Source organism: Scatophagus argus, chromosome 7 (genome assembly GCF_020382885.2).
Source record: "Scatophagus argus isolate fScaArg1 chromosome 7, fScaArg1.pri, whole genome shotgun sequence".
Taxonomy (NCBI): Eukaryota; Metazoa; Chordata; class Actinopteri; family Scatophagidae; genus Scatophagus; species Scatophagus argus.
This window is the reverse complement of record NC_058499.1, coordinates 1,964,287-2,086,039: the sequence shown is the minus strand read 5'-3', so window position 1 is coordinate 2,086,039 and position 121,753 is coordinate 1,964,287. Positions and strand designations below refer to the sequence as shown.

The following is a 121,753-nucleotide window of genomic DNA, read 5'->3' as shown; positions in this document are numbered from 1 at the left end:
CCCGTTTGGAAAAGGAAAGTGTGGCAGAAGAAATGGGACACAGACCCCAAAGGCAGGCACTACCGTAGCATTCAAAACTCCATCAACGCTACAGATTTTAAAGGGAAGTGCAGAAGAGAGGAGGTCATTATTTCAAGGCTACGATTAGGACATACAGGATTGAAAGCAACTCTCAGCTTGATGGATAAATGTATGACAAATGTGAAGAATGCAAGGTCAGTGAAGATGTTGAGCATGCCATCATGAAATGTAGAAAGCAGGAAGAAAGGATATGTGAATTACAGCACCCATGGAGTTTGAAAAGGATTTTAGGCAAAAGTGATGAAATGAGAGAATGCTGTAAGGCTCTCTTAAACCTTTTAAAAGTAACAGGACTGTGGAAAACAATATGATTGTTTTTATGTTTTTATTTTTTTAAAAAACCTCGGTATTAATTTAGATTGTGATCTGAAGAACGAGTCATCCTGAGTTACACACTCCAGTACAGTAGGTGGCGATATGCCTCCCTCCCTCCCCAGAGAAGAAGAACAAGAAGAAGAAGAAGATGGGAGTATGCGCGGGAAAACAAGACAGCAGCTCGAGACGGGTCGGACATCTTTATATCTGATTAAATCTTCTAATTAATCGAATTAATTTATTATTCACTCTTTTCTTTCAAATCATTGTACAGTTCTCCCTATGACCCCCAATGAGACACAGTGATGCTTTAAATCAAATCCGGAGTTTAGGTGACTCGTTGTCGCCATCTTGTGTCCCATCACCGTGAGATGTTGCCGTGGGAGGAGACCGAAGCGCCACCCGCTGAGGTTGGACTATGGACGGGTAGGTGAAAGTTCAGCTGCCGGTGACCGAGTTGGAGCAGTTTGTTTTGATCAGATTCACTCGTGATTTTGTCACCAGGCTGTGGAGGTACACACTAAAACTTGGACCTGGAGGACAGACGATAAACCTGAAGACAGCCGCTCTAGCGTTCTCACAGCCCAGGCAGTAAGTGTAGCTTACAGGCGAATTGTAACTTAGTTTGGCGTAGGAAATGAGACGTTTTGTGGACTTACAGCTTGAGTCGCTTATAGATTAATTTTATATTTTTCAGCCGTTTGTCCTCCGCCATCAGAATCCTCTTTTGTGTTTAAGTAACGTTAATGTCAGTTGTGGAATATAACGAAGTACGTTTACTGCAGTAGGCCTGTACTTTAGGCTGCTCTTATACTTCTACTCCACATTTCAAAGACAGATATTGTACCTTTTACTTCACTAAATTTGTCTGGAAATTACAGCTACTTTGCAGCGATGGTGGAGGACGAACTCGGATCCTTTACTTAAGTAAAAGTACTAAGACCACACAATAGTAATACTCTGGTACAAGTAAAAGCTCTGTACCGAAAATGTCACTTAAATAGAAGTATGTAAGTATAACCAAAATGTATAGTGTTCTCAGTAAAGGTACTCAGTGCAGTAGAATGTGACTGTTGTACTGTTATATTTGATCTCATCAGATTCTGACTTCTGATTAATGTGCTGATTATTTTCTTCATTAATTGATTTTTTGATTTTCAGTCCAACCAGTAATGTAAGCCACTTTGTAATATGAAATTAAAATGAATCATTCAAAGGAAAAACAGACGGTACATATATCTGAGAAATGAAACCATGAACTCGTTTAAATGAAAATTTTCATGTAAACTGTCATGATTATTAAGATAGTTTCCAATTGTTTGTTGATTAACTGACTAATTGTTAGCAGCACTTGTTCATTTTTTGTGTGTTTTTAATATGTGGAGTAACTGAAGCTGAAAGTGAAATGTAATGAATTAAGTAGTATAATATGTAGTGATGTAGAAGTAGAAAGTGGCACAAACAAGAAACGACTCTAATACAGCACAAGTACCTTAAATTTGTCCTGAAGTAAAGTACTTGTGTAAATGTACTTTGTTACATTCCACCACTGCTGTCCAGTCAAAAAGATTTGACTTATTATTTTTCATGTCGTGACACATTTGTTCATTATTTTCATTATTTGTTTTCACATTTCATTATTTGTTTTCACATTTTCCTGTCTGCTCAGTTCAGGATGGACAGGAAGCAGTATTGTGTTAAGCTGTCGGTGCAGCCATCCAGAGGACTCGCGGACGAGAAGTTTATCGTCCTGGTCCAGAATGTCCCTCCGGGTTTCCAGTTGACCGTCCACTCGCTCCACAAGTGTGAAGATGGACACAGCTGGGAGGCATTCGGTCACTTCACTGCCAACGCCTCTGGGGTTGTAAATGGTAAATGGTTCAATGTCCGGACCTTGAAAATTCAGGAGAATGATTTAAGAGAGTTTTTCTGATATTGAAAAGTTTGAATGAATTGCAGGATACACATGTTATTAATTAATGAAAAATGGGAACTCATTTTTCATGTCTTTTACTTTACAGTTTCAGAGGATCTCAGTCTGGGTGGGACATACTGTGGGGTTGAACAGATGGGTCTACTGTGGAGCATCAGACCGGTTCCAGGCAGCAAACCTTGGATCAGGTAGGCCAACAAATATGAAGCCGTTCAGATGACAATCAGCGAATGTCAGATCAGTCATTGTTGTCAGAATTGACTCCTCCTCATCATCCCTCAGGCTGAGAAAGACGAACGTCCAGACTCCCATGGAGTTCACAATCTCGGTGTATCAGGGTCACCAGACGGAGGGCTTTGCAGATCGGGTGCCGCTGGCTGCTGTGGTGGTGGAGCGCTGGTACATGGCACCCGGTGTCCGCAGGTTCCCGATCACGGAGAGCGGACTCACTGCAACCCTTTTCCTGCCGCCAGGTAGGACCAGTGGAGAGTCTCGAGGAAATTGTTCTGTGGGTGGAGCTCAGGTTTGACATTCTGAGCAACAAAGGTCAACCATCAACCATGAAAGTTCACTTGAGCCTAGCTGAGTATATGTCCACTGTGACTGAATGGTAACCAAGAGAAAAACGAAGGCAGGAAACTCTCAGCTGTAATCCCAGAGTTGCTGGAACATCAGAAACATACTGTATAGTTGTGTAAACTGAGTTGTTTTTGTCTTTTTGACTGGTCTGGAGGACCGGGACCTTTCCCTGGTCTCTTGGATCTGTGGGGAGGTGGAGGCAAACTGGTGGAGTACCGCGCAGCGTTGCTGGCCTCCCACGGCTTCGCCTGCCTGGCCCTCGACTACATGACACCTAAAATCACCATGGAAACTGGGAAGATGGTGGGCAACGATTACTTTGAGGTAAATTCGATGAGCTCATGAATCACAAAATATCCAATCAGTAGTCAATTTAAAATACCTGAGGCTTAAAATAATAAAAATGTCACTTTAAATCTCAGAATTCCTACCAAAAAGTCTAGAATGCGTGGCTGCCCTGAGGTTGGGGTGTACGTCGTGCATCTGCAGACGAGTAATAATTATTTATACTGGGTGTGAGACAGAATAATCGCATTGCGTCAGGATTGAGTTATGTAGGTCAGAAGTCTTTTCCTTACACACCAGAATTTGTGTCTGTGTGTTTATGTGTCAATAAACCCATAAATCCTGGTTCAGGTTCATTCACCTTCACTCAGACCAAAGTTTTGAAAGTTTAAGAGTTTGACACAGACACACTGAGGTTTTGTTGGTGTGGCCTGATGTAATTTAGATCCAACTATCATTGCTACACTTGTACTTTAATTATGCCGGATTACATAGATGGCACAGGGCCCAGTCTGCTAGGGCTTTGATTTTAATCAGTAAAATCTTAGAATCAAATGTCATAACCTTTAACTCGGTTAACAGCCTTTGCATGCACAACTTATTGTTGTAGCCCAAAAGATTATATTCACTTCCTTTGTTGGGGTTGGGTTGTGGTTTCTGACAGGCTGACATTCATTCTTGTTACGTTGCATCACATCATATTTGTTTTATCCAGACATGTGGAATTCAAACATAGCGATCAACATAAAGTTTATAAAGAGAAAGACTGAAACAAAAAGAGCTTGTGGTCTCAAGACTACAGCTGTCCCCTGTATAAACCATCATAGATGGTTCCGTCTTACAGCAGAGCAAATTAAAGGGCAGCCGGGGGGGGCGGGACTCAAGTTTGAAAACTCATTATGCTGAAGTAGAAAGGCAAAGATGATTTCCACACATCAAAAAAATCAACAGCAATAATCCCTGGAAAGCAAAAATGGCTCCATCAGATTGATAGCTGCGGTTTGTTTTAACTAACACCTGTGGCACAGAACAGACTTGAATCCAAAAACTATGACACAGAGGAAGTCAGAGTAGTATAAAAGAGACAGTTTAATTGAAAGCCAAGCAAGAGTCAAACAAGATATTGGTCAGACAATGAAAACGTATCCAGACAAGGTACAGTGGGGGCTGGAAAGCTGCTACACATGCAAAGGATCTAAAGGCCAATGTAATCCACAATCAAAATAATCAGTCTCTTTTAGGACACATTTGTGAATATTTTTTCTCAGGTAAGACAAAGACAACTGAGCTAGCAGTCTTTAAACCTCAGTGCACAACTTAAGCGAAAGAAAAGCTAAAAGTCAAAGTTCACACTGAGTTTATGGTTTTCTGCTGTACACTGATAGGCCACCTGCCAAGACATAATGAGAGCTGGTTATGTTGCTAATTTAGAAGATATCAGACTTGAGCTGTCAGACGTCCTGCCACATCTAACAAAGCAGCTGACACCCTCACATGATGTAGACAACCAGACATGCAGAAGGAGGAGCAGTGCTTTATCTTTAACCGTAGGGCCACCTTGGTTGGCATTAATTAATGTTACATTTGTGGGCTGGCCTCTTTAATACAACACAATGTTACAGCTGTGACTGTTTGTTTTCCTGCTGCAGACGGCCTACAGATTGCTGGAGCAGCATCCTCAGGTCCTGGGCAGCAGGATCGGCATGTTGGGTCTTTCCTTTGGCACCAGTATGACCCTCAAAATGGCTGTTCACTCCCAGGTTATGAAGGTAAGGCAAGTGGGTTTCATCAGCTTGACATGATTTAATGCAGTTCTGTTAGTTAAAGTTGTTTTTTCTGGATTTTCTGAGCTGACGGTGTGACCCCATATGAATCTTAATGAGCTATCACTCATAACAAGCAGTCCTGCCAGGATCAGACACTACACTGACTCAGAGTCATTAGCAGGTCCTCCATTCATTATCCCCATCATTTACTTTTTCATTTTGTACAGATTTTGTTGGGTTTCTCGGTATCAAAAATTAAAAAATTAAAGAGTTTGGTCTCGACCTGCTGTAATTGTTCTAATTGCTCTAAGTGTTATGAGACAACTTCTGTTGTGATTTGACGCCTCTTGAATCGAATTGAATTTTATGTTGTCCGTTGCTGCGTCTTGGCTGTACATTGATGTGGTGTTGATTCTGACCAGGTTTCTGTATCAGTCAAGCCTTTGTAAAACGTGTGTGTGTGTGTGTGTGGGTGTGTGTGCGTGCACGCATGCATGTGTGTGTGTGGTCTATCAGCTCAGCTGTGTGGTGTGTATTAGTGGGAGTCACGTGCAACCAGTTGATGGAGATGTGGAACAAATAATAGGTTACTTTATCCTGTAAGTTTGTTATGATTTCTATTCAACATCTCAGCTATAACTGATCCTCTTCCTGATTCCCACAAAATAAATTTCGGAAGATTAACATTTTTTTTGCCCATTCAGAAATGCTGGCAAGACTCGCTTCACTGAGGAGAACCATATGATCTGGCGAGATCTGCTGCTGCCCATCCCCACGGACCTCAAACTCAAAGTGGACGTTAGTAGAGTGTCTCTGATTTTTAAGGACTGTTGTGTCCAAATGAGTCCACACAGACAGATTCCTCTGACAGATGACCTCTGATGATGCATCAATATTTCCAACTGCAGCCAGTGATAAAAGCTGCAATGCTGCTGCTGTTTGTCTCTGAGCAGGTGGGACGTCTCAGGTGTCCTGTGCTGCTGGTTGTAGGTGAGGACGATCAGAACTGGCCTGCCCACGAGTCTGCACTCGATGTGAGTTCACTGACATGACAACATCCTTTGGAGTCAGGATTAAACTGACCTGAAACTCATGTGTCTGTCTGCATGGAATACGAAAGAAAATACTGGAGGCCATTGCATCATGTGTGATTTCTTTGTCAAGTTGTCCATCTTCCACTCATCTGTCCATGTCCTTGAACGCCTCCTACTGATTTCCTATTGGTGCGCTGAGTGTTGACGTCAGGAAGTCGCTGGGCGAGACTGTGCTGTCTGCAGACAGAGAAACTGAAAGAGACTCTTTCTCAAGGTCTTACAAAAATGTGACATTTATATTTTCAGCTGTTGTACTGCCTGGTTTTAAGTTTCCAACTATGTAGATCTTATTAGTTAGTATAACGGGCGTGTCCTGTGCACTGCTGAGATAAGGACAGCACTCAGGTGGGACTTGCTCCGTATCTGGCGTTATCCTGGTGCATAATGCAAGAAAACCACACCATAAAACGCTGCAGCTGCATGTATCTCCATCTCCAGCAAGGAACGTTTTTTCTCCCCAAATAAAACATACTTTCACTTTCACTTAAATACATGTGATTGTATAGTGGAGTTTGACGAACAAGCAGACATTCTAAATCAGCATTCTATCATCAATTAGCGCAGCACTCTATCATAACATTGAGAGATGAGCAGTATGAGATTAGTTTTTTTTAACTTCCTGTTTTCCAGATGAAGGAAATGATGGAGCGGGCGGGAAACAACCACCTGCTGACCCTCCTGTCGTATCCAAACGCCGGCCACCTGATTGAACCTCCGTACTCTCCACACGTCCGATCCAGCGCCTTCAGATCGGTCTCCACTCGTGAGAAGGGTGGGCTGTGGACAGTGACAGAAACTGAATCTGAATCTGAATCTGAATGATTCGAGGTTAAGGAGTTCAGGAATTTGTTTTGACGGCTGTTTGCATTTCCTGTCGTCTTTGCAGTGGTGGCTCTGTGGGGCGGAGAGACTGTGGCACATTGTCACGCTCAGGAAGACGCCTGGAGGAAGATGCTGGTCTTTCTGAGGGACCATCTGTACGCCGGCACAAACCCTGGTGCAGCTTCATTTTCCAACCTGTCACCAGAGCAGCTCTGGATTCTACAAGTTCAGGAAGTAAAAATCTGATTTATTTTCCCTCATTGACAGGCTGAAGCTCTTCTGCAGCTTGGATGGATGTGAATTATTCATGTTTAAAATATCAGTAGGAATTATGACTGAATGTATTAAAAATATCTGTTAATAATGATCATAAAGCTTATTTCAGTAGCAACACACACATGCAAAACCGACCCGCAAACACACACATTGGAAATACACACATACACACTAATTAATTAATTAAAAAGTGACTTAACATTAAAAGAAAGCCTTTCAATAATAAAACATTTTAAGAAGAAATTTGAAAGAACTGATTTTGCAAGTCTGATTTGTGTCTCGGTTTGCTCAGAGATTTAGAGTTGTCACCATGAAGGCGTTTGGATTAATATTATCTGTTCTTGTTAGCCGTCTACCTGCTGCATTTTGTAATGGTTTCAGGTTTTTGTGGATTCATTTCGGTCGAATAATCTACACATGAGGAATTCAGATGAGTTCTGTGTCCAGTGTTGCTCCTCCTCTCAGTGTTTTCTCACTGAGGCTCAATGCTCACCCATTTTTGACTCCTAAACTTCTGAAAATTAATTTTCAAACAAAAACTACAAAATTCCTGCATCCACTGGAGCACATGAACATGTCGGAAAAAACTGAGACGTTTTGGGGATGTGGAAGCTAATGGGGATCAGAATAAAGAATTGTTACATTTTCAATTAGTTTAAATGATTGATCTAATACAAATAATGTCTCTACAACATTTTAGTTATAGTTAAAATATATTAAATTATCCATGAAATACCTGAGTTTATTGTCACAAAATACAGTCATATAATCCAAGAGGAGTGTTGGTGCTGCCACAAGACATCAAAACATCCTGCAGCACATTCACATCATCATGTTATATGTTTATCAGTCACGTTATATGACTGCTCAAGGCCTGAAAGGATTTTTTTTTTTGTTGAAAAACAAATTATCATTTGAAGGAAGAAAAGTTTGCAATAACAACATATTTACCTTTTGTGAAATAACGAGAAAGTTTTGTGATCAAAAGTAAAATGTAACGAGTCCAAAGCTTCTTGTGAAACAGAATCATTTGATGTCTGGTAATAAAAAGCAAATACATCACGATCACACGAGGAATATTTTGTTGTAATATGAAAAATTTCTTTTAAAAAAAGTTTCTTCTGACAACAAAAACCTGATAAATATTTCTTATTGTGGTGTCTGTGGTGAAAAAACACTCAATCAGGCACAATAAAATCTTTATTTTGCATTTGCTTATTTGAAAAGAAAATCAGAAAAGCAAATGACACGTTTCTCTTTCAAAAACTGCTCTTCAGTAATTTGTGCCATGTGCAACACTTGTCATATGTACAACAGTCAGACAAGAAAACATTTAGAACTCAGACAATCAATTAACATGCAGATGAAAAGTTACATACAAATTATTTATGAGTAAACTGTTTTCCGTTGATAAATACACATTTTTCACATTAAATGATGTGAATCTTTCTGTAGAAAATCAAATGGTTGTTCTACTCAGTGTGACTGACAGGAGAGATGATCAGAGGGGCAGAGTTTTCACCTTTATTGTTTAGAAATGGACTAAATAGTGGGTAGAGTTTGTCATTGAAGAAGCAGTCAGTAAATGAGTAGATCAGAGCTGCAGCATCAACATCATAAAAGGAGACCAGACCCTCCTCATAATCCACAAACACCCCCACCTTCTCAGGCTGAGACTTCAGACAGAGACGGACTGAAGGGCCAGCAAGAACTTTGTACTCATTTTTGTTCCTCAACCACATTGTCCAGTAACCATCCCGAGGAGTCAGTGTGATATTTCCCTTCCTGTTGATCGACTCTCTGGCCACTCCTAAATCCCAGTCAGTCTTCCCTTTAACCTGAACCTCATAATAAAACCTTCCTGAAGAGAGACTCTGCTTTGCTAAGACGTTAACACAATAATCAAATCTCTCTGGGTTGTTTGGGAGATTCTTGTTTTCTTCGCCATGTTTAACTTGTTTTCCATCTTCAGACAAGATGAGTCGAGGATGTGCTGTATCAGGATCGAGTGTCACATCCACTGCATACTGCTGGACCCTCTTCAGCTCAGCCTCAAACAGATTCTTCTTCAGTTTACTGAGCGTCTCCTCCAGCTGACTCACAGCTCTCACTGCAGTCCCCTCATATGAAGGTGGACGGACTCTGACGTCTGTCCAGTCCTTGGTGGGTGGAGCAGCGTTCACTGACAGGAAGCTTTGGAGGAGGTGGAGGTGGTCTTCAGACTGTGAGAGCTGCTCCACCTCAGAGCTTCTCTTCTTCAGCTCAGAGATTTCCTGTTCCAGCTCTTCGATGAAGCCTTCAGCCTGTTTCTCTGTCTTTCTCTGCTTCTCTCTGATGGTGTCCATGAACTCGGCCTGGCTTCTCTCAACAGACTCCTTCAGAGCGGTGAAGACCCGAACACCACCTGCTGTCTCTCTGTCTGCACCTTCCTTACTGAGCTCCACTGAGCGTGTGATCTCCTGAATCTTCAGTCGTCTCTTCTGGATCATCTGCTGAAGTTCAGCCTCTGTCTTCCTCAGCTCTGCCTTATTTCCTTCATATCCTTCTTTCAGAGGAACAACATCATGTGTCTTGTGCTCTGAAACAGTGCAGATCATGCAGACACACATCTGGTCGGTCTTACAGAAGAGCTCCAGCAGTTTGTCGTGCTGCGTGCACATCCTGCCTTCCAGGTTCTCCACAGGGTTGATCAGCTGATGTCTTTTCAGGCCTGAAGCTGTCAGGTGAGGCAGCAGGTGAGTCTGACAGTAGGAGACCAGACACACCAGGCAGGATTTCAGGGCCTTCAGTTTGGTTCCAGTGCAGACGTCACAGGGAATTTCTCCTGGTTTGGAAACTTGTTGCTGTGAGTTGCTGCTGGCTTCCTGTTGAGCTGATTGTCTGAACTGAGCTGCCATCTCAGAGATGAAAGTATTGACCTGCAGCTCAGGTCTTGTGTTGAAAAGCTTTTTGCAGTTGGGACACTGACACTGGGCATTAGTATTCCAGTGCTGAGTGATGCAGGTTTTACAGAAGTTGTGTCCACATGGTGTGGTGACAGGATGAGTGAAGACATCCAGACAGATGGAGCACAGAAACTGATCTTCAGTCAGCAGACAGCTGGCAGCAGACATGTCTTCATACTGAGGACAACAAGTGTGACAGTCATTCTGATTCATGTTGTCATATTGCACACACAGCAGAGAATCAGACACATTAAATGTGCAAGAGAAGAAAACTGGTCTAACAGGTTAACTCTGTCATAGTGTCATCAGTCAACAGCTTCTAACTGATGTGGCAAAGTTGGGTATATTTGCATTTCTGCCAGTGACTTTATTCGTTTTTATTCATACGTGTTTGTGTTTTGTGTGCCTCCAGTTGGGTAACTTCTGTCCCTTTTTCCAAAACCAGTGAAAATACTATTTGAAAAAATGTGATTTGTGTTTTCTGTGTTCAGTTGTATAACTACTGTTGTGCTTTTCAAAACCAGTGAAAAGACCATAAGAATGAAATGTGCAGGAGAAAATATGGAAGCTGCTTCTCTGGACTGCAGGCAACTGAAACTATTTGTCTCCATGTCCCCCACGGGCACCGATGGACCTCAGTTACAAATGTGCCCTGGTTACGGCCCTGAGTGGAACTTCCTGTCTGAGCAGAGCTCAGATTCTGCGCAGGAAACAAGGCAGAAACAGTGAGTAATTTAGCTTAAGATGAAGCCAGCTGTGACTGCATTCTGTCTAATCTTAACTGACCTGAGTGCAGTCACTGTGATTAGGATTTTACAACTTCTGTGCATCAGAAGTTTGACATTTCTCTGAAGCAGTGTAATTTATGTGGTACAACAGATGTGAGATCAAAGTGTGGTTTGAACTTAAGTCTGACCAAGTATTTAGTGAGTGCATGTTGTGCTTGCAGGGCAGCGTACTCACCAGCGTTTGGCAGAGATTCTGCTTTTTTGTTGGATTCAGTTGAAGTTTTCTTTCAGAGAGAAACAAAGAAACTCGACTTGACTGCAGCCCTGCTGACGCTCAGACAAACTTTCACCTTCAGTTCAGGAAATGTGATGTTGACACTTCTCTTCTTTCAGTGTTGCTCCTCCTCTCAGTGTTTGCTCACTGAGGCTCAATGCTCACCCATTTTGACTCCTGAACTTCTGAAAATTAATTTTCAAACAAGCTAATGGGGATCAGAATAAAGAATTGTTACATTTTCAATTAGTTTAAATGATTGCTCTAATACAAATAATGTATTTACAACAGTTTTAGATATAGTTAAAATATATTAAATTATCCATTTCTGAGTTTATTGTTACAAAATATAATCATATAATCCAAGAGGAGTGTTGGTGCTGCCACAAGACATCAAAACATCCTGCAGCACATTCACATCATCATGTTATATGTTTATCAGTCACGTTATATGACTGCTCAAGGCCTGAAAGGATTTTTTTTTTGTTAAAAACTTCCCAATTTATAATTTGAAGGAAGAAAAGTTTGCATTAACAACATATTTATCTTTTGTGAAATAACGAGAAAGTTTTGTGATCAAAAGTTCAAAAGTAAAATGTTGTAACGAGTCCAAAGCTTCTTGTGAAACAGAATCATTTGATGTCTGGTAATAAAAAGCAAATACATCACAGTCACATGAGGAATATTTTAATTTGATTTGGTTTTCATATCAGCTGCTCGATCCTTAAATAACACAACTTTATCTCACACCAACTGTCTCTGATGGGATGGAGGACTGGAGCTCATCAGCTCATGTCTTTAATGACACGATTTGATCTTCTTTAGAAAAACCATCAGCTGTTGTTTCAACATCGATTTTTAAGAAAAAACGCTCAATCAGGCACAATAAAATCTTTATTTAGCATTTACTTATTTGAAAAGAAAATCAGAAAAGCAAATGACATGTTTCTCTTTCTGGACTCTCTTCTACTCTGGAGTTGCCCATGGTGTGAGGCAGCGAGCTGGTGTGGGCTTGCTTATAGCCCGCCAGCTCAGCCGGCATGTGTTGGAGTTCTCTCCGGTGAACGAGAGAGCCATTTCCCTGCGCCTTCGGGTCAGGGATAGATCTCTCACTGTTGTTTCGGCCTATGGGCCGATCGGCAGTGCAGAGTGCCCGACTTTCTTGGAGTCCCTGGGAAGGGTACTGGAAGGTGCTCCGACAGGGGACTCCATAGTTCTACTGGGGGACTTCAATGCCCACGTGGGCGATGACAGTGACACCTGGAGGGGCGTGATTTTGAGGAACGGCCTCCCCAATCTTAACCCAAGTGGTATTCTGTTGTTGGACCTCTGTGTTAGTCACAGCTGGTCCATAACGAACACCATGTTCATGCATAAGGGTGTCCATCAGTGCACGTGGCATCAGGATACTTTAGGCCGGAGGTCAATGATTGACTTGGTGGTCGTGTCATTTGACCTTTGGCCATATGTTTTGGACACTCGGGTGAGGAGAGGGGCCGAGTTGTCAACTGATCACCACCTGGTGGTGAGCTATATCCACTGGGGGAGGAAGAAGCTGGACAGAGATGGCAAACGTATTGTGAGGGTCTGCTGGGAATGTCTGGCAAAACCCTCCATCAGAGGGGTCTTCAACTCACAACTCTGGGAGAACTTCGACCAGATTCCGAGGGAGGCTGGGGACATTGAGTCCGAGTGGACCATGTTCTCCACCTCCATTGTGGAAGCTGCTGCTCAGAGCTGTGGTCGTAAGGTCTTTGGTGCCTGTCGTGGCGGCAATCCTCGAACCCGGTGGTGGACATCGGAAGTAAGGAATGCCGTCAAGATGAAGAAGGAGTCCTACCAAGCCTGGTTGGCTTGGTAGGACTCCTTCCTTCCAGAATTGTGGAAAAGAGTTGGAAAATTGGGTAGAGATGTATCTCTTATGCTCAAGAGTTCTTCTCTGGTGTATTGGAATGAGAAAACTACCGGAAAACTAACAAAAACTACAAAAAAGATCGTCCACAGGGTGGAGAGAAACTCCAAGGCGACCGTCCGCGGTGCCATTGTGTTGTTCAGTGAGGTAGTTGGGAAGCTCCTCAGTGGCAGAGCACTGGGAGTGGATGAGATCCGTCCTGGGTACCTTAAAGCTCTGGATGTTGTGGGGCTGTCTTGGTTGACACGACTCCGCAGCATCGTGTGGCATTCGGGGACAGTGCCCTTGGACTGGCAGACCGGGGTGGTGATCCCTCTTTTTAAGAAGGGGGACCGGAGAGTGTGCTCCAACTACAGAGGGATCACACTCAGCCTCATCGGGAAAGTCTGTTCCAGGGCACTGGAGAGGAGAATCCGGCTGATAGTCGAACCTCAGATCCAGGAGGAACAATGTTTTTTTTTTTGCCCTGGTCGTGGAACACTGGACCAGCTTTTTACCCTCCACTTGAGGGTTCATGGGAGTTTGTCCAACCAGTCCACATGTGCTTTGTGGATTTGGAGAAGGCATTCAACCGTGTTCCCCGCGACATCCTGTGGGAGGTGCTCTGAGAGTATGGGGTCCGGGGCCCTTTGCTATGGCCTTTGCGGTCTCTGTACTCCCCAGAGCAGTAGTCTGGTCTGCATTGCCAGCAGTAAGTCAGACTTTTTCCCAGTGCATGTTGGCCTCTGGCAGGGCTGCCCTTTGTCACCGGTCCTGTTCATTATTTTTATGGACAGGATTTCTAGGCGCAGCCAGGGGCCGGAGATCACCTATGGTCATGAACTTTGGGTCATGACCGAAAGAATGAGATCTTGGATACAAGCAGTTGAAATGAGCTTCCTCTGTAGGATGGCGGGGTGCTCCCTTAGGGATAGGGTGAGGAGCTCTGTCACCCGGGAGGAGTAGAGCCGCTGCTCCTCCACATCGAGAGAAGTCAGTTGAGGTGGCTGTAAATCAAGGAATCTCTGTGTCTGTCTGCCTGTCTGTCTGTCTGCTTCACCCTTTGCTCAGAATGTGAAGGATGTGCAGGGTTGAATTTGTTGTATATTATTTGGACGTATGACACATTCAGTATTAATAAACTTGAATGAACAGCACTCTGTACAGTTTTAGTGTAAGTCTGGGGGTTTACTAATGTCAATTTACGATGTATCGCTTTCTCCAAATATTCTAAATGTTTACTCATGGCCCCATCAGAAAAGTCATGTTAATATGTTGATAATTTTTTAATGTCGAAGTCATGACGTTTAATAGCTAGATTGGATGTATATTGCCATTAAAAGAACAAAGAGAACATTTCAGACATCCAGATTTGCAGGAGTGAACATTCTGGGTGTCTGTTATACAGTTCTTACTAGAACCAAAATCCCAAATGAGATAAATACAATTAAATTCTTATATTTCCCTCTGAAATTTTGTCTGCATGAAGTGCTTTCATTGTATTACATGCAGAGTACATCTGACCACATCCAACTGTGATCTTAGGATGGTCAGAGAGGGATTTTATGTTTCTGATCCATCCCAGAGAAGCCAGTGCACCAGTACTTTGCACCTTCCAAACAGTTTTCAGTGATAGGATGGTGCCACCTTGGGTCCAGATGGGGTGATGCTGTCTTGGGAGGAAACTGAAGCTCCTCACAGTGAGGCTGAACTTCAGGTGGTTAAATTAAAATTGTCTCTCAAGCTGTGTTCAATATGCATGAGAGCAGCTGACTGACAGCAGACCTGAAGGAGACAGCTGTGGCCTCTGCATCTGATCTGCTGGTACAGTAAGTATGTAAACACGTGATTCAAGGAGTGAATGAGTGAATTACAGGCCACAGTGAGAAGGACAGACTAAGGGGACTGGTTATAGTGGGACAGACAGGCCGAGGGGACTGGTTACGGTAGGACAGACAAGCTGAGGCAACAGGTTATAGAGGGATGGCCAGACTGAGGGGACTGGTTACAGCGAGACGGAGAGGCCGATGGGATAGGTTATAGTGAGATCAGCTTTACAGCTCGTAGTGCTGAGTCACAGTGTACTTATTTGACAAGTAGGGCTATGTGCTGTTGAATTGAGTTAAGTCAATAAAAACAGTAAATAAAACAAGGTGATGACAGTTTACACGTTTAAATCCAGAGTTATCTCTGTTTTTAAATTGAAATTGTGCCCAGTTAACAAGGAAAACAACTCATGCAGTATTGTTGAGTTTGTGTTGGGAGGAAGAAAAGAACATCCTGCAACTTTGCACAGCATTAACAGATGTGGATAATAAAGATTAGTTATCTCTCAGTCTGTTAAATGATGTCCTGTTAAAGTTTACTCAGGCTTCTCGTGGGGACACACTCACTTTAATCATTTACTCACAACTTCACAACATAAAACAGAGTGAGTCTGCAATCATTTCAGCAGTTCTGTGAGACTGTGCTACACCCACAAAACATAACGAAGTAATTATCAACCCGAACAGAACAAACCTTGTCAGGTTCTGGTTTTATGACCAAAAGTCTTTCTACAGCTACAAATGAGACAAACTGTCTTTCAGAGTCAAGTCCAATCAGTTTGAGTTTACCTTCAGTTTAGGATGGACATGAAGAAGCGCAGCGTGACACTGTCGGTCCAGCCGTCCAGGGGGCTCATGGATGAGAAGTTCACCATCTTGGTCCAGAATGTCCCATCTGGTTTCCACTTGACTATCCACGGCCTCCATCACTGTGAAGAGGGTAACACCTGGGAGGCTTTCGCTCACTACACCGCCAATGCCACCGGGACTGTCAATGGTATGTGGTTCAAAGCCTTGACCTGGAAAAACCAGGAGAACTGATTTAAAACAAAAAAGCAGTAAAAGGCCTTCTCTAGAGCCAATATTTGGTTTGTCTGTTCTGGTCTACTGTCGAAACACAGGTGCTGGGCTGCACAGCCCTCATGGAAAGAGGACCTGGAAAGATGATTATAAGATCACCATACACCACTGGAATCATGTTTCTGAATCTTATTTTCCATTTAATTTAGATTTCTCTAAATCTAACACACTGAATCTTCAAGATAATCAACAGGTTTTTATTCTTAGAAAAAATAAATGTATATATTTAATGTAGCAATGTAGTGAAGTCCTATGTTGTTTAGATATGTGCTCAGTCTTCACCAGCACTTTTTGTCATAATGTATTTAATTTCTTACTGTGTCCCTCACTGTCAGTCATGTTGCTGGATTCCAGAGCATAGTCAATTTCTGATTAGCAACCACAGTGATTTGTTAGCATGAATTTAAATGTCCCTTGGCCAGCCTCTGCCTTTACCATACACCTCCCACAGCAGTACTATGTAGAAGAAGTAGTACTAGTAGTAGTACTAAGCTGTTATTTAAATAATGTTCAGCTACATCAATGGTCTCCAAACTGAGGGGGGTGTGGAGTTATTGCAGGGAGACACTGCAAGGCAAATGAATGAGGCATGCTAGAGCATTGCCAGCATAACATGGACAGGTTTGTGCGACAGCTCTCAGCTAAACATATAGCAGAGGATGAGTCTTCGCCAAGTCAAGTCAATGTTCAGCTACCTTGATACATGTACGGTAGATTAAAACAAATAATTTAAGTATAAATTTAGAAAAATATTTAATAGTTGTCCACACTCTTACTTTACAGTTTCAGAGGATCCCAGTCTGGGCGGGACTTATTCTGGGGTAGAACAAATGGGTCTACTGTGGAGTCTCAGACCAGTTCAAGGCAGCAAACCTTGGCTCAGGTAGGCCAACAAAAATTAAGCTATTCACATGCCAACCAACCAATATCGAATCAGTTATCAATTTTTGAGTCAACTCCTCATCATCCCTCAGGCTGAGAAAGACGAACGTCCAGACTCCCATGGAGTTCACAGTCTCGGTGTATCACGGTCACCAGACGGAGGGCTTTGCAGATCAGGTGCCACTGGCTGCTGTGGTGGTGGAGCGCTGGTACATGGCGCCCGGTGTCCACAGGATCCCAATCACAGAGGACGGGCTCGATGCAACCCTCTTCCTGCCGCCAGGTAGGGCCAGGAACGTTTCCTGTGGGTGGAGCTCAGGTGTGACATGATGAAAGTTATAGGTTTCCCTCATCTGTAATCCCAGAGTTGTAGGAACATCAGAAACATACGCTATAGTTGTGTAAACTGTGAGTTGTTTTTGTCGTTTTGACTTGTCTGAAGGACCGGGACCTTTCCCTGGTCTCTTGGATCTGTGGGGAGGTGGAGGGAGGTTGGAGGAGTACCGTGCGGCACTGCTGGCCTCCCATGGCTTCGCCTCCCTGGCTCTCGACTACCTGACACCTAAAATCACAGCAGAAACTGAGAAGATGGTGGACAACAACTATTTTGAGGCTAGCATCCCCAAAACATCGTATTCTAAGATTACTATCAACATAGTCTGGAATCAGTGCTGAGTAAAAATAATCCAACATAAGTGAATCATTTTGTCAAAAAAAAACCAAAAAAAAAAAACAAAACAGGTTATTTATTTATCTGAGGCCAGTAAAGCAAGATGTAGCAGTTTGTTGTCTGCAGGTGGCCTACAGAGTCCTGGAGCAGCATCCTCAGGTCTTCAGCAGCAGGATTGCCATGTTGGGTCTTTCCTTAGGTGCTACTATCACCTTCAAAATGGCTGCTTACTCCCAAGTTGTAAAGGTAACACAGTTAGCTTTGTGAAGGTTGGTTCAGTTTTTGTCAAGATTAAGGCTTATTCTGCTATTCTGCTTTATTTCAAAGTGAGTGTGTGTGTGTGTGTGCGTGTGCGTGCGCTCTCAGCTCAGGTGCGCGGTGTGTATTAGCGGAAGTCATGTGCAGCCAGTTGAAGGATCTTTGGCAGACATGATAACTTACTGTGCCCAGTGAGTTGTTCTGTTGTCTGTTATGTTACAGCAACACACACAGACCCTAGTTTAGTGTTTTTTATTCAGAATGTAACTGGTGCAGCTAACACACCATAAGATACACACTGGCTTCAGACGATGGACTCGTTAGACCACGTCCGAGATGATCCTGGACCAAACACTTTGATTTGCTGTCGATTCAGAAACGCTGCAAAAGCTCGCTTCACTGCGGACAACCAGAGGATCTACCACGATCTGCTGCTGCCCATCCCCACTGACCCCAAACTCAAAGTGGACGTGAGCACAACCAATGATTTAATTTTTTCAAAATGGAAAGAGAAGTCATAGAAGTTTTGTCCACTCTTGTGTATGAGGAATGTCTCATAGATAAATGAAGCTGGATCAGGTGAGGAAATCTAAAAAAATCTGCTGCCGTTTACGTCTGAGCAGGTGGGACGAATCCAGTGTCCTCTGTTGCTGGTCGTAGGTGAGGACGATCAGAACTGGCCTGCCTATGAGTCTGCAGTGGATGTGAGTTGATAAACTGCATACACGCTACAGATTCTGTGTGAATCAACCATTAAGAGGCTTGACCATGAGAGCTCCCTAAAAGTGAAGCCAAAACATCTGGACGCCCCCTGGTGGCTGGCTGCAGTACAGCTCAAGCCCCTCCCCTTCCATGTTAGCAGAAAAAACTCAAATAAATAAATAAAATAAATAAATCTTTCCCAAAGGTTGTTCTTATCGCGCAAATGTTTGTTCAAGTGTTCATTTTCTGATCAGTTTGGGTTTAATTAGTTGATAGATGCCATAAAAAAGGGGTTGACCCTGTTTTCCATTGATTCAATCAAAACTTAATTTTGTGTTGTGAAACATTTTGAATTTTGGTTATTTTTGTTTATCTCGTGTGGCTTTGCTGCAGAAGAATGGGGGAGCAGAGGGATGGGAGTGTGAAGAGTAAAAACGGGCTTTAAGCAGGAGTAATCAGGTGGAGGTGCTGTGCAGAGATGGGATGAGGACAAATGACAAATATGATTCCCTTCCTACTTTTGAAAAATATGAGTGTTGTTCTGACCTTCTTACAGATCAAGGAGATGATGGAGCAGGCTGGAAACAGCTACCTGTTGACCTTGCTGTCGTACCCAAATGCTGGTCACCTGATTGAACCGCCGTACACACCACACATCCGGACCAGCATTTTTAAATCGATGAACAAAGAGAAGGATTGTAAGTTCATGGAGAAGTGATTCATGGTTAATGTGTCCACAGCCAGACCCAGTCCACTGTCTCGACTCACTGGTAAAATATCAGCTAAACCTTTACGGCGAGTTTAAATTTTAAAATGGAACTGCTGTTAATCACTGTGGAAGTTTGTGCGAAATATCATGTCAATCATTTATTCAGGTACGTCCATGTTTCACTGTGCTGTTGACCACTTCAGCCAGGTGGGCATGTGGTTCTGCCACAGGTATTTTATTCTCAGTGTATCATTTTCATCAGTGAAAGTATTATGGCATGATGTGTGACATATGTGTGTGAGCGCTAATGTGTGCACACAGGTGTGTACCATTCAGGCAGTGCCATCAGACTGTTCCTGCCAGCTGTGGATCATTTTTACCCACCAGCTCACAGTAGGACTGAAGGGTCAAGTTGTTTCTCCTGTTGGTGGCTCAACAGGGTGACAAGCAGTATTATCACCTTTATCTCCCGAGTGAGGCGACCCTGTCAGGGCTACAGCAGGATAACGTTTCACCTCAGTGAGCCGAGGCTCCTTCCTGTGTGATGTTACACTGTTGTGCTTGTGATTCTGTGAGTTGGTGGATGCTGCACAGCAGAGACAGAATCCTCCTGCGTTTATCCTCAGCCCGGCCAATCTGAGACGCAGACTTTGTTTGTCACCTTGTCTAAGTTGGCTGGCTCTTGCTTCCAGAGTAGCTGCTGTTGGTTTCATCTTAAAAACGACTGAACATGACACGTATTACGCCACCTTCAGTTGATGTGGTTGACTGGTCAATAGCACAGCACCACTGAGCGTAAACTCACTCTGTCTGTTATTGTCACTGCAGTCGTGGCCCTGTGGGGTGGAGAGGTTGTGGCACATTCTCGTGCTCAGGAAGACGCCTGGACGAAGACGTTGGCCTTCCTGAGGGAGAATCTGCTTGCCGACAGAAATCCTGCTGCAGCCTCATCATCTTACCTGTAACGAAGCTCTGCTGTAGTCACCATCACTGTCAGGCGTAACTGATTCTGAAAAGGCCCAGACTTAAAGTTGTGCATTTGCCTTCTTCAGGCAGTCATTGGTTTGACTCCATTTCTGTCATCATCAACTGAAATTTGTTGCAAAGATAATCCATCACAGTCAAGTTTGTGAAGTCAAAGTCATGTCAAAGGGAGGATTCATAACATGCTCTGGAGCTGTTTAATGATGACAAATCCTGATCCTACAGTGACCAAAAATGTTTAATATTTTTCTTCAGGGTTTATTTCTGGGATGTCAAAGTTGATGACTCTGCAGCAGTTCTCAAACCTGAGAGGTCCTGTTGTCCTTTATAAGTTTTAGCTTTAATGATTTGCAAGCGACACAAACGATGTAGTTTCCTTATTTTGCACAGTGACATGCATTTTGAGAAGCGCTTTAGGCATCCACCACTGAGCCATCACCATATGAGTAGGGATGACCATTTGAAAATTTCACCTCAGGAGAGGCCTGATGTTCTCTGTCATTAGAGGGGAAATTAAATTCTGTTCACATATCAATATCAGTGGTCAAAATGAGTTATTTCAGTAAAGAGATATTTCAGTAAAAACGTAAATCATGCATCACTTCCATGACAGTAGACCTGTTTCCTGTAGTATATCAGTGAGTTAAATACTGTGTTAGAGAGAAAATACACCAACTTTTTACTTCCTGCAGGTGAAATACTCCAGGTGTCTCCACTAGAGGGCGTCTACACATGTCACTTAGTCTATCAGCAGTGCTTTAATTTTCATATCAGCTGCTCAAACCTTAAATAACACAACTTTATCTCACACCAACTGTCTCTGATGTGATGGAGGACCGGAGCTCATCAGCTCATGTCTTTAATGACACGATTTGATCTTCATTAGAAAAACCATCAGCTGTTGTTTCAACCTCGATTTTTAAGAAAAAATGCTCAATCAGGCACAATAAAATCTTTATTTTGCATTTGCTTATTTGAAAAGAAAATCAGAAAAGCAAATGACATGTTTCTCTTTCAAGAACTGCTCTTCAGTAATTTGTGCTGTGTGCAACATTTGTCATATGTACAACAATAAGACAAGAAAACATTTAGAACTCAGACAATAGACAATCAATTAACATGCAAATGGTTTTTATTTATAAGTAAACTGTTAAAATGAAGTGATTAGAATGCATTAAACTGCAGGAGATAAAATCAGTCAGGACTGTAAAAGTGTTGTGTTGTAGCAGCAAGCAGAGATGTGATATGTCATAGAAAGTGAAAAGATATTTTGATCAAAATCTGACTGACCAACAATGTTCACACCATCCATCACCAATAAATACACATTTATCGCATTAAATGATGTGAATGTTTCTGTAGAAAATCAAATGGTTGTTCTACTCAGTGTGACTGACAGGAGAGATGATCAGAGGGGCAGAGTTTTCACCTTTATTGTTTAGAAATGGACTAAAGTATGGGTAGAGTTTGTCAGTGAAGAAGCAGCCAGTAAATGAGTAGATCAGAGCTGCAGCATCAACATCATAAAAGGAGACCAGACCCTCCTCATAATCCACAAACACCCCCACCTTCTCAGGACCAGACTTCAGATAAAGACGGACTGAAGAGCCAGCAAGAGCTTTGTACTCATTTTTGTTCCTCAAACACATTGTCCAGTAACCATCCTGAGGAGTCAGTGTGATATTTCCCTTCCTGTTGATCGACTCTCTGGCCACTCCTAAAGCCCAGTCAGTCTTCCCTTTAACCTGAACCTCATAATAAAACCTTCCTGAAGAGAAACTCTGCTTTGCTAAGACACAGACAAAATAATCAAATCTTTCTGGGTTGTTTGGGAGATTCTTCTTAACATCACCATGTTTAACGTGTTTTCCATATTCAGACAAGATGAGTCGAGGATGTGCTGTATCAGGATCGAGTGTCACATCCACTGCATACTGCTGGACCCTCTTCAGCTCAGCCTCAAACAGACTCTTCATCAGTTTACTGAGCGTCTCCTCCAGCTGACTCACAGCTCTCACTGCAGTCCCCTCATATGAAGGTGGACGGACTCTGACGTCTGTCCAGTCCTTGGTGGGTGGAGCAGCGTTCACTGACAGGAAGCTTTGGAGGAGGTGGAGGTGGTCTTCAGACTGTGAGAGCTGCTCCACCTCAGAGCTTCTCTTCTTCAGCTCAGAGATTTCCTGTTCCAGCTCTTTGATGAGGCCTTCAGCCTGTTTCTCTGTCTTTCTCTGCTTCTCTCTGATGGTGTCCATGAACTCAGCCTGGCTTCTCTCAACAGACTCCTTCAGAGCGGTGAAGACCTGAACACCACCTGCTGTCTCTCTGTCTGCACCTTCCTTACTGAGCTCCACTGAGCGTCTGATCTCCTGAATCTTCAGTCGTCTCTTCTGGATCATCTGCTGAAGTTCAGCCTCTGTCTTCCTCAGCTCTGCCTTCTTTCCTTCATATCCTTCTTTTAGAGGAACAACATCATGTGTCTTGTGCTCTAAAACAGAGCAGAACTTACAGACACACATCTGGTCGGTCTTACAGAAGAGCTCCAGCAGTTTGTCGTGCTGCGTACACATCCTGCCTTCCAGGTTCTCCACAGGGTCGATCAGCTGATGTCTTTTCAGGCCTGAAGCTGTCAGGTGAGGCTGCAGGTGAGTCTGACAGTAGGAGACCAGACACACCAGGCAGGACTTCAGGGCCTTCAGTTTGGTTCCAGTGCAGACGTCACAGGGAACTTCTCCTGGTTTGGAAACTTGTTGCTGTGAGTTGCTGCTGGCTTCCTGTTGAGCTGATTGTCTGAACTGAGCTGCCATCTCAGAGATGAAAGTATTGACCTGCAGCTCAGGTCTTGTGTTGAAAAGTTTTTTGCAGTTGGGACACTGACACTGGGCATTAGTATTCCAGTGCTGAGTGATGCAGGTTTTACAGAAGTTGTGTCCACATGGTGTGGTGACAGGATCAGTGAAGACATCCAGACAGATGGAGCACAGAAACTGATCTTCAGTCAGCAGACAGCTGGCAGCAGACATGTCTTCATACTGAGGACAACAAGTGTGACAGTCATTCTGATTCTGAATCAGACACATTAAATGTGCAAGAGAAGAAAACTGGTCTAACAGGTTAACTCTGTCATAGTGTCATCAGTTAGCAGCTTCTAACTGATATGACAAAGTTTGTGTAACTTCTCCTATTTTGTGTCACAGCTTTTGTCTTTCTTTATCCCCTTGCATTTGTCTTCTGTTGTGTCCACTTGTTTGGATTCTGTGGTGCTTTTCAAACTCAGTAATTGGATGTCGGAGACAGTGAGTGATTTATCCTGAGCTGAAGTCAGCTGTGACTGCATTCTGTTTAACCTCAACTTTTCCTGAGTGCCGTCACTGTGGTTTGGTTTTGACCTGTTTAGTACTTCCACCAAAACACAGTGCGTGTTGTGTTAGCAGGGCAGCGTACTCACCAGCGTTTGGCAGAGATTCTGCTGTTTTGTTGGCTTCAGTTGAACTTTCCTGCAGAGACAATCGGAGAGACTCGACTGGACTGCAGTCCTGCTGTCGCTCAGACAAACCTTCACTTTCATTTTAGCTGAAGATCCTTTTAGCTCCTCCTCATTGAGGTTTAGGCTCTGCCCATGACACATCAGTCCCCCCTCCTTAGTGACTCCTAAACTCCCCAAAATTAGGTTTTTAATTCAAGCGAAATAACCAGTTGCTTATGTGTGTGGTTTTTATCTGTCCTGTACCTCCCCGGCTGTCTCTGTTGTCTCTCAGACGAATGTTTACCTCCATTTAATCAGAGTGATATTAAAACTGTTGTACGTTTCCTGTGTTGCTCCACCTCTTTCTGCTCGACGGGTGAGGTTTTGCCAACTTTCAGGTTTGTCAGGGCACATCGTCATTACTGACGCTGTTTTTCTTATTTTTATGTGTCATGTGTTGGAGTTTGTATGACGCTCTAACAGTTAGACAACAAACAACCAAAAGAGGTTCATACAACACATGCAACAACACACCTGTATGTACCTGCAGATCAGCAAGCTCAGCAACTCTAAAGACCCTGACTCTTTACAGTCTGTCTTTAAGCCCACAACGGGCCCAACATCAATTCAGTGTTAAACTTTTTAACCTTTTCCCATCACATGTAAGCAACAGAATGAGTTACCACAAAAGACGTGTCTTCACCCTGAGGACAAAGTTCACAGTGTGGAAAATCAAAATTATTTTCAATTTTTAATTATTTTATTCTCCAAAACATTTCTGAGCCAGACTGTTGATGTGGACAGCAGAGCTGAAAAAGGACAAACCTTTTTAAAATGATCACACAGGACGTTTGTTCCTCAGGTTGTAAAGGTGGTGAAATGGGAAGATGTGTGGTGCGGTGATGTGTCTTCTGATGGTGTTTACCTGTAGGATTGATGTGCCATGAATTGAAATGTAAAATGTAATTTCTGCTATTTTTATTGGTGTGGCCACAGTTGGATTTTCTGTTTGATTGATTGTGTCTCTGAGGCTTCGGTATCGACACACTGAAGCCAAAACAGGAAGAGAATTTGATTTAGACTCAGTGACCACAACACTCGTCACTCTGCGATTCCTCCTTTGTCCACTTTCTAATCTCACCACGTCTTTGTTTTCGTGACAACATCCCTCATGTCTCCTGCAGCAGAGCAGCAGCTGTCACTCAAAAAAGACAGCCAGAGGTGTAGAAGAGGAGGTGGAAGTCAACGTCAAGTGTTTAACCAGTGTGAGCTTGAATGTTGGATGTCCTGAAGCTCCTCGAGTCAAACACAAGAGAGCTGAAAAGCTTTGGTTTTAGTCACGAGTTCTTGATAGTCTGACTTGACTGACAGCCCTAAAAATAATGTCAGTAGTGGAGGAAACATGTTCAGTCTTCAGTTCCTCCCCCTGAGCTGGATGCAGCGTAGATAAGGCCGTCAGATGGATGTTTCTCGCAGTGCGTTGACGTAAAAAGTCGATCCCAGCTGTTGCCTCGTCTCTGCGTTGAGTGCAGACAAACTGTATCTGGAGGCGGCGTGTTGCTGTGCATGGCAGCAAACAAATTCGTCTGCATTAAATTAGTGATGAGCCGTGTTGTCCGTTGGAAAGTCACATTGTGTACTCTTAGCGTAGCAAGGAAACGGTAAAGTTTTCGGTGTAATGAAAGCCAGTTTGTATTATAGGTCAGCTAGGTAGGCTACCTTGTCTTAGAACTGTGCATTGGAGTATGTGGGGTAGGTGCGACACAAGGCTTCAGCATTTGTGTAGCGCCAACAGAGTATTTGCATAAGCTTGATTTGATTGGTTGACGCCTGGACCAGCACTTGTCAAAGTTGACATTTTCTCAACTACTGGCGGGAGTAGTGCGACAGCCACTCAGTAACATGTTCAAAGTGAATGAGAAGAGCAAAGGGTTAACGCTGAAATGGAGATACTTGATTGTGTAGTGTATAATACTGTATAATGAATAATTAGATCTCATTGGAAAGAAAGATGCCGCATGATCATGTAGATTTTTAACCCTGCCTTTTAGATAGAGGCAGGGGTGGTGGAGGAGGGGGATTTTCAGGCTGACGAGGAGGATGCCAATCGAAATTCAAGCAAGAAAAGGGCCCGAACAGAAGCTGCAAAATACAGTTCAAAATTCAGTGGTGCCTGAAGTACAGAGTTGCCTTTTATAAAACTTGGCACTACCCAGCACCATTTCTGGGGCAATATCTGCAGGTGCGAGCTGGACAGAAAACTCTGGAAAGCCCACAGAAAAGAGACAGTTTTGTTTGTTCAAGAACTGAAGAAATTAATCTTGAGACTCGGGTGATTAGTAAATTAAGATAAATGCATGTGCTAAACATAGACTCACATTCAACTTGAGATGTTAAGTTATAGCTTTTGATGTACTACATATTTTATGTACTAATGCTAACTTGCTATTATTTTTCACATTTTGCAGAATAAAAGGGCAGAGATCAAGGTTGCAGTGGCCATAACATCCCATTAGCATTCACCAATCATCTTAGTCTTCTGTTCAGAGAGTGTTTTCAAGACTCCAGAATTGTGAAATAATCTTCAGCAAGAACTAAAACGTCGGCTATCATCAATGAGGCAGTGAGTCCCTTTCTGTTGTCTGAACTTGTTAAAAACTTGAGGGAGAAGCCAATGTCCAGTGACACAGGTGGCATTTTAATTCTTTCTCTTGGTACCTTTTGCAACTAACTTTGGCCTAACTTGACTATAACATATTCTACCATGCTAATACAGTGCAACTGAATGCAAAGCTGTGCTCAATTCAACACCGAAGGTTTTCCATGCAAGCTGCAGAATTAACACGTGGTGCTGTAAATCGTCTTTGTAGCTAAACAGCTTGGCTATGATTAGCTTGTAGCTAAACATAGCCACTTAAAAATGAAAATCAACAAATGTAGAACAAATGCACTCAATATCAAGTATGGTTCAGTTTTGGTTGATAAAGAGGGATCCATTTGGCCACAACATACCATTTCAATACCCAGCCTAAATATAAGGTGGTAATAGGGCTATAAAATTGCATATGAGCTTATTGTTGATAAATCAAAGGAGAATACATTTTATTTTAAACATCACATATCTACATGGCAGCAAGAACTTTCCTCAAAACATCAGTGAAGTATGCCTTGGCCAAACTGCCTCTGAATGACCAAGTGCTGCAGTATTCCAAGTTTGTGGACTTCAAGCAGATGTTGCTTGGATTATGTGCAGTACTTTGTTCAAATGTATATATCCCATCATTATTATAGTGGAGGAAAGGTGGAGGATGGAATAAGTTGAGAACTTGGCATACAAGTTCATTCTGTTTCTCTTTTGTGTTTAGATTCAACCATCTCCTCCCATATAATGAGCCGAGGGAACAGGACCACTTAAATGATGAATCCCTGGAGTACCACATGATGGAAGGAAAACACATCCCTGATGCAATCTGGAGAGATGCTGTTGTCAGAGCAAGTGAGGATGGAGAGTACCACAGGATGGATCGAATCTGGGCCTATCTCAGCCCTGTGAAGAACTGCATAAGTGGCACCCTACGATTCACAAGACTGGTAAAGGTTGGACAGCTAGCGTTGTAGTCTGCCACATTCTAACGCTGATGCTGAACGTACTTTCTCTGTGGTTTTGACCTCTGTTCTGTAAGACAGACACACGGAATAGACTGTCTCTTGATGGCACACTTTCATCCATTATATCTATCAAAATGAGCCCTAACATTGAGCCCTGCTGCGAATATGAGCCCCCTGCTCAGATTGTAAAAGACGCCAAGACTGCCACAACCTGCTACAACAGGTCAAATGTCAATGTGGTGGACCTGCAGCTACTTGAGGAAAAGTAATGATACTCATAGTAAAATGTTACTCCAGTAAAAGGAGAAGTCCTCCCTTTGCATTTTCACTTGTTTAAGTGCAGAAGTACTTTTTTTCAAGTGTATTTAAGTATCAGAAGTAAAACTACTGTAATTTATTATGACTGCAGTAATGTTACATTGCTATTGCTGAGGATTTGGCTCAGGCTTTTGTTTTCCACGTTTTAGGTAGTTACTGTAAAACGTAACGCACCAAATCCAAGCCGTCCTGAACATGTTCAGTATTGTTGTAGAAGAACTTTAATACGATGGAAAATGTTTTGGCCAATGACACCACAAAGCTGTTGTACCGTCTATATTGTGCGAAGCCGTGCAACGACATAAACACTGGCTAATGCAATGACATTGGCAGGGCTGTTCTTAAATGCCTAATAGTCGGTTTGACGGAGGTGAAAGCAAATTAGTCTTTGTGGTCGGTACAGGTTTAGACAGTAAGAGGTGTGCGGCGGCGGTGGCCCAAAATATGTAGTGGCCCGCTGCAGGCGCACGTTTGGGGAGAAATCTGACTCCAGCCAAACGACAAACGTTAGCAACCCTGTGTCGCCATCTTGTGTCCCATCACCATGAGATGTTGCCGTGGGAGGAGACTGAAGCGCCACCCGCTGAGGTTGGACTATGGACGGGTAGGTGAAAGTTCAGCTGCCGGTGAACGAGCTGGAGCAGTTTGGTTTGATCACATTCACTCGTGATTTTGTCACCAGGCTGTGGAGGTACACATTAAAACCTGGACCTGGAGGACAGACGATAAACCTGAAGACAGCCGCTCTAGCGTTCTCACAGCCCGGGCAGTAAGTGTAGCTTACAGGCGAATTGTAATTTAGTTTGGCGTAGGAAATGAGACGTTTTGTGGACTTACAGCTTGAGTCGCTTATAGATTAATTTTATATTTTTCATCCGTTTTTTTTCATCATCTTTTTTGTCTTTCAACAAAAAAGCTGATAAATATTTTTTGTTGTGGTGACTCCACAAGACGGGATACCCTCTTTCGGTATTAGGAAACTCATCAGCTGTTGTTTCGGCTTTGATCTTAAGAACAAAAAAGCTTATTTGGGCACAATGAAATCTGTATTTTGCTTTTGTTTGTTTTTTTTTGTAAAGAAAATCTGAAAAGCAAATTCTGTGTTCCTATTCACAAACTGTTCCTCGGTACTTTGTGCTATTGTGTCCATATAACATATTCATCTCCTCAGATGATTTCCCCTTTTTTTTCCTTTATAAACTGGCATATCATAGGAAATATAACTTGGCTTTTGACAAGAATTTACAAAACAATACAAACAAATAAATCACTCTTTAATGTCAAAGTGCAAACAGATTTCTACAAAGTAATGCCAATTCATTAAAAATAAATAATGTAAAATAAGTGACTGCACAAATGTTTTTAAAATCCTTTTTAATGTGACTGACCTCATTCAACAGATGTCCAGCCAGGTTGTTGTTAGTCATCGCACAGTTAGTGAAATAGAAATCACCTGAGTACCGTGAATGTGTCGCACGTGATTGTATAAAGATATCTGTGTCTGGAAGATCCAGTCACTGGTTAATCAGTATTCCTGGCTACAGTTAAACAATGCAGACCAAGGTACACTCCAAACAACTCTGAGAAAAGATTATTGAAAAGTATAAGTCAGGGGATGGATACAATAAAGCCCAAGTCACTGAACATCCCCTGGAGTTCAGTTGAATCCATCATTTAAAAATGGAAGGAATACGCCACATATGAGAATCTGTCCAGAGCAGGCTGTCCTCACAAACTGATTGACTGTGCAAGAAGGAGACTGGTGAGGGAGGCCACCAAGACACCTGTGACTAGTCTGAAGGAGCTTAAACCTTCAGCAGCTGAAGAGAGAGAGACTCTGCATACAGTAACTGTTGCCTGGGTTCTTCATCCCCCAAAGCTTTCGGGGAGAAAACCACTGCTGCAGAAAACTCATTTTAAATCTCAACTAAATATTGCCCAAAGGTGTGTGGGAGACTCCAATGCGAACTGGAAGAAGGTTCTTTGGTCTGATGAGATTAAAATGGAGTTTTGCTATGTTTCGTGTCTACCAAACACTGCACATCACCACAAACGCACCATCCTCAGAAGTATGGTGGTGGCAGTGTTTGGTAGACACGAAACATAGCAAAATTCCATTTTGTATGGTGGTGGCAGTGCAGAAAATAGAAAAAAATGCACATTTTCGGTGTTGAGTTCATTGTTGAGTTTCCAGCATTGGCTCAGATCCAGTGGGCCAGTATCTGGTTGGGTCTCACTCTTTTATATTTATACATACTGCATATATATGTGTATGCAGTGATGATGTTCACATCAGTGGAAACAGTTAAAGTACAGTCTTACGTTGTCCTGTGTCGATGTAGGTTATCGGTCATCCGGGGGTCATGATAGTTGAAGTGCTAGAAGCGACAGCTGGATGTCTTTAGGTTGTTGAAGATGTTTCACCTCTCATCCAAAAGACTTCTTTTGTTCGAAGATTGATGGGGAGTTCCAGGTATTCAACCTCTGGGGTTGTCACCTTGGGGGTGGTCTTTAGGGTCGGTGACACTTTGTGCCATCATGTGAGTCGTCATGGTTATATGAGCCAAGGTGTGGACTCATTAGTGAGTTGTTGTTCCGTAACAGACAACATTCGCACCAGTCATCATGTAACGACTCACATGATCGATGGAATGTTTACCTGTGTTTCATGTCAATTTTATTCTAACATGGTCAGTGGTAACATTGTAATTTGAAAGATCAAATGGTTGTTCTATTCAGTGTGACTGAGAGGAGAGATGATCAGAGGGGCAGAGTTTTCACCTTTATTATTTAGAAATGGACCAAAGTATGGGTAGAGTTTGTCAGTGAAGAAGCAGCCAGTAAATGAGTAGATCAGAGCTGCAGCATCAACGTCATAAAAGGAGACCAGACCCTCCTCATAATCCACAAACACCCCCACCTTCTCAGGCTGAGACTTCAGACAGAGACGGACTGCAGGGCCAGTAAGAGCTACATACTCACTGTTATTCCTCAACCACATCGTCCAGTAACCATCCCGAGGACACAGTCTGATTTGTCCCTTCCTGTTGATCGACTCTCTGGCCACTCCTAATTCCCAGCCAGTCTTCCCTTTAACCTGAACCTCATAATAAAACCTTCCTGAAGGGAAACTCTGCTTTGCTAAGACACAGACACAATAATCAAATCTCTCTGGGTTGTTTGGGAGATTCTTCTTAACATCACCATGTTTAACTTGTTTTCCATCTTCAGACAAGATGAGTCGAGGATGTGCTGTATCAGGATCGAGTGTCACATCCACTGCATACTGCTGGACCCTCTTCAGCTCAGCCTCAAACAGACTCTTCATCAGTTTACTGAGCGTCTCCTCCAGCTGACTCACAGCTCTCACTGCAGTCCCCTCATATGAAGGTGGACGGACTCTGACGTCTGTCCAGTCCTTGGTGGGTGGAGCAACGTTCACTGACAGGAAGCTTTGGAGGAGGTGGAGGTGGTCTTCAGACTGTGAGAGCTGCTCCACCTCAGAGCTTCTCTTCTCCAGCTCAGAGATTTCCTGTTCCAGCTCTTTGATGAGGCCTTCAGCCTGTTTCTCTGTCTTCCTCTGCTTCTCTCTGATGGTGTCCATGAACTCAGCCTGGCTTCTCTCAACAGACTCCTTCAGAGCGGTGAAGACCTGAACACCACCTGCTATCTCTCTGTCTGCACCTTCCTTACTGAGCTCCACTGAGCTTGTGATCTCCTGAATCTTCAGTCGTCTCTTCTGGATCATCTGCTGAAGTTCAGCCTCTGTCTTCCTCAGCTCTGCCTTCTTTCCTTCATATCCTTCTTTCAGAGGAACAACATCATGTGTCTTGTGCTCTGAAACAGTGCAGATCATGCAGACACACATCTGGTCGGTCTTACAGAAGAGCTCCAGCAGTTTGTCGTGCTGCGTGCACATCCTGCCTTCCAGGTTCTCCACAGGGTCGATCAGCTGATGTCTTTTCAGGCCTGAAGCTGTCAGGTGAGGCTGCAGGTGAGTCTGACAGTAGGAGACCAGACACACCAGGCAGGATTTCAGGGCCTTCAGTTTGGTTCCAGTGCAGACGTCACAGGGAACTTCTCCTGGTTTGGAAACTTGTTGCTGTGAGTTGCTGCTGGCTTCCTGTTGAGCTGATTGTCTGAACTGAGCTGCCATCTCAGAGATGAAAGTATTGACCTGCAGCTCAGGTCTTGTGTTGAAAAGCTTTTTGCAGTTGGGACACTGACACTGGACATTAGTATTCCAGTGCTGAGTGATGCAGGTTTTACAGAAGTTGTGTCCACATGGTGTGGTGACAGGATCAGTGAAGACATCCAGACAGATGGAGCACAGAAACTGATCTTCAGTCAGCAGACAGCTGGCAGCAGACATGTCTTCATACTGAGGACAACAAGTGTGACGGTCATTCTGATTCATGTTGTCATATTGCACACACAGCAGAGAATCAGACACATTAAATGTGCAAGAGAAGAAAACTGGTGTAACAGGTTAACTCTGTCATAGTGTCATCAGTCAGCAGCTTCTAACTGACGTGGCAAAGTTGGTTAATTTTGCATTTCTGCCAGTGACTATTCGTTTTTATTCATACGTGTTTGTGTTTTGTGTGCCTCCAGTTGGGTAACTTCTGTCCCTTTTTCCAAAACCAGTGAAAATACTATTTGAAAAAATGTGATTTGTGTTTTCTGTGTTCAGTTGTATAACTACTGTTGTGCTTTTCAAAACCAGTGAAAAGACCATAAGAATGAAATGTGCAGGAGAAAATATGGAAGCTGCTTCTCTGGACTGCAGGCAACTGAAACTATTTGTCTCCATGTCCCCCACGGGCACCGATGGACCTCAGTTACAAATGTGCCCTGGTTACGGCCCTGAGTGGAACTTCCTGTCTGAGCAGAGCTCAGATTCTGCGCAGGAAACAAGGTGAGTAATTTAGCTTAAGATGAAGCCAGCTGTGACTGCATTCTGTCTAATCTTAACTGACCTGAGTGCAGTCACTGTGATTAGGATTTTACAACTTCTGTGCGTCAGAAGTTTGACATTTCTCTGAAGCAGTGTAATTTATGTGGTACAACAGATGTGAGATCAAAGTGTGGTTTGAACTCAAGTCTGACCAAGTATTTAGTGAGTGCATGTTGTGCTTGCAGTGCAGCGTACTCACCAGCGTTTGGCAGAGATTCTGCTTTTTTGTTGGATTCAGTTGAAGTTTTCTTTCAGAGAGAAACAAAGAAACTCGACTTGACTGCAGGCCTGCTGACGCTCAGACAAACTTTCACTTTCAGTTCAGGAAATGTGATGTTGACACTTCTCTTCTTTCAGTGTTGCTCCTCCTCTCAGTGTTTGCTCACTGAGGCTCAATGCTCACCCATTTTGACTCCTGAACTTCTGAAAATTAATTTTCAAGCGAAAACTACAAAATTCCTGCATCCACTGGAGCGCATGAACATGTATGAAAATACTGAGAGAAGTTTTGGGGATGTGGAAGCTAATGCGGATCAGAATAAAGAATTGTTACATTTTCAATTAGTTTATATTATTGATCTAATACAAATAATGTCTGTACAACAGTTTAGTTAAAGTTTAATGAAGGTTAGATGAATATATTTGACATTAAAATGCATTAAATTATCCATGAAATACCTGAGTTTATTGTTACAAAATATAATCATATAATCCAAGAGGAGTCTTGGTGCTGCCACAAGACATCAAAACATCCTGCAACACATTAACATCATTCAAGGATTCAAGGATGGTGGTGGTGGGGGTGTTAGCAGCAGCAGGGGCTGCAGAGGTCCTCCAGAGTTCAACAGTCTCACAGCTTCTGGGAAGAAGCTGTTCCTCAGTCTGGTGGTCCTGCTCTTGATGCCTCCTGCCTGAGGGGAGAGGGGCAAACAGTTTGTGTGAGGGGTGGGTGGGGTCCTTCATGATGCAGGAGGCCCTTTTCCTGCACCTGGAGGAGTAAATGTCTGTGGTGGTGGACAGGCTGTGTCCCACAGTCTTCTGTGCAGCTTTCACCACCCTCTGCAGAGCCTTCTTCTCTGCTGCAGAGCAGCTGCCGTGCCACACAGTGATGCAGGAGCACAGGACGCTCTCCACCACACATCTGTAGAATGATGTCAGGACTGAACTCCCCAGTCCGGCATGCCTCAGCCTCCTGAGGAAGAAGAGGTGCTGGTGTGCCTTCCTGATAAGGCAGGAAGTGTTGTTGCTCCAGGTGAGGTCGTCCGTTATGTGGACACGCAGGTACCTGAAGCTGGAGACCACTTCCACTGCTGTCCCTCCGATGTACAGGGGAGGAAGGGGGAGATGTCTTCCCCTTCTGAAGTCCACGATCATCTCCTTAGTCTTCTTCACGCTGATGCAGAGGTTGTTCTCTCTGCATCAACACTCCAGGTGTTCCACCTCCTGCCTGTAGTCGGACTCCTCGCTGTTGATGATGTGTCCGACCACAGCTGAATCATCCACAAACTTCACGATCAAGTTCATCATCATGTTATATGTTATATGTTTATCAGTCATGTTATATGACTGCTCCAGGCCTGAAAGGAATTTTATTTTTTTTGTTTAAAACTTCCCAATTTATAATTTGAAGGAAGAAAAGTTTGCATTAACAACATATTTACCTTTTGTGAAATAACGAGAAAATTTTGTGATCAAAAGTTCAAATGCAAAATGTTGTAACGAGTTCAAAAGCTTCTTGTGAAACAGAATCATTTGATGTCTGGTAATAAAAAGCAAATACATCACAATCACACGAGGAATATTTTAGTTTGAGATGAAAAGGTTCTTGTCAAAAAAGGTTCTTTTTACAATAAAAAACCCTGAGAAATAGTTCTTATTGTGGTGTCTCCACTAGAGGGCGTCCACACATGTCACTTAGTCTATCAGCAGTGCTTTAGTTTTCAGATCAGCTGCTCAAACCTTAAATAACACAACTTTATCTCACACCAACTGTCTCTGATGTGATGGAGGACTGGAGCTCATCAGCTCATGTCTTTAATGACACGATTTGATCTTCATTAGAAAAACCATCAGCTGTTGTTTCAACATCAATTTTTAATACACAAAAGCTTAGTCAGGCACAATAAAATCTTTATTTAACATTTGCTTATTTGAAAAGAAAATCAGAAAAGCAAATGACATGTTTCTCTTTCAAAAACTGCTCTTCAGTAATTTGTGCTGTGTGCAACATTTGTCATATGTACAACAATTAGACAAGAAAACATTTAGAACTCAGACAATAGACAATCAATTAACATGCAAATGGTTTTTATTTATAAGTAAACTGTTCTCTGTTGATTTAACAGTCCTGAAGGCAGGAAATTAAGTGATTAGAATACATTAAACTGCACGACATAAAATCAGTCAGTGCTGTAAAAGCGATATGTTGTAGCAGCAAGCAGAGATGTGATACGTCAAAGAAAATGAAAAGATATTTTGATCAAAATCTGACTGACCAACAATGTTCACACCATCCATCACCAATAAATACACATTTATCGCATTAAATGATGTGAATCTTTCTGTAGAAAATCAAATGGTTGTTCTACTCAGTGTGACTGACAGGAGAGATGATCAGAGGGGCAGAGTTTTCACCTTTTTTATTAACACATGGACAGAAGAGTGGGTAGAGTTTGTCATTGAAGAAGCAGCCATTAAATGAGTAGATCAGAGCTGCAGCATCAACGTCATAAAAGGAGACCAGACCCTCCTCATAATCCACAAACACCCCCACCTTCTCAGGCTGAGACTTCAGACAGAGACGGACTGCAGGGCCAGCACAAGTATAATACTGACTGTTATTCCTCAAACACATCGCCCAGTAACCATCCCGAGGAGTCAGTGTGATATTTCCCTTCCTGTTGATCGACTCTCTGGCCACTCCTAAATCCCAGTCAGTCTTCCCTTTAACCTGAACCTCATAATAAAACCTTCCTGAAGAGAAACTCTGCTTTGCTAAGACATTAGGACAACAATCAAATCTCTCTGGGTTGTTTGGGAGATTCTTCTTTACGTCACCATCTTTAACTTGTTTTCCATCTTCAGACAAGATGAGTCGAGGATGTGCTGTATCAGGATCGAGTGTCACATCCACTGCATACTGCTGGACCCTCTTCAGCTCAGCCTCAAACAGATTCTTCATCAGTTTACTGAGCGTCTCCTCCAGCTGACTCACAGCTCTCACTGCAGTCCCCTCATATGAAGGTGGATGGACTCTGACGTCTGTCCAGTCCTTGGTGGGTGGAGCAGCGTTCACTGACAGGAAGCTTTGGAGGAGGTGGAGGTGGTCTTCAGACTGTGAGAGCTGCTCCACCTCAGAGCTTCTCTTCTTCAGCTCAGAGATTTCCTGTTCCAGCTCTTTGATGAAGACTTCAGCCTGTTTCTCTGTCTTTCTCTGCTTCTCTCTGATGGTGTCCATGAACTCGGCCTGGCTTCTCTCAACAGACTCCTTCAGAGCGGTGAAGACCTGAACACCACCTGCTGTCTCTCTGTCTGCACCTTCCTTGGTGAGCTCCACTGAGCGTGTGATCTCCTGAATCTTCAGTCGTCTCTTCTGGATCATCTGCTGAAGTTCAGCCTCTGTCTTCCTCAGCTCTGCCTTCTTTCCTTCACATCCTTCTTTTAGAGGAACAACATCATGTGTCTTGTGCTCTGAAACAGAGCAGAACTTACAGACACACATCTGGTCAGTCTTACAGAAGAGCTCCAGCAGTTTGTCGTGCTGTGTGCACATCCTGCCTTCCAGGTTCTCCACAGGGTCGATCAGCTGATGTCTTTTCAGGCCTGAAGCTGTCAGGTGAGGCTGCAGGTGAGTCTGACAGTAGGAGACCAGACACACCAGGCAGGACTTCAGGGCCTTCAGTTTGGTTCCAGTGCAGACGTCACAGGGAACTTCTCCTGGTTTGGAAACTTGTTGCTGTGAGCTGCTGCTGCTGGCTTCCTGTTGAGCTGATTGTCTGAACTGAGCTGCCATCTCAGAGATGAAAGTATTGACCTGCAGCTCAGGTCTTGTGTAGAAAAGTTTTTTGCAGTTGGGACACTGACACTGGACATTAATATTCCAGTGCTGAGTGATGCAGGTTTTACAGAAGTTGTGTCCACATGGTGTGGTGACAGGATGAGTGAAGACATCCAGACAGATGGAGCACAGAAACTGATCTTCAGTCAGCAGACAGCTGGCAGCAGACATGTCTTCATACTGAGGACAACAAGTGTGATGGTCATTCTGATTCTGAATCAGACACATTAAATGTGCAAGAGAAGAAAACTGGTCTAACAGGTTAACTCTGTCATAGTGTCATCAGTTAGCAGCTTCTAACTGATATGACAAAGTTTGTGTAACTTCTCCTATTTTGTGTCACAGCTTTTGTCTTTCTTTATCCCCTTGCATTTGTCTTCTGTTGTGTCCACTTGTTTGGATTCTGTGGTGCTTTTCAAACTCAGTAATTGGATGTCGGAGACAGTGAGTGATTTATCCTGAGCTGAAGTCAGCTGTGACTGCATTCTGTTTAACCTCAACTGGCCTGAGTGCCGTCACTGTGGTTTGGTTTTGACCTGTTTAGTACTTCCACCAAAACACAGTGCATGTTGTGTTAGCAGGGCAGCGTACTCACCAGCGTTTGGCAGAGATTCTGCTGTTTTGTTGGCTTCAGTTGAACTTTCCTGCAGAGACAATCGGAGAGACTCGACTGGACTGCAGTCCTGCTGTCGCTCAGACAAACCTTCACTTTCATTTTAGCTGAAGATCCTTTTAGCTCCTCCTCATTGAGGTTTAGGCTCTGCCCATGACACATCAGTCCCCCCTCCTTAGTGACTCCTAAACTCCCCAAAATTAGGTTTTTAATTCAAGCGAAATAACCAGTTGCTTATGTGTGTGGTTTTTATCTGTCCTGTACCTCCCTGGCTGTCTCTGTTGTCTCTCAGACGAATGTTTACCTCCATTTAATCAGAGTGATATTAAAACTGTTGTACGTTTCCTGTGTTGCTCCACCTCTTTCTGCTCGACGGGTGAGGTTTTGTCATCTTTCAGGTTTGGCCTGATCAGTGAAATACCTTGGACTCAAGGTGAGTTCAGTGTGTATTAAAGATTTGTCAGGGCACATCGTCATTACTGAAGCTGTTTTACTTATTTTTATGTGTCGTATGTTGGAGTTTGTATGACGCCCTAACAGTCAGACAACAAACAAACAAAAGAGGTTCATACGACACATGCAACAACACACCTGTATGTACCTGCAGATCAGCAGGCTCATCAGACTCTCTGCAGTCTGTCTTCAAGCCCACAACGAGCCCAACATCAATTCAGGACAAAGTTTACAGTGTGGAAAGTCAAAATTATTTTCAATTTTTAATTATTTTATTTTATTGTCTTTTTTAAACGTTTCACTTTAATTACACCAACAGAGAGCTCCATTTGACAACGAGTGAAACTTACTGAGTGAAGCTCAGGTGTTGTGTTAACACTGAATTATAGCAGTCATTCTTGTCCACTGGGGGGCGTCCTGCCTCCACCTCTGCTGCTTTAACTCTCAGTAGAGTCTCTTTCTCACACAGGCTGCGTGATGAAGATCGTTAACTTCATCTGTTAGTCCTCGAGCCGCACTCACGCTCTTCCTGTCAGTTTTCCTCTCCATCCGGACCAGGACTATGCTGTCCCTCCGCGGACCTAAAAGCAGCTCTTCGACCGGAGAACTTGCTGGGACCCTCAGACTCGCATCAGTCTGGACTCGGCTGGTCTGGTGAGCCCAGGAGCCTCCCGCGTGGCCTGTGACGCAGGAGCGCCGCGCCGCGCCGCCACGCGCAGCGCACTGTGGAGAGAGAGTGATGCGCGTCTTCTGTCAGCACTCGAGTCTGAGGTGAACACGTCTTCTCTGTGGTGACCGGCCGAAGTGCTGATCTGAGAGCGAGCAGTGCAGTCTGTGGGAGGACAGGGACGCGGACTCCGGAGCTGAGCGGCGGGAGTCGACCCGACACCTGCAGGTGATCCCGAGCGTCAGAAAGCTGCTGTGTGAGGACCAGGAACAGCTCCGTTCTGTACATCACTGCGGGGACTGGAAAAGTGGATTTGGATTTAATTTGATTCATTTTTCTTTAATGGATGCTGATCCAGAATCGGATCGAGTCTCTGTGGAGGAATTTGGTGGAAAATGTTTGCGTGATGTGACAAACAGCTGGAGGCAGAAAACATCTGTCTGACCCGCGACACTGACAGTGGAAACACCTGCTCCTGCAGCGGGGAGAAAAGGTACCTGAACGCAACATTTACAGTTCAGATGAGTTCTCCCAGGGTTACGTATAAAACTGACTACAGATTGTTTTTATTATACCAGTTAACACACAGTAGTACGTCATTCTGTACATCATTTTTCTTTTGATGTGACCATGTTGGAGACACGAGCTCTTCCTGTCATATCCCCCAGATTATTTCTCTTGTTACTCAACCGGTAAAATCAATCGATTAATGAATTGATCGATCAGTATCAATCAGTAATGAAGCACTCAGGCTGCTGGGTGGGTCTCAGGTTGAGGCTGCTTTCAGATCAGATTCAAGATTTTCTGATTTCACCTGATTATTCAGTAATGCAACTTGACGTCGAGCTGATGCGCTCGTGCGTGCGTGTTTAGTGTAAGAAACTAAACCTGACGTGAGTTTACGAGCGCACATGAGGGCGTGCGTGTGTGTGTGCGCGCGCGCGGGTTGTGTTCCAGACCCTGGTGTTGTTTGTGTGCGCATCTTCGAGACGCCTCTGCGGTTTCGCTGTGTGTTTTGTGTGTGCACGAGACACTTACTGTCATAGTGTTTGCCTGCAGAAGTGTGTGTGTGTGTGTGTGTGTGTGTGTGTGACAGGAAAAGAGAGAGAGACACGTAGTAAAAGTGTAAGAGGATTTCTCAGTTTTAATCATCATCCATACATGGCCAAAAGTATGCGGACATGTCATGACGCCTGCCAGATAGAAACATGTGATCCATGTGGGTCAGATGGATGCACTAAATGTCAGACTTAAGAGGGGTGACAGCCGTTTATTTCATGTTTCCACACTCATATTTGTCCATTATGGTCGCCATGGCAATGAAGCTCATCTAACCTCAGTGAAGCAGTCATTTTAAACCGTTATCTCTGTCCAAACGTCTTTCTCTGAGTCGTTTTTGTGCCTAAACCGAACCAAACCATAGCTGTCAGAACATAACCAAGACGCATTGTTCAACACTCATTTGCTATGGCTCAGAAAGGTGCAAACCAATGATGTCCTCCTGATGAGGCATGAGACCAGAAAAGTCTTCCATGAGTGGCTGTGGATGACATGAGCAGATGGACGACATAAGAGCTCCCCAAAAGTGAAGCTGAAACATCTCGATCGCCCCCTCTGGTGGCTGGCTGCACTTCAGCTCATAACTTTGGCTTCACTTTTGTTCAAAATGTCCAAGTTAACATCAGAAATAAACATGTTTTCAGCCTGGTATGATTATAATCAAGGCCTTATGATGGGCCTTGTTTCACTCCTATGAAGTGCACTGTTGAATATGTTATGTTAGAGCTTCTGTTAAACTTAAAATGTGAGTGAAAATGTCTGAAATTCAAATTTCAATGGTGCTTCAAAAAAACGCCTGTTTTAAATATTTATAAACAAAGTATTCACACCAATCTCCTCACTATGATCCAGACACAACATTAGGGGTCTGAACCAATCAGTTTTAGAGATTCCAGGTGGTGGACACCCCCCTCCTGAACAAAGACAGTTGGTCTGTTCCACTTCCTGCTTGCAGAGTATATGAGTCCATCTTAACTGAAAGACCAGCTTTTGACTGACTCAAACATGAAGCCAGGAAGCAGAAACAGGTACAAAGAACTGATGGCTCCATCGCAAATCTTTAATTTAACATTTATTTGTGTCTGGATCCAACAAATTAGCAAGAACATTTTCAACAGTGTACCAAGCAGAGAAAAGGACCTTTGTTGTGTCTTCCACAACATGCAGTCCGTGTTGCAGATCAGCACCGTCAGCTGTGCTGTCATCTGCAGATTTAAGAAAGTGCTTGTTGTCATTTTTCTGTCCATCATTCATCAGCAGAACTCAGGAACAGATTCCACATCTGGTCACGTACTGAACTGGTGACTCTAATCTGGGTGTCCACCTTGAAACTGTGCTGATTGTGCAGATCTTCTGTGCTGCTGGGTAGAACACGTGTGTGAAGACACCACGTTCTACAATCTGCAGCAACATCCATATTTGAAGCTTTGTAGGGCACCACAAGCTCATTAGTTGTGATGACACTGAGCTTCAGGTGGTTGTCGAAGCTCAGTGTCATCACATGTTGCACCATTTAACAGAGTTCACTACAGACATGATGTCTGGACGGACGTGCATGGAAACTGCAACCTGACTGAATTTGAGGCTCACAATTGAAAGGCATTAATTCTAGTTGATCATGTATTGATTGTTTCCTTTTTGAATCTCCAACCAGATTTCTGGAAGAATGTGAAGCTGGAGCTGCTGAGACCCTGAAGCTCCGCCTCCTCTGCTGCCTCAGACAGCTATGTCCAACACAGGAACCTGTACTGCAGGAAAACCTCGGGGTCAGTGTTCATAGGTGGGACTGCCTGCCGTGGTTGACCCTGCCCTGGGTGACGGGAGACTCCATGGTCTGGCTCGTGCTGTCCTCGCCACACCGCCGCTGCACCCTCCTGCCCAATCATATCACGCTTCCTTTCCCTGCAGCTCGACTCACTGCAAAATGGCGAGGGGTTTCAAGCCCCCGAGTGTCACCTGCTTCCTCTCTCTGCTGATGTTTAAGAGCTGCTGGCTACTAGGCGCTGCTTCCCAGAGGCCCGCCGTGTTGACAGACTCCCAGCAGCCCCAGCAGGAGTATGCTCACTCCATCCGGCTGGATGGCGACATCATTCTGGGCGGATTGTTTCCTGTGCATGCTCGTGGCGAGAGGGGCGTTCCCTGTGGTGAGCTGAAGAAGGAGAAGGGTATCCACCGGTTGGAGGCCATGCTGTTCGCCATCGACCTCATCAACAAGGACCCGGAGCTGCTGCCCAACATGACGCTTGGGGCTCGTATCCTGGACACGTGTTCGCGTGACACCTACGCCTTGGAGCAGTCGCTGACCTTCGTCCAGGCGCTCATAGAAAGGGACGGCTCCGATGTCCGCTGTGCCAACGGAGACCCGCCCATCTTCGCCAAGCCGGATAAAGTGGTGGGCGTCATCGGGGCGTCGGCCAGCTCCGTGTCCATCATGGTGGCCAACATCCTGCGACTCTTCAAGGTAAGAGGAAGTTGAGAGATGACGTTTCTTCTGTCTGCTGCTGCACTACAGTTCATTACGACTAAACTTTGGACGAGTAGCTTGCAAAAATGCTTTGTGTCACTTTTGAACCTGTGATTTTTCTGCTGTTGGTGGGCCAGAAGAGTCCAACAAATTTCAGAGCCCGACTGTTGATGTGGACAGCAGAGCTGAAAAAGGACAAACCTTTTTAAAATGATCACACAGGACGTTTGTTCCTCAGGTTGTAAAGGTGGAGAAATGGGAAGATGTGTGGTGCGGTGATGTGTCTTCTGATGGTGTTTACCTGTAGGATTGATGTGCCATGAATTGAAATGTAAAATGTAATTTCTGCTACTTTTATTGGTGTGGCCACAGTTGGATTTTCTGTTTGATTGATTGTGTCTCTGAGGCTTCGGTATCGACACACTGAAGCCAAAACAGGAAGAGAATTTGATTTAGACTCAGTGACCACAACACTCGTCACTCTGCGATTCCTCCTTCGTCCACTTTCTAATCTCACCACGTCTTTGTTTTCGTGACAACATCCCTCATGTCTCCTGCAGCAGAGCAGCAGCTGTCACTCAAAAAAGACAGCCAGAGGTGTCGAAGAGGAGGTGGAAGTCAGCGTCAAGTGTTTAACCAGTGTGAGCTTGAATGTTGGATGTCCTGAAGCTCCTCGAGTCAAACACAAGAGAGCTGAAAAGCTTTGGTTTTAGTCACGAGTTCTTGATAGTCTGACTTGACTGACAGCCCTTAAAATAATGTCAGTAGTGGAGGAAACATGTTCAGTCTTCAGTTCCTCCCCCTGAGCTGGATGCAGCGTAGATAAGGCCGTCAGATGGATGTTTCTCGCAGTGCGTTGACATAAAAAGTCGATCCCAGCTGTTGCCTCGTCTCTGCGTTGAGTGCAGACAAACTGTATCTGGAGGCGGCGTGTTGCTGTGCAACAAATTCGTCTACGTTAAATTAGTGATGAGCCGTGTGATTCATGTGTATGTGTTTAGATCCGGGCCGGCTTAATGAGGACAGAAGGGCCCAACAACATCACTTATCTAAAATTATCTGGAGATGCCTCTGGGTGGGAGGAGGGGAAAGCCAGATTCTGCTGATGCAGAGGTTTCCTCACCAGTGCTGTCACAACCTTCAGCCGCTCTAACAGGGACTGACTGAGAAAGTGACATAATACCAAAATCTCTCTGGTTGAAAGTTTCAGATCAGTTTCACTTGAGACGACAGTCAGCACAAGTGATGGATGTGGGAATGAACCGATATCGTTTTCTCAGGGCCAATTCCGATCATTATTAATCAAGGAGACCAATAACTGCTAGATGCAACCAATTAGTGAATATCTCATCACAAGCAGAAGTCGTCTTTGTTATGAAGGCCTTCCGAACAGTCTGTCATCCAACCGTTAGCCTGACCTTAACAGTTACAGACACGCTTAACAGTTTTATCTTATCCCTCCGTGTGTGAATGATCTCTTTTTGGTCCAGAACTGACCAGCTGTTGGACCTCTTGGACTGTCGATCAGTCGGAGCAGCACCTCCTAACTGCAGTGATAAGTTGAGTTCAGCTCAGCAGGTGACTGATTGATGATTGATCACATTCACATCTGCATGGTGGTGTTTAATCAGAGGAGCTTGTGGCAAAGTCAGGACCAAAGAAAATCTTTTAGGAGAAGAGCAGATAAATCACCAGTGTCTGTCCTGTCTCGATTCGGGGGAGTTTGGCTGTTAAGGAAACTCTCTCCTCCCCCTTCAGAGGTGAGATACTCCATCTGAAGCTGTGATATGCTCTCAGCGCATTTGCATAACATTTGCACATCCATTTCACACAGTATCACACAGTCTGAGTCCAGCCTGGTCTTCAGAAGCTCTGCTGCGACAGTCGCTCACGCTGCTGCGTTATATTTCCATCTCTGCGTGGGAGAGACAGAACCACAGAGTCTGTTTATGAGCTCGCTGTCGGCTCGGCCAAAAAACGCAACACAAGAAATGAAAGAGGTGAGAAAACAACAGAGGGAGGAATGAAAACAGAGGGAACCTTCCTACATCTTTCCATATAAACTGTCAGAGGGAGGAGGAGTACTGAGCCTCGAGCAGAGCGACAGCCTCAAACCACAGAAGAAGAAAGGTCTCACTATCAGTCAGGATCATGTGTGACATCGACTGGGACATCGCGACCAGACGGCACATGTGCCAGAGAGGAGGCACAGAGAGTGACGAGTGGTCATGTGATTCATTGTGAGGAAAAATAAAGTGATTAGAGCCGCGTTAGGAAAGTTTACAAGGAGCTTCACTTCAATACAAGAAGCTCAACTGTTATTCAGCCTTCATAAGACAAGGAGCTAAACACATCATCTGTTCAGCCAGGAAATTCACACAGTTTCAAATTGTACCTTCATGAAAGTGTTAATGCTCAGTTTGCATTGATGTTGAAGTGAATTGATGTTCTAACACGTAGTGGACATTAGAAACACTTCTCTGTCTGCCAAACAATCACTTGCTATATAAAAAAACTATAAAAGTATCGTGACACCTGACCTTTACACCAACAGGGACTTTAATGTCGTCTCATTCTAAACACTCAGACAGCTTTGCAGCTCTAACAGCTTCCACTCTTCTGTGAAGGCTTTCCACAACATGTTGGAGTGTTTCTGTGGGAATTTGTGCCCATTCATGCAGTAGAGCATTTGTGAGGTCACACACTGATGTTGGACCAAAAGGCCTGGCTCACAATCTCCGTTCCAGTTCATCCCAAAGGTGTTGGATGGGGTTGAGGTCAGGGCTCTGTGTGGGCCAGTCAAGTTCTTCCACACCAAACTCATCCAACCATGTCTTTATGGAGCTTTGCTTTGTGCACTGGGGCACAGTCATGCTGGAATAGAAAAGGGCCTTCAACAAACTGTTACCACAAAGTTGGAAGCATAGCATTGTCCAAGATGTCAAATCCTGAGGAACAGCCCCATAGAGAGGGGTGTCTGGATACTTTTGTCTATATATTGTACTTTCTAGGGAACGTGTTTGGATGTTCTCTTATAAAGTTGACCCTGCTGGTTGGGAAATGTTTTAGCCATTGGGTTAAAAAAATCCTCTATGTTGGTATAATAAAACCAATCTCATCCATCCGTGTGTTTATGGAGCTTTGCTTTGTGCACCTGACAAACTGGCAGGTGAAGGTAGATTTCTAGTAATTCCCCGCTGATGGCTTTGGTGTGATGAGGTTGGTGTGTGTCTCACTGTATGCAGCAGCTCAGCATTCCCAGTCATCCCAGCACTTCTGACAACATGGATGTTTCCCTGTTTTCACAGTTTGGTTTTGTTTGGCTGCAGACTGAATCATTCTGTCCTGTGACAGATGACTGATCAGGTAGATCCTCAGATGATGGCAGAATGAGGTGATGAGGTTTCAGCAGAAACCAGACTTTCCTGCACTGAAGAAAAACTTCAGTGTGAGTCTGAGAGGCTTCAAAAATCCACTCACTTAATGTTGAGGCTGGTCTCCACGCTGAAGTGTTGCCTCTGATTATCACACCAGCATGTGACGACTCGCTGCAGATGGTTCATATGAGGGGAAAAACACACCATCTGTGGGACAAAAGGACAGCAGATCTAAACCAAAATCCCAAGGAATTACTGGGAGCAGAAACATCGACACACCGTCTGCTGCTTTCTTTAGTCGCTCTGATGAAAAGTTTCTGTTTTATTAAAGCTTTTTAAAGCTTCAGGTGCAGCACATCGTGTAAAGTGTCACATCAGTTGAGACTCGACTCCAGTGATTTGCAATTAGACGTGCATCAAATTATTATTATTATTATTGTTGTTATCATTCATTTAGGCAAGTGTCTCCAGTTGCTTGTTTAATGTGTTCACTGCTTGAGACTCGAGTCTCAAATGACTCGACACTTGACTTGAGGTTGCTTTAAAAGACTTGAGATTTAAATCCTGACTCAGTCTTGTCTCAAATAACTCGAAACTTGAGGTGGATTAGTTTAAAATTATGTTACTCCGTTGAGATTTGACTCATCTCGGTGATGAGAGACATCTCTCCAACTGCTCGAGTCTTGACAAAGATGACGTTTGACCTGACCTGGACCTGGACCCAAACCTGATCCTACCTGTCAACCAGACACATTAATCACACGTAATCAGACTCGTTATCCAACCGTGTGACCTGAACATCACAGTCTGAGCAGCAGCATCACGTCCAATCAGTAACCTCATCTCATCTTCCTAACATCCAAACTAAATGAGGCTGCTGCACCTTTAAAGATTAATCCGAGCCGGAGGCGTCCGGCTGATCTGTCTCAATTACCCGATTGCTCTATTGTTGGCTAACAAATGCAATTTCTTTCTGAAAGGAAAAAAAAAAGATGGAGGGTGAATAATGGGATTTAATCAAGAGGAATTTGCACATTGTAGCAGCAATTCATTAGCGTGTCTGATAGTAACGACCTCGTTAAGCCGTCTGAAGTCTTCATCTGCACTTTTTGTGTGTCAGTGTTAATAAAGGTTTTTCTGCTTTATGCTCTTTTTTATGGACTCAATTCGTAATCCCAATAATCTGCTTTCTTACTGAAAACTCAGAATATAACCAGACGGACGTGTGTGTATCGGCAAAGACATTTTATCTGCGTAAATACTTGAAAATGAGCATCTTATAACCGATTAGTAAGGCTGTGGGCAGTAAATTTAAAGATAAAATGATTAAACAGACCAACAGGAGGATGTTGTTTCTGATTCTTAAGTTTGATTTCCTTGTCAGACTGAGATGAGACCTGAGGAGGACTTGATTCCAGTGAACTTGGACCCAGGCGGGTTTGGAATAGTTTCAGGTCCTGTTGAACTTCCCTTCAGTGAGCTGTGAGCTGAGACCCAACTCAAACCTGTTTCAGTCTGTCGCTTCCAAATGACTTCAGATTCGACCTGTAATCTCTCGAGTGATTAAACTGGACTCCACCTTGAATGACTTGAGACTTGAGGCCTGACTCTCAGTTGTTTGAGCCTTGACTCGGACTTGTTTCTGGACTCCTGGTAGAATTTGTCTTGTTCTACATTCAGAGTGAAGCCTTCTGCTTGTTCTCGGTCATCATTCTGCCACCAGTTAAAAAGTCTGTTTCCATTCAGTAATAAAAAGCTGAGCGTGGAGCTCAGATTAAACTCAGTTCAGTCAGCGTGACCTCTGAAAATCATCATCAGCTGAGCCGCGATGAAGGTCGGAGGTCGGCTGGTTTCATTACCCACAGAGTCCACTCGTCACAGAGGGAAGTGGGGGTTCATAGTCACGCATGTTCATGTCGTTTGTGTTGCTTTTCATTCAGCACCGCATGTTTCCACGACGACACACGAGCCAACTGGTGTCACTGAGATCACGTGTGTGCAGAGTGGTCACAGATGAGACAAAACGGGAAACCCTTGTGCGTTTACCGTCTCTTTTCGGAGATATTTCTCCATCATGTCTTCATGGGCTGGACAAAGTAACAGGAAGTGCTGACAAAAGGCTTTTCTGCACCTTTTTCACCTGTGATCAGGTGTCAGCTCTTTCCTGAGCTCAGCGTGCAGTCTGGTTCTCTGCTTCCAAAAGCACTGACGGAGCAGAAATTAGACATTTCTGATTGTCTGCCAGGTGTTCAACATGTGACGGAGCCTTAAAACGCCGAAACATGTCAACACATCCTCCAGAACATGACTCGTGATTGCTGCCTGATCTGCCACCTCGTTGGTTAAATGGGATTAGATTAGAGGGGTTAGATTAGGTGATCCTGGTGTCTCCGAGGACACGAGGAGGCTCCTGAAGGAGCGAGGACCTGCAGGTGTATCCTCAGGTCAGGTCAGCTGATCTGGTGTGGCAGTAAAAGAGCGGCTGCTTTATGGTGACTCATGTCGATTCATTAATGAGTCAATGAACTTTGTATAACTTTGTCCACTTTTTCTTCTTGAGTCAAAATACTTTTCTTAAATGCTTTTATGAAATATTCAGCCCGGAAGAGAATAATTCAGGAAAATGAAACAGCTGTGGAGTCATTATTAAGCCAGTTACATCAGACTGGGGTCACTTAGTTTTTAGATTTTACTCAGAACCTTTGAGGCTGTTTCTGTTGCTCCATCATCATCTGGTTATTCAGTTATAAATCATATTTATTTGTAAACCATCTGTGGCTCCAGGTGTGGACATTCAGCGTCCTTGGCTGTAAACGTTGTCTGAACTGGACAACAGCACCAGTCGCCTCTCGTGCTCCTCCACCCTCAGCAGCTTGTTTTTCAGGTTGCATTTGGTCTGCCAGCTGCAGTGAATCAAAGCGTCACCGACAGACTTCTCAGCTCCTGATTGGTGGACGGGAGCCCCACAGGCGCCCCGCTTACGCAACAAGAATAATTGTGACCCCTCGTCTGTCTCCTTGGACTGTTGTTTTGGCTGTGGTCCAGGACATGAACAGGACATGCTTAAGGAGGTGAAACCCTCCGTGGTGAGCCACAGCAGCCACAGCGGCCACAGCAGCCACAGCGGCCACAGCGGCCACAGCGGCCACAGCAGCCACAGCGGCCACAGGGCAGAGATGTTGACCTTTGACCTGCTTCAGCCTCACGGCTACAAGTTCAATCCGTCTCTCAGATGGGCTTGGACTGCTTTGACACAGTAACACCACGTGATGCCTCCCTTTACTACCATCACTTCACCGGGTACTTCAAGTACTGGTGACATCAAAGAGTTGTTTTGCTTTTTAATACTAATTTACTTCTTCACATCCAAGTCACATCATCAAATCTACAGAAACTGATTTTTTTGGCCACTTGGGGGCAGCAGAAGCAGCAGAGGTTGTGAACATGGAAACATCATCGCATTTTCAATTTCCTTCAATTAAAGATTTGTTTGCATTTACGGAGCAACATCATTATTTATAGAGTCGTGTTTCTGTCTTCATCGAATCATCGAAGTCTGACTTCTCTCTTCCTCTTCCTCCTCCTCCTCCTCTTCCTCATCTTCCTCTTCCTCCTCCTCCTCCTCCTCTTCCTCCTCTTCCTCTTCCTCCTCCTTCTCCTCCTCTTCCTCCTCTTCCTCCTCCTCCTTCTCCTCTTCCTCTTCCTCCTCCTCCTCCTCCTCTTCCTCTTCCTCCTCCTCCTCCTCCTCCTGTGGGAGTTGAACAAGCTGCGTCTCTTGTCCTTCTGAATGTCAAAGCTCCTGCAGCTCATTCATCATGGCCAGCCGATCCATCTCAGACGTCTCCTGTGCTTCATGGATCCGCTTTGTGTTTGCGGTCAGCTGTGCTGCAGGATGAAGAGACCATAAAACATCTCAGCTTCGTCACCGCCTGGTTTGATGAAGGACAGTCGCAGCGTGTCGTTGATGCACTTTGGGGTTTGTTCTCTCTGGATGGGAACGTCTGACGGTCTGAGCACCACTTCACATCTCAACATTTATTTGACAAATTTCTGTGAGTTTTTGTACAAATAGGTTCACTGGATCTTCAGTTGGCCTTCATTTTCCTGGCAGATTTCACGCTTGGTGACAGAACTGAAAACTGATGGTGTCGTCACTCCAGCCGACACGCACTTCGTACGACCAATACGCTCACACAAAAGTTTGTCAGTCAAGTCACAATTTAAAAAATTACATTCTTAAAAACATTGTTCTCCAAATGTCATCGCCAGAACAAGATGACAGCTTTTGTATTTTGGCTTCAGTTTTGTGCAGTGGGAGGGAGAGGAGACCCGTCGTCCGTCTTTTGTCTGTCGGGTCTTCGTCCTGTTTGGTTTTAGCAGATGTTTGCTAACAAACACTGAAGACGAGAGCAGCAGTTTGCAGCTTTTCTTACCATCAGGTGTGCATAAAATTCACGTTGTTAAAATCCAGAAATGTTAAATTATCCGTTATCCTTGTCAGTATCTGCCTTGAGAAGCAGGTAAAGGCAGGTATTGTGTCCTGTGCAAATATTTGTACAAACTGTACTTGAAGCTTTCAAGTCAATAAAACCTCTGGGAAGTCAATTGAGAAAAAAGTCCAAAATAAATATTGAATGTACTCATAATCATAACTAAACAAATTACCTCGCTGTCCAACCTAATGGATTTATCGCACATACCCTCCTCGGTGACGGCGCCCCCTGGTGGCACCGTGACTTAAAGCCCTTCTGCCTGGTCTGATGACAGACACGGCGACATTTGACAGTCGGATGCTGGTTTGATTGAGGCTCAGGTCCCTGCTGGGTTTTGGAGGAAGAATCAGACTCCTTCATGTCTCTGTGGCTGCAGGAAACCCTGCAGACTGAAAGAAAACTAATGACAGAGTCTGACAGAAGCAGATTAAGGCTTTAAAGCTGACGCTGAACAGCTGCAGGTTTGAATCTCTCGACGGGATGTCAGGATTCATGCATCTTCACCAGACGAAATCCTCTGCAGGTTAAAGCCCAAACCTGGACTGAAGTGCCCCCCTCCACCTGCTGTCTGTTTTAGACGGGGGCTCTTGTGGTTGTTTCACAGACCTTTTCCGTGTCTGTTCTGTGTCGTGTCTCATTCTTTTTTATTTAAAAAGCTTCAGGGAAAGAAAGGACAAAGTGATTCAACAACAGAGACAAAACCTTTTAACAGCATATTCCGAGCAGCCAAACAAATCACCGCCGCGCCTCCGGCTTTCAGCTAAATGCTTTTCTTCCTGTGCGGAGGAGGCTGTTACCTGGACGAGTCCTTCAGTGACGCTTTAATCACTGTGTCCCCCCTTTTTTCACCAGACTCGTCTTAACACGTGGAACTTGCTGTTGTTCAGTGTTTCCTTCAGTGCCTTCATCACTGAAGACGCTGTGGCCTGCTGTTTCCCTTCGTTTCTACGTAGATGCAACGTTTCGTCTTCATGTGTAAAACTCAGCTGATTTTCCTGGTTTTCGGCTTCACACTCTGGACGTTTGCGATTGTCTTGAAATGAAATTCTGTCTGGTTGTCAGGCTGTCGTATTGGCGTTGGCGAATGATTCAGCCTTATGCTGGACTTTTGATTTTCATCCCAGACTTTTAAATGTGATTGTGGTGTTTCAGGATTATCCTTCCAGGATCAGATGTGGTTGAGTTTTTCCAGGGTTCTTCTTTATTTCAGTGTTTTGGGATTTCTTGATTCTTCATGGCTCTCAGGGTTGTGAAATGTTCAGGTTTATCTCAGACTTCAGTTTTTCTGGACTGTTCATGGCTTTCAGAGTTCTCCTCAACTTGCTCCAGTAATTCCAAAGTTTTCCCTGACTTCTCAAGTTTATTCCGAGCTTTCTGGCTTACTGCTATGTTTCAACTAACTGATTTCAGATCTATTCGTGACTTTTTGTTGTTATCCAGGATTTACGCAGCAGTTTTTATGTTGGCTTGTGGTCTGTTCGGTCTGTTTCAGACTCTCAGATGTATTCTGGACTTTTTCCTCAAACTGTTATTCTAAACTTTTCAAGGTTGTTCTGGGGATGCAGAGCTATTACAGATTGTGACAGATTTCTTAGGTTTATTGAGGACTTTTCAGAGTTGCATTGGACTTTTCAGCCTTTTATTTGACTTTTCGGGGATATCACTTACATTTCAGGGCAGTTCTTGCTATTTAGCACTGACTTTATAAGAGACAGGATGCTCTGGGGCCTGGCATGGCCTTCGTCACAGAAGCTGTTTGTACTTGAACGCAGCACCAGTCACGTCTACGTGTGTGTACTGGACTGGATTTTCTCCACACATGAATGCTGATGTTTCCTGCTGCAGGCTGCAGATGGTCACGGGACGCGGGGTCAAAACCAAACCGCGTTGCGTCGTTTCTTTCCGAGCCTTGGGATGATGTCACAGCACGTCGTCGCTAACGCTGTTCCTCCAGATTACCATCAAGCGGCTCCTCAGATCGTCTCTTCATGTCTCTCAGCGGCAGGCGAGCGTCGGCGTGACATTTTGGGGTTAAGCTGTGGGAGGACGGCGCTCCCCGCCTGCAGCTGGACGTGATGCTCGCTGACAGGCGTCAGCCGACACTGAGCCGTCGTTCAGCAGAAGCTCAGTGCTCGTGAGCCGGACCTCCTGCTGGACGGAGACGTGACCGCTGGTCTTCTGGAGCTGCAAATCTCACTTACAAGGTTTAGATGTTTTACGGAGTCTGCAAAAATGTTTCACTCAACTCAAACTTGGTCAGAAGACCAAGAGTTTTGACTCTCCTGAACTCATTCCTGACTCTCAGACTTACTGTCTCAGGGCTTTTATCCCACACTCTTTCTGACTTTCTGAGGTGTTTCCTCAGTTTTCACTGTCATTTGTGTCTTCATGGGATTTTGTCGGACATTACACAGTTAGCCCAGGTTTTTCAGGATTAGTCTTGACTGAGACTCCAGTTTTAGGACTTTTCAGGGTTACTTTGTCTGTCATCTGTGACAGGAAACTGAGTATTTTTGTGTTGAAGAAGATCATCAAAGTTAACACAAATACGTTAACCTTGAAACTTATGGGTCTGAAGTAAGCCAGCAGAAAGTGATCTGCAACCCTTCAAATGTTCAGTAATTTTCAGATTCAAACACTCGTCTATTGGTCGACGGGTCCAAAAATCTTATTTAGTTGTTTTGAGTTGAGCTCAGGAAACAAATCTCTGATGTACGCACCAACCTCAAAAGTTTTCACTGATGAGGACTCAGTGCTGATCGTGGGTCAGTTTTGTCCCCCCTCATCCTTTGCGGCTCTCCCTCAGCACTGACGCTCATTGGTCCTGACAGCTCCCCGCTGCTGATTGGTCCTCTAACCCTGTCTCCCCCTCCTCCCCCGTCCTCAGGGCGATCCTCCCGCCTGACTGCAGATCAGTTGAAAACCTGCTGCCTGTCATCACACTGTCACTGTCGCACACAGAGAGACACTGAACGCACCAGCAGTTCACATTCAGCACGTCGTCGTGTGTCTCAGAGCAGAGACAGGAAGCCGGCCAGGAGAGCGGAGTGAGACTTCTGTCCTCTGCAGCTCTCAGCTCGTCTTTGAAGGCAAAAACAGGAAAAAGTGTTAAAGTTTGATCAACACAACAAACAAACACGAGCAGGCACTGGAGCTAATGTGCGCTGAGACTGGGATGTCTACATGATTCATAACTACCTTCAACCAATTTAACCAGCCCGTTCTCACTGCCAACACAGCAAATATGGCAGTCTGGTCAGCGGCCATTTGCTTTAGTCAGCCACAGTGTCATGTAAGTGTCATTTCTGAAGGCGTCTGTCTCCTGTAGGAGTAAAAGAAGCGAAAAGAAGCTTTAGAGTAGTAAGATGAGCGTCACCGTTTGAAGCTGCTGTGTTTGATAACTGAAACGTTTCTGAACTATTAAAGAAAATGAAATGAAAAAAAACTAATTAAAAACAGAAAACTGCAGAGTATCTTGAGATAATCGAAGTGATGACATTAGAGTTTGAACAAATGAATATGAACATCACAGAAGAGTAATAACGTGTTACCTCAGGATGAAAACATAAAAGCCCGTCAGGGTGTTTGTGCCTCCTAACGTAGAAACAGAAAACAGGTGACCTTTCTCTTCGTCTAATTCGTCTGTCACATCAGTGAGTACGTAAGGGCATTCCACCTGTACATGATGTCACTTCCTGCATCAGCTCCCACCTTCTAACATGTGATTCACGCTAAGAATCCGCAGGGCTCGCGCTGCTTTTCACGGCCTTTTCCTTCTGACTGACCTCTGACCCGCACTCCGCCGCCGCCGCTCATTTAAAACACATCATTAAGAGAAGAAGCCGAGCCGCCGTTTTTCTTCAACGCGCTAAATGACGAGCTGTGGCATTTCAGTGGCATTTCAGTTTGTTCTCCAGGATAAAAACACTTTTATATCCTCAGCGAAGCCTGCAGATTGACTCAGATCGGCTTTATTCATCAGAGACGTTACTGTCTTCTTCTGCGTGACAAATGGGTTTTAGTCAGACGCACAAACTGCAGAAATGGATTTCCAGGCCACACTTGGGACAGGAAGTGACAGACAAAGTAAATGTATGAGCGCTGCAGCAACACACCTGCAGGACTGTCACCATAAAACTTCTTTCTGGTTCTGTTTGTGCACTTGATGCTCCAGGAGTGCCGATGCTGACTTTATTAGCATCTTTCCTAAACGCTGAAGGTTTTAGGAAAGGATTACAGTCTGAAGGTTAAAATAAGAAGAACATGGAAGTTTTGGGACACAAACACCAGCTTCCTGTGTTTGAGCCGTTAAACCGCCCGGTTCAGCGTGCATAACATGACACATAAAAGGTTAATACAGACAGCGCTGTGGTACGACAAAAGAAAAACGAGCTCTGAATCATGAACTCGTCATGTTATGCACTTTAGCTGTCACAGGATGATCAGCAGCCTGACGTTTGGCAGCTTCCTCCTCTGCTGTACACCTTCATTCCACTTGAGCTTTGTTGTGTCGTGAAGCTGAGAGTCGTGTTCGACTCAGGCATCCTTTAAAAGCAGCACAGCAGGAGGTCGCTGGAAAACAGTGCTGCTGAAGACACAAACAAAGTGCTCGTTAGACATGAAATAAGGCACGACGAGGACGTTCACGGTTTTATGTCTCCAGAAAACCTCGTTTCCTGATTCTGGAAACATTTGGAAGCCTGGGAGTGAGTGGCCAACGTGATGATGAAAACAACGCCTACAAGGGAGGAAAAGATGCACAGCCAGTTCTGAGCGCCGACTGAAGTACCAAATACATCAGTTTTAAACAAAGTCTGAGAGGGGAACGTTTCCTGCCTGTTCTTCCTACTTTAACATGTGAGGCATCAAACAGCTGCATTTAACGTTTCTTTGTTTCTCTCTAACAGGTGTTAATTTCCCCCAAACTGGCTGAAATCCAGCCCCCACCCACACATAATGAGGCTCAGCTCCTGCCTCAGTCACCTCAGAATCTCTACAATTAAATCTGCCCGCTGCTGGAGCCTATTGTTATTTAAAGAATGGTCAGTAATTAGTTGCATTGAGCCGAGCTCTCGGAGGAACGGCCTGTTCCCTCCGGAGGCCGAGCCCAACCTCGCGGCCGAACGCATCGAGCCGAGCGCGAGCTGAAAGCCTCAGTCTTCCCTCAGCGGTGAGTGAGGAGGAAGAGCACAGGACTGACGCGTGGTGATGATGATGGTTTTAGGGCTGCAATTATTCATTATCAATTAAGATTCTCAGTGTCTTAATTCTTTGGTAAAATGAAAGAAAGCAGTGACAAATGCCTGCTATAATTTCCCACAGCTTGAGCTGATGTTTTAAAACTGCTTGCGTTATTGGACCATCATTCATTTGAGGACTGATTGATGTTGCGGAGTTCAAAATTAATTACGGATCAGCCGAGTCGTACACTGAGCCTGCACGTTTTCCATAGCAGTGTCAGATCAAAGGTTTCATTATCAAGAAAACAATCGCACTTCATCTTGTGATGAAAATAACGGCGAGCTGCAGCCTGATCTTCCTCGTCTTCACGTGGTGAAGTAAATGTGGTTAATCATGAAAAACTGCTCTAATGTTCTTTCAAAAAGCGACTTTTACTGGACTGGTCACAGTTCCCAGAAGGAGGAAAAGTCCAGACTTGGTCAAACTACTTCCTGTTCAGACGAGCCCGAGCAGCCGCTGCAGATGATCATGACAGCAGAGAAATGGACAGATTTGACGAGGAGGAAGAGGAGGGAATGAGCAGGCAGCTGCTTCACGTGGTCATAAATTAAAAATGTCGGGTTGATGCTAACGCTGGAGCTAATGAGTGGGAGGGGTGAAGATGAATGTTGTGAACGTTCCCGCCTCATGTCTGGATGAGCTGATAGAAATTTAGGCTTCTTGCGTGAAACGGTTCAAGTGTTTCAGTGCTGAGAGCTCATCCTTTCATACGCTAACACGTTTGAGCTGCAGCGCGTTTCCTCTCACGTCTGCTGAGGTTTTGTGCATCCGCCTGTCAGAGAAGGGAAAAGGCCATCGGAAGCCTGTGGCGCCGTACCTGCTGGCTTCGTGTTCCCGTCTGTGAGCGACTCGCCTCTCTGATGAACCGTCTCACTCTCTGATGAAGTGAGACGGCTGGGAAGCTGCTTGTCCTCCCACGGTGACTGAAGCTAATTATTCTGTGCAGAACTTGAGCGTTTGTTTCATCATTTCTAATCCTGTTTGTTCCTGTGTGCTGACTCAGCTGGGCTGTAATCCTTCCTGTGTGCAGGACACATACTTCGCCCCCCGCAACCCAACTCGGCTGTGATGTGTCAGTTCGAATGCAAATCAGTGTTGACGGAACGATCAAATCGTGCTGAACCTCACAGAATTACGGTGTGATGTTGTTCTCTCAACATCAAACAACAAAACCACAGTGAATTCAGTTTGTTAAATATTCACAACTTTGGTGATCTCTTAAATTTATATCTTTCACTGTCGTCCAAAAAATTAAATCAAAATTTAAAGCCCAATTACTTCTTGTCAGTGACCGTTCACACCAGCCTCAGGTGTCCTTCTCAGCCTTCTATAGCAAACGTTAGCATGCTAACACGCTAAACGAAGATGGTGAACATCGTGCTGTCAGTCTCTGTGGCTGCAGACCCTTCGTCGTGGTGTTTTACTGTCCGCGTTGTGCTTTATGAGCGTTGTGAACGTGTTATGAATACTTGAAGTGGACCTACAAGCGTAAACAACACTAACAGCGAGAAGATTTCGAGTGATTTGTTCTTAATGCCTGCACCAGGTCAGACTGTGGACGCTGCTGTCCCGTCGGTTGGCACGACAGCAGAAGTTTCTGTGTTGCCAGACGGCAGAACAACCAGCCTGTCACCTCACTGGCCTTTCAACTGAGTTATATGTTGTTCTTAAACTTTAGTTTCAGCTCAGCGAAATTAAAGCAGATCATATTGCAGTTATTAATCTTAGAAAAGCCTCATCGCTCTGCATTCTGCAGGCAGCTGTCTAAAGCAGGAATATAGCAGATTGATCTTTGCCATAAGAGGTGGTGATGCTCAAACCGCTGTTGACCACAGGGGCCACCAGAGCCGCCTGACTCCCAGCCCTGCCGCGACGAAGACCCGCCGTTACATCGGGCGACGTGTGACACGACAGCGAGTGTGTGTCGTCCTCTTTTCACTCTTTTTACACACACACACCAGTTCGGTTCTGTTATCACCTTCGCCACCTGCTTGACGGTGGAACAACAACACACCCCAGCAGCGAGGCAGAACAACGAAGCAACCATCCCGCCTTATTCAAAGGGGCTTCTGTCTGATCGTTAGCAAATAAGAGTGTTGTTTTAGGCTTCACGGCAGCAAGTGGGTCAGTCGGCGTTTGAGGCCGGGCTGCGTTTAAAATGGGACAGCCTGATGAATAATATGTAAAAATATACTTACACTGCAGAAAAAGGCTGCTGGACCTTCTTCGTGCTGTCAGCTGCTGACAGAAAGAGACCGTCTGTGTTGGTTATTCCCTGTCGACTCAACACGCTGGACAAAAACTGACTGCGAGAGCAAAACAGCCTCCATGTTGTCCGTTAAAGGGAAAAGGGAAGGAAAAAGGAAAAAGAACATTTATCATGTAAAGTATGATGAAAACATGGAGACAGGCAGCTTTTACAGCAGTGAAACCGCCATGACTGTTTGTTCGTCGCTCCACAGCTGAGCTTCACACGTTTCTAACCAAAAGTTTGATGCTGCCTGATGACGTTTGTTTATATTCAAGAGAGAAAGTCTGCCTGAACCTTAAGCAAGTGGTTATTGTTGTAACCATGATGACAAAGGTGCACCAAAGCTTACAAGTATGAACCCAAACTGTAAGATGATCTGGACCTCAGCCTGAACCAAAGTGGTGTGAGATCAGGAAGCTCTTGTCACCTGCTGGTGTGGACCAACAACATATTTTGCTGTTTTAATTTGGAGGATCTCATTCACGTCCGTCTGGTTGTCCCCCCACGGTAATGTTTGGTCTGCTTATCCTCGGCTGTATTTCAGACCAGTTCCGAGTGTCCCGGGTCATTTTCTGTGTATGTGCTTTGTGGTCACAGGTCTGTAGTAAAATCCCAACAGACTGAAGGTGTGAATGCAGTGAAGGACAACCTGCAAAACATCCGTTCACACATGAAATACACACAGTCATCTCCTCAAACATCCCGCCGCGCTATACCATCTGAGAAACACACACACACACACACACACACACAATGTCTATCCATAATGCAGCAGCTCCTCTCCACACTCCACTGAGCTGATGCGCTGAACACGAGTGGAGAAAAGGTTTCTGGACTGAAGAAGCGCCCTAAAAGCTGAGCGCTTTACATAATCCCTGCAGGGCTTAGATGAGATGAACGGCTGGCGTCTTCAGCAGGACGAGGACAGAATCTTAACGGAGAACTTGAATGCGAAAGGTTCAGGGGACGGTTTGTTAGTTTGTTTCTCCTCTCAGTTGGCTGGCTGGACTCTGACTGGCCAGGTGACGACTTCAGCTCCTCACTGCTGAACGTAGGTGACGCTCGGCGTCTGCTGGTTTTCAGAGGCCAGAAAGCCAGCTGGTTGCGTCAGGACCAGCTGGCTGTGTCCACTGAGTCAGCAGCAGGACGGACACATCACACAGTGTTGGGATAGGACGGGTCTGAGACGAGCCTGGACGGAGCTCAGAGAGTCAGCAGGAGGACACTTCAGTCAGTCGATTTCTGGCTGCCTGCTGGTTTGTTTCTCAGATGAATAATGTGGCAGCGAGCAGTCTCTGAGTGATCTGAGGTCCCAGTTATTTTTAGGAGAAAACAATACCGGAACATTTGTTCAGATTTATATTTCCGGCTTTGAGAATCAAGGAGGGGGGATGTGAGAAACACTTTAATCAGATGGAGAGCAGCAGTGAAAGCAGACATGAAACATTAATCCTGATGACAGACTGATGACTGTTCAGTCTGTTCAGGGCTTCTTGACAAATTCTAATGGAGATCCCAGCGTTTCCAAATATGCCGGGCTGAATTTTGGGGACTCAGTTGCAAATAACGCAGCAGACATTGAACATCTCCATGTGATAAAACCAAGCTGATATTTCAGACGTTTCAGTTTGTGGAAACATCAGGATTCTGATGTACGTTCATTCTTTTCAGACCGAGTTGCCTTCGTGATTGTGCTTGTGTTTATGCGAATGTGCTGTTTAATGGAGTTTTTCTGCATGCACAGTCATGTTGGAATAGAAAAGGTCCTCCAACAAAGGAAGCATAGCATTGTCCAAAATGTCTTGGTGTGCTGAAGCATTAAGATTTCCCTTCACTGGAAGTCAGGGGCCGAGCCCAAACCCTGAGGAACAGCCCCATAGAGAGGGGTGTCTGGATACTTTTGTCTATATAGTGTCCTTTCTAGGGAACATGTTTGGATGTTCTCTTATAAAGTTGACCCCTTCTGGTTGGGAAATGTTTTAACCATTGGGTTAAAAAAATCTCTATGTAGGTATAATTAACTGTCTACCTGTCTGTGTAAAGACTTGGCCTCGTCACACTGCTGGTGTTTGTAGCAGTTGCCTCAGAACAAACAAACAAAAAGCGCCTCTTAGAGTCATTTTGACAACACTGGATTTGTGTCTCCGTATAAAAACATGGCTGCAGGCTTGTGGTGGTGTTGTGTGGTTTGTGTTTGTGTTGCTGCTGACACATGAACTGAGGTACGCTGGTTTTCTCTCAGGTGTCTGAACTGTGTGGTCTCACCGTAGGCTGCAGGCGCTCTGGAGTTTCTGCTTCGCCTCAAACATTTCAGCGAGATCCCTCAGTTCACTGCGAGTCGTTTCAGCAGAATAAAACAAACAGAAGTTTATTTTCTTCTTCTTCTTCTTCTGATGTCGACGCAGGATTGGCTGCTGTTTCAGCTTCCTTCTAATCACACGCTGAACTCCAGTTCACCTCGTTTCCTCCTGTGAGCTTCAAAAGACTGAACGCCATCAGAGAAAAGAGACCCCGGTTGATGTTGGGCTGTTTTACACGGGAGTGAGCTCTCACTCTGCGGTGGGTTTTACACCAGACCCCCCTGAGGATCGGAGTCTCTTTAAACGGCTTCAGACTTCCCCTTTTCACCCGAGCTGTTCAATGAAGGTTGTGTCAAACAGTCAGGATCCTTTCTGGTGTTCGATGTGGAAACTTTGAGCGTGAAATGTAATTGAAGTTGGAGCAACAGACTTTCATGTGGCCTCACTGTGCCATTTCATAAATTATCATTCTTCCATTATGTGCTCACAAATGAATGAAACGGTCAGCTGATTGGCGGGAAACCTCTGGAGCTTTGCCACCAATCAAACAGCAACAATGCTGATAAAATAGTTTCCTTTTATTCCTAAAGGCAGCTCTAAATATCCGCCTGTCCGGGCTGATTTCTGACTCCGAGACACTTGATGAGTACAAGCGGCGTCTCGTTAGCATCCCCGGGTCAAAACTTCAGTTTTACATGGTGTATATTATTGAATAAATTTGCTCGAAGACGACAGCGACGTTCTGACTTCTCCAGGAATTCAATTTGCTCACATGGAGAGAGACAAACGAGAGCAGTGAGTCACGCAGGATTTTCACCTCGAGGCTGACGCTGTTTATTGTCCAGGAAGGAGACGGATGACAGTAAACAGAGCTTAACTTTAAATAAGACAATCAGAGCGCGGAGTGAACCGTGATGGACGTGTGCTGTCACCTCAGATGGATTTCCTCTTTGGTCGTTCAGTCGGGCAGAAAGCTTGAGGCTGTCGCAGGATGACGAGCATCAGTCACTGTCACAGGACACACTGAGACAGCAAAACCCACAGACGTGTCCTCTGTGAGCTGAGCGCATGTAAACACATAGAAATCTGTCCTCGCTGTGAGACCACGGGCCCCTGAACGTCTCACATTTAGACTGGAACTTGGTCTTCCAGCTTAAGTCCTGCTTCAGATCTAACTGATGGTAAAGTGGTTTGATGCAGCTCAGCAGGTCCTGAAGTAGACGTCTTTGCTTTGTGTCCCGTGTCGTGCGTTCTGCAGCTGCCGCAAAGCGCCGTACTGCGTTGTCGCACCACTGAGCCTTGAACTTGAACTGCGCTTTGGAACGCAGTTCAGCCGTCATTTGTCTGAATCGGTTTCGTACAAACTGGTTTGTGGGAATGTGAGACTGACGGAAAGGTCTGATCCGCCGTTTCAAACTGAAAAAGCACACGAAAACAAGTCGTCGTGGACGTATTTCTGTCCAAAATGACCGACCCCGAGAGCACTTTCAGAAGTCCTACGGCTTCAGGACTGCTGAAGGTCTGTGGGTTCAGATCTGCTCACATGTTCGGAGCTTCTATCCTGCTTTCAAAGTAAAAGCCCCGTGTGGAGCAGCAGTCGAGACAGCGAAAGCCCACGATGAAGCTGTGACGAGGGAGACGTGGGCGTGCGGCGAGCTGATCAGCAGGGTGTCCAATTAGGCTGCTAATTAAAATTGCGGTCCTCCAGTCGTGGCAGGGACTCCTTCAGAAGCCACCAGCAGGACACAAGTTTGATTTTCCTCTGCACTTTAGTAATTCTGTGTGACTACAGCAACCCTCAGCGACATGTTCTCCCTCCCAGCACGTCGGGTTCAGGGTTCGAGTCCCGTGTGTCACCAAATGTTAGCTGCTTTGTTTCCAACTTACGGCACACGAGTCACTCAACTACGCCATGCAAGTGATATAACATATGACACGTATGCAAGTTGTTTACAGAAGCATGATTTGTTTCCTGATGCTGTTCAAGTGGTTTTTACGCCAAACCAAACCAAACTGTGACTGTTTTACAGCGTTAATAACAACAGTCGTCACGCAGGCGAAAATCACGCGAGAGGAAGTAAGATGAGCGTGAGAGTTTTACCGCCACTGACCGAGCTGCCATGTTTGACGAGCTGCTCATCCTAACACTCGACTCCGCACATCTTTGGGTCCAGCTCGCCCGCCGTGACACCCTGCACCCTGAGCAGAGTCTGTTTGCCCACAATGCATCATTAATGCTAATGGAGGGTCCCCGTATTCTCATGCAGCCGCGCTTATTTTAGTCTTTACTGTACTGTGTGTCAAGTGTCAGGGCAGGAGGCTGATGCTTTCATGTTTTCATGCTTTTTGATTGGATACAGTATTTCTTATCAATGCCAGAATACCCCCATGAACCCGTCATCCTGGTCATTTGTCTTTGTTTTCTGCCAGAACTGCTGATTCGGTCAGTAGAAACGGTAGCCATGTTTTAGAAGGTTTTCAGAAGGGAGCGCAGTTTGGATTTGATTTGACATGCCTAAATGAAAACAAACTGAACAAAGACATGAAGTGAAATATGAATACACATTGTTACACATATTTCCTTTTCACATGTGCATTTACTGTGCCATAGTCCGATGAAAAACACACGATTAAAGCGACTTTTAGCTGTGAATAAGTTGGATTTGTTTGAATGGAGGATGGAGGAATGAACGTTAAATCTTCCACAGAGTGAGTGGATATGAAGTTAACATTTTGTTTAGTTTAGTTTCACCGTAAGGTAAAAATTTCTGATGTTGAACTTTAAATTTTGCGTTACGCTCTGCTTTCCTGCACTCACAATATCTCATGTCCAAATTTGAAGGATTATGTGATGAAGATAAGTTCCCTTCAGATGTTTTCGATGGTGTCTAAAAGTAAAGTAAACTCATGAGAGGAACAAACTCGAGCTGCTCTTTGATGGTTAAGGCTGCGGCGCCCTGATAGCGTCGGCTCTCAGACAGGTTTGTATTTACAGTAACAGGACTTTAATTTGCCGCGTGTCGCCAAGCGAGTCGGCCTGAGTGACATTTGTATTGCTGTCAGGATCTCAGCCGTCCATCTTCCCTCCTCCTCCTCCTCCTCCTCTGTGAATGCTGATGAGGCGTCCGGCGGCGCTCAGCCCAACACGGCGGCCTCTGACTGAAGAGAAATCAATCAGCCCTTCAGTCCTTCTCTAAAGGACCATTATCCAGCCCCGCCGGGCTTGTCGGCCTGTCTGCTGCAGGATCTATGACCTGATCCGCCTCTCTAATTCACGCAGCAGAGCCCGCTAACTTGACTCTGACAAGAAACCGAACACCAGGAGGCCGAGGAAGGTCAGGATTTGAGGTTCAAAGTCAGTCGGTTTAAATGCAAAAGCTGAAATATAAGTAAGATGAAATATCGATTGAGCCAACGTGTGCTTGTTTGTCTGACAAGATATTTCTTCTTAACAGGCAGTTTTTACTTTGACTTAATGTTTGAAACTAGAATCATCAGTTATCAGAACTTTTCTTTGTAAGCGTTTTATCGACAGAACTGTGTGTACGGCCAAACCCACAACCGATGTGAAAAGCTTTAATAAATAAGCTGGGTGTGTATTATGAGGAGGTCTAGCTGTAATACATTTTCGTTTTCATCTTGACCACCAAGCGGCTGTGTCTAATGGTGGTGATCAGGTTTGAATATGCTGTTAATTCACTGTTAATAACCCTGAATCTGATTCACAGCAGCATCTAAATGAAGTGTGTGAGTGTGACTAACGGTTAGCTCCTCCGCATCTCCAACAGATTCCTCAGATCAGCTACGCCTCGACGGCTCCGGAGCTCAGCGACAACACGCGCTACGACTTCTTCTCCCGCGTGGTTCCTCCGGACTCCTACCAAGCTCAGGCCATGCTGGACATCGTCACGGCGATGGGCTGGAACTACGTGTCCACGCTCGCCTCCGAGGGAAACTACGGAGAGAGCGGCGTCGAGGCCTTCGTCCAGATCTCCAGAGAGTCAGGTAGGAAACCTCAAAACCTCAAAGTTTGCCACCACAACTTGGTGAGATAAGAGTTTGTTCATTGTAAAAAAGCAACTGAGATGGATTTGTGTGAACCGTCCGGCGTCAGAGAACAGCGTCTCATAGTTGGTTTAACGCTAAGAAAACTGCTGAAAATGTCCTTTATCTTAAAATGGATCAGCTGCACCCAACGCCCGCCTTCCCCGTCAGCTTGATGCGCAGTGGTCCTGACCGCTGGACAAGAGGCCAGGCTGTCTCTGCAAGACAAATGATTGGCTGATTGTCGGAGACAAGAGGCTTGAACGCAGGAGTGGCGAAGAAGTTAAACTACTGGCTGAATGGGGTGATGGCGTGGTGTTGCACTGATAAGAACAAACAACAACAAAACGCAGGAAAAACATCAGTGAAGGCAAAGAGTCACCTGCTAAATTTACTATTCAGGCCGCGTGTGATGATCATGTCAGTTCAGGTACTGCAGGACGATGGGCCGCTGCAGTGTGTGTGTGGACAGGAAGAGAAGTTGTGTCAGTGTGTGTGTGTGTGTGTGTGTTAAGTGATGATGATAAGAAAAATAATGCATTCGAATCCAAGCACACATTATAAAATGTTTAATACAAAACACACAAATGTGAGCAGCTCTTCACAGCTCACAGCTTCAGTTCACAGAAACTCTCGAGCTGATTGTTATGTAACGACTCATTAATTTAGTATCTTCCAGTCTGTTCTGCAGCAACTCATCATCTGAGTTAAGTGTTGTTAATTAAAACGGCTTCCTTTTCACTGATGAACAAATGCTGAAAATAACAATAGTGTTGTTTTGTAGACACATTAAAGTAACATTTCACCTGAAAGTGAAAATCCAGTCATTATCTCCCCTCCCCCATGCTGATGGAAAGTCGGGCGAAGTCGGGCAAAACATTTCAGGAGCTTCACAGTGAAACAGCATTGCAGCATTCTGCCAAACCACTGAAGAAGCTTGAGACTTGTTTTGTTCTGAAACATAAAATGTTTCCATACAGTTTGTATGTCTCCACAAGCCGTCAGGGCTTGATTTGGACAGCTGTTATTTACACCCACTTAAGCGAAAATCTTCGTTTCAGCTCGATGAGCTCTCGGTTGCTTACCATAACCCCGGATTCTGTGAGTACAGCTGTAGCTCCCTACAGAACAGCTCTCTCTGACACAAGCTTCCAGGTGACAGGTAAACACTGACTGCTGTCACATGTGCTGCAGCAGTTAGCACCGCGGCCTCACAGGAAGAAGCCTCTGGGTTTGATCCTGTCAGCTGAGGGCTTTCTGCGGGGAGTTAGCATGTTCTCCCGTTGTCTGCACGGTTCCCCCCCGGGTGCTCCGGCTTCCTCCCACAGTCCAACAACATGCAGGTCAGGCTAATTGGTGACTCTGACGTACAGTTTAGCTGTCAGGGGTTCTGTCTCAGTAACACAGCATGTGTCAGGGTATTGATTACATATCTGAACTGTAACGAGCATCATGTCGCAGCTCATGTTTCCTCTTCCAAACAGCAACAACTCTGCTGAATTACTTCACTCTGACAGGAAACAGCACTTTCTTACTTCTTCTCGCAGCGTTAAAAGAACAGAAGCATAAGAACATGGATAATAAAAGCTAAATTTTCATCTCCTGCCAGCCAGGCCCTCCTGCTCGCTCCGTCACTGTAAGCTGCTGTAATACCTACGTATTTACCTGTGCCTGCAACACCGCTGTAATCGGCGTGTAAACGGCGCCAGCGGCAGTAATCACGAAGAATGGCGGCGATCGAGGCGTTTAAAAGCTTCACATTAATAACGAGAGGCTGTGCAGAGAGCAGCTGTGGCTCCACTGTGGGATCAATGAGCCTTCATCTCTGCTGCTGCACACACACACACACACGCACACACACACACACACGCACGCACACACACACACACACACACTGCTGCACATTGAAGCTGCTTCATTAGCGGCCTCAGCATGTGTGTACATTATCAGCAGTGAGGTCCGATGGTACGAAGCCTCTCAGCTGCAGGCGGCGCAGCGATCACCACGATCGGAGGACGTATTGATTAGAGCTGATTAGCTCCTAATGAGCACATCTGGGGAAAGCACTTCTTCACTGAACATCCAGTCGTCCTGATTAAACTGTGTCACCGTTTATCTCAGCCCAACAGAAGATGACTCATCACGCCGACTTTTTGAAAAGTGTTTGTAAACTCCTGGTATGAAAAAGCCAGAAGTTTGAAAGTCGGAAAATTAAATAAGTAAAAGCAAAATAAATTTGGAGGTGTGGCGACGGATGGAAGTGAGCTGTCAAAGTAGCCGCTCCCACAGGCGGCTGAGTTGTGTTTTTGTCCGTGGGTGTTCAAAGATTGTCTTAAGTATTTATGTAAAGTTTGATTTAGCGAGTTTCTGTTCATTAAAGCGAATCTGTGGATCCTATATGCACTTAGTTGCCATGGTTACAGAGGAGGCCACAGCCGCTCTGTTCAAACTCTGAAAGACTGTGAGTCCAGAAGCACAACATCCTGACACAATGCAGCCATCCACTGCAGTACATGTACGTGTACTCAGGTACTGCACTCATGTACCAGCTTCCCTCTGTTGTATGTGATGTTGTCAGCAACACTGATCTGAGGACAGTAGCAGACCTTCTGTTCAGTATGCCCACTGGTACTTCATGTAAGGCTGTCACAGTCCAGAGATCAGTGAGGAGGCTTTACTCCGTCACACATCACATCACTACGTCACGCATGTGAGCACAGCTGCAGGAAATGAGTGAAGAGCTTAGATATAACCTGTTAATTACTGATCGATTGATTCACCGGAGGGGTCAGCTGTGTGGTTTTGACAAGATCACAGTCTGGGTTAAAAGAAGAAGGAAAAAAAGAAGATAAAAGTGTGAGGTGTGAATGGAGTGTGTGTGTGTGTGGGAAGGTTTGGAAATATTCCATGATAATGTAATGTATATTAACGACTTAAATATTTCCAAATCCCTCCTGTGTTCTGTGCTCTTAGCTCACTATGAACTGAGCTCTCACTCTTTGTTCTGGACCAGTTTCCATCTAAACGTGTCCTCTGTTTAGTTCTCACCATCCTGCTCTCCAGCAGAGCGTCCGCCCAGCTCACACAGGGTTACGGGCAGGTTTCCTCGTGGTCTCTGTAAGGGGCCCAGGTGGGTGCACTTGTAGGTGGCTCTCCCCACCAGGCCGAGCCGTGCCGTGCTGTGCCGTTCAGTGCCGGGCCAGCTGGCACACGACAGCAGAGTTTCCCAGTGAGCAGAGTCGGTGACCCGGTTGGCAGAGAGAGGCTGTCACAGATTAAAGGAGCATTTACATAATATTACTTCTTTGTGGAACTTCCTGGTCTGAGCCGCCCCTGATCGCACTTCACTGACATTATGGAGGAAATATTAAAATGTCTTTAAATAATCATTTCCTCCTCTGGTTAATCCTATCAGCCGTAGATTAAATATCTTTTCTTGTCCGTTTGCCTTTGAAGTCTCAGCTCGCTCGGCCGTCAGCTGCAGCGTTTTCCCTCCGAGGCCTCAACTCCAGGAAGCTTCGACTTCCCACACGCTCAGCCGCCACATCACACGCCGATACAGAAACTTCCAGGTGGTTGATGTTGGGTTCATCGTTTTACATTAACCCGGACAGGAAAGCGGGAAAGACGGGATTACACGGTCCCGTCATGCGTGTCCTCGGTCCCCACTGGGTCCCATATGTCCAGAGTGAAGCTGGTGAAACCCATTTATTGTTTATCAGACTACTTCCTCAGAGTGTCTGTGACAAAGCGATGGTTTACGGCTGAGTTTTTGCAAGGATCTGAAGGAACTGATTCAAATAAAAATTAAATGTTCACGTTGCTTCCAGTGGAGACTTTCCATTTTTAAAAGTGAAAGGTGAAGACTGAGGCTTCTATAGAGAACAGATCAGTTGATTAGTAAACAAGGAGACTGATAATCAATGTTTGGAACTGATTTATGTTTGCAGTAACATTTGAAATCTTAGTGTCAAAATTTAGACAAACTACTGGTGGAATGTAGTACATTTTTGAGGTGTTTGTACTTGAGTTTTTTCATTTCCTGCACCTTCCACTTGGAGGGAAATATTGTACTCGTTACAAACTGCGGTTACTTTGCTGATTCAGATGATTCGGCGTTGATAAGTTGTTTCTTGTGACGTGCGGCCAATCAGATTGTGTTGTTCGACTGCAGGCGGAGAAGACGCTGCAACAGAGCCCACATCAGGTGAATTTATTTTTTTGATAATCTGATAAAAAAAAACCCTTAAAAAAATCCCTCTGATATCGATCTATGCTGAGTCTATGCTGAGTCACAGTATGTCCATTTGAGCCTGATTCTATGCACAAAGTACAAATGTGGATTTACAACCTAAACCCTCTGTTGTACAGCTCATGCTGATGGGAACCTCCTTAGTTTTAGCCATTAAACATAACACATCAACGTATCACCAAAATTATTACAGTTTGTCCTGAAGAGGCACATGGATGTCTGAGTCCAAATTCACTGTCATTCATTTAAATTACTGTTTTAATCAAAACCAAACATGGAAACGTCACAAATCAGGGAAACTTTAAAGTCTGTTTCTCTCATCCAAAAGGCTTCTTCTTCATCTAAAAGCTAATGGGATGTGCCAGGTATCTTGGGGTTGTCCTGAGGGTGCTGAAGAGGCCTTTTGGTTGAGAGGTGAAACGTCTTCCACAACCTAAAAGAAATCTGTTGCCTTCGCTTCCAGCACTGAAACTAGCATGACTCAGATGACTGAGAAGCCACACTGACAAAAACAGTAAAAGTTTTCCGTCAGGCTGCACTGTGGTTCCTGCTAACATGCTCTTAAAAGCAGTACTAACATACTGATGTTAGCAGGAATGAAGTCTGAAGTCACAGGATCACCAAACTAATTTATTTTCATTATCTGAGCTCCATCACTGATTGTACAAACTCTTTTGCCGATATATGAAATCCACTTTTCACTTGAAAAAACGTGCACTTGCTGGTTGCAGCAGAGCAGCCATTTTCAACCAGTGGACTGCTGTCTCATAGTGGGCCTCTACGTGCTAATGAATGCACATGAGCACAAATTAAAATGCATCATTTCAGTGAGCGGTTAGTGTGAATACCAGGCCACATTAGCAGGCAGGGACACAAAGCAGACTTTTGAGACGACTGTGACGGCATCAAAGGTGAGCAACAAACTGAAAGCAGCTTTGAAAGCAGCCTGCATGTCAGCCTCTCATCCGTCACGCCACGACTTGAGCTCATTATTCCCCAGAAGGAAGCACAAAAGTCTCTCTGAGGGGAAGCAGGATGCAGGACATTTATTTTGGTCATTACAGGCAATAGTTGAGATTTTAAGTATTTTGATGTGGACCAAAGTGGTGGACGGATGGACAGATGGACTGACGGACTGATGGACTGACGCTGGCAGCCACAGAACTACGTCCACATGCATGGCTGAAAGCAAACATGATGCCTTTGACTCTGCGTGAGCGTCGTTTGCGAAACAGGATGCTGGCACTGTTTGCGACCTCAGGGCCCCCTGAGCATCAAGCAACATAATGTGTCCAACTTCCTGTCAAAATCTGCACAAACAGGAAATCCTCCGAACAACACCTGCACACACCTGCTTCTGCACAGCCTGGAAACGTGTGTTCCAATGAGGAAACGCGGCCTTCTGCATCATAAATTGTGAAACGGAAATTGGTTTAATCTTTCTCGGCTCCGATCTCAGTTAATAAGTCAATCTCCATCCCAATTCAGAGCGTCGCTCACACCGAAGCCAAAGACTTTGGATTCAAGGAGATTCAACTTCTCCTGCTCCTTCTCAGGAAATGTTCTCTTTTCACCTTTTCAATTTGTGAAGTCACACACTGTGAAGAGAACAGCAGCAACCACACTGGAGGAAAACTGGCTCCAGGATGTGTTCAGGGACCTGCTGTCAGCTGGGAGAAATGCCTTCACTGATGTCTTCTTCTGTCTGTGACTCACACAGGTTCTGACTCGGCGGTAGAGAAAGTTGCTGAAGTGAACAAGCTGTTGCACAGGAACAGCTTGCTGGAATTTTATTATTAATCATCATCGTCGTTATTTGGGGTTTTACTCCTGTAAGGCTGACAGCTTTTTAGGTCTTCTTTCCTCTAACAGCTATGATCTCGCGACCCCTGAAATTTACCTGGAGACCTTTTTATTCATACATGCTGTACTTGCTTGATACTTGCAATTTTCCTCCTGTTTGAGTAACTAAAACATTGCTGTTTTTATGAGGTTTGTTAACAGTAATAGTAAACAAACGCTATGTAGACAAATGTTTTGGGACATCTGACATTATACCAACTTTATTGAAGATTTAAAGCATATATTTTCGTATCCGCAATAGACAAACAAGTTCTGTGCACAGCGAAATTCTTCCTTTGCTTTCTACTGTGAATGCTGCTGGATGCAGAAAATGAAAGTAAGTGTTTGTGTGGGAATTTGTGCCCATTCATGCAGTAGAGCATTTGTGAGGTCACACACTGATGTTGGACCAAAAGGCCTGGCTCACAATCTCCGTTCCAGTTCATCCCAAAGGTGTTGGATGGGGTTGAGGTCAGGGCTCTGTGTGGGCCAGTCAAGTTCTTCCACACCAAACTCATCCAACCATGTCTTTATGGAGCTTTGCTTTGTGCACTGGGGCACAGTCATGCTGGAATAGAAAAGGGCCTTCAACAAACTGTTGCCACAAAGTTGGAAGCATAGCATTGTCCAAAATGTCTTGGTGTGCTGAAGCATTAAGATTTCCCTTCACTGGAGGTCAGGGGCCGAGCCCTGACAAACAGCAAGCACGTTGTGCATTTGTCAAAAATTTCATGTCAGTATATTTTTCAGTATCTGGGATGTTTACAATGAGCCTACAGCCACTTTTGACACTAATAGAAGGTGATTCTGCATGTACTGGTCAGCCAGCCTTTGTTGAATCATCTGAATTGATCGTGTGTTGTCGTCTTCTCACCTCAGTTCAGTCGAGCTGAGAGCTTCCTCACAGGAGAACCGGGATCTTCCTGCCCTCTTGGTGGGATCTCTGGGCCAACAACGGCGCTGACTCCTGTTTGAACTCAGAACGAGACGAAGCTTCACTGCCGCTGAAGCTAATTTCAGCTCAGCAGCTGCTAATTATACGCTCGTCTTCAGAACCTGCGAGCAGGTGCCGGCTTGAAGAGCGGCGGCGGCGTCTATCGACTGATGCCGCATCCCGCCTCAGCTCTTCAGGGAGATGCCTTTTGTTTGTTTGTCTCTCGAGTGTCGTTTGCTGTTCTTGTCTTGAGGCTGAACGGTTCATGAAAGTCACAGCTGCTTCATGACTGCAGGACTCCTGTAGGAACCGTCAGTTTAAATCCTGGAAACACAAGAATCTCTGAACACTGAAGAAGTTACATCAGCTGTGTTGTCGGTCATAAAAACTTCCACAACAGTAGTTATTTAAGGGGGAATTTAAGAGACAAACGAGGATTTTCACTGCACGGTGTTCCAAGTTTCAGGCTAACACGTAGGGAGATGTGCTCGCCGAGCCGAGGAGTCGACCCTGCTGATCCAAGCTGTTGAAGTGTTGTGAGGAAGGTAGCATTGTCTTTGTATGTAACGTTATGTAAGTTAACTCACAGATGTCAGTTAAAACAGATCGTTAACTTTGGGTTTTCCTTGTGATTGACGTGGTCTCTCCTGGGTCAGGGTCCTGTGTCTGTACAGGCAAAGCTTCTTGCTTTTTATGACACGTGAAGCTCTCTGATAACTCGCAGACTGACTCGGGACGTGTTGGTGAGACCAGGCTGCCCCGATAGCGACGCGTCTCGGTGGGATAAGGAGACGATGAGGGACGAGGACAGCTGGCGGACTTTATTTGCTCATCTGCCGTCCTGTTGTCTCCGTGACTCCGAACGTTCAGTGTTAATAAAGACAGAGTGTCACAGGAAGCAGTTTTCTTCTTCTTCTGAACTCAGCAGCAGATATTCCTCTTGTACAAACACTTTTCAGTCAAACGTGTTACTGTGTGTGTGTGTGCGTGCGTGTGTGTGTGTGTGTGTGTGTGTGTGTGTGCGTGCATGCGTGCGTGCGTGTGTGTGTGTGTGCAGCAGATTAAATGGAGGAGGTGATGGTGTTGTATTTTCGCTGACGTTCTGTCGGATCAGTCGCTGTGGAAAAACTCTGCCGTCCTTTTTCTTCCTCAGAAGTGTGAAAGCCTGCAGGAGATAATCTGCTTTTCTTTCTCTTCTTTCTCTCAGCTCCTCATCCTCTTCCATCTCTCCGTCTGTACTTCCTTATCCCTTAAACATTTCTTTCTCTCTCCCTCTCGTTTACAAGCGTCCTCATCTTTCCATTGAGTTGGTCATCTTTTCTTTTGTGATTTTATTTTTCTCCCTCTTAGTTGTGGTTGTCCATTAAAGTGACTTTATCCAAATTTAGGTGTCATCTGTTATTTATTTACTTTAATTTTCGTGGAGAGCAGCGTCCCCCCACCCGTCCTGCCTTGCATGCAGGAGGAGTGAATGAATATTTCATGGTTTGGGATTCTTCTGCCTCTCCTCCCTTGAGGACAGGTTCACAGAGCAAAATGACTCATCTGTAGGCAGCAGCTCACCTTCCTCAAACAAATAAAACACTCACCATCCATTAGCGGCGGCCAGTCGAACACGGGGAGGTGAGTAGCAGGTGAGGGACGTCTGCAGTCGCAGGAAAAAGCGTTTTGGAGGTTTGTGTCGGGAGTTCAAACACAAACTGCTCCAAGAACACGACCAACCTTATTTCCACAAATACAACGGCAAGAGAAAAGGCGAAGAAAACCGAGAAGCACCCAAACAGAAGCAAAATCATGAATTTATTGAAGTGAACTGGAAACTCTTCAGTTCAAGCTGCCTCACAATTTATGTGAGATATTCAGAAATGAATAATCTGACCGATGAAATGTGTGTCTGTTTAATGATGTTTAGAGAGTGGGAGCATGAAGGCAGCACAAGTCGTCCACGCAGAGGCCGAGTCCACGCTGACAGTAGAAGCCACCAGATGGCCTTGATGACAGAAGCAAATTCATGCGGATCAAAGATTAATCAATATTATCATTATTAAACATGCTCACCTCCCGCCCATCAGCACGACTGGCTGAACCTAAAGGATTTTTTCTTCCTTTAAGATGTAAAATATATGATATGACATATGAGACCATGTAGAAAATGGATGGACGGACTTAAAATATTCCCGTTGTTACCAAACCACTGCTGACCAGATGTTCCAAAGGCAGTAAATATGTAGAATACCCTTTAATTTGGTTGCACATTAAATTTATGTGCACTTTTTTGTTTCAGACAGCATGCAAATGCTCTTTGTGTCTCAAAAAGTGATTTGATTCTTCTAATCTGAGTCTTTGATAACTGTGTTCATTAAGAGGATGTTCAGTGTGTTTTTTGCGTCTACTCATCTGTGAGTTATGTCTTAAGTGATACATCATTTAATCCACCAGCACACCAGCGACAAGTTTTCATTTTGAAGAAAACATAGCAAATATAGAGTTAATCATCAAGCTCGCTCAGAAGCTGTTGATGCAAAATGGCTGTGCCCTCAAATTAAACCTAAAAGTCATTAGTTACACCATTATTGGTCTAAAGTGTGTTGTGGCTTAATGCTGTTATTGTGTCAGCTGTCAAAAAGGAGCAAAAATATCGCTCTTCAGCCTCTCAGTGACGTCTGTATGGCATTTCAACAACAGGAAGTCATAAGTCATAATCTGCAGCCGTTCGGTGGTGTGCAGTTAAAGAAACGAATGTAAAACAAGGACCCCATTGTGGAGCTTTTTCTTCCTCCGTGTCCCCGAGTCCTCGGAGCGAGTGACGGGGCTCAGAGCGAGCTGCTTTCACTGAATACATCGTCAGCTGCAGGAAACTCTGAGTGCTCTAATTATCCCGAGCTTGTTAACAATGACGAGGGCGCACCGAAAGACAAATTGGAACAAAGGTTTCTTTTTCTCCGCCTCAGCCAACAGCGTCGCTCAGAGAAACAGAGAAATGTGTTTCAGACGCAAACCCAACACTCACTTTGTGATGTCTGAGTTCACTGTTTTCTTCAGTTTGTTTTTGCTCATTTAGAAACTGAAAGCCTCCTCCTCCTAAATGTGGTTACTCATGTATTTTATTAATCACGGTAGCCGCATGACTCATTATCAACAAACAAAAAGAAGAAGAAGAAGAATCAGCTTTATTGACAGTATATATATTTTTACATACACACACTGAATTCGTCTTCTGCATCTTTAGTTGAACACACACATGCAACACCTGGCAAATCACATGCAGTGAAACACACACAGGAGCAGTGGGCAGCATCAAGGGCCCGGGGACCATATTGGGGGGGTTAAGTGCCTTGCTCAAGGGCACATCAGCCGGCTAATGGAGGGGGGGGGGGGGGGGGCTTTTTTCACATTAATCACTCCACCACACCCAAATATTTCCTGCCCGTCCGGTGGGGGAATCAAACCAGTGACCCTCCGATCTCCAACCTCCATCATCAGTATTGATGTCCGGTTTAAGGTCTGTCAGCCTGACCTCCTACAGGATTGACTGGTGACTAAATGTGGCAGATGAGTTCCAGCACGTCTCACGTCCAGAAAGGGTTTCTCCTTGTGTTTAAACAGAGCAGCGTTTGATGGTTTTCACCCTCTGTGACGGACACAGAACCACCTTGAGAAGTATCACAAAGGTCCTGACTGAGTCACAGTGATGAGCCGTTTCGCTGGATTTCATCACCCACTCCCCACTGCGAGAGGACAAACCCGCCTCGTGCCGCCCTGGCGCTTCATCCAGCAGTGTAGGACGAGGGTTGCGAGTGCAATGGATGTGACGCTGCTGAACGCTCGCTGGCTTAAAAGGTAAAGCCTCTGGAAATGAAGGAAGAAACTGGAGGAGTTTTTCTTTATTGTGTCCCACGTGAAGGTGGACGGTGGAGAAATTACACATGACCCTAACCTGACCCGAGGCCTGAACCTCGTCTTTACAGGATCGTACTGGTGTTTTCATTCGCCGTAGTCCATTAAATACAAGCTTATGGAAATCAGTTTGCAGAGATGTGGGGTTTGCTCCAGAGATCAACTGGTCAGTATAGTTCAAATGTTTCGTTTAAATGCCTTATAGGCAATAGTAGTTGTATTGTGCATCAAAAATCAGAAAGTTCCCTCTGTGATCAGAACTGGTCTGAGCGGTCAGAATCCTGAAGTGAACTTCTTCGTCTTCTTGTCGACATTTGTTGCTTCTCCCTCTGCAAATGGCACCATTTCACTGGTGTGTGTTTGTTTGTACTGTGGTATAAGTGCCAGGAATCTGAGTCTGATTTCTTCCTGTTTGTCATCGGGTTAGACAGATGTTGAGGCAGGCGGGGAGACAGAAACAGAGCCAGCAGACAGATGGACCATCACCGTCCTCGCTTCCTCAACTGCCTCACTACTCATATAATGATGCTCTAAATGAGCTCATTAGAGTTTTTCGGTAAAAATGAAACCTGAGGGAAAGTGAAAACTTTGCTGCCTCACTTTCTCTGATGAATGTTTCAAACAGAAGCAAAGCTTGCAGATGCTCTGTCTTCAGCTAAATCTTTGATTTTGAACTCAAGTCGCTCACGTTTGGCTTGGTTTTAAAAAGTGGATTTGATGCAGAAATATCCATTTCATCTGTCACAACCCGTAGAACTGTGATTAGTTCTTTTCTATGTTGGACATCAATGATTTAAAGTAAATCTGCTATGGTGCAATCTCAGTGAACCATTTGAACTTAAACATGAGCTGCTGTTGGTTGGAAGTAAACCAAACCAATGTGGTCCAAGTTGGCTCATTTAAGAGTTCATGTCTTGTGACTCGTCATAGGACTTGAAATGTCTAGTTTGTCTAGTCATTAAGTTTAAAGTGAAAGTTTCCATCCATCCCGTCTTTCAACTTCAAGCTACTTCTATTAAGTCGCTACAGGTGTTACAGCCTACACTCATTTGCACTTTAATACACAGCGCTCATTTTGTCAGATTTTGGCGGAGCAGCCTACCTCTGGCACTGTAGAGGACTTATCGCACTATAAGCAGTCTTATGTGTGGGTCTGTGGGTCCAAGCCAAAGCTGGAGCCAAAATTTCTGCTCCTTTTGACAAGCCCAGAGTCAGAGTGGAGGAAGACCTTTGACACCGCAGCTGAAAGTGTCCCAGTTCTGACTTTTTTCACTGGCACGTGGATATTTTTAGAGGTGTGAAGTCTGGTCCAAACATAGCTGAGTAATAGATTAAAGTGTTTAGAGCGAGTGTTTTTGCAAATATTTGGCACTTTGAATTCTCCTCCCTCACGTGACATTTGACCATCAGTGTGAACTGGCAGGTTAAGGAACAAACCCCCCAGTTTAGAGGGTTCTGATGTTTACTGTTGATGTTTAAAATCACTGAAATATATTCTGTTCTCAGGCCGCCTGAGCTGCTGTTATAATCTGAGTGTTTAGGACTTCATTATTAAGGGTTCAAACCAGAGCGCACAGCAACGTTCCTTCACACGCTGGCGAAACAGTCAGCTTGGTGACTTAGCAGCGACTGGTGCTGACCAGCTGGGGGAGCTACTGTAGCTGGTGTGCTAACTAACAGGAAATCCAGCTGGAAACATGCTGACATGCTAACATGTTAAGTAACAGCCCCCTGCAGCGCTGTTTCTTTTGCACATCTCATCTTCCAGAGTTCCCTTCTTCCAATTCAGAGTCAGACAGGTTAATTAATTCATAGTTGATTGATTTTATCTGAACGAGAGGTTAACTAGAAGATTCCAACTCCTGAGGAATCCCAGAGAATCTCGATGACACCAGCAGGACGCTTTGAAGTTGAAGGGAGATTTTTCTCTAAGGTGTGCTGAGAGCTTTGTGGGCACACACCTTTGCTTGTTGCATCTGGCTTTCAAGTCAAGGCTGTGCATGTGTTACCCAGGAAACCTTTCATGGTCATGCATTCGGCCGCTCAAAGGTGAGGAATGAAAGAGGCGAGTGGGCGCATACGTCCTGTTCCTGTCTGTCACTGTGACTCAGTATTTGGAGGAGGGTTGGCCGTGAACGCTCGCTGCCATGGTGAACTGTTAATTGAAAGGTCAGCGTAAAGGCTTTGCTCGAGGCTAGCTTTAATGATATCTATTATGACCCATAATTCCATTAGTCGGCGTGCCTTTGAATGTCCCAGCCGTGTTTATTTGGTCCGCCTTTGAGTTCCACGGCTCCCGCTGTGAGACGTTCCTCGGTTGACTTGAAAGTGAAATTGTATTAGTTCCTCTCATTGGTCGCTTGTCCCTCTGATGTGCTTCATTTGATTCCACATCATTAAAACTGTGCTGCATTAAAGCTCATGTTTGTAAGTGAAAGTCAAAGGCGTCAGCTCGGAGAATCAAGTCTTCAAGCTCACGTTTGGATCTGGACGTACTGCAGATGCATAACTTCTTCACTAATTCAGCCGAGGTTCACACGTGTGTGAGGTTTGCCCTTTTCAGACCCAGCAAATTCAAATACTGATTGATTCTTTATTTATTTATTTACCTTTGCTAAACATGGTAGGTTTTTGTCCCACTTCAGTGGCCAGTATTTCTCTTAACATGTTAAACCCTAATGAACAGATTTCACTCATGTGGTTCAGATTTATGCATTTTTTTAAAAAAAAATTAAAATTGAAAAATATATTTTTGGATCATTTTCAATATTTTCCCAAAGATCTTGAGCATGTTTTCAGGCTGTGAGGAAATCCATGAACACGTTCACATAACGCATTTCCAAAGTCCTACTTTGTTGGCCGTTAGTGAAGCCACAAACGAGCTGATGATGTGACAATAACGGTTGGAGGTGAGTAAAATTTCATTGCTCTGAATTTTCTCTGTTTTGTGATTTTCAGTCTTTTCACACTCGTGGGATTAAAGACAAAGTGTGCTGAACGTTGAGGAGCTTGGAGCAGATTTAGAACTAGACAAGACAAGACAACAAGAAAGCAGAGAGTCCCAAAGAAAGCAAAAGATGACCAAAAGCAAAAGTGGCTTCACTCCGAATTATAACAATTTAACTTCTAAAACTGAATTTACTGAAACTAAAACTGCATTCAGAGAGTTACGTTCTCTTCTCTAAAAGGCGTACATCTGTTCCGTCCCAGAATTAACTCCTTCACTTCAGTGCAGCAGCTCACAGCAGAGATGTTCCCAACTGAGATTAAAGTAAGTCCTCATCCTGTGAGAGGCAGCAGGGATTTCCTTATCTGTTCGCCAGCGAATGGGAGCACATTCCCACAGTATCGTGTGTGTGTGTGTGTGTGTGTGTGTGTGTGTGAGACTGTGCTTCACGCTGAAGTGTAACTTGTACATGATAGGGTTTCATGCAGGGTCTGTTAAGTGATTATTTCCCTCTTTGTCACCCAGAGTTAATTTGGTGGTCGCAGCAGGAGACGCCTGCAGCAGCTGATTTTCCGCTTTGCTTTTCCTCCATTGTAAAAATATCAGCTGAACATACCCCTCATTAAAATCATGTCGTGTATGTCCATCTTTATTATTTCCACGTTTATCTGCAGTGGTTCCCCTCAGGAGGCTCGAGAGAGCTCGCTCGGTTCTTCACGTTCTCCTCGCAGGTCAGCAGGGAAATATAATTGAACATAATATGTGGTTTTGCAGAATTGTTGAATATCATTTCTGCCTGGAAATAAGGTGGGGATGTTTCCCAGCTCTGCACACCTTCAGTGTTTTGCCAGACCTGGTAATTATGAACCAGTTTACACCAACACAGTCCTGAGTGTCGGGTACAAAGAGGAAAATGGATCATCTGAAAACGTTCAGGAGCAGATGAAGCTGAGGACTAAATGGACTTTTGAAAGGTCAGATTTGTGTCCAGGCTGCAGGGTCGGCCGATCTAATGACTTACAGGAGAGCAGGTTGTGTGTTGTTAACACCATTCAGAGAAATGTGTTTATCTACGGGCATCACTTCTGTGACGGCATGTTCTTAATGTGCCTTCATTCCAGCAGCCTCAGAGACCCTCATAAACTGCTGACGTTCTTTTCATTGCTGTCTGTGAGAGCAGCTCTGTCTACTTGTGCACCACTTGCCTCGATGTTATTAATCCGTTTAACATTTGGTAATGGAAATGTCTTTGTGTTTCTGCAGTGAAGCTGTGGCCGTGCACCACAGTGTGCTCTTTGCAGAGGAAAAGCTGTGTGTTATTGTTATTGAACCGCCTCATGTTTCATACAGCGAGGAAAAGAGCTTGACAAAGGTGAAAAAGGAAATAACAAATTACAAAAGAAGAAGGGAAAAGTAATCTTGGTAATCTCCCTGAAGATCTCTGATCGCTGGCTGTGTATGCTTAAACTTTGTGAGGTGTTTGGAGTGAGTTTAGAGGTTTTGCTCTGTTGTGTGTGGAGATAAAATCAGCTCAGGGGTTCAGGAGTCCAGGAGGCTGTTGATCATCGGTGAGATCTCTGCCCACGAGACCTCCATGTTCCTATGAATCCGTTACTCATAAAAAGAAGTTTCCAACATGTCTTCACATAAGATAGAAGGTATTTAGTGAACGGGGGTTGCCATGTTTTTATTTGTGTTAAAATTCATATTTTGTGAATGAGAGGGAAATCATGACAAGAAAACTTAAAGGATGTCAGTGGTGATGGTGGCATCGGAGGAGAAGGGACATAGTCGACCTTTATTTTGAAGGGGTGTTGTCAAAGTAAGCCACACATCGATGATCCGCGCCGGGTTGACATTTGACTACATTAGCATGAACTCACACAACATGTGTTGACAGAAGAAGAAAAATACCGAATCAGATCCTTCAGGTCGACGAGTTCAAGGTTCTGGTCCTGCTGACTTCAGAGCAGCAGGGGAAACAGAGATGACTGACAGATGACAGACCAAAGGGGGCTCAGCTGTCCGCAGTGAAGTCCAGAGTCCAGCTGACGGTGAGATCTGACAGCAACAGCACCACAACGGAGACGCACTTCAGTCTTGAGTGTGAAACAGGAGGACATGTGATTAAAGATGAAACAACACACAAAGAGGCTGCTGTAAAGTCGGTGAAAGTAGATGACGTTACAAAGTTAAACCGAGTGACCGGCGGAGTGGCTCTGAAGACGGCAGTGCCAGCCGGTCAGTCGGTTGGTCCAGGCTGAAACGTCTCATTAACTATCTGATGGATCCAGATTGAATTCATGGTACCCAGAGGTGACGCCTGTTGCCTCTGAAGAAGAGGAAGGAAAATGTGTCATCACAGGTGAAGTTTCATTACAGCTTGTGATGAACACGTCATGTTGACCACGTGTTAACATCCTCATCTAAACACGTCGGGGTTCGGTGTGAACTCCTGGCTGACTGATGGATGCATCGATGGCAAACGTCTAAAGCAATCAAGAAATCATTATAATCTTTTTATTCTTGAAGCTAATGACCTTCGAGTGTCAAGAAATCTGGCATAAAGCTGAATGAAGAGTTTAAAAAAAGTCTCCTCACTAAGATGTGAGACGACACGATTGCCATCAGACTCTCAGATGTTCAGACCTTAAATACATAATCCCAAACCCTGGTTAAGAAAAGGGCCTGATGCTGCGAGATGCTGCAGCTCCAATCCGGCGGCCTGATGGACCTGTGTAATGTAGAAATGAGCTCACAGTGGAATCAGTTTTCCCTCTCAAAGTGTCTGAATGAAGCCTCCTCTGAGGATTGACTGCAGGCGGCGTCGCTGTGAACGATATGAAGATGATAATGGCAGCAGGGTCTTAAATGTTTTTATCTTCATCCCTTGGCCTGAAGCCTGAAGCTGCCTGAACAGACAAGATCAGAACTTGCACAACACCTCCTTCTTAGGCAGAAATAAAACTAGAACTCCATGACATTTCTGTCATATTGTGTTGTATTTTTACAGCTTCTGTGATGAAGTGGTGTTTATGCTTTATTTCACATTTCTGAATTTCCTTCCAAGCGCTTATCCATAGACAATTTTCACATTATTGTATGCATTAACAGAAATTTAACAGAGTTTCTTGGCGCACATGATTTGTTCCTGCTGATAATTTCAGTCATGCTAGCAGTGCGGCTCTATGAATGCCAGTGTCGATTGGTCATTCAGTCCACCACAGAAGAATCATTTCAGATAACATGTTCAGACAGGCATGCTGCTCCCTGAGGTTGTGGTTTTAAGTGAAATGACTCACTATTGAATGCATTGCCATCAAATGTGGTTTACATTATTGACTGTATGTGTAGACGGACAGCATGAGAGCTCCCCATAGCGAAGTCAGAACATCTGGATGTGGGAGTCCGACAGTCTGGTGGTGATGTTGACAGTCTGTGGTCTCCATTGCAGTTGCACAGTCTCACTGCAGGGGGCACAAATGAGCGTCTAAAGCGCTCCGTCCTGCTCTTGGCTGGTGTGGAATGATGGCAGCGCTCTTATCAGGAATGTTTTGGCTTCACTTTTGCACAGTGGGAGGAAGTGGAGACGCGTCGGCCATGTTTGTATGTGTCAGTGCTTCACACATTCATGTCCTCCCCAGGATGAATTGTGCTAAGTTTGGTGACTGTCTGACTTTTCATTAAGTGCCAGTTTGCGAGAGGCAACAGACACGAGGTTTCTCCACATGCTCAGTGAAACTCTCACAGCTCTGATCAGACTACAGATACCTCCAGTCTGTCTTAGAAATAACCGTAACTTTTAATCTCTTTTCAGCAGTAGTCTTAAACTCTGTAGTGCCAGTTCTAACTCCTTAAAAGTCCCCGTTTCAAACAATCAAGGTCAGACCAACCAGAAGTGATTATTTTCAGCCGGTACTTTCCCTCGAGACCTCAAGTGACAGTCGACCAGCGAGTCGCTGCGTCTTTTCAAAACGAAACAGCCAATTAAGGAAGAACAGCTTACAGTCTGAGTTCTGGCCTCTACTGTAAAAAAATGAACAAAGTTCATCTTCAAAACTCCACCACTGCCCTCCTTTATCTGCCCTGAGGGGCAACGCTGCAGGGGCTGCATCACTAACTTCAAGTGTGTTTTTAGCAGCGGAGTCTTGGGTGAAGACCAAGCAGAGAGATTAATGACGTGACGAGAGAGAAAACATCGACTTTCGTTACTGGACCCTGAAGGGAAACCAGCTGATTACAGCAGCATACAGCAGAAGGCAGGACGACCCATCAGAACGTTCGAGTGAATGAAAGTGGAACGAAGGAGAACACTGTGAGACGCTTTCATTGCTGTCACTTTCTTCAGTGGCTGAAAAATCACATGTGCTTTGAGCGCTTTTACTAATCAGCCTTATGGGCTTTATGGCCTCCAGATAAAACAAACCGGGCTGCGATGAAAAGTGCATCCAGTCTCATAATGTGTTTTTGTAGTTTGACCCACAACAGAGACAAATGCTCAGGTAGAAAGATTCATTTCTCCTGCTGTTCTTCCACTCCGTCTTCCTCCTCTGTGTTTTCCATCACTTTTCTGCTTTGTTCGTCGTTCTCATCGTCTCCTTGTTGCTCCTCCTTTGGCCTCCTCCTTCCTTCTCTGCTCACCTTCCTCTTCGGCTGCTTCTCCCGACGAGACAGAATAAAGCAGATCAAAAAGAAAAGTCTTTGCAAAGAGATGAAGTAAACTCATCCCCGAGTCCGGTTCTTCTTTCTTTTTCTTCATTTTGAGAAAAATTTGATTCCACACTCAGTGTTTGATGGAACAGTTTCCTCCGGCGAACATTTTCTGCAGTGCCATTAGTGAGACGTTGGTGATAATTTGTTCGTATTGCGTGTCTGGCAGCGTTAATAAACCCTCCAACCTTATTTCAGAGACTGCAGATGAAAGTTTAATGACACGTCAGTGCAGCGGAGCGAAGATAAGAACAAGACAAACACTGGAGATAATTAAAACATTTAATCAGAGACATAATGGAGCACCTAGAAAGTTAATACCACAGTCAGCAGATAAACAGGAGTGAAGATGAAGCGTGTTCATTAACAGATTTACAGATGGAAGCAGATGTGCTAACATGTTCGCTGCCAGATGTTCACACAGCTGAACAAACGCCAGTGGTTACCAGTGAGGCTGCTGAAGAATTTATGATTCTACAATCAACTAATCTGAACAGTCAACTGTCCCAAAAGACTATCACGTCATCTGGACTAATCCTGGCTAAATATTCCCTTTGTCTTTCCCTCTCTCTCTCTCAGGTGGAGTTTGTATCGCTCAGTCTCTGAAGGTTCCTCGAGAGCCGAGACCCGGAGAGTTTGACAAGATCGTCTTACGTCTGCTGGAGACGCCTAACGCCCGCGCTGTCATCATGTTCGCAAACGAGGACGATATCCGGTACAAAAACACACACAAGTTTGACTTTAAAGTTTGCTAACCAGAGCTTAAACACCAGCTTCATGTTCACCAGAGGACGAAGCTGACTGACTTTGGTCTTCTGACTTTTCCTCTGGTGCCACCATGCGGTTAACATTTGTGGGCTTGAGTCAAAGGTCTTGACTACTTTAGATTCTGCATGTCTGAATACCTGCTGATCTGAATACCTGCATGTTAGCATCCTGACGTTAGCACTTAGCTCACAACACAGCTGTGCTTCAGTAAAGACTTTTGTTTCGTTAACAAAATGCAATAAAAATATTCTGTGTGGTTCATGTTGAGGAGGAAACTCATTCTCTGCTCTTCCTCATTGGCTCTTTTGACTGTCTGTCTGACCCTGGCAGGCGGATCTTGGATGCGGCGAAACGCAACAACCTGACAGGTCACTTCCTGTGGGTGGGCTCCGACAGCTGGGGCTCCAAGATCTCACCGGTGGTCCAGCAGGAGCGGGTGGCTGAGGGCGCCATCACCATCCTCCCGAAGAGGGCGTCCGTGGACGGTGAGACAGGAAACAGGCCACAGCACGCCGTGTAGCACACCTGACTGCAGTCCTGAGGACATTTTGAGGGAAATCATCTTTGTAATAACAGTTTCCTTCTTTCTGCAGCGTTTGATCGATACTTCAAGAGCCGCTCTCTGTCCAACAACCGCAGGAACGTCTGGTTTGCTGAGTTCTGGGAGGAAAACTTCGCCTGCAAGCTGGGGATGCACGGCAAGAGACCCGGCAGCCCCAAGAAGTGCACAGGTAGGAAACACAGGTGGAAGCACCAAGGTCAAAGGTCAACATGGATTTCATTTCATACCCGGGGAGGAGCAAGCAAAAAACATCTGCTCCTCAAACCCTCTTGTCTATTGACGAATTGTTCCTCCTTTATCTCCTTCTTTTACCTTCCCTTATCTCCTTCTCTTCTGTCCTTCCTCTTCTATGTCCTCCTTCCATCTCTGCCTCCACTTATCCTCCTTTATCTGCTCCTTCTCTTCAGCCTCCTTCTGTTTATATTGCTGTGGCTGTCATAAATGCAGTGAAGCAAAAGGTACAATATTTCCCTCAGAAATGCAGTGAAGAAAAGTACAAAGTTGCATTAAACATCAGTAAGTCAAGTAAACTTACATTTTTTTAAGGATTCGGATGAGCACAGAGCTGATCAATTTCATGGGGACAAAAAGTAGTTTTCAAATCTATTTCATGACGGCTTTCATTAACATGATTAATGCCAAGCTCGGCCACCCTTGGAGCTGAACAGGAACAAACCTCTGGAGACAAGCTCAGCATCTGGTGGGTCCTGAGGAGCGCAGGCCGACACAGCAGCAAATCATGCCTGTTGCCTTTCAGAAGAAGCCCTGCCCAGTTAAAACAGAAGGCAGATAGGAATCATCCTGAGTTCTACGTCATCTCGCACCTCCATTTGCTAGCAACTAAAAATGAAGACAATAACATGTGAGATGATGTGAGTGAAAGTCCTGAGAGACGGCTGGTATTTCATGCCTGGAATCTCCTCCATGTTGGAGTGTTAACAGGGTCTGCTCCAACACTCAACATCTCCTCCATTTATATTCATGAGCTGGATTTTCTGACCGGTGCCGACTGCCAATTAACACGCTGGATAATCATTTTGGAGCCCGAGCTCTCGACCTCGCGACACGGAGCGGCTCTGACATCCTCAGTCGGTAATTAATCCAGCATTCACTCAATCCTGCTGAGTGAACTGGATGAATGGATTTGAAGAAGCGTTTATGGTTTAACTCGCAGCTCTTGTTTGACGCTGATGAACGCTCTCATAGTGACAGCGATCAGCTGAAGAGATGGCGGCGCTCATTTCTCGAACCTTCTGCCAGAGAGTTCGAGGTTGAAGATTTTTTCTGATCTGGAAGAATTTCAAAGAAGTCCCAAAGTAATGTGTCCCACGAGGACCTACAGAACGATGAACAGAGATTAAACAAGACGGAAAAAAGGAAAACCAACAGCTGGATTTAATTCAAAGCTAAGCAAAGTCCACGTTAGACGAGAGGGTTTTGAACGAGCACAAGAGCTGCTGTCCTGCCTGTTTGCCCAGCTGGAGCCGACCTGTGATGAGGCGGTCTGAGCCTGGGAAAAGACATCAGATGTATGAACATAGAGTGGTTTTGTGTAGCTTTTGGTTTCGCTCACCTCCGTGGTCCAGCTGGTCATGACCTGGTCTAACAGACGGGGTCATACGGGCGAGAAAATCAATGTCAGTGGCGTCAGAGGTTTATGTGTCACGGTGACCCGTCGGCTGTTCTGTTCTCGTGGTTTCTACCTCCGTTTCTAACCTCGCCACAAATTCAGGCCTCAACCGAAAGCAGAGGCGGAGGAGTGAATTCTGAGTGTGGACTGAAATCTTTGGTCTCCTCTCCAGTCAGCTCCCGCCTGCTGAGCCTCTCGGTGCTGACTGCAGAGACCCTGCAGCGGGATGTAATCCAGCCTGATTCAGGAGGACTTCCTCTGTAGAACAGGAGGCCACTGGGGGCCAAATCCTTTACAAACATGTTGGACACACAAAATGGGATTTGCAGAAGGTGCTGTGGGTAAACAGAGGCGAGCTGAAACAACGGCGTCAGCGCTGCGAGAACAGATGCTCGGGCCCTGATAACTCCGCACGTCTTCACCTGAGCTCAGCGGACGGCTTAGATCAGCCGGCTGCCGTAAGGACGCAGATCTGCGCCCGTTGTGTTAGGAGCTCCACACTGCAGCAGAGTCACCACACAAACAGACAGCCGAGTCAGCAGGTCAGCATCCACCTGTGTGTGAGTGTGTGTTGTAAACATCTGTTTATGCCCGCGGAGGCTGCATCCTCAGGAGCGTCTCAACAGCTGAGCGCGCTCAGTGCGAGCCCTCCCGAGGGGAAGGCCCGTCCATTCATTGTAATTAATTAGGATAATTAAATATCCATGAGACACGGCGGTCTGAGGTCTGAGGGCGTCGCTCCGTCACCCGGCACCCTTCACTGCATCTCATTTCCTGCCAGATAGTGTGTGTCACTTTTAAATATCAATCCAGGACTGCAGCTACACCCCACTCCGCCTCCACCCAACGCCAGCAGCCCCTCCTTCCTCTTGAGCTGTCAGATGACAGTAAATAGGAAAATCAGTTTTTTCCTCCTCCTTCTCTTCCTTCCTTCACACATTAATCGCCTCCTCGCAGCTGAGACCTTCAGCGTCCGACGTGTGAAAATCTGTCTAATAATCTGAAAAGCTTAACTTCATTTGCGAAGCCCTTCATGAACTCGGCACATCTTAAGGACTATTTCAGCTGAAATATTTGAGAAAGTTGTTGTTAAAGTTTATGTTAAAGCTCTGACTGAAATAATGTTGCTTGAAGGGATTCTTATTCAATAAGGAAGAATTTAATGGATTTACCACATTCAGGCTCAATTCATGACTTTTCTGCAAGCATTAATAGATTTTAAGTTAACTTTCTGAGTTAAAACTTCATTATTCACCTGAGAGCTTCACCTTAAAACTAAGAGATCAATCAGGGTTTACCTTTGAGGAAAAGGAAAAGTCAGAAACCAAAAAGGAGAAATTTATTTTTAATGTTCTCGTCTTGCACTAATTAACAGAATCCCCTTCAAGAAACAAAATAAAACAAACGAAAGGCGTCTTCATGTTTACAGCAGCGATCGGCAGCTGGTTTGGGCGAGATAAAACCCTCGCGTTCTGCTGTCTGCCCTCCCTTCACTTCCCCTCCTCATATTTTCATGTCTAACGCGGTGAATTCAGGGTTTATTCCAACCAAACAGAGGTGGAACAGTGGACAGAAGAACCAAGATGGATTTGGTGTTTTTTTATTTTGTCTTTGCTGAGGTTGGATGGATTATATGACTATAAAATTAAACTGGAATTGGAGTCTGGTGGATCGTCAAACAAAGAGGATTTTACTCTAACGAAAAGGTTCTTATTGGATGATCCTGAGTCATTTACACAACAGGATATGTAGACGCAGGGCTCAGATTTTAAAATACCCAACTTCCCCTTTAACTTGTTGAAAGTGCTGAAGCGCACTGTGGAAACTAACCTGTAAATGTCACTTTGGTTCAGTTGGCTCAGACAAAACGCGCTGCCTGCTGACGCCTTGTAAGAAGGAGTTTGTTTACTTTGCCTGTCGTTCTCGCCCAGCTGCTATCAGTCAAACTCTGACTCGCCCCTCCAGCTGCTGAGACATCAGTCTGAAGTCCTCCGTCTCCAATTTGTTTCACGGTCGAGCTCCTCTTCCTCTCCGAAGGTCGAGAGCCGAACCTCGGAGGCTCGGGGTCGTCCCTGATCTCTGCAGCCGATGGATTCTCTGTCAGCCTTCCATTGATTCTCGTCTATAATTAGCGTTGAGTTTGTTTGTGTGTGAGCAGCGGCGGCTGCCGACAGACAGGCTTGTTTGGGTTACGGAGACACGTCTGAACACCTGGTTCAGGTGTTGAGATCCTGATGTGTCGCTCTCTGATCGGCTGCAGCCGCAAAGCAACGGCAGCAGGCAGACACGTCTGAGAAAGGAGATGTGATGGGTTTAACGCTTTAAAACCGACAACAGATTCACATCACATGATGTAAACGTACTGACGCTGTAATCTCTCCTCGAGCAGCAGATCAGGACCAATGTTGTTGTCAGAAGGCTCGTAAAACCAAACGGTTTGATTAGATTGAAGTCCAGACCTTTTATCCCTTATCGAGCTACTCATAAATTCTAATGAGTTATTTTAGAACATATTTTCTTGTTGTGTGTTTTCTTATTAATGTGTAAAACTGTATTTACATTAAGCCCTGTTTTTTTAAATAGCAACACAATTTTGGCCAAGTTGCTGAAATAGCGATTAGCATTTTCCTGTTAGCCACACGTGTAAAGACAGCAGTCACTGGACTACTTTGACACAGCTGTGAGGAACGCTGCTGTTGTGGAGGAGGTGGACTTTCTTTTATTCAACTCAGTTTCACCAGAAAACATGTTGGTTTCTGTTCTTCTGCTCTGTTGAGTGACGTGTTTGCTGAGTTCAGAGCCTCGTTGTTTTCTCGCTCCTTTTGTGTTCCTCTGTGCAGCAGATTGAAATACGCTGAGTTGATGTGAAAGACAGATTTGCATTTGAACACCTCTTTGTGTATGCTTCTCTTCATGCCTTTGTGCTGCAGGCTGTTTGGTCAGAAACGTCAGCAGATGAAGCTTGTCGACGGAGGACGGGTGTCTTTCTGTCTTCTGTTCGAAAGCAGCAGTGATCTCTGAGGGAAAAGCTGTTTGGTGTTCAGCAGCACTCTGGAACCTGGTTTTGGTCAGCTCTTAGCTCTGAGGAGGAGGAAGTGCCTGTGAGCACATTTCTTCTTGTCTGTCTTGACCTACCTGGCTTGGGACTTAACTTCCGCCACTGCATGGTACGACTCAACTAGAAGACGTTCTTTTGTGCTTTTCCCTTGCCTAAAGTTGTGAATAGCACCTCGTGCTTTTATTGGTATCACCTGGATCGAGGTTCAGCCGATGCTAAATGGTGGATTTAAAAAGCAACTTTTCTTCATTGCTGCCTCCAGCCTGTTCTGAAACAAAGTTTGTTTCCTCCGAGAGTCACAAAGAGCGACCCTTCAGTATCCTCCGCTTTTGTTTGTGTCGCTTTGAAGATGGCGTTGAGGCAGTTTCACGCTGCATTGCTACGACAGCCGGCCAAGGAAGCCGACCTATGGGGACACTGGAGCTGTTCTGTCTGCAGCTGAAAATAAAATCCATAGAACAACTGGAACCAAAGTGAGCCGAGCTGAGCAGTGGTTGACCAAACATCTGTATCGTCTCCTGGTGGCTGGCTGCAGTACAGCTAATAAGCCCCTCCCCCTCCATGTTAGCATACGGGACATGGACCAAACTGAAAACTCAAAGTATACATCAAATAGATTTTTATCATCCAAAACCAAGTTGTTTTTTTAACAATAATAACAATGATAATAATAATAATAATAATAATAATAATAATAATAATAATAAAGAAAGAGAAGCAGATGTTTCAGTCTGAATAACAAACCAGAGATGTCAGACAAGAGAAATCTTCCACTGGTGGACGTTTGAATGAGTGTTAAGATGATTTATGTCACTTTTATTCTCTGTTTGTTCTTTTCTATGCAAATCACTTTTTTAAACATAAAGAAAAGCAGAAAATGAATGACACACTTTTATTGCAACACAGGATGAATGCGTGAATGTTTGAGCAGCTCTCAGACGTGTCAGCCAGAATGGCTTGGTGTGGACGCCACTCATGAACAACAGAGCTGATCAGTGACAGATGCTTTCACGCTGAGTCCACCTCATCACTGCTAACCTCCACAATTAGTTTGCCGTTTATCGAATTTCCAAATCTAATTGAAAAGAAGGAGAGAAAGACGGGAGGACAGAAACACATTCGTCCTGGCGACCCGGAATTAAATTCACCCTCTAAGTGATGCGTAATTGAAATGCCAGCAGCCGTGATGAAGCTGTGGAGCTGTGGAGCTCGCCGCCTCACCTCAGTCACTGTTAGGAGTGTCGTCATCATCTTCATCATCATCATCATCATCATCGGTCACCGTGGACCGTCAGTGAAGGGAGAGGTGGACGACATTCAGGTCACATGGCCGAACACGCTGCTCGCTGTCCACTTCCTGTTCATGAAGGTTCTGGTGCTGATGGCTAATTCGTAAGAGTTTCATTTCAGTCAGCGACATTTTCAGAAGCACCTGTGAGAACGTTTCTTTTACTGAAAATCAAATGTTTTCCCTCCCATCCTGCCAACACATTAATGACAGTCACTTGACAGCATTTTGTTCCAGGATCCAAACACACCCACACCAACACACCACAGCTCCTGAAATCCACAGGGAATATTCATGGTCCTCAGAGGATTTCGATCTCTCTACTACCACCATCCTAAGAACAACATCATAGATCGTATAGATTATATTAATATCTGGACAACTGACTGTGATTCAACACGTTCTCATCGCAGTTTGTCACATACTGAGGCCTTGTCACGCCCCTTTGGTGGCCAACTCGAAAAGCCTTAACTCGCGTTTGGACTAAAAGGCCACTTTTTCTGCGGCACACGTGAACCCGGCAGGTGAGCGGGTCATCGCTTTGGGCCAGTAAAGTAAACTCTGGGGAACGAACTTTCAACAGGTCATTTCAGCTGTTCAGTCTGCTCTGCTCTGCTGTGGCTCAACCTCCCAGCTTGTTTAAATAAACCTATAGCGTCACCTGCTGTCCTGGAGGACAAAGTACACCTCGACATTTGTGAGAAAATCCATGTTTCTGAAGCTTGATGTGTTAGAAATATGCCGTCTAAATTGTACGTTTTTATAATTGAAAAAACAAAATGGATGGGTTTATTAACTTAATTATTTGTTTTTGTTAGTGACTCATAGGAAATCTATGAAGCATTGAAGTCTTGGAGGGAAATTGACCTCACACAGCAGCAACAAAACTCCACATGACTTTTCTCTTCAGCTGCACAAACTTCCAGTCATTGAACAGACAGACTCTTAATGACCTCACGGCTCAGTGAGCTAAAAGTTCTGGAACTGCTCCAACCTAATTGGCTGTCACTGATAGGAAATTATAGAAACTGAGAGGACAGTGAGTGTTTATTTCAGGAAACATCCACACTGAAATATCTCAACAACTGATGGATGGCTGTGAAGTTTGTTGCAGACATGTTATGTTTCACTCATGATGAATTGCTTTAGCTGAAGACTTGCATGTGAACCATTCAAAGCATTTTTGTTGTGAGTAGGAAAATCAATCATTTATGCATCCAGCAGTTGCAGAGCAACATTTTTACTCGTATTCGTGTCCTCCTGATGAAGCTCAGTCCAGTGCTCACCCTCCTTTAGCTTCTCCTGAGGGAACTGTCTGTCTCTTTAGCTGCTAAATGCTCCACTGTGCTCACTGGCTCGTCTGTAAATGTGTCTGCATGCTGCTGAGCATGTAGTGTCCTGTGGATTTTTGTAGCTTTTTCCCCTCTGTTGCCTGCTGAGATGAGCTGAAACTCAAGAGGAAGCTTTGTAGAGCCGCAGATTCAGGTGATAACTCAAATGAGTCATCGAGTGTTGCATAGTCAGCACAGCATGAGCAGATCCATATTGAGGCAAGTTTTAAATCTAGTTGCTGATCCTCAGAGGTCGGAGTCACACGGGGAGAGAACTGAGCTTCTTGTAGAATCAAAACGCTGCATTCAGGCACCATTTGAATTTCCAGGATGAAACATGATGAGTGCCCCTGTTCTTTAAATATTGAGGAGACACTCGTCTTCTGCAGCTCAGCTGTGCGTCTCCTCTCTGCCCGGGCTGTTTGACATCCTCGGCTCTCTGCTCGCCGTTCGAGGCTCATTCATTACAAACGACCAGACATGTAATCAGTCTGTTCTGCTGGAGTAAATGTCTCCCCTCGGACTGATCTCCCGCTGCCCGCCTGCTATTAAAATTAAATTGGATTTCATTTCTAAGCTCCTATTAATTCAGAGAAGTCTTGTCTGTTGATGGAGGGTCCGGTCCGGCAGTTAGTTTCCTGCTCCTGGCTTTCGCTCTCCGCTTTGCTTTCCGGCCAGCGGCGCCATCGCAGAGCACCGCAGCTCTAATGACAGTAATTACAAAGTTAAAATTTTTTGGAAGGACTTTATGGAGTTTTCAAATAAAAGATGACGACATCTGCACCACTCTGTTATTTAATCACACCTAATGAGATGGAGCCAAATGTATTTTTTTATGTTAATGGGTTAGTTATAGGAAATGTGTCTCATTTCACATTCCCATAATCCTTTGTGGCTAACTTTCCGCCTCACGGCAAAGACGCAGCTGAAGCCACTGAGCTCGAGCAGAAAAGGAAACACAGACGGGCAGAAAGCGCTCAGATGAACTTGAGTGAAATTTGTTTACAGGTTTTCTGAATGCTGGTGAGGTCCATGTGTGAGTCTGCTGATCTTATTAATCTTGACAAATACAACGAGAGCAAATAAGACAAGACAGTCTCAGCTCCCGTAAGCTGCTCTGGAGCTTCGGATCACACATGTGATGTGTGTTTTTATGTGTCTGATCACCTGACGCTCTTCCTGTTCCAGGGTTGGAGAAAGTTGGCCGCGACTCCACCTACGAGCAGGAGGGGAAGGTTCAGTTTGTGATGGACGCCGTGTACGCCATGGCCCACGCTCTGCACCACATGCACCGCGAGCTCTGCGCCGGGTTCCCGGGCCTGTGCCCCCGAATGGCCAACATCGACGGCAAGGAGCTGCTGGCCCACATCCGTGCCGTCAGCTTCAACGGTAAGAGCTGCTGCTGGGTGACGGTCAGCATCTTCGTCAGCCTCATCAACATTTGGCGAGTTTTTAAACCATCAATGTTTCTCTCGATGCAAATATTTGTTCAGAGTTATTCCTCCAGAGTTAAAAGTGACCACCACAGGTTTCAGTTCCTTGTGAAAAATGTTCCAACTTAAACGTCCGAGGTGCTTTAGAGACCTGTAGGAATATCGTAGGAAACCTGCGTCAATCAATGCCAATTGGCTTTGCCTTTCTTCACTGTGTTTGCCGTGTTGGTGGGACCTCCTGGTCAGCTGCAGGCAACACTCAAAGCCTTCGCAGCTTGTTCTACAGACTGGACCCTTTAGTTTTTTGTGTTAAAATTCAAACAGTTTAATGACAAATTACAGCTGAAATTGACACTTTAAAACAACGTGAGTGTAATTCATGACAGAATTCAAACAGGATCAAATTATTACATATTTTGTTGTGGGAGGAGGCCCCATGGTGGTCCAGCACAGGGGGAGGGACTGCTGAAACATATCCTCTGGCGTCTGCTGGGACTTCAGCTGACAGCTTTGTCAGGGTCAGTCTGAGGAGACACTCCACAAGCTGATGGGTTTTTGTTTTATTCCCGTGAGTGGAAATCTCATGTTTTCACATCACTGATAATGTGCCAATAAAGGTACTAAAAAGTTTTGTGCGCGTTAGACCTGGGAGGAGGCTGTGAATCAGACAGATTTATCATAACTCTCCAAATGCTTTAAGACTGTTGGCTGTTTTCACAAGCATAAAATATCTTCAGAGAAAACAAAAAGCAGGGAGCAGCAGAGGGAGTCTGCGTTAAATCCGACTGAGACGTTTGGTTAGCTGTGTTTGATTAATGGCCGCCTGCACAGTCAACACCTTCGCGCAGCCTTCTGACAGCTCGTCCACACTTTTCTGATGGATGTTGGTGATTGGACTCGTCCACGTTCTCGTGCACATCTGGTTATGTGAGCTCAAACATCACCAACTTTTGAAGCCAGCAGGAATGAGGAGGTGATTACAGCAGTTTGGAGTCATGAGGCGTTTCTGATGTGTGATTCTGAAAGAGAAACGTGCGAGGAAGACGTGAGAGAAGATCAGATGATTCCGGAAGAAAAAGCGAGCGATAAAAACGTCATCACACCTCCAGAGCTTCATCAGAGTCTTCGTTTTTGTCGGGTCAGCGTTTCGGCTTCCGTCTCATCGTCGGCCAATAGGGCGACTCCCTCATTAACCCTTCTTGTATTTCTTTCCTCCTTTGCTCCTCCTCTCCATATTCCTCTCTTCCTCGCCGTCACGGTCCGAGCTCCTCTCGCGGCGGTCGACCTCATCGCGGATGAAGGCCCTTTGTCAGCAGGAAGTGTGAATGCTGACGCCGTCATTGGGGAATCCTCCTCTCATTATTAAACACCAAATATGGCCGTCAGATTTTATTTCCTCCTGTTTTCACATTCATTATTCTCAGCTCAGTGGGAGCCGCTGCGGTCTGATGATCCGCCTGCTTTCACATAACTTTAATAATCACATAACTTTCATGCACAGCTGTGGATTATTAAATCTCACATATCTCAGATCTCTCCTCACATGTGCTGAGATGCTCATTTTAAAGTCCACTGCCATAGAAAGGCTAAGGAATATGTTTTCCTATAAAGGTTTGTGAGCAGTCAGATCATTCAATTTGTGGAGTGGATGTTTCGTCTTATTGACCTCATGTGTCCCGCCTCATTTAAGTTCCTCTCCACTTCTGGTTTTGTCTGCTGCCCAAAGTAAATGCAAGCTGAGGTCCTCAGTAAACAGTTTCCTGATGGGTTTATGGTCTCACTCGCTGGTTTCAGGTCTTCTTTAATCCAGAATGATGACCATAAAGCAGAGTGTGGGCCACTCTGTGACTGACAAATCAATACCACTACAGTGTACAGTTTGTGGATAAAACGGGTACTTTTACATATTTGACACGACCATGATGGCTTCTGTTGTGTACTCGCTAACCCCCTCTGACCAGTTAGTATGTCTGCCAGTCCAGTCTGTCCAGTGCTGTTTCCGATATTTGATGAAGTGCTAGTGCAAAGTGAAAAGGAGCGGCAGATGTCAACAGACACAGCGGGGCACTTTCACTTCTGGTGTAGACAGGAAGTCAGAGGACAAAAGAGACGCAGTCCTTTTGTTATTGCTGAACAGGTGACATACCTGGTGACATCTACTTCATTCAAAACACTTCACCAAAATCACACCCTGTTCGTTTGACTGATTAGGAGCAGCTCCAGCAGAAAGGATCATTGATGATTGCTTTGGTTCTCGTCCTGTCGGTGTCCCGTGTCCAAACACGTGAGATGAACCTTGGCTCTCCGGCTGAATCAAGGCCATCCGTAGCTTCCACAAAAGCCTCTCTGAGATCAAGCATTTATCGCCAAGGCTGACTTCCTTTTCATGACTCCGCACGCAGAATTTCTTTAATTTAAAAAAATGTTCTGTAAGCGATGTTCAGTTTCATCCCACGGCTCCCTGTGTCATTTCTTTCTTTTTTCAAGTTTACCATGTTTATTAATCTACTCTGGGACCAAATACCCAACACAATCACGTAATATAAGCCCAACTCCCTCACAAACCGCCTGATGAAACGAAATGTGGAGAATCTTTGACACCTTCTGCTGAAACAAACCTTTTGAATTGTTCTCTACTTTCTTCTCACTCGTCGTGGGGACTTTAAACAGGAAAACAGACGCTGATAGTCATCAGCTAGTGTGATTACCTTTTAAATGTAGTACAATTTCGATTTCCACAGGATGAATGCCATCAGATTGTCATGTTGTACTCAATCTGCTGAAATCAATTCCTCTGTTTAACAGGTTTTCGTTCATCTTTACCTTCTCGCTCCAGAAAGAAGAGAGGCTTTGTCTCTTGTACTCAGCTCAATCCAAGTGAAAGAAAAGCAGAATGAAGAGATGCGAGTAGCGACTGCAGTCCATGCAAACACAGACAGTCACCTTTCATGTCTTCCATATGTTTCCTGAGGAGAGGCTGTGAAGCTTAGCGTGGTGGCCATCGCCGTGTTGGCACTTCCTGACTCCGCCTCACTCCTGGCTAATCCACAACTGGGGATCCATGAGTTAGGAGCTAACTCCACAGTATGACGTTACACATTATCGGTCAGATATTTGTGTGAAAAATTCACCACAATCACGGCTGAGAGGTCAAGTTCAGTAACTCAAATTAGCTGAGGTGAAACTTAGCTAATGGCTAACTGTCGCTGCACTTAATTATGCTTAACTGTAAGCCTTTATATAATTTAAATGAGTCAGTTCTTTAGAAACACTCCCCTGTGCAGTCGTCATGAGCCGAGATGTTACCTTTAGAGACCAAACCATTTTTGTGCCAGGCTGCAAAGTTGGACATTTTAACACTGAGGTCTCGAGGGCGTCGACTCGCCCCAAGTGGCCATTTGAGGAAGTGCAGTTTTTGGCCCCTCAGCGTTGACCTCATTTTTCAGTCGCCCCCAGAGGTTGGTAAATTATAATACATCAAACAGGAGATCTTCTGGTATATACCCGCAGGTCTCAGCCTCCTCTCCTCTTAAGCCATCAGTCCCAGCCTCTTCTGTGCAGGGATGAAATTTGAATAATTTTTCTATCTTCCTGCTCAGCACAGAGAGATGCAGGACAAAAATAAAACAGAGAGGGGAGAGTGAGCTGATTTTGTGGCTGATGTGCTCTCATCTGTCTGTACCTGATGGATGTGAGGAGCTGCTGGATGTTATTTCTTCAGGAGGAGGAGGAGACACATTAAACATTGAATCAGCGGTGAATTTCACCTGCAGGGCAGAAACAGTAAATCTGTGCCAAGTTAAAGCAGGAATCAGGCGTGGTTTTTAAACATTAAACAGTTTGTTGCCTCGTTCAGTGAATTAAAGCAAACAAGGGCAGAAACAGGAAACGTGTCACAAACAGGAAGATTAGTCAGCCATCTTTCTGATGGAAGCCTGGAGGAGAAACCTCACTGAGGAGGATTATGTTGTGCTTTTGTGTTTGCGAGGGCCACGTTTTTCATTTTCAGGACATTTTTACAAAGTGGGGACTTCTTGGTCTCCCCTCACAGCACTTTGACGTTTATGACTTCTTGACAGAAAACTTGCTGAGGTGATCACCTTGAGCGCTGAGTCTGAGTTAGCTCTGTCAGAACTTCAACATTTAATGTTATAAAAGCTTCACTGAGGAGTCACTGCTCCTCTGTACCGCGAGTAAAGTCAGCTGGACTCAGGCTTGACGTTCGGCTTCATGTTGTCATTTTATACACTCGGTGATCAGCTGAAAATGATCGTAACACGTTCATCTGCACCTGTTCAGGCTGCAGCAGCACAAGCTGAATCCTGGCTCAGCAGCATGTGGCTCATGTGTGGTTAGTGCCCGACTGAGCTTATTAGGGCCACACACACACACACACACACACACACACACACACACACACACACACACACACACACACACACACACACACACACACACACACACAGGAACATTCATGTCACGCTGCGTTTGGGGCTTTCCTGTGTGAATCTGTGAACAGCATGCTTGGTTGAACCTTCACATACATCAAACGTTGACATAAATCAAATTCAGGCTGCTTCTCTGTTTTTTATGCTTCACTTCTCTGAACACGGGGCAGCGGGGTTACCCATAATTCCATGTATGAAATGCGGCAAATCCAGGGCGAAGCGAGGCTCTGTGGCGGCAGCGGCCTGGGGGCTAATTGCTAACTCACCCGTGTGCTCCTCCCCGTGTGCTTATTTTTAGAGGAGCGTCGAGAGGCTAATCGAGACGCTTGTGCTAATGTTAGCGTTCGCCGTGCTAAGGCCATCTTCACGTCCTGTTTGAAGACAATGAGCATGGCGAGGGAGAGGAGTGGGGAAAGGAGGGGGGGAGGACGTCAGGGAGATTCCCTCCCGATTCACTTGGACAGCAGATGCTTACTAAGAGGCGATAAAAGCTTGTTGTTGCCATTTTTAACAGGGATGCAGCGTGACTGACCCTGTGGAGCTGCAGGAAGATAAAACCTTTACAATCAGAGCAGTGATGGAGGGAGGAGGGGGGAGGAGGAGGGGGGAGGAGCAGATACTGTAGGTGAGTGAAGTGATGAATATGTGAAGAGCTCTTCTCCCGCTGTGACTCCACTTCAAATATTCAGCTTTTTATAAACTGCTGAACAAAGCAGGAAGAGGAAACAACCAGAGGGAGCTCAGCGGTTTGTTCTGCGCTGCGTGAACCTCGGCATCAAAGAGTACTGCGACATCAGGGGAAATACAGTTTTATCTTTCCTTCAGAGTGAGATGTTCAGATGGATCTCATGTCGAACTGCGGATGCTCCAACCAAACCCAACGTGAGCTCACAAGTTAACACCCTGTCGTCTGTTCAAGGTCTGTGGTGGTCAGAGAAGCTAAATGTTGGAAAAAGTGTATAAAGTATTGACACACCTGACCTTCACACCAACAGGGACTTTAATGACGTCTCATTGTAAACACACAGACAGCTTTGCAGCTCTAACAGCTTCCACTCTTCTGTGAAGGCTTTCCACAACATGTTGGAGTGTTTCTGTGGGAATTTGTGCCCATTCATGCAGTAGAGCATTTGTGAGGTCACACACTGATGTTGGACCAAAAGGCCTGACTCACAATCTCCGTTCCAGTTCATCCCAAAGGTGTTGGATGGGGTTGAGGTCAGGGCTTTAGCGACTGCCCGTTGTGATCCGCCTTAATTGGAATTCTGAGCTGTCAACAAGTTTAGAAAAGCAGATTTCAAATTTTCTTCAGGTTTGGTGAGCTTGAATGAAATACACAACAACAAGCTCTGCTCCCAGCCGAACAAGCAGACCTTGAACGAAGCTGTAAACCCTGTGAAGCTGCAGTGAGGATGCAGAGTGAAACGTGTGCCTTCAGAGGTTTCATCGCTCACGTGAGCACATGAGCCGGCAGGCTGCAGCTCTGACCGCCCACGACGTCCGCCAAGGTCCCCAGAAACAGCAGAGACGGCAGACCGGTTCAGTAAAACTCAGAGGCTTCGCTCTGCCGTCTTTCAGAGTGACACACGCTTCCTGACAGCCGGGAGAAGACGAGCTGCTGCTGTCTGATCCATTCAGATCAAACAGGTCGATTCAGGGAGCATCAGGTCTCTCTCTGCTCTGATTTGTGACAAACTGCAGCAGAGTATCGACAGTCTGGAAATAAAGTTCACAGCCCGTCCGTCGACGCCTTGAATCAGCTTAGTTTAAATCTCAAGTGATGCTGTCAGTGCGAGCTGCATCAGACTGTCAGCTGTCCTCATCTCGCAGCTGATGCTTTCAGAGTTTGTTTTTGCCACTGAAGAACAGCGAAGTCCACCCGTCACACCAAGACTTTCTCTGCTCTAACAATAAGACTGATTTCCACTGAATCTGTCATGAATTTTTCAAGTTCTCACGTGACGAATCCAAATGACTTCCTGACTCTTCACGTAAACCAAGATCACACCTGAGACCCAAGTGTGAGGAACTTGCAGAGCAGCTGATGTTTGGACGCACTGCATCACGTGATGCGTTCATGTTCAGTCCTAAAGCAGGACCGTTTGTTGCTGATATGAGCCACAGTGCAACAGACCCAAACAGGGAGAGGACACAAATTAATCATGACAGTCTGGACATTAAATTTGGATATTTACTGTCTTACAGATTGCTGTGAAACTTTAGTTAGTCTTAAATGTACAGTTAAATACTGTTGAAACACTTAAATACTGAAGAAAACGTGACAGATCTCAAGCATCTTTTGTCTGACTTCAGGAGCCATCAAATCCACAGTCCACACCTGTGAGGTCGGCGCTGCTCAGAGTGTGTGGACCCATCGGTGTGGCCCTTCAACACACTCGCTCATGCTGGATTCGACTGTAACGTCTGCTCTCGACTGAGCACATCGTGTGTTTGTAACTCGTTTTCGTGTGTGTGGGGACGAAGCTGCAGCTTGTGTCGCCACAGAGCGATCGTAATTTCCATGTTTGGAAATAACGTGTGGTGCGGATGTTAATTCTGTATCAGCGCGGATCCTCTGAAGTGAAGTGAAGTGAAGTGAAGTGAAGTGAGGTGGGGGGATGGGAGGAGGGCTCCACGCCCCGAGGCCAGCTTTGGTGATTCATCGCCACACGGATGTGATTTGTGATGCTTTTATTCACGTCGGGGAAGGAAATCGGGGCACGATAGAATCAAACCAGCGCCCACTCCCTTCATTATAAATCTGTTTTCTGTTTCTTCTGTTGTTGTTCTGCTCTTTAACTCCGATCTGCTGCTGCTTCCCCTTCGCTTCAGCAGCTCCAAACGAATCCACTTCAGGTTCAAGACTCTGCCGTCTCCCATGTTAAACTTGCCCTGTGGCGAGGAATACAGCAGCACCGCACGAGAACAACGCAATGCAGCAAAATACAACAGTGGAAAGGAAACAAAGCATCAGGTTCAAGAGGGTTAACTGAACGTCCCAACGTTCAAAGTCTCCAGAGCCACAAATGAAGAAACAGACTTAAGATGTTTGGAATCGAATCACCTGTCGAGGGAGACAATCAGAAATTATTTACACGTTCGTGAAAACGTTTTCTTTGCTAAGAATGAAATGAACCCCATGGAAATGTCCGTACATAAACACTGTTTGCATATCAGTGGCTGCTCAGTCGACCAGTCGGGATGAAAATGTTTATGCATTTTGTTCTCAGATGATATGTTTTTTTTAAATTGTCATTAAACTGCCGGCAAAGTGTGAACTCAGACAACGTGTGATTTTAACGCGGCAGGAGGGATTCGGTAAATATGGCAACAACACGTTTGTGTGGCGAAACTGTGAGAAGATGACTCAGGCTGAGAGCTTTGAAAGACCACACAGACACACACTCGTAACGGAGCATTTCTGCACTGTGGCGTTGAGGCCCGAGTGCTTCTGTTCGAGCTAAGATGTTCTGCACGTCTCTGCACGTGGAGTCTTGGTGGCTTTGGTGACGGCGAAGGCGGCTGTTTTTGTTTCTTCCTCTGCGACAAAGAGCTTCATCTCTGCAGGGATCCTTTGCATCATGTTGTCAGACACTTAGAGAAACGATCTCCGCCCGTCGGAGGCAACAGCAAGCACTTTAAGAGAACGCACTTTGACGGAGTGCAGCCGTCCGGAGGGATTACATAGCAGACTGTTTAGCAGCTGGACCATTTCAACACTCAGACACAAAACATGACAGAATTACCCTTTAAGTAAATTTGATTATGAATCCGACTATATTTGGCTTATGGCTCAATCATCCTTCTGTCTACATGTCAACATGTCCTGCAGCAAGAACCATAAATTATTCAAGATGGCAGTAAAATCTTAGAAAAGTCACCTAATGTGAAGCAACACCCAGTTGAACGAGTTCTAACGCTGTTTGAACACATCTCGTGTCTCGTGTTTCTCTTGTATTTAACCTTTTGTCTTTTTTCTGTGTGTTTTCACAGGAAGCGCAGGGACTCCGGTCACCTTTAACGAGAACGGCGACGCTCCGGGACGCTACGACATCTTCCAGTATCAGATCAACAACAGGTCGACGGCAGAGTACAAGGTCATCGGACACTGGACCAATCAGCTGCATCTAAACGTAAGCACCAACCATCTCAGTCTGTTTTACTCTGTCAGCATCAGTGGACAGACAGGGACAGTGATGAGGAGATGAGTTTGGGTTTGAAGTCGGATCTGAATCATATTTTGTTTGATACAAGAATCTCTCATCTCAAGGTCTGCTTACTCAATAAAACATGTTTGCTCCACAAGAGATGAAAATAATTTATTGGTGTGCAGTCGTGTCTGAAGCCCTGCAGCGATGATTTGTTCTGCACCAACCAGAAACACATCAGCAGCAGTGAACGCCACAATCTGTGTTTTTCTCACTTAATTTAACAGTAGAACTGCAGCGTCGCCCCCTGCTGGTCAGGAGCCAAGTCACGTTTCAAGCATTTTAGAGTTAAAACACCCAAGCTGTCACAATGTAATGGATAGAGGAATAAAGGACACACAACGAATAATGAAACATTATGAACAAAGTGACCCAAACACGAGACTCGCAGTGCAGTTCATTTTTGTGTGGGGGCAATTGTGTGATTCCACAACTTCTTTTCACAACTGTGACAAACACACGAGGTGACATTACGGGCCTTCTCCAACTCCTGACTCGAAATAGTTTTTGTGGAAGAGTGTGTGACGTTTGAGAGTAAATCCTGTCTCACTGACCTGATTCCTCCCTCAGATGGAGGCCCTGCAGTGGACCGCCGGCGACTCCTCCCTGCCGGCCTCCGTGTGCAGCCTGCCCTGCCGGACCGGCGAGAGGAAGAAGGTGGTGAAGGGCGTCCCGTGCTGCTGGCACTGCGAACGCTGCGAGGGATACCACTTCCAGGCCAGCGAGTTCACCTGCGAGCTCTGTCCCTACGAGAAGAGACCCAACCAGAACCGAACAGCCTGCCAGCCCATCCCCATCATCAAGCTGGAGTGGCACTCGCCCTGGGCGCTGCTGCCCGTCTTCATCTCCGTGCTGGGCATCGTCGCCACCACCTTTGTCATTGCCACCTTCATCCGCTACAATGACACGCCGATTGTTCGCGCGTCAGGGCGGGAGATGAGCTACGTGCTGCTGACGGGGATCTTCCTGTGTTACATCATCACCTTCCCCATGATCGCTGCACCCGATATTGTCGTCTGCACCTTCCGCCGCATCTTTCTGGGCCTCGGCATGTGCTTCAGCTATTCGGCGCTGCTCACCAAGACCAACCGCATCCACCGCATCTTTGAGCAGGGAAAGAAGGCGGTGACGGCTCCACGGTTCATCTCACCAGCCTCCCAGCTGGTCATCACCTTCTCGCTCATCTCAGTTCAGCTCCTGGGTGTCCTCGTGTGGTTCGCCGCCGACCCGCCACACACCTTTGTGGACTACGGCGAGCAGCGAACGCAGGATCCGGAGAATGCTCGCGGTGTCCTGAAGTGCGACATCTCTGACCTGTCGCTCATCTGCTCACTGGGATACAGCATCCTCTTGATGGTCACATGCACTGTGTACGCCATCAAGACGCGCAGCGTGCCTGAGACCTTCAACGAGGCCAAACCCATTGGATTTACAATGTACACGACCTGCATCATCTGGCTCGCCTTCATCCCCATCTTCTTCGGCACGGCTCAGTCAGCAGAGCGGGTGAGTGTGACTGAAACACACACAGTCAGCAGCAGCCTCTACGCTCACTCACAACTTCTACGTTTTCTTCTATTGGGAATATTTGGAATTGCTGCTGTGTTGTTTTAAGACAAAGCGAGATAACCTGACACGCTGAAATGATAAGGTTGAGGTTGAGTTTCAGTAAGGTGCTCATAGGTTTTGTTAACTGTGCGTTCACTCACACAGCTGCACAGGGTGTTGACCTGACCATTCAGTGTCGTGCCAGAGGAACCTTTCATTTTGGTGGGTCTTGAACTGCGACCCTGCTGTACCTTCTGAGCCTGAAAGTAGGATGTTAGAGGCCGACAGTGTCAGCACATCACCCACAGTTTACTCTGTTCACATCATCCAAAACACCATCACAATTTTGACAATTGCTGACTTCAGTCCAGTCGTGCTAGTTAGTACTACAACAGGCTAGTTAGCCACACATGCTAACATTTACTGGATTAGAGCAGACACACATGCTGTATAATCCATCCTTTACAGCTTTTGGTTTTGGAAAATCAACACAAAACTCCATGACCCTTCAAACTCCATGGACACTTACAAACATAAAGATTTACTGACCAACACACAGCAGCTAACAGTTAGCCGTTAATGGCCAATAAATTGGTCCAAACCGAAGGCCAACTGCTGCTGTGATGTCTTTCAGAGACAGACTGTTTCTGAATCAGAGTTTACTCTGTTCTGACTGACTGACTGACTTACTTATTGATGACTGATTGGTTTCTGATCACCACAGGCACAGCCCAGCCTGCTCTGCAGCCTCTTGACACAAAACTAATTAGAGCAGAATTAAATTTAGCACATTCAGACAACAGTTTTTGGGTTGAGTTTGCTGCGAGGGAGCTGCCAGATGGAGGATTTTGCTCATTATTGTGTCTGTGGGGAGATCCGGAGGACAGGTGGAGCGATTCACTGAGATTTCCTCCCAATATAATTTATCACTTACTGAGGAACATTCTGCATGACTGATAATGACACTAATTTGGACATGACATCAGATTTTCAAGACTGTGTGCGAAACATCGGTGAAAGCAGCACAGCTCCTTGAATCTCAGCCTGAAACGTACTGGAGCTGACCTCACTGAGTTCAGGCGGGTCAGGCTTCAAAGCCAGCACAGAGTTACATACGCTTCAGAGTCCCTTATTGCATGTTGTTCCCCTCCTCTTCCCATGTATGCCTTCACTGAGCGACCGTCATGCTTTCTGCTCTGCAGGAACCCAACCTGTAATGTTGGTATGACCTGAACCTGGAGCTTACGAGGCGTCCATACAGGATTCTTTCTGGTGGTGGATGTTAAACACACACATTGTTAAAATGTCCACAGCTGTAGGTCAGACCTCCTTTGGTTCAGTCTGAGATACCTCAGCAGCTATTTCAAAGATTCACTCAGATGTTTAAGGAGCCGGGGGGTTGAAATCTACCAGGCTGATCCTCTTCCTGTTTTCCTGTGGTGCTGGCAAACGTTTGTTTTGTGGTGGAATATTTCAACACTATTAGATGGATTGAAATATGGAGGAGTAGATGTGAACTAAAATCTTGTCCAGACTGACAGCCCGAATCAGATTTTGGATTTTGGATTTTGTCCCGAAAGTCTGAAAATTTGTTTCCGATGCATCTCAGTCTGGTTCCTCTTGTCGCTCGACGTCACTGACAATGTGACACAAAGTGATCCAGAGTGAAGGAAGTGTGTCAGAGCACAATCCCCGAGCAGATGTGTTGGTAACATCTGGACACACTCATATTGAGGAGAGGTGCAGCGATTCACTGAAGGAGATCCCCGTGGCTAACGATGTGCGTGTTCAGACTTATTCTGATCTCAGGACCAGAAGGGGCTGAAAGCAGTTTCGGGTTTTGCCTCGGGGTATTTCCACCCAGAGAGAGGACTGATGCAGCAGATTTGGACCAAACGTTCAGACGAAGATTACGTCACCGTCCCCAAACAGACCGAGGTGTCGCGCCGAGCAGCCCAGCAGGCGGAAACCACATCTTCTGCAGCAGATCTCAGGTTTTCACTGAAAACTGCAGCCAAAAGCAGCAGATTACAGTCCACTAAGAAGAACATTTCAGAGTTCAGGAGAAATGAAGTTTCAGCTTTGAGACCTGAGTGTCCACAGTGTGATCTGTGGAGAGAAACACAGCAGACACCCGAGGCCTTCTTGTTGAACACTGATGTCTTCATTAATCTGCTGCTGCTGCTCAAACTGATCCGACTCACCTGCTAACCTGAACAAGGTGACGCGTTTCATCGTGAAATCAGCCCAGATGAATCTATAAAACACCTTTTCAGCAGATGCACTTTTAAAATTTAAATCCAAGCCTGCTTCCATTCACATCTGATTTGATTTGCCTGTGTGTGTGTGTGTGTGCGTGTGTATGCATTAACTCACTGAGGGAACTTGAAGTATCAGCTGAAGTGTAAGCATTTAGTGAAGCTGAAGTGAGAACTCTGATTCAGTCAAAGCCGTGGAAGAAGTTACATTGTGAGTTGTAAAGGAAGGAGAGACAGAAGATGAAATGGTGGTCAGTGTCAGTTCAAGCCTGAGAAACAAAATGTCAGCTGAAGTGAAAGCAGTTGAAGCAAATCAAAGAAGTGCAGTTGTTGCCTTGTAGAAAACAACATCAGCTGCAGGGTTTTTCCTCAGCTCAGGTTTGCTTCTCCCACCTGTGGGCATCAGCCCGTTTTCTTTTCCACAGTATTTTGGTCCTGAAATCCTCATCACAGAGATCTGAACAATATGTTTGTACTGTCCATTCACACAAAGAAGACAAAACTGTTTCCAAGCAGAAGTCAAAGAAAGAAAAGACTGTTGGAGTTGCTCTTAAAGCTCAGTGCCAACGAACAGGAAACAGACTACAGTCAGGGCTGCAGGTCGGAGGTCAGCCTGCTCGTTTAGTGGAGGTCAACAACGAGTCGAGAGAAACTTGATGCAAACTGCTGTGAGTTTGTTGCAGATGCGTTAGCGTGTGCTTTCCGTGATCCAGATGAAACCTACAGATAAAGATCACAGGTTAAGGCAGCAGTTCACCTTTTGCAGCTTTCTGCTAAACCACAGAAGAATTTCATTTTGTGTGAACTGTGTGAACTTTAATACCAGGTGGAAGTGGCGTCTCAGTCCTTTCCATGAGGTGTTATTTTGTCCCCGAGCTGCACTGTAACGCGTCTCGGGAAAAGACTCTGGTGAATTCATTCCAAAACGTTTTCCCCTTCCTCCTCGTCCGTCTGCCAGACTCCTCCAGATTGATTTGACTCTTTTTTTCATCTATCAGCAGAAAAGTTTCTGTGCTCCTCAGTGCTTTAGATCCCCTTTGGAGAAAAACCATTTCCTGGAGTTTCATCATCATCGTCACCATCACTTCTGTGACGTACGGCAGCTGTGAAGCTGAAAGTGACGGCTCGTTTTGTCAGCGAGGAGGAACGTTGACGTGTTGAATGTCTGCTGTGAGACTAAACTTTAATTTAATCAGACGTTTCAGAGAGCATTTCTTCCCTTTGAGGTCTTCCTGCCACTCACTCACTGTGGTTTCCGTTGATATTAAGGAGGTCATAGATCGATGCAGTCTTGAAATAAAGTTTTAATCTGTTTTTGACAAATTCTTCAGAAAGTGGGATGTCCCAGTACTGACTTGTACAGTCTGCAAACCCGACTGGGACCAGTATGTTGTGGCTTCATAGCGAGTTGCGATTGTCGGATTATGGAGACCCACTTCAAGCTTCGGGAAGGTGTGAGGCAACGAGAAAAGGACTGAATGAATGCTTTACTTTCCCTTTTCCTGCCTGCCAGAGGTAACTGCATTGCTGATGCTGTGCTGAGGTCGTCTGTGTGCAGCTGCAGCACTTTGGGGGGTTTAAGTGATTTGAGTTAGAAGACAAACACAAACACACACATCCTCTCACAGGGTGGCCTCCGGGAATGAAAGACTAATGCTACAGTCACTGCAACCACCGCCAGAGAGGAGGCAGAGAATGCACTATATAGACAAAAGTATTGGGATGGGGCTATTTGTCAGGCGTTGGGCTCGGCCCCTGGCTGTCAGTGAAGGGAAATCTTAATGCTTGATGCCACAGAAACACTCCAACATGTTGTGGAAAGCCTTCACAGAAGAGTGGAAGCTGTTAGAGCTACAAAGCTGTCTGTGTGTTTACAATGAGACGTCATTAAAGTCCCTGCTGGTGTGAAGGGCAGCTGTCCCAATACTTCTGTCTATAGAGTGTATCTCGGGAAGAAGCGCCTCCTGTCATCATTTCTGTCACTCTGTGGGAGTGACTGCGTGAAGATCGCTATTAAAATGGATTCTAAGAAAAGCCCTGAAACAAAACACTCATCGCCGCTGCAGGTTTTCATTTGCACTTTACACTTTTCAAGAAGTCGCAGATCCAGTCGATGAAGATGACAGCGAGGAGGGTTTCTGTCATCTGGTTCAGTATAATTAACTCATCACACACACATCTCACCACACTGTCTGCAAGCTGGATGTCTAAATCCAGCGTGTGAGAATCTGCTGTTCTCTAACGTGTTCACTGTCTGGATGAAATGATCAGAGCTCACAGTCAAACGAATCCTTGTTGGGTTTAAAATTGTGACACAGGGAAAGACAAAAATATGACTGCTGAGAACAGGCCACAATATTTACACACAACACGTGTAGAAAACATAAAACAGGAAGAGAAATGTGTGCTTCATAGCACGACGTCACTAATATTTGATTAACTAGTAAATAACGGAAATGCAAAGTAATTCCACAGAGCTGATACAGCAGTCGAATAGTGCGCAGCGTGATGTAGCCTCCTCCGTCTTCTCAGTATTTTTGTCCTTTAACTTGTACCGCTGAAAGCTTTTTCCATTGCTGAGCTGTGGAAAGCCTGACCCTGCATGAATTCACTTTGAAAAAAGAGACCTGACCTGCAAGGACAGTCTGAGAGCGGCCCAGGGATAATTGGACTGTACCTGAACTGTGGCGTGCCTGAACTAATCAGCTGATCTTAAAGGTGGAGCCGGACGCTCGCTCGCTGACATTTACAGTAGCAGCAGCAGTCGACTGTAGCAGACAGAGTGAAGCCTGAGAATCACTGATCAGCACATCAAAGGTGCTGGGCCCTGAACGCAGCAACGGCCACCTGAGGAGGCATTCACATGCAGGTAGACTGAGGGGAGTCAGGGCCGCCGGGACGGAGTCTCGCTGCCTCCATACGTAATGAACCAGGCTTTGGTATTCAGCCGGAGGATCCCAGAGAAGATTAGCATGCAGCTTGCAGCCACAGCAGCTCCTCCGGGGAATCCAACTCCTCTGACCTCAGCTGATGAGCTACTTTATCATATTAATATGCTAACGGTGCTATTATTAGTGTTGTTATCAGCATCTGCTTCTGCCTCACGCTGCCAGGATTTATGTGGGAGGATCACAATCACACAAAACATGCCTGCATCCTCTCTGACACGTGTAGGCTGCCTGATTTCACAAACCACACAGGAGGACTCAGGAGGAGGCGATGCGAGTCGCACAGCTTCGGACTGCTCCTTTAAGACGAATCCTCCAGGTAATCAGAGCACTGCCATGTATGTGAAAGTGCTAACTGGAAACCTTGTCTCTTTATGATCCTTAATGTTCCTCTGCGTTTTGGAGGCGATCTGCTGAAATGAAAACAAGCGGATCATCGTGAATCATTCAGGCGTAAAGTTTCCACTGATGGACGACAGCAGCACCTTTATAACACTACAGGTGTTCACTCTGATTGTACCTCCTTTCTCCTGTCCTTTTACACGTCTGAATATGGGACGTCCTGAGCTGGTCTGAGTTTTAATGATCTCTAAGTTGGAATCCTCAAGGTCTGGCACCACCCCTGGTTACTGCGGTAACAGCAGGTGTGGTTCAGTAATACTTCGGGGTGGGCGCCATTGACGTGAATAAAGACTGACGACGTGTCTCCACTTCCTCCTGCTGTACAAAAGTGAAGCTCAGACTAACGAGCAGCAACAGCCTCTTCACAGCTACCAGTTTATCCTCCTTCTCTTTATAGAAACTGTGTGTGTGTGTGTGTGTGTGTGTGTGTGTGTGTGTGTGTGTGTGTGTGAGCGGCGATTAGCTTTGCTCCACTGCTTATCTTCTTCATGAGAGAAAGTCAATGCTAACTGCGGTGTGATTACCAGCCGTCCTTAGCTGTCGTTTGGGGGGTTAACTTCAGAGACCGTGAGACGTCCTCCTGCTGGATTCACTGGTGAATAACTGCAGTCGGTCTGGCTGGACCCTTCAGGGTGACTACTTGACGGGAGTCGTTTCACATGGACGGCGCCGGGATGCAATGGTGTCCTGCTTCTGAGCAACTCAGCGGCATTTTGATCTGATTCCCTCGCTCAGCTGATGTGATGCTCTGAACCTCAGTAATTCATCAAACCCGACGGATGAACTCATATTTTTTAATGTAGCTTTCAGTCGAGCCCCTGAAAGCCCCAAACTTTGCTGTTCTGCAACCCCGACGGGGCCCAGTGGAGTCTAAAAACATCCGAGCTGGGAGGATAATTCAGGATTTTATCTTTCTGTAGATGTGTGTCAAGAAGCAGCTGATACACTTAACACAACGGGAAGCCAGTGAGGGACCGTGTAATTACAGAGAGACCGAAAGAGCTGACTTTTGTAAATCTGAATAGAGAGACGTGGCGGGGATGCAGAGCTCGTTTTTCCCCGTTACTTCTTTTTTCTGAAAAACGTGATGAAACTGCAGTTTAAGGCACTTTAGCTTCACTCCAACAAACAGCAGATGAGGGACATTAAAACTGCTGGCAGATCCGGATTCTTTGCCTCACAGTTGGACCTGCCTGTACTGCAGGGTTCTGTGAAGCACAGTGTGTACTGTAGACTGAGAGGAAGCCCCAGACGCAAGACGTGAATGTACTTCAGCGACACTGCAGAGAGACTCAACCTCGATCAACACTCCTGAATGACGAGAAATGCGTTAATAATTCGGAATATCCTCGGTAGCTTCCTCCAGCTGGCCTCGTCTGTCCTGCAGCCTGCTGATTACAGATGTTCCAGTTTCACTCAGGAGCCTCAGCTGCTCTCGGATCAGACTCCCACACACCTGAGCCTTGAACCAGCTCTGCTTTGATCAGACAGGAAGGGGGGACGACCGGGTCAGGGAGACAGACAGCTGTGAGGACACACGACTCAGCCCTCCATTAACCTCCGCAACCTTCATGAACTTCCTTCCTTCAGAGGATTTAAAGTTTGATGATTCTTGCACTGAGCTTGAATCTGGTTTGCTCAGTATGTTCAGAACCTCCCAGAATTAGTGATGGATAAAATTTGACAGAACTGAGAAATTTTTAAGCTTTTTTGTGCAGCTTTTTCATTCCCAAAAAGTGAAGTTTACTGTAGTTTACTGCACTGTAGATCAATAACTGCAACCACTGAGCTTCCACGTATGGCATACAGTGTATAGACAAAAGTATTGGGGCACACCACTTTATTTTCAAATTCAGGTGTGGTATGAGGCTGTTTCTCAGGGTTTGGACTCGGCCCCTGACTTCCAGTGAAGGGAAATCTTAATGCTTCAGCACACCAAGACATTTTGGACAATGCTATGCTTCCAACTTTGTGGCAACAGTTTGTTGAAGGCCCTTTTCTATTCCAGCATGACTGTGCCCCAGTGCACAAAGCAAAGCTCCATAAAGACATGGTTGGATGAGTTTGGTGTGGAAGAACTTGACTGGCCCACACAGAGCCCTGACCTCAACCCCATCCAACACCTTTGGGATGAACTGGAACGGAGATTGTGAGCCAGGCCTTTTGGTCCAACATCAGTGTGTGACCTCACAAATGCTCTACTGCATGAATGGGCACAAATTCCCACAGAAACACTCCAACATGTTGTGGAAAGCCTTCACAGAAGAGTGGAAGCTGCCACAGGTGATGCAAAGGGGGGAGCAGTTCCACACACATGTCCATGTACTTAGACTGCAGTGCCACCACGTCCCCATTGGTGTGATGGTCAGGTGGCCACTGAGCAAACAGGACTGGCCCGGTTTGTCATATCAAAGTTCTGACTGACCTGATGATGAGTCCAGATGTAAAGTCAGGGACTCACCGTGATGCAGATGCACAAACACACTGGATCTGCATCATTTCCTGAGCTCCTGTTCCACTGCCCCGTGTTGGCGTGCCAAAGGAGGACACTCAGTAGTACAGCACTCGGGGTCAGGGTTTTCCACGAGGCTCCTTTACATCACGCTGCTCCGACCTTCACGCTGTTTGTTGGTTTTGTAATAACAGCTGGTGTCGGAGAGGCCCCATCAATCACTTCAGAGCTTGTTTTTCCTCTCAGGCCCACAAATGAGTTTATGCTTTGCTGTCTGTCATACATTTTCATAATGATTCCTTGATGCGTCGGTGGAATCAGCGCCCGTTGTTGTTTTGGGCTCTTGGGGGGAAACTTGCCATCTGTCACCGCGTTTCCTTCCTTCCTGTCCTCCGTCTCCGTCCTGGTGGCTGAGCGGAGCCCCGTCGAGGATTCCCCGCTGACACTTTGACGCTCAGTCAGAGGACCATTAACCCGGGCCTCGACTCATGTGATGCGGTTGCCATGGTGATGCAGGCGATGGCAGTTCTGCTGTGTTTTGTTTCATAGGTGAGTCGTGACAGAGGAAAACAAAGGTTTGTGCTGCCTGGTCGTGCTCTGTATGCTGTGCGTGTGTGTGTGTGTGTGTGTGTGTCCTCCTGCTGCAGCAGATGATTGGTTTTCACCCTAAAATGAGTTTTGTCAGCATCATGGATGGAGATAAAATGACAGCTAATTTTTTTTAATTAAATATTTAATTAGTTTTAATTAGTTATTTGATGCTATCAAAAGGCAGCTAAAGCGTCATGACAAACAGGCAATGTCCCACCCACAGCTGTATCTGATTGGATACACTCACAAGTAGCTCATCAATACTGAATAATCTGAATCTGCAAACGACCTTAAGTTGTCAAATAAATGTAGTGGATTTCTAATCATGGACCACATGAGAGCTGAAGCCAAAACATCTGGAAGCCCCCTGGTGGTTGACTGCAGGACACCTCAAGTTCACGTAAAAATAAAAAATAATACATTTTTCCTAGAGATGGTTTCTGGCATTTTAGGTCGTTCTTATCACAGTAATGTTTGTTCAAGTCTTGATTTTTGTGATCAGTTCAGGTTTAATTAGTTATTTGATCCTATAAAACGGTACTGAAACATCATGACTGACAGCTGAGCACTGCTTCTGATTGGCTCAGACAGGTGTGTGTGGGCGGGAACTCGATACTGTGACTCCACCCCCCAATCACAGCTGCACAGACTCTGGCTCCACTGACATCACCAGAACAAGATGGCAGCACTCGTATCAGGGATATTTTAGCGTCGTCTTTGCAGAGTGGCAGGAAGTGGAGATGTGTCAGCCATCTTTATTTCTTCTGTGGTGGAGGGTTTCCAGCCTGCTGCTGCCCAATCAAAAAACATCACTGGGCGGCAGATTGCAGATTCAACCTGCAACAAGTCAGAACCTTTATTATAATTTACCGTTTTTTAATCAGAGGTTGCGATGTGGTTGAAGTTCTTCTTGTGATATTTTCTGCGTAGTCCAGTCAGGGTTCAGCATCAGACTGCAACTGTGGATCAAGTGTTTAAAATCTGTCAGTAAAGACTCAGTTGCACTCGAGAGCCTCACACTGCAGACAAAGATAACACAGAGAATCGATGGTCTTTTATTAGCTCATAAACGCAGCACGGAACTTAATGATGCGTTCAGGGTCATCTGTCAAACTGAGACGGGAGGGGAGGGAGAGAGTTGTCCTGTTTGGAGACAGATTATTGGGTAACGATGGTCCAGCTGCTCACATGATGGAGCTCCAGCAGTAAAACAGACCTCACCAGAAACACGGGTTTTAATTGTACTCCAGCTTTGTTGTTTTATGGACCACACAGAATCAGACCATCCATGGAAACGAGTTTATATTAAACCCCTCTCACACTGGACAAAAAGCCCGCTAACATCTGGCTTTTGTCTTCAGTGTGAAGGGGTACAGCCGGCTTTATCAGCTCCAGCTCCGATCGGCAGTGTTTGTCTCATATAATAATCTTTATGTGGACCAGTAATCACAGCGTTGGACTTCTTCTTATCATTGAAAAAGGTTTAATGATTTTGCTTTTATTCATAGCCATAAAAAAGAAATTCCCACAGACCTCCTGCAGTTATGCCAACCGACATGACACGCAGCACAGCGCTGCTCGTGGCCTTCAGGTGGGGGCTTTAGGACTGGTCCTGCATCCTGAGCGGGGCCAAAGCGGGCCCAGCAGGCCTTCAGGTGGACCGTTTGACTGCCTTGATAAATTCAGTATAATGTGCATTCATGTCATGTCAGACTCAGTGCTCAAAACACAGAAGCTGTTTCTAAGCACTCGTTACTTTGCTCTTTTCTGATCACAAAGCTGCTGTCAGTGTAATCGCTTCCCACAGATTTCCTGTTAAAAGTCTCTCCCTTTAGGCTTTTAATTTGAAAGGTCCGTGTTGAGTTTGGACCGAACCAAACACCCATCTGTTACGTCGCCAGCCACACAACAGGAATGTGCAGCCTGACGGTCACCACTTTGACCGAGAGTAAAACCTCGAGATGAAAACTATGAGCCACCAACACGAGTCACCGGATTTGTTCCAGTAGATGAAGCGAGCAGAGTGGACCATCTGTGTGTTTAATGAGGGCGGATGGAATTAGAAGTGCTGAGTTCAGTCCTTCAGACCATCATGTAGCTCCTCTTGTTCACATCATCAGCTTCATGGGCAGGAAGTGAAGCGAAGTCACTCGGGTCGCGAGGCCGAGATGCGACAGCTGAATCCGCTGAAAGGCTACGAGTAAACCAGTTCTGTTTATGTTCACTGCGTCCTCGATGTCAAGCAAACGTGATTATTTGAGAGCAGGCGGCGTTACTCATTTGATGTCATGATTATGTCATTTTGTGTGTCTGTGGGTTGGTTAAGTCAAAGTGAAAACATGTTCCACGGTTGCTTTCACATCACAGTTGACAGTTAGCAGGTAAAAGTTTCTCAGGTTGTGCTCTAACTCTTCCTTCCTCCTCTCGCCCCGCTCAGATGTACATCCAGACGGCCACGCTGACCATCTCCCTCAGCCTCAGCGCCTCCGTCTCTCTGGGAATGCTCTACATGCCGAAGGTCTACATCATCATCTTCCACCCCGAGCAGAACGTCCCCAAGCGCAAACGCAGCTTCAAGGCCATCGTCACCGCCGCCACCATGACCAGCAAGCTGTCGCAGCTGGCTGCCGAGCGGCCCAACGGCGAGGTGAAGACGGAGCTGTGCGAGGGCGTCGAGGCCAGCGGTGAGTGCGCCGTGTTGCAGTCGGCCCAACCAGGTGTCAGGGAACAGAACCAATTAAGACGAAAATGAAACTGTTTTATCGTACTTCAGTAACACACATCAGCTTAGCGATCTGCAGGACAAACTGAGGAGGTTAGCTCTGCTGTAGCAGCTGAACTGATGAGAAAGGGTGTCCACATACTTTTGGTCATACTGCATGCACAGAGCTCTTCAGATCAGAGATTCCACCTCCACTTCAGCGCGACTTCTCGGTCCGTCAGCAGAAAAACGGGAGACGTCGGATTGTTGACTCATCAGAGCCGCGCTGACTGAACTCATCTGTTCAGTCTAACAAGCAGCAGCTCTCACATCAGTTTCACCTCCTCAGCTTTACACGAGGCTGAACCTCATCCATCCAGAGCGTTCAGCGTGAGGGGGAAACGCCACAAAGATTCGCTTAGGGAGCCGGCGACGCTGCTTATCTCGTCCACATTTAACATGAACATTCAGGGTCTCCGCAGGATAAATTCAGGACAAACTTTTTAGCTCCACTGCAGCTGAGACTCGTGATGTTGTAATGAACACTGCTGCCTCCAGGAGACGCTCGTGAGTTTACCAAAAAGTTGTTGTGGAGTGATGGAGCCAAACATCTGCTTTTCTCAAAGAAAAACAGGCTAAATTAACGAAACTGGTTGCAGTTCTGAGGGTCTTTCCAGCCCCTTCAGCTGAGCTCCTCTCAGAGCCTCATCAGTCGTGGAGCTGAAAGATGGAGAATGTTCAGGATAGTTTGGCTGCTCAGCAGATCTGCTCCTCGCGTAGCCTCTTAGGTTTAACCAGCAGGGGACTGAAGGGAAGTGCAAGTGTTGCGATATTTCACCAAAATGCAGTTTGCTTTTCTCTCCTTAGTGCCACCAACAAAAAACACCTACGTCAGCTACACCAACCACGCCATGTGAAAGACGACGTCCTGGGACAATCGCCGAGGAGAATCTCACTCAGAGGAGACGTCATCGGAGGTGAACAGTGTGAAGGACCGGGACCGGGACCGGGACCGGGACCAGGACCAGTGCTGAACTGGACCAACACATCTGTGGTGTTTTCATGTTTACAGACTGCAGGAAACGAGCCTGAACGGGGCCAAAAGCCTGACAGGATCACGAGTCAAACTCATCCGAGAGACTGCGGGGAGGCAGGTGGACGGTAACCGGGAAAACAAACAAACAAACAAACAAAAAATTAAAACAAGCATTCAAAAAGAAAAACAAAAAAGAAATTGTGGGGACCAACCATATTTGTTGTTATTCTAATTGTACGTTTAAAAAAAAAACAAAAAACTTGTGATTGTGAAAATTTCTGATTCTTGTCTCATGTCGTCCATCCGTTGAGCTGCGTTATGAGATGATCTGTCGCTGTTCTCGGCTAACCGAGCGCTAGTTTTTGGTTGTGAAACGTCTAAATGCTATGGTCGAATTGAAGCATGCCCGTTTTTATACAAATGATCTATTTATAATAAAGGAAAGTTTCACACGCCGGTGCTGCGTTTCAGTCTGTCGGAGGAAAAAAACACAGAATAATAACAACAATCGAATAATTGTCATAATAATAATAATTGAGTGTGTGTGTGTGTGTGTGTGTAGAGGATGAGACGAAACACACACGTAACAACAAGCTTGCAGAACAGGAAATGAACAGAGACTCCGTCCACACTGGATTTGACCTTTAACACCACACAGTCTGGCAGCAGACTTGGCTCAGTGTGCGCCTCATTACAGACGTGGAGGGAAAAAAACAGAAAAGACAGTCGATGTGATCAATACGTGCTGTGGAACAGGAGCGGCCCGATCGATACGAGCTGCCAGAGAGAACTCCTCATGCATGTAATGAATATTTCTGCATCTCCTGGCAGAGAAGAAGAGCACAGGTACAGCGTGAGCGATGAGGCCGCCGGGCGTCCCGCTTTAATCTCCCTCGACGCGCCTCCCGTTTCTCACACTCGAAGCCGACTGGAAGGAAAGAACTCGGCGTTCAGTGTGAAATGAAACCTGAAGATGAAGCTGCTCGTCTGGATTTCTCCACAGGCTTCCATTTGTCCGTCCGGTCGGCCGTTCGCTGTCCTCAGGCTCAGCGGTTTTATCTTTTCGACGGCCCTCGTGTAAGAGTTTGTGCTTCCTGCTTCAGGACGGCCGCACTCGTTAAACTCCAACTCCATGTTCACCTGCCGTTCAGCTGTGATCGACTGACTAAAGGTGTAAAAGTCAGAACGTCAGCAGTGTTTGCATGCTTGAAGCAGTGAAGTGAGGTGAACCAAGAGCGGCAGGAAAACCGCACCGCAGCTCATACGGCTGAGGAGCAGCAGGTGATAATCAGCAAGTCCAGAGAAACCAGGACAAACCACACAGGAAGTCCAGAGGAAAGAGTGGGACGGTCCAGCCACGACTATCACAGGAAAAGTCAGCCGTAAAATGGGGACAGATTAAATGAACATGAACTCCGGGGTGTCAGCGGGTGGATTTTGTACCCTCTGAGTGAGGCTAACAGAGCTAGGCTAGCTGTTTCCCCGTTTTCAGTCTTTGTGCTAAGCTAAGATAAGCAGCTTCTTGCTCTGTCTCAGGTCCAGCAGTGAGGACATCCTGAGAAGAATTCATTTTTCAGAAAGAAAGATTTGAAATGTTCACGTTCAGGCCCGCAGGATGACGTCTGTCGCGCTTCACTTTCGTTCCTCCGTCACTCTGATGTGTCTCCATTTTATTGGTGATGCACTTCCTGCTGAGCCACAGGTCCTGGTACTGGTCCCAGTCCGTGTTTTGTCAGGCAGTTTGGCAGCTGCTGGTGAGTCAGAGTTCATTCTGGTGAGACTGTGTGTAAGCCGCATGTCCGACAGGTTTTCACCTGGAAGTTATTGAAAACAAACAATGTAATTGGTTCAATATACAAACAAACCAAACTATGACCTTTTACACCCGTGGGTCTCAAAGTGGGGCCCGCGGACCATCAGTGGTCCGTGAGGTGTTTCCGGGGGGGTCATCATTCATCATTTATTTCACCACGATTTCATCAATAAGTAACATGATAACAGAAAGTTTAGTTGCCAACTTATTTTCATAATCGATTCAGCCATTTTTTTTGAGCAAAGATGTCAAACATTTGCTTCTTCATCGTCAGGATTTGCTGCTTTTCTTTGTCATTTATGACAGTAAATGAAAAGTCTTTGGACTGCTGGTTCGACAAAAGAATCTGAAAGTTAAATTAAATGATTATAACTGATTAGTCATGAAAATAATTTGTGTTCGGGCTCCTTGACGTGAAAACCTGGAGACGAGTCCTAACGTGAAGAAAACGTCTTCGGCTGTTGGCACGCTCATCCGACCTCTCGGTTCTTACCTTCCACAGCAGCTGATGATCGACGGCTGTTGACATCCTGCGTCTCAAATGCACCCGGCATCAACAAAAAATAATAATCAGCCGAAGTCGTGCCTGCAGCGAGTCGGCGTGAAGCCGAGCCCTGGGAAACAGAAATGTGACAGACTGGTCCGAATCTGCTCCCCCCGAGGACGAATCGGCCGAGCAGCTTGGCAGAACACGCTGGCTGTATTTATGAAGTCACTGCCAGGAAGAATTCAGCTCCAGGGTGGACGCTGCCAGATTAATCAACAAAAGGAAAATTAAATTCATCCTACTGAGGCGTCCAAAATAAGAGTTTAAACAAAAGACAGGCTGCTCACCAACAAAACCACAAATGTGAAATCACTGGAAACATATGTGGTGTCTGAGTGTCAGGCTGACATCATTCTGGTCAGGTCAGCTCTTTCACATGCTCACATTGTTTTGTACTGGGAAAGCAACAACCCACACTTGATGTTGTTTAGGTTTAGTTTAATTAAAACGAGAGCTTCGTTTTCCACCAGGTTCACATTGCTGGCAGCGTGTCTGACAGGGCGAAGGAAGTGTGATAATCAGGTCATTTCAAAGGCTTTTTTGGAGGAAAGCTAAACATTTCATCAGGGTTTGCTTAGTCAACAAGCTGGTTATAAATAAATAGATAAATACTGGTTATACCAAGCTTAGAACGTCTGCAGTGAAAAAGAAAAACAAGAAGCTGAACAGCATGCAGACGCTGGAGGGTGGAAAACAAACCAGAGAGCAGACTGAGAGCTTATGAGATCGAGTGGATTGTAAACTGTTTAATGTTCCCAGCTCTGTTATGTTAGCTCAGAGCTCAGGAAAACATCTGCATCGCCCCCTGCTGGCTGGCTGCAGTACAGCTCATAAGCCCCTCCCCCTCCATGTTAGTAGATGGGACAAGAGCCAAACTAAAAACTCAAAGTAAACGTCACATAAATTTTTCCCCAAAGATGGTTTCTGTCATTTTGGGTCGTTCTTATCAGACGGATGTTTCTTCAGGTGTTCGTTTTTCTGCTCAGTTTGGTTTTTTTAGTTATTTGATGCTCTAAAAAGGGGTTGAAAAGTCTTGACTGACAGCTGATCGCTGCTCCTGATTGGCTCAGACGCGAACTCGATACTCCAGGAACACCTGAACACCTGAACACCAGTCATCCTCCAACATCTCCAACTTGAGCAGAAGTCAAACAGCAGGAATTTTGTTTATGCAGTTGTTAATTTTATTCTAACCCTGAGCTGTACTGTTGACTCGTGCTGCCAGTTGAGTTTGGACCACACGCCATGTGGAGCTAACTTTGTGTAGCTGCCATGTGCCATTTGTCACTGCAAGACGCTACGATGTCATCATGTTGCTCCTCCCCCCCTTCATCCTTCACTGTGTTTAAAGCATCAGCAACACAATCCGTCAGACACACAAACTAACAGAAATGTAATGCAGAGGCGACGGCGTGCAGTCCCGTCACTTCCTCCTCTCTGACTGATAACAGCGATCCCGGCAGGTTCAGCTTCCTCTCTGCAACTTATCTCCAGTAAACCGGTCTGACGCCGGCGGGAAATCCTGCAACGTCAGCTTAATTGGCTCTTTGACAGACGCACTGTAGTGTTTTTCCTCGTTGCGAAGCACTTTCATCCAGCCGCTGTAGGTGGCCCCGGGGCCAGTTACTCCGTGAGAGTTTACATTGTTTAAACAAATCTGCATTCCAGAGACGAGGAGGATACGAGGGGCCGCAGATCAATTCAGACACCAGAGAGAAGCTTATTAGTTTTCTACTGAAAAGGCAAAAAGCTGAAGGCTGTCCTGCTTTATGTGATTAACATCGACTGGCGTTGATGGCGGTTTGGCTCAGAGAGGAGCTGCACTGTTTGAATGTGAATCTGCCCTTCAGTCAACGTAACATCTGCTTTAGATGACACAGCTGAGGTGCGACCAGCTTTAGTCAGCGAAGTTTTTTTGTTTGTTTCATCCGGTTTGTTCAGTCTCGACTTCGCTGGGTCGGAGTCGACAGAAAGAACATCCACAAAGGGTTTTACGCTGGGCCAATCATGTTGTTGTCTTTGTTAGACAAGCAGCTGTTGTGGTTGCAACATGATCATAAAATATTTGATCCAAGTGATGCAGAGCAGCAGCTTGGGGACGACGGATCAAATCACCGCTTCACACTTCAGGACGCTGAACCGTCCGTTCTCCGTTATGACGTGTACCTTTAACCAGCTCAGGAGAGGAACCAGACTCTATCAGCTCCACCACACGAGCTCTGCAGCTGAGGCAAACGTACGGAGATGAGGGATCCTCACCTGTATTTTTACGAATAAAACTCGTATGAACCACCATTTCAGTTTGCATGAATAATCATGTTGTGCCAAAGAGTGAAGACGTGCAGCAGCTCAAGGTTCGTCCGTTTGAGTTTTACAGCCAAGTGAGACAAATCTGCTCCTTTTCTTTGTAACTGATAATCTGTGGAAAACCCTGAGGAGAACATGGAAACATGGAGCACAAAACAGCGCAATATTCCTTTAAATGCTTCAGATTCTGTTGCGCTGTGACACGTCCAGGCTGCAAACGAAAGCAGGAGCCACTGATTGATCAGAAGTGCTTTCGTGGTCGATAATCAATATTTGTTATAACGCGCCTGCTGCAGACTTCATCAGCTCTCACATTAAGAACGTGTCCATCGATCCTTCCTGTCATGTCGCCAGCTCATTTCACAAGTCGTCAGCACTGATGGACGCTGACGCACGGCAGAAGATTTATTTTTAACCTCTCAGGTATCGATTCACAGCCTTGAGGACCAGCAGGCGTGAGTGTGTGTGTGTGTGTGTGTGTCGGAGGGGGTCACAGCTTCTCTCTGAGGTTTTAATTGGCTGCAGGTGGGTTTGGTCCCAGGTGGTCTGTGAGCTGCAGCGACACATTCAGTGCTTGTGGTTCAGAGGAGGCCAGTCGGCTCGCAGTTTGCTGCTCACCCTGAACGACCCACCGAGACGACATGAGCTCGCTGGGCTTCAGGTACAGCACATATAACTCTGTGTTTATGCAGTATTTATACACGCACTGTTTATTATTATTAAGACAAGTATTTATGGACAGGTGTGTGGAAGAGAAGACCTAACAGATCTACATCTGTAAATAAAACAAGACTGTGGAGGAAGGTGTGGCCTGGCTTTCAGCTGCAGGACGGAGAGGTGAGGAGGAGGTGAGGGGGGAGGGGCACTCTCAGGACCTGTGTCAGGTGAGTCAGTCAGGGCAGCTGCTTTCCTGTTGGCTCGTCGCTCTTGTCTTTGTTTCCAGCCAACACGAAGGTCTCTGCAGGGATCCTTTCTGTCATGTTATCACACACAGTCTCTGCCTGCTAGCAGCTAAAAGATACGCATGTTCAGTGGACGGAACAAAATGTCATGTTGCAGCCTCAGCGGCGAACAGCTGAGAGGAAAAGTTGTTTCCTGTTGAGCTAAGTGATCACAGTCCCAGTATTTGGTTTGGAGAATTGATTGTTTCATCGATTGCCGCGCTGATGAGCGGGAACTCATTCTGAGCACACAGTCAAAGAGGACAATCCTGCCTGAGCTCAGCCTGTCGTCTGAAGAGCACAAGCCTGCCACTTTGTCTGCTTTTCATTCATCACGTCGCAGCACAAACGTCTCAGATTGTCTCTCAGGTGACTGCAAGACAACAAAGAAGCCTCACGTCGCTGCTCAAACACTTTCAATGTTAACTTATGCAATTAAAAAATGAGACAAGCGTAACAGTCAGCACAAATACAGAAAGCGGATGATATTTTGTTCTCGATAATCCAATGTGAAACAATATCTTCTGATAAATAATTCAACCTGTCCTCATTAATCCAAGTTTCTTTGGCCTCCGGTGCGGTTTCAGTCTTTAAAAGGCCTGAGCTGAGAAATTCAAAGATGTAAAGCTGCAAAAGTGAATCCCAAAGAGCTGACTTTTGCATTTCTCACTTTTGATTTATGACCTGAATCGACTGTGGGGGAAAAAATGCACTTTTTCACCTGAATTCAAAATGCCAGGTGTGATGAAAGTGCAGGAGTGTGAAAAGCAAGCGAGCGACTTCCACCTCTGCTCTTTAGACCGTCCAGAAGCAACCAATCCTGAAACGGCAGCTTGTCTGCTCACGTCTTACCATCAGCTCTCCAAATTAAACTGCTGTCACATTTTGCTTCCTTTTGTTGTTGTTGTTGTTGTTTTGAAAACGTGTTATGGCTGACATTTTTGAGCATAATGGCTGTGCACATGTTCGATGAGGCGTGTGCTCGCTCACTGCGTTCTGGGTGTTTTATTTTGGCAGATTGAACATATTCATATTCAGATCAGGCCAGTCACACTGTGATTCTTGTGTGATATTAACATGTAAATCAGGCGGATGATTAGCATGTGAGATCTGCTGTCTATTTATGAAGTGCACAATGGAAAATGGTTTTAACAAATTGAATTTTCTAAATGCACACTCATGCATAAACATGAGCCTGCAGATGGTGCAGAAGTGCAGCAGCTCATTTCTGCAGACGAGTCTGTCCACGAACACGTCCCAAGTCCTAAGTCCTAAACTGGGAGTTTCAGTCGTGGACACGTCAAAATCTCATCGCCAACTTCTGCTCTCTGTGCAGCCTCACACGGCGAACAAAGCTGGAAGTCGTTGCATCCGTCGGTCCGTTTTTTGATGGTTCGTGTTTGTTTACGAAGTGCACTTGAATCCACCTTGAAGT

The 121,753-nt window shown here is 45.4% G+C and overlaps 7 protein-coding genes across 21 annotated transcripts; 3 read left to right on the top strand and 4 right to left on the bottom strand.

The window, feature by feature from the left end:
• Positions 1–487: 487 nt before the first annotated feature.
• LOC124061897 (peroxisomal succinyl-coenzyme A thioesterase-like) lies at positions 488–8,221 on the top strand. Of its 5 annotated transcripts, none has more exons than XM_046394220.1 (13): positions 488–586; positions 671–806; positions 901–987; positions 2,066–2,267; positions 2,418–2,517; positions 2,612–2,802; positions 3,063–3,232; positions 4,843–4,962; positions 5,476–5,558; positions 5,664–5,757; positions 5,913–5,993; positions 6,684–6,825; positions 6,940–8,221. In XM_046394220.1, the coding sequence occupies exons 2-13, from the start codon at positions 768–770 to the stop codon at positions 7,119–7,121; spliced, it is 1,491 nt and encodes a 496-aa protein (XP_046250176.1). In that variant the 5' UTR covers positions 488–586; positions 671–767; the 3' UTR covers positions 7,122–8,221. The 5 variants fall into 5 exon arrangements, with proteins under 5 accessions (XP_046250176.1, XP_046250174.1, XP_046250173.1 ...); XM_046394218.1 differs by having other exon boundaries at positions 530–586; positions 768–806; XM_046394217.1 differs by having other exon boundaries at positions 530–586; positions 729–806.
• A 117-nt stretch (positions 8,222–8,338) lies between these two features.
• Positions 8,339–10,309, bottom strand: LOC124061893 (E3 ubiquitin-protein ligase TRIM21-like). The gene has a single exon (XM_046394215.1). The coding sequence runs from the start codon at positions 10,307–10,309 to the stop codon at positions 8,624–8,626; it is 1,686 nt and encodes a 561-aa protein (XP_046250171.1). The 3' UTR covers positions 8,339–8,623.
• A 3,980-nt stretch (positions 10,310–14,289) lies between these two features.
• On the top strand, positions 14,290–28,274 carry LOC124061898 (peroxisomal succinyl-coenzyme A thioesterase-like). Of its 9 annotated transcripts, none has more exons than XM_046394225.1 (12): positions 14,290–14,818; positions 15,611–15,695; positions 15,738–15,812; positions 16,679–16,778; positions 16,870–17,096; positions 17,220–17,389; positions 17,574–17,693; positions 17,814–17,896; positions 18,082–18,175; positions 18,329–18,409; positions 18,964–19,105; positions 19,945–20,751. In XM_046394225.1, the coding sequence occupies exons 2-12, from the start codon at positions 15,617–15,619 to the stop codon at positions 20,079–20,081; spliced, it is 1,308 nt and encodes a 435-aa protein (XP_046250181.1). In that variant the 5' UTR covers positions 14,290–14,818; positions 15,611–15,616; the 3' UTR covers positions 20,082–20,751. The 9 variants fall into 9 exon arrangements, 5 of the variants coding, with proteins under 5 accessions (XP_046250181.1, XP_046250179.1, XP_046250182.1 ...); XR_006843830.1 differs by lacking the exons at positions 14,290–14,818; positions 19,945–20,751 and adding exons at positions 26,032–26,186; positions 26,929–28,094; positions 28,173–28,274 and having other exon boundaries at positions 14,829–15,812; XR_006843831.1 differs by lacking the exons at positions 14,290–14,818; positions 19,945–20,751 and adding exons at positions 26,032–26,186; positions 26,929–28,078; positions 28,173–28,268 and having other exon boundaries at positions 14,829–15,812.
• LOC124061892 (E3 ubiquitin-protein ligase TRIM21-like) lies at positions 21,466–23,845 on the bottom strand. The gene is made up of 2 exons (XM_046394214.1): positions 23,546–23,845; positions 21,466–23,129 (listed from the first exon to the last, which is right to left on the bottom strand). Exons 1-2 carry the CDS (start codon positions 23,723–23,725, stop codon positions 21,480–21,482), a joined length of 1,830 nt encoding a protein of 609 aa, XP_046250170.1. The 5' UTR covers positions 23,726–23,845; the 3' UTR covers positions 21,466–21,479.
• Positions 28,275–28,789: 515 nt separating the features above from the next.
• Positions 28,790–32,765, bottom strand: LOC124061896 (E3 ubiquitin-protein ligase TRIM21-like). The gene is made up of 2 exons (XM_046394216.1): positions 32,647–32,765; positions 28,790–31,871 (listed from the first exon to the last, which is right to left on the bottom strand). The coding sequence occupies exon 2, from the start codon at positions 31,860–31,862 to the stop codon at positions 30,222–30,224; it is 1,641 nt and encodes a 546-aa protein (XP_046250172.1). The 5' UTR covers positions 31,863–31,871; positions 32,647–32,765; the 3' UTR covers positions 28,790–30,221.
• Positions 32,766–34,560: 1,795 nt separating this feature from the next.
• On the bottom strand, positions 34,561–37,366 carry LOC124061891 (E3 ubiquitin-protein ligase TRIM21-like). Its single transcript, XM_046394213.1, has 2 exons — positions 37,100–37,366; positions 34,561–36,684 (listed from the first exon to the last, which is right to left on the bottom strand). The coding sequence occupies exons 1-2, from the start codon at positions 37,277–37,279 to the stop codon at positions 35,032–35,034; spliced, it is 1,833 nt and encodes a 610-aa protein (XP_046250169.1). The 5' UTR covers positions 37,280–37,366; the 3' UTR covers positions 34,561–35,031.
• Positions 37,367–37,373: 7 nt separating this feature from the next.
• Positions 37,374–115,162, top strand: grm8b (glutamate receptor, metabotropic 8b). Of its 3 annotated transcripts, XM_046394212.1 has the most exons (12): positions 39,947–40,324; positions 40,951–41,062; positions 41,205–41,757; positions 63,211–63,427; positions 82,628–82,763; positions 83,147–83,301; positions 83,410–83,547; positions 91,874–92,074; positions 100,560–100,699; positions 101,345–102,280; positions 113,411–113,657; positions 114,542–115,162. In XM_046394212.1, exons 3-12 carry the CDS (start codon positions 41,221–41,223, stop codon positions 114,589–114,591), a joined length of 2,757 nt encoding a protein of 918 aa, XP_046250168.1. In that variant the 5' UTR covers positions 39,947–40,324; positions 40,951–41,062; positions 41,205–41,220; the 3' UTR covers positions 114,592–115,162. The 3 variants fall into 3 exon arrangements, with proteins under 3 accessions (XP_046250167.1, XP_046250168.1, XP_046250166.1); XM_046394211.1 differs by lacking the exon at positions 39,947–40,324 and adding an exon at positions 37,374–38,730 and having other exon boundaries at positions 40,951–41,757; XM_046394210.1 differs by having other exon boundaries at positions 39,948–40,324; positions 40,951–41,757.
• Positions 115,163–121,753: the final 6,591 nt, after the last annotated feature.

Coding starts and splice junctions, on each gene's coding strand:
- LOC124061892 (XM_046394214.1), bottom strand. CDS start 23,725: ATGTGTCATGGGCAGAGCCTAAACCTCAATGAGGAGGAGCTAAAAGGA. Junction 23,130..23,545: donor AGAATCTCTGCCAAACGCTG/GTGAGTACGCTG, acceptor TGTTGTCCTCAG/TATGAAGACATGTCTGCTGC.
- LOC124061893 (XM_046394215.1), bottom strand. CDS start 10,309: ATGAATCAGAATGACTGTCACACTTGTTGTCCTCAGTATGAAGACATG.
- LOC124061897 (XM_046394217.1), top strand. CDS start 545: ATGGGAGTATGCGCGGGAAAACAAGACAGCAGCTCGAGACGG. Junction 3,233..4,842: donor TGGGCAACGATTACTTTGAG/GTAAATTCGATG, acceptor TTCCTGCTGCAG/ACGGCCTACAGATTGCTGGA. Junction 4,963..5,475: donor TTCACTCCCAGGTTATGAAG/GTAAGGCAAGTG, acceptor GTGGTCTATCAG/CTCAGCTGTGTGGTGTGTAT.
- LOC124061891 (XM_046394213.1), bottom strand. CDS start 37,279: ATGTGTCATGGGCAGAGCCTAAACCTCAATGAGGAGGAGCTAAAAGGA. Junction 36,685..37,099: donor AGAATCTCTGCCAAACGCTG/GTGAGTACGCTG, acceptor TGTTGTCCTCAG/TATGAAGACATGTCTGCTGC.
- LOC124061896 (XM_046394216.1), bottom strand. CDS start 31,862: ATGTCTGCTGCCAGCTGTCTGCTGACTGAAGATCAGTTTCTGTGCTCC.
- grm8b (XM_046394211.1), top strand. CDS start 41,221: ATGGCGAGGGGTTTCAAGCCCCCGAGTGTCACCTGCTTCCTCTCTCTG. Junction 83,548..91,873: donor CAGCCCCAAGAAGTGCACAG/GTAGGAAACACA, acceptor TTCCTGTTCCAG/GGTTGGAGAAAGTTGGCCGC. Junction 102,281..113,410: donor CGGCTCAGTCAGCAGAGCGG/GTGAGTGTGACT, acceptor CGCCCCGCTCAG/ATGTACATCCAGACGGCCAC.
- LOC124061898 (XM_046394223.1), top strand. CDS start 15,617: ATGGACATGAAGAAGCGCAGCGTGACACTGTCGGTCCAGCCGTCCAGG. Junction 17,390..17,573: donor TGGACAACAACTATTTTGAG/GCTAGCATCCCC, acceptor TGTTGTCTGCAG/GTGGCCTACAGAGTCCTGGA. Junction 17,897..18,081: donor ATGATAACTTACTGTGCCCA/GTGAGTTGTTCT, acceptor CTGTCGATTCAG/AAACGCTGCAAAAGCTCGCT.